Source organism: Carassius carassius, chromosome 16 (genome assembly GCF_963082965.1).
Source record: "Carassius carassius chromosome 16, fCarCar2.1, whole genome shotgun sequence".
NCBI classification, from domain to species: Eukaryota; Metazoa; Chordata; class Actinopteri; order Cypriniformes; family Cyprinidae; genus Carassius; species Carassius carassius.
Genome location: NC_081770.1, coordinates 14762455 through 14904451, shown reverse-complemented (window position 1 = coordinate 14904451; position 141997 = coordinate 14762455). Strand labels below are relative to the sequence as shown.

The 141997-nt window shown below is 37.0% G+C and overlaps 8 protein-coding genes, 1 long non-coding RNA gene and 1 pseudogene across 12 annotated transcripts in view; 6 read left to right on the top strand and 4 right to left on the bottom strand.

Moving 5' to 3' along the window:
* The first annotated feature begins 829 nt into the window (after window positions 1-829).
* On the top strand, window positions 830-5617 carry LOC132159653 (asporin-like). Its single transcript, XM_059569228.1, has 8 exons — window positions 830-1046; window positions 1772-2057; window positions 2855-2967; window positions 3445-3658; window positions 4061-4171; window positions 4290-4383; window positions 4452-4590; window positions 4675-5617. Exons 2-8 carry the CDS (start codon window positions 1802-1804, stop codon window positions 4870-4872), a joined length of 1125 nt encoding a protein of 374 aa, XP_059425211.1. The 5' UTR covers window positions 830-1046; window positions 1772-1801; the 3' UTR covers window positions 4873-5617.
* A 4023-nt stretch (window positions 5618-9640) lies between these two features.
* On the top strand, window positions 9641-13778 carry LOC132159365 (osteomodulin-like; annotated as a pseudogene).
* A 3901-nt stretch (window positions 13779-17679) lies between these two features.
* Window positions 17680-22977, top strand: LOC132159651 (mimecan-like). Its single transcript, XM_059569223.1, has 6 exons — window positions 17680-18026; window positions 20480-20546; window positions 20749-20913; window positions 21600-21802; window positions 22012-22104; window positions 22192-22977. Exons 1-6 carry the CDS (start codon window positions 17874-17876, stop codon window positions 22360-22362), a joined length of 852 nt encoding a protein of 283 aa, XP_059425206.1. The 5' UTR covers window positions 17680-17873; the 3' UTR covers window positions 22363-22977.
* A 13780-nt stretch (window positions 22978-36757) lies between these two features.
* nol8 (nucleolar protein 8) lies at window positions 36758-44652 on the top strand. The gene is made up of 17 exons (XM_059569222.1): window positions 36758-36885; window positions 37480-37627; window positions 37768-37830; window positions 37919-37997; window positions 38141-38291; window positions 38390-38458; window positions 39051-41048; window positions 41738-41920; window positions 42010-42120; window positions 42207-42297; window positions 42376-42505; window positions 42584-42667; window positions 42747-43039; window positions 43230-43365; window positions 43779-43840; window positions 44046-44128; window positions 44424-44652. Exons 2-17 carry the CDS (start codon window positions 37507-37509, stop codon window positions 44481-44483), a joined length of 3714 nt encoding a protein of 1237 aa, XP_059425205.1. The 5' UTR covers window positions 36758-36885; window positions 37480-37506; the 3' UTR covers window positions 44484-44652.
* A 12238-nt stretch (window positions 44653-56890) lies between these two features.
* On the bottom strand, window positions 56891-58217 carry LOC132159649 (uncharacterized). The gene has a single exon (XM_059569221.1). It carries the CDS (start codon window positions 57793-57795, stop codon window positions 57160-57162), a length of 636 nt encoding a protein of 211 aa, XP_059425204.1. The 5' UTR covers window positions 57796-58217; the 3' UTR covers window positions 56891-57159.
* A 4999-nt stretch (window positions 58218-63216) lies between these two features.
* Window positions 63217-83475, top strand: nisch (nischarin). Of its 3 annotated transcripts, XM_059569219.1 has the most exons (21): window positions 63233-63490; window positions 64019-64102; window positions 64210-64392; window positions 65620-65668; window positions 66905-67068; window positions 67225-67320; window positions 67397-67492; window positions 67656-67808; window positions 67899-67967; window positions 68074-68259; window positions 68343-68471; window positions 68545-68658; window positions 69598-69712; window positions 70970-71088; window positions 71175-71227; window positions 71921-73234; window positions 74579-74765; window positions 76889-77039; window positions 80845-80973; window positions 81972-82133; window positions 82252-83475. In XM_059569219.1, the coding sequence occupies exons 1-21, from the start codon at window positions 63410-63412 to the stop codon at window positions 82878-82880; spliced, it is 4263 nt and encodes a 1420-aa protein (XP_059425202.1). In that variant the 5' UTR covers window positions 63233-63409; the 3' UTR covers window positions 82881-83475. The 3 variants fall into 3 exon arrangements, 2 of the variants coding, with proteins under 2 accessions (XP_059425203.1, XP_059425202.1); XR_009437893.1 differs by lacking the exons at window positions 71921-73234; window positions 74579-74765; window positions 76889-77039; ... (1 more) ...; window positions 81972-82133; window positions 82252-83475 and having other exon boundaries at window positions 63219-63490; window positions 69598-69720; window positions 71175-71205; XM_059569220.1 differs by lacking the exons at window positions 69598-69712; window positions 70970-71088; window positions 71175-71227; ... (4 more) ...; window positions 81972-82133; window positions 82252-83475 and adding an exon at window positions 69076-69398 and having other exon boundaries at window positions 63217-63490.
* A 5562-nt stretch (window positions 83476-89037) lies between these two features.
* LOC132159645 (stabilin-1-like) lies at window positions 89038-124613 on the top strand. Its single transcript, XM_059569218.1, has 69 exons — window positions 89038-89484; window positions 90837-90967; window positions 91049-91164; window positions 92059-92135; window positions 92744-92813; window positions 92901-92996; window positions 93118-93228; window positions 93977-94164; window positions 94255-94385; window positions 95982-96109; window positions 96224-96300; window positions 96443-96586; window positions 97525-97662; window positions 97771-97842; window positions 97930-98043; window positions 98169-98222; window positions 99502-99582; window positions 99964-100122; window positions 100278-100340; window positions 100543-100641; window positions 101487-101573; window positions 101649-101760; window positions 101889-102075; window positions 103436-103529; window positions 103730-103885; window positions 104531-104626; window positions 104768-104863; window positions 105361-105408; window positions 105534-105661; window positions 105752-105860; window positions 105940-106017; window positions 106839-106940; window positions 107043-107147; window positions 107425-107559; window positions 107641-107769; window positions 107851-107904; window positions 107999-108112; window positions 109030-109225; window positions 109319-109414; window positions 109503-109548; window positions 109627-109706; window positions 109835-109960; window positions 110326-110399; window positions 110490-110561; window positions 110661-110780; window positions 110890-110937; window positions 111026-111106; window positions 111360-111515; window positions 112196-112327; window positions 112419-112478; window positions 112550-112726; window positions 112882-112968; window positions 113223-113369; window positions 113569-113625; window positions 114118-114304; window positions 114402-114551; window positions 118725-118829; window positions 118971-119078; window positions 119763-119956; window positions 120046-120190; window positions 120270-120403; window positions 121113-121278; window positions 121365-121471; window positions 121762-121881; window positions 122032-122181; window positions 122267-122380; window positions 122786-122932; window positions 123424-123531; window positions 123636-124613. The coding sequence occupies exons 1-69, from the start codon at window positions 89431-89433 to the stop codon at window positions 123672-123674; spliced, it is 7662 nt and encodes a 2553-aa protein (XP_059425201.1). The 5' UTR covers window positions 89038-89430; the 3' UTR covers window positions 123675-124613.
* Window positions 112078-112909, bottom strand: LOC132159646 (uncharacterized). The gene is made up of 2 exons (XR_009437892.1): window positions 112798-112909; window positions 112078-112637 (listed from the first exon to the last, which is right to left on the bottom strand). It is a non-coding gene; the product is annotated as an uncharacterized LOC132159646 (long non-coding RNA).
* Window positions 124614-128366: 3753 nt separating the features above from the next.
* LOC132159644 (coiled-coil domain-containing protein 71-like) overlaps window positions 128367-141997 on the bottom strand; it is a 26186-nt gene continuing 12555 nt past the window's right edge. For both annotated transcript variants that reach the window (XM_059569216.1, XM_059569217.1), the window contains exon 2: window positions 128367-130672. In XM_059569216.1, coding sequence (XP_059425199.1) covers window positions 129606-130631 — 1026 coding nt within the window. In that variant the 5' untranslated portion in view covers window positions 130632-130672 and the 3' untranslated portion in view covers window positions 128367-129605. The remainder of the gene's footprint in view (window positions 130673-141997) is intronic.
* On the bottom strand, window positions 136079-137484 carry LOC132159093 (zinc finger BED domain-containing protein 4-like). Its single transcript, XM_059568676.1, has 2 exons — window positions 136909-137484; window positions 136079-136785 (listed from the first exon to the last, which is right to left on the bottom strand). The coding sequence occupies exons 1-2, from the start codon at window positions 137332-137334 to the stop codon at window positions 136345-136347; spliced, it is 867 nt and encodes a 288-aa protein (XP_059424659.1). The 5' UTR covers window positions 137335-137484; the 3' UTR covers window positions 136079-136344.

The window sequence follows — 141997 nt, the reverse complement described above, 5'->3', positions numbered from 1 at the left end:
CTTACATTTAGCATATGTAATAGTGTCTACATCATTTTAATTTACGGCACCAACTTGACACCACAAACATTTACTGGTTTGAGGTTGGTTATCATTTCGGAAGGAATGCCGGCCAGTGAGACTCTGAACGGAGAAACCATGAGACATAAGAACTTCCATCATCTCAAAACCCCCAGCCAAAACCAAGCATATGTGGCGCCACCAGTACTGCCCCGTGAATAGAGGGGTTGCATTTTGTGCTGCTGTAAGCAAACAGCACCGTCAAGTCTGGAAAAGCTATTATCTAACATTTAGGTCGAGATTAAAGGTCCCCAACGACATGGGAATTACAAGATTTTACACCGATTCAACAATGATTTAGTCAGGATAACATGCATTTCCCTTCCAAAAAAGTGAATGTGAATTATTGCTCTTTCTGGCAGTTCTTGAATCAATCAATCATTCTAAATAATCTGATGGGATTCATCTCAAGTAAAGCAGAATTATTTTTAATGCCTAACAATTTAAGTTAATTTATATTTCTCACTAAAAACCCATTTTCATCTGGCAATTTTATATCACAATCAAGCCATTACATCACCAGATTGAGCGTTTTATCTAAAAATAGAAACTCAAGAAATAACCTCACAAATTATGCAATATTATGCACTCTAAAATATTTCAATACGTCAAAAGTCCACCCACTGGCAATGTAAAGAGTGAGAATATCCCAGTCTGGCCATCGAAAATTTAGGCGTACAAAATTGGCCCTGTTTCAAGTGCTGATGAGAAACATACGGCCGGTAACAATGAGTGTTCAGTGCTTGTTAAGCATCCAGCAGAGCTGCGTTGAGTTCCTACCCCTTATTCCCAATCTGCTCCTTGATCCAGCAGCATCTTTTCCATCCCCATTCATTCAAGGATCTCATGCTTTGACGAGTGTGATCTCCACCTTTCGGCTTTTGTGCATGCTGCATTTAAGAACCTGTGCCTCAACAAATCCTCACAGCAAAAACTGATCTCACCCCTGGAGGCTTACTTGAAGCAGGATTATACAGATTCATCAGGTAAATTCCTTTTATCTGATTCTAGATTTCAGAGGAGTGATTTCACCTCATTAAGTTTCATATTATGTTTAAATAAACCAGACTTTATCAGAATTTATCTGTAACTTGTTTTAAAACAATATTTAAGTTTTGTTATTCTTTCCTAAAGGAGTTTCTTTTCTATTTTAAATAATAAAATGGTTGTAAAATATAAAAATCATACCAAATCCAATTTCAAATGATTAGTTGCCATTAAATGTCATGTGGATCGCATCAGAAATATCTATAAACTGTGAGCCACCTTCTCATTCGTTGATGCCTAAAGGTGTCTATAAACTAGATTGCTCTATAAACAATTGTTCAAGTGCAGCTGGTTCATTGTAACTTCTCTTGCAAACAATTACAGCAGTCATTAACATTTTGTCCTCTTAATTATTAATGCTACTGAACTGAATCGGATTCAACATGTTGCAGCTAGCGAAAAAACAACAACTGAAAAACAATCAAATATTGCACAACTCTGAGGGTAGCTACAGTTATTGTAAAGTGCTATGCAAGTCATTCAGTGAGAATATAACTCTCTTTAACCTGTGATCAATTCCTATTGGCCTATTTCATTGTGATGCTAACTACTAATCCAATCAGGTGCTTTTGGATCCAACTTACTTTTTTTCATACAAAACAATGTAACATCTGCATGCTAAATTGTGAACAATTTGTCAAAGCGCTTGTGCTCATGTTCGCAGGGCTAAAGCATTTATGACTAAAGCTGCACCATGAAGGTACTTTTACTACTCACCCTGCTGACGTTATGTCACGCCAAACCATACACGCATATCAACGTCATGGATTTCATCAAGCATCATGATATCATGCAACAAGACGTGGGTGATTTTGACGATGACGACGACGACGACGACGATGATGATGATGTCGACGATGACGATTACGACAATTATGATGATAACTTTGTTTCGGACTGTCCCGAAGGGTGTCGGTGCTCAAAGAAAGTTCTGCAGTGTTCAGATCAGGGTAAGAACTTCATGATACTATTTTAAACAACAAAGACAGTACAAGTCTGACTCGTCATTTTAGGACGCCGACTTGTATCACATAGCTAAGATTTAGAATTTAGTTTTTATATTTTATTTAATGGACTAACAGCGTACTGTATTTTAGCTGTTTGTGGCTATGCACATTGAAATGGAAGTTTTAAGATGCGTTAAGAAAGTATGGAAGCTTATTTCGGCTGCGTGAATAAATAAAAAAGTGAATCTCGCAATTCTGAACTCGCAATATTGAGAAGAAAAGTCTGAATTCTGAGATATAAACTCGCAGTTGCAAGAAAAAGTCAGAAGTCTAAGATGTAAGTTAAGAATTAAGAGCGAAAAACAAGGGTCAGAATTTAAAAGTAAGATTGAAATTTGCAGTTACCTTAATTTATATATATATATATATATTATATATATTTTTACCCGTAGCAAAAACAAACTTTCATAAGAAAGCGGAACATGTATTACAAAAGTAATTTTTAAAAAAGCATCTCAAGAAATTCACGTTCCGTGTCAGGTCCCATTGTGCTCTGTCTTGCTGCTTTTGAATGCGAGAAGAAGTCTAAGAAACACATCTGATCCTGATTATGATGACTTATTTGTCAGCTAGTCTCTCAGGCAACCCACAAAAATTTGCATCTTTGCACATCACTATAATAAAGAAGAATTTATAGCGTATAAAATCTCACTCAATCAAATCATTCAAGAAGGACCGCCTGATTGAGGTAATGAACATTTTACATCAGTCCATTATTAATTTTCTTTCTGTTTTTACAGGTCTGACCAAGGTGCCAAAGGACATTCCTGCAAACACGCTGCTCGTCGATCTCCAAAACAATGACATCACCGAGATCAAGGAAGATGATTTCAAAGGCCTGGATAATCTCTATGTGAGCAGTTAACACCCTCGTCAAATGCTTTTAGGAGTTGTGTGTTTTAATACTGGGTTTACACAAGGACATCTGGAGACATGCAGTGGTAGAGGAATTATGTGGTTATCTGCATTTACTGGGGACTGTTCCATACTTGTGGTAAATATTTACTCATGATTAGTGGTAAAACAGTTAAATATTCTTGCTAAGCAAGAAAGCTAGAAAGGGAATAAAATACCAAGAATATAAAAAAACAGAGCAATAATAGCTGGTCCATCTTCATAAACTTAGCCAGGTAGAAAGACAGAAATGTCCACCTTGGACATTTATTGTAATATGCAACAACATGCAATACATCCCACAAAACCACTGTTTAAGTTCAAAGTCATGAAAAAATGTACAATTCTGATTGACTGGTTGAGGAATTCTGTTTTAAAATGGCAGCTATAAAGTTTGTGGTTATATACCTCTTTTATTCCCTTTCTGTATTTGCAGGCCCTGTTTCTGCTCAATAACCAGATATCAAAAATTCACCCAAAGGCCTTTCGCAACATGAACAAACTCAAGATTCTCCACCTGTCATACAACCTGCTGACACAAATGCCTGAGAACCTTCCCACGAGCATTCAGTCCCTGCGACTGCACGACAACAAGATCAGCCGACTTCCAAAAGGAGCATTTAGAGGAATGCAAGACCTAAATGTTTTAGGTAGATCTTCTAAGTGATGACCTTAAATAAACACGGTCTGAGTCATGCTAAGCAGTTAGCGCACATGCTTCAACACATTGAGATGTTCGTCATGACCTGGTTAAATCTGGTTTTAGAATGAGATAAATGATCCTGCGCTATATTTATGTGTGACAAGAACAAGCTCGATTCAATCATCTGATCGCAGGTGACTTTCAGTTAAAGAACACTCTGCCTTTTGGTGTCTACTACATTATGATCTGCATGTACAGATTATATCTGAATAGATTATAGTTAAAAATACGACTCTGGGTTCTGGTTCAAACCCAACATGGAGGGATCCATGACTTTATAAGTCACATTTTCCAATGTAAATGACTATTTGCTTGGAAAAACAAGTGGTTCTCTTCCTTGCATCTCTAGAACTGAGTGCAAATCCAATTGCAAACAGCGGGATTGACCCAGAGGCTTTTGACGACATGGCGACTCTCTACTTGAGAATAGCTGAAGCGAGGCTTACAGCTATCCCTAAAGGTAGGTATTTACAAAAAGAAAGAAAAAAGGACTTCTGCACCTGAAAAAAAGTGCTTACAAATTTCTTCTTCAAAATTAAGTCTCATAATAGAGATGTTTATTCATCTAAATCCCACAGATCTGCCATCCTCCCTCACTGAACTTCACTTGGACTATAACAAGATTGCCAAAATAGAGTCTGAGGATTTTTTGAGATTGAAACGTCTACAGAGGTAAGGTAAACAAACTCCACCTTGTGGTCAAAAAGAGAACTCGAATTAAAGAGCGGGGTCTTCTACAGGCTGTGGCTCGACTTCAATCAGATCAAGTTTGTGGAGAACGGAAGCCTCAATGCCATTTCCAAAGTCAGAGAAATTCATTTGGATAACAATAAACTGAAGAAAGTTCCCCCAGGCTTGAACAGCCTTAAATATCTGCAGGTAAAACACAAATATGCATGCAATTGGCTCGTGGTGTACACATGAAGTGCATGGAGATTTAATCACCTTCACTTCCTCTTTTAGGTGGTGTACTTACATGCCAACAGCATCAGTTATGTTGGAGTAAATGACTTTTGCCCTTTGAGAACCCGGGTTAAGAAATCCCTCTACACTAGGATCAGTTTATATGCAAACCCAGTGAAATACTGGGAGATCCAGCCGCCCACTTTTCGGTGTGTTTCCAGCCACAATTCGGTGCAACTGGGTAACCACAGAAAGTGAGTGAAACACTACCGATGTGCACCATGTTTCCACTAGAGGGAAGCATTATAACTAGTCATGAACTTCATCCTAATGTAATAAATGATCATTTCATGTCCTCATGGTGAAATATCCAAAATCCAAGAGTACGCACAGTGGCTACAGACTCGTTACTTGAATTTGGTGAGGATTTCGAAGACTTTGAATTCCAGTAAAGACAGAATCAACTAGGCTACACTGTGTGCAATAGTTACATAGGCTTTCATTATTAATTGTTTACACTGAAATCTTTTCGACTTCTTATAATGACTGAAGAACCATTCTAATTCAGATCAGATGCTAAATAAATTTGTTCCCATTTATTGAAAGTCAATTTTCTTTTCTTTTTTTTTTTTGCTTGGGTGTCTAGAATCTAAGAAAAATAAATAAAATGTACAAGGCCAGCGTGTTTATTGTTCTACTTCTTGTATTTTAGAGAATGGGCATTATTCATTGGTGCTTATTAACGGTTTTAGTGATAGCAAATCTAATATTGCATGCTAGAGTTTCATTATATAACTTTTTATTCATTGCCAGTGTTTTCTCTGAAATATTGGACGTAGACATTCTCATCAGATCTCAGAAATCTTACAGTTTACACAACAGCGTCCCTGACATTTGCGAAACTGTACTTACAGCAAGTGCTTTCTTAGCCAGCGGTGCTGTGTTATTTGTTTCCAATTCAGATAATGTTTCCTTTGAAAAATAAAGAAAGTATAAAACAGTACATCTGTTTGGCCTCAGAATGTGTACATCTGTCCAGCTATAAGACAGAATACCAGCAGATGGAGACTTGTGTAAGGATTGGGGGAAAAAACACTGCAGCAACTGGATAATTCAGTAAAACCAGCAAAATAATGACTCCATGGAAGGATACTGGGCTTAATATAGGCAGGCAATAGTGATGTTTTGTTGAAATCAAGTTAAATAGTTATGTTATATAACTATACAAGTATACAACCGAATGAGGCATGGCAACCTGTAAACGCTTTAGTCCCACAGAAACTGAACCAGTCCTGGATAATATAATTTTGTTCATCATGTATTCATGTTAATCGGACAACAAATTGGACTTTGCATTTTGCACTGCTCTAAAAAAAAAGAGCATGCACAGCGAATGCAACACAAGCAAAGTATATAATCACTATTATTTAATTTAGCATCGAGAACAGCTCAACTACACAAAAATCCTCTGTGGCTCCAACTATTGGGCCCTGTGTTATTTTATTCCCCAAATTTCGTCTTATTTTATTAGATTTTTTTTCTCCAACTTATTTTTTTCTCTGTTTTAATTTTTCTGGATTCCATTTTTTCAATTTAAATTTTTCTGGATTCCATTTTTTCAATTTTAATTTTTCTGACTCAGTTTTAATGGTTCAATTAAAGTTAATTAATCAAAAAGCATGTCTAATGAATTTAAATCATAAAACTCTTTTACACTTTATTTTTTTAAACCAAATTCTGTTTTCCATAAATTTTCTAGATTAAATTATAATAATTTCATAAAATTGTAATAATCTAAATAATTGATTTTATAAAAAATAATTTATTATTTGATTTATTTCTTTTTTAAATAAAATACTGTGTTGTGTATTTCTATTTTTTTTTATTAAATAATCCTTACAAAATTGTAAACAATAATTTTCATAGTAGTAGTACTATTTCTGTCAAAATTTCTTCAAGTTCAACAAAACCTTTATTTTGAAAGTTTGCTGTGAAGACCTGTAAGTTTTTGTTTCTATATGATATGATGATAGTTTTTCTCAAAAGAAATGGTAAAATACCCAAGAAGAGACTCATAGAGCAGTTCTAGAGATTATGTTCATGTGTTCCTGTACTCATATCTGAAAACTCATTGAGCATCATGCGCACTTCAGAATGTGTGTAGTTCATGAAAATCCGTGTCTGCAGCATTCATTCACACAGAGACACACAGAAAACACAGGATTTATATTTAAATATTATATTTGCAGCTTAATATTCAGACACTAATCCATATTGAGTTTTGACTTAAGTGTAATGACCTACTTTTCATGTCTCTATTCCAAATATGGCATATTCTGTGTTATACAGTAAATTCCGTTTTTATGACTGTTTTGAGTTTTCTGCACTGAGGAAATAATAAGGCCCTACAACTGTAACTGTACATGTAAACATACATAATAATTCACTCATAAAGACAGTTACTTGCTGCCACCTACTGGTAGAACAACATAAGGTACGAAAAATGCATAAACAGACAAATGGAGTAATAAATAGTGGATTAAATAGTGGTGTAATATTACATAATTTATATTATTTAATTAAAAAAAGTCTTGTTGTTTTGTATCCCTGAAATTTAATTTGGGTCTGAACTAGTTAAGAAGTAGGGGGAAAACAACATAGAGGGGTGGAGGCTAGAGAGAGAGAGAGGCTCTGCTCAGGAAACATATGGAACAAATCTTCAGGTTGGCCTGATCTTCAGCTGCCACGTCTTGCATACCGCCATCTCCAAAAAAAAACCCAAAAAAACTCACAACAGGTTTGGATCATTTAGATCTCTGAGCCCCAGAAAACACCTGAGGGATTCGGACACACAGATTTGAAACGCTTTAAAGCTACCCAGATACATCACAATTAGCGTAAAACCCTCAGATGTGAACAATTCTGCACAGTTTCCACTTCTGTGATGAATCAATCATCATTACATATGTGATATTTTCAAACATTATTATAGTTTGAGCCATTAGATTAATCAAACCTATTTTTCAATGTTAAGCTTTATCTTGAGCTAGTAATTGGTTTTGGGGTCTCGAACTGTACATGAGGATGAACTCTTGCAAACGTGAAGTCAACTTGTGTAGAGTCTGAGCTATGAAGAACTGAATCTAGGTCTAGTTTAGACCTTTCTTAAACACACCGCATGCTTTTTTCCCCCCAGTCAATTTCCCTTCGGAGTAAATACCTTTGAACTAAGACAGAAAACAACCACCCAGCTTGTTTTTATCAGCCAGACTTCAAGAGGGCCACCAGACGACTTACCTCCGCCGGAACATTTTCCATAAAATTTCTGAAACCCTGTTTTGCTCAGTCACACATTTGTGGATTCAGGTTTTTTTAAGTTTCAAATGATCCATAAAATACAACTCATGGTACTTGTATGCAGGTACAACTATAGCAAATGAAGACTACTTTTTGTGTCTGTCAAGATTTAGATACTTATTTGACTGGAAAAAATATTCACCACATTGTCCACTTAGTGATTAAATGAAGAGCTCTTTCACACTTGGTTCGCTTGCCCGATCCGAACCCGAGTTCGATTGCTCCCCCTGCCCCCGCTGGACTGTGTTCATATTACTATATTTGGGACCAAACCACAGTTCGTTTGCGTCATCAAGCCAGCAGCTGTTTACCCTACTGCTTAATAACGACGGCGCTGGAGAAGGCAGAAAAATGCACAGTTGCGCACTTCTTTTTTTTAAAATATATTTATGTTTTTGAAACATTTGTTTTGTTTCCAAATCTTGAGTACATAATAACAATTACATCTGTCTTACAAATGAACTGCAAATGCTCTAAAGAATGCTGAAGGCAAACAGAAATGAGACATAAAGCTCACATAGCAGCACATCAGTCACGTCAGCTTTTCACACACAAACACTCATTTTTATTGACTGCTCAAATATGATTGCAAACTTATATTTGCAATTACTAGTCAAGAAAGCGCATGTGTGACATTTAAAATGCAATGCATGTGTGCATTTGCATATTTCCCAGAAGGAACAGCTGTTTTAATATTTGCATATTGCTAAAGAGCGTTGCCCATGCTTTGTGTAGATTGCACGCAATTGCTCATCTTTCCCAAGCCTGGGATGCTCTTTTAAAGTCACATATTTACAACCAATAAGCCAGGCTGAAGTTTATCAAAGACCGAAAAATATAGCTTTCCAACACAATAAAGCTTTTATTTCACTCAGTTTTCAGCCCCTTCCTCACAAAAACGCCCCAAAATAACCTCTTGGGATCGCAATCCTGATGGTTCTTTTTTTATGTGTGTCAACCCACAGCAGCGTTCATGCTGCAGCGACTTCTCAGCGTCTGCCATGTGGGCAGCAGCAAAAACAAATCTTCCAGCTGACAGAATGAGTGCTGAGGGGTCTGTCTAGCCAACTCTGAAAAACCAAAAAACGCCACTCTGTAGACGGGTCCTGAGAGACCGTCTGTGGTTTAACTCCGATACAGTACAAGCACTGGAAAAAGTAGTCATGTTGCAGAAGGCCTCCATAAAGTGAGCTAGAAATGTCTAAACCAATTAAATTGAACCCACTTAATTATCGCCAATGCCTTTCAGGCCAGTTTTGCCGACTGTCGTCTTCCTTCTCACTTAATAAATCATTTTTGAGGAATACTAGCTAGTTCTGGTTTTCATTTACTATATACATACCATATATTCTATAATATTTATTATACAGAGACAGAGAGAGTAAATGTAACACTTTAAGATCAGCTGCAATAGTGCGACACCTGTAATGAGTCTGGCCTTAATTTTGCGGGTACAGTTTTCACTGTCCAATGGACTGGATACTAGGCCATTCCTTCCAGAACAATGTCTGGAAACTTTAACCTCACTTCAACGCAACAAAAGGGGGAAAAAGAAGAATCAGATGAGACCACGAGGCTTTACTGAGGCCGCCGAACACATGCAACCAAACGCTTCCAGAATCAATTCCACGGTAAAAGAGGCAGATCTCGATCTCTCCCCAAACGCCCGATGCTGCTGCGGGGGAAACCACAGAGTAATCGTTCACGCTCGTCCCAGGAGAAAATTAGTTCAAGCCGAAGGGGTCCTCTGCTGCTGGGTTTCATCTTGGGTGCTCGGTGTTCACAATCTCACTCGGCCTCCCACTGAGAGAAAAACGACCCCACAGGTATGACATCACGATTTTAAAGATCGTACACTGACGAAATAAGGGGACTACTTTAAGACCGATTTTTGTGAGATTTTATATCATTCAAATTCATGTCTGCAAAATGAACTGCTTTAAGCATAAATATAAATAAAGATATATTCATATTTTTCTTAATTTTAGCAACCTATATGCTACATTAAGTTAATTTAAAACCTATTTATAAGATTTTGTATAAGAAGGCACTGTTCCTTTCAGTTCAGTTCATTATCACATTCAAAAGGCCAATTCAAATCTAAACACTCCTCCAGATGTCGTTTTCAGCTATGAAAGGGTTTACTTTGATTGCTTAATGAAAACAAACTTCACATTATTTAATGCAGAAATGTTACAAATGTGTCCAGCACAGCAAACAAAGTTCTGCAGAAGACAAGAAAATGGCTACAGAGAGAAACTATGTCATACTGAGCAGTTACAGAATTTAAATTAGATTTTAAATTTTTTTTTAACCCGCTGTATTTTCTGGATCACTTTTCTAACTGCTTTGCCAGCTCATATTATAACTATGACCAAACTGAAAGTGTAGGAGTATATTACATCAAATAAAAATAATAACCCAAGAAGACAGAGTTCTTTCATATTGCAAGGGTGTGTCTGCCTCTCCAAAATGGTTGTTTTTGTTTAGAAGCAAAACAAAAAAACAAAAAACATAAATATCTATTAATACTAGCTAAGTCAACCACTGAGGTTTCACCTTTGGTTAAAAACCCTGCTGAGATAATTGATCCCAGACATTACAACGCTAAACAAATATCAACATTTACAGAAAAAATGTCATATTTCCCAAAGTATGTGCAATTAGAGGTGTTTAGTTTAGTTTGTTTTAGGCTACGTTCACACTGCAGGGCTTAATGCTCAATTCCGATTTTTTGAAAAAATTAGATTTTTTCACAAGGCCGTTCACATTTCCAATTAAATGCGACCTTTTGTGATCTCCTGTGTGAACGTGAAATGACCCAGAAGTGATCCGCATGCGCAGAAGAGTACTCAACGCTCAACGACGTCACTCGTTGTTTGCGGAAGTAGCTAACGTTAAACATGGATGTCAACAACAGTGTAGTCAACAGTGGAGCTCGTTTAGCAATATTAAAGTTATTTAAGCAGCATCGTCCACCATGGTTGTTGTTTATCTTCTCGTTCCTGCCTACTTCAACGCAGAATTATGACGTTTGTAGCGTATCAATGACGTACGGGTCGGATACATGTGACCTGGCCGTTCAGACGGAGGTCGCATTTCAAAAGATCGGATACGTATCGGATTTAGGACCACATACCCAAGTGGCCTGGGTCGCATTTGAAAAGATCGGATCTGTGTCGTTCAGACTGTCATGAAAAGATCAGATACAGGTCGCATAGGGGCAAAAAAAAAACGGAATTGGGTCGTTTCAGCCTGCAGTGTGAACGTAGCCGTAGTTGAGCACCAAACTGCTTAAGCAGAGCAAAAACGCGAGTCTTGAAATCTCATTTTGGATTATTTCAGCTGCAATCACTTTCTATTCACATTTCTATTTCTGTTTTTTTTGGTGAAACCCAGCCAACATTAAAGAGTATTGTAATATAATATTGAAGATAGTACTATTATATTGATTATTTCAGTCAGTTAAGACTAGTGGTCGACCAACATGTGTTTTTTGACAGCCGATGCCGATATCTTGGAAAGCAGGGGGCCAATAGCCAATATTTTTTCTATTATTATTATTAATATTTAATAAATTTGAAATCATTTGACAATGGATTAAATAATAAATGTGTAAAAGAAACATACTTATACTTTAGATGACAATATTTTTCACAAATAAATAGATATTTAATAAAATTATAATATATATAAAAAAGTAAACACTAACCAATAGGGCACTTAGTATTCTGGGAAGTTTTTCTGCATTGGAAATCATATTTTTCAAATAAACCAGGGTAACACTTATTTAACATACAGCACACAGTGAAAATGACATAAATATGACAGTGGCCGAATACATAAAGTGCAGCATAATTTGAAATCACGAGTTTAAAGCATTCCATTCACACGGACTGAGCAGCACGCAGAGAACAGGTGATCATGCTGGATAAAAATGCACACTTCACAAGATCTCACAGCTGGATTTGACTGAGTTTGCAAGGTTTGTGAAATTAAATGTTCATTAGTCATTCAAAGATTTTTTCAAACTATATAAATGTGTATTTACTTAATGCTGACAGCAAACGAGAAAGTATTATAATGTTTGCCTTTCTATTACTAATAGGCCTAATACGAAATAAATTGTTATAATACTTTCTGTATACATTAATTCCTTTGTTCATCTGATTATTAGACAGACTTCTATCCGTATTAGACTCAACTGTTAACGAAGACGAACAAGAGAAACAGTGTACGCACTGGGTGCACTCAGACGCTGCCGCTCTCAGCAACATCAAAATAAAAGTACGGCTCGAACACATCGACCAAGCAGAAAAACTTATCAGCCAATGCTGATATCTGAAAAAATGCCAAATATCAGCCGATATATCGGCCTCGGCGATATATATCGGTTGACCACTAGTTAAGACCGTTAAATCAATGTTATCTAAATGCATAACAAGGTTTAGCATTAGCATTCCTAATGACCTAATAATTTCAAAATACAATTAATTTTTGTGTCTGTCCTAAACAGGTTAAAGGGAAAACCAACTAAACCATGAAACCATCACACATCTTGACAATACCATCTCTGCTTTTGCTTTCTGGAGTTCTGGTACTTTCTCAAGACTTTGAAGTTGACTTTTCGAACAGATGGCTCTTCACCTGAAGTTCCTCAACTTTATGTACTTCAAAACCCTGATTACGATGCCCTATTAATGTATTCGTACAAATGTGCTAGCGAGTGTTTCCTCCTATCCTATTGCCATGTATTGCAACCAAAACCCCAAGGCGATTCCCAACATCCCTAGACACATCCGCCACTTGTACATCCAGCATAATGACATAGAAGAGATAACTTCAAAGCCTTTCATCAATGCCACGTCCCTGAGGGAAATCAACCTCAACTACAACAAGATCCAATCATCTAAGGTGGATAAAGATGTCTTTAGTGTACTCCTTCAGTTACACCTTGAGCATAATAATCTGGAAGACATTCCTACTCCTCTGCCAAAAACTCTTAAGAGGCTTCATCTGGGCTTTAATAAAATTTCAAAGATACTAGCTGACGCCACACGCAAGCTTATGAAACTTACAGTGCTGGATTTGTGCAGCAACAGACTAACAGATGCAAGTATTAAATGAAAGATCCTATCTGGCATGAAGAGCCTCATGCAAATCAACATGTGCAACAATAAGCTCAAGTCTATGCCAGCAGACCTTCCAGAATCGATCCAACAGATATAGCTGGAAAACAACTCAATCGCCTCCATACCGGAGGGCTATGCTAAGAAGACTCCTAATCTTTTATCTCTTCGCATGTCGCACAATAAACTCCATTTCATACAGTGCCTTTAACCTGTCCAAACTGATGGAGCTCCAAATTGGGCCATAACCAGCTCTCCAAACCATTTTTTGTTCCCAGGACCTTGGAACATCTTTATCTAAACCACAATGACTTCAAAGTTGGATTAAACTTAAAGGCACAAATGCTGTAAAATAAAACATGAAGGTCTCTTCAAGAAATGTTAACCACCACATCCTTAAATCACTCAAATAACAAGATATGTCTCTTTGCAGATCTGAATATCTCTCTGATGTGTCCATCACTGGATCTTAGGAACCCTAAGATGCTGACCTATATACGTCTCTACAACAATAAGCTGAGAGGACCAGTAGACTACAATGCTTACAAATGTTTCCCAAGGCTGATAATGCTATTTTATGGAAACCAAAGGATGGACGATAAAGAGGACTCAGAAGCTAAAAAAATATGTAAAACCCGAATGGCCAAAGGCAACAAGGCTATTGACTTGATAGATTAGATTGATTTTTGAGATGCGTCCTAGTTTAACACACCAATCTACTCATTATTCAAAAAATAAAAGAGGATTTATAATATTTAAATATTATTGAAAATACATGTATTAGTAAACATTCCGTTCATTGCTGCTTGAACTTTCTATTTGTTTTTCTGCTTGCATGATTATGCATCTCACTCAGCATAAAATCTGGGCAAAACTGAATTGCTACGTATGGAAAGCTCTGATTAAAAGATTGCTTTGTTTTGCACAGTGTCACTTTTCTCTCCATAAATACAATAAGAAGCATTTATCTACACAAATTCACTGCATTGCAATGCATGTGAATTCCAGCAAATGTATTAAATAACAAAGCTACTCTTTTTTTATGGTGAAATTACTGTAAAATGCTACTGAAGCTGGAAAAGTATAAGGATCCGACATAAAGCAAGAAGAAAAATAAACAATATAGCAATGAGTTTTAATTGAATGAAATAAACATCCTGTTAAAGACCTTGGGCACTATAATGCCGCGTTTCCACCGCAGAAACTTTACTCAGGAACTAGGGACTTTGGCCTGGTACTTGGTGTGTTTCCACCGCAGGAACCAGGAACCAGGAACTAAATAAAGTTCCGGGTAAAAAAATCCCCTCAGAAAGTCCCTGCTGGCGAGGAGGTACTTTTTCAAAGTTCCGGAACTTTCGGGGGCGGGACTTGGGCTCTAAACATCCTGATTGGTTGAGTTCACGCAGCATTTGTTGAGTTCAACCACCATTTATTCGGATCATTTTCAAAATCTTACTGTTATTGTGTCATGAAATGTAATTTTTAAAAGTATTTCAGGTGAGAATGTAGTTGTTTAAAACTCAAATCTGTGGTTTATTTATAAAGACAGCGCCTATTTAAAAATGTTTTTCGCCGATCTCGGAGACGGTGAGCTCCATGCGACCAGCGGGAGCTCAGTGATCATCTATCCGCCGAGAAGCAGCCTCACCTTGGCTAGACCTTCTGATGTGTGCCGCTGGCTCTGATGTCTCTTTAGTGGTTAAACATAAGATATAATTCATTTTGGGTAAATCTAACAGGTAATCTTTGGTCTGTATTCAATTTATCTATTTGTTAAAATGAAAATAAAAAAGGCAAATCTATATAATATTTTGTTTCATTGTAATGGCTGTATATATACACATATCCCTGAACTAAGTACATTTCTGCAGCTGTTCTTATGTTAAAATGAAAACGAAAGGAGGCAGTGGTATTTGATATCCTATTTTGTTTTATTGTAAATATACACAGAGGAAATTAGCAGTAGCCATGGTCAGCTGACTGAAGTTATCAAGTACGCTGCTGTTTGCAGATTTACCGGATTTGTGTCGTCACGGACATCACGCACCCGAGACGAATGCACACAGTCTGAACTACCAAGGATGCACGCCCAAAATCAACGTACTATAGTATTGAGAAACGCGTGCAGACCTATGTCACCAGTCTATTTGCCTAATCTTCCCGGTACTTTACACAGCGGTGGAAACGCAGAAAGCAACAGGTCTGGGGGGAAAAAGTTCCTGGGGAAAAAAGTTCCTGGTACAAATGTTCCAGGTAATTTCAGTGGAAACGCAGCATATTTGAAAGACTCGCCAAATGGTGGCATTTATTAGTAGATTTAAAGGGACAGTTCACTAAAAAGTTACAATTCTGTCATTCACCATCACGTTGTTCCAAACCTGTTACTCTCTGTCCTAACTACACATGATGCGACAAGATTCCAGTGACAAACAATTTGGCTGTCCACACCAGACATAACATGACAATGCGATGCAACAGAATCTATCAAATATCAGAGCCAATAAAAGCATGTGTGGGAGGGCACTTTCTGGAAGATGGTAACAAAATGGATATGTTTATTTATATCCCATTTCATAAATATTAAACCTTTTTAACGTCACTTAATGTACATACTGACTGATACTATCTATGTTTTGTATTAAGGTTGTGGATTCGCTTTGAGTTCGCAGTTTTAACGTACATGTTTGCTTGAATTTGTTTTCAAGATCTGAGGTAAACTATGTTGTTACTTTTATTTTGACAATAAATGTGATGTGATTATTTTCAAACTCACATTAGACACTTTTAACATTGAATAAAGAATATAATCAATACCTAGTTTGTATGTTGTTGCTCCAACCATGACATTGCAGAAATACAAACCATTTCTAAAATATTAAAGCCGAGAGCTTTCTGACCCTGCATAGACAGTGACACAACTACCTCGTTCAAGGCCCAGAAAGGTAGTAAGGACTTTGTTAAAATTAACCATGTGACATCAGTGGTTCAACCTTAATTTTATGAAGCTACGAGAATACTTTTTGTGTGCAAAGAAAATAAAAAATAACAACTTTATTCAACTATTTCTTCTCTTCCATGTCATGCTCCGCTGCAAGTTCATGTGTGTGGCAGGAGCCTGACGAAGAACCCAGATGAATTGTGGTACTGTCATGATCACACGTCGAATTCTGACATGAAAGTCAATAGATTGTTGAATAAAGTCATTATTTTTGTTTTCATCGTGCACAGAGTATTCGAGTATTCTCATACCTTCGTAAAATAACGGTTGAACCACTGATGTCACAAGGATTTTTTAAATGATGTCCACCTTTCTGGGCCTTGAATGTGTCAGTTGCACTGCTGTCTATGGAGGGTCAGAAAGCTCTCGGATTTCATCAAAAATATCTTCTGAAGATGAACGAAGGTCTTACTGGTTTAGAACAACATGAGGGTGAGTAATTAATGGAATCAGATTATTTGGACAAATAAATTATTGCTTAATTTGGTTGATCTCTACTAATTATACAGTCTTCTGTTACTGACTAGTGGTTAAACTAATTAATTATGAAAAAAAGTATTTTTGCACCTTCTTTTTTTTTTTTTTAGTGTAGAGGACTTTTGTTTACATTTTTGGAGTCCTCCAAATCAAGTCATGAGGTGAAGAAACCACCTTGACAGTGAAATTAACCACAGAGGACCAGCAGTGTAAAAACATCTGGCCGTAGCAGTATCTGGCCCCTTTCCTAGTACAGTAACTTTTTACAGGTTGGCATAATTGTTAACACACCTGTAATGTTTATTCATACTCTATTTCCATCTCTTACAAGTTTATTTCGAGAGGGGCCAAGGTGCCTTTCGTCTTGTCTTGAGGTGCAAAAAGGAGAATAAATCACTCACATGTTTCCTATTAAACGTTTTTCTTCACTTTAATCTTTAAGTGTCTGTTTTATAGAGGAGCTTTGTTGTAATGCATTGTACTTGGGTTTTAATGAAATGTATCTAGGCAAACTTGTAAATGACACAAACAAACTGAAAATAAATTAATTTAAATCACAGTTGGGATATGTAGAGATGGAGAACTCTAATTAAAGAATTTGTTAAATTCGGATCCTAATGTCCCACAATCTATCCGAATACCACTGTCCACCCATTATCTTGTTGCAGATTCCTGCAAAACTAATCCAGCTACTTTTTTTTTCTAGTGAATGCACTGTAAAATGCTAACAAAGCTGGATCCAACACGAAGCCAAAATTAAAATTAACAATATAGCAAGGCTATTGAAAGATGGACAACTATAATCAAAGAATCTGGATCTGATCTATACTAATGTCCTGTCAAATTTCTGTTACCATTGTCCTGTTATTCTGTTACCTTCTCTGAGAAGCTTAAAGATTTATTAGAAAAGCACAGAATGAAAGGAGAGCCAAACATGCCTCAATATTCCAAGAGATCAGCAAACATAAAATTCTGAGCTACAAAGCAAAACTAACAGTCCTTTTCATTGCCTTCTGCTCTGTTTTACGAAATGTTTTTTTTTTCCAGTGGACCACAAACATGGCCAAACCCTGCAGGCAACACAGTGGTCTGATCAGCTCAGATGGGAATGCGAAGGGTTAAGGTCTGTTCCATAAACTCCCACTTAAGGATCTCCTCTGGCAGCCTGTGGTGGGGCTTAAAATCCTGATTTGACAGATCACATTTTACTCACAGGCACCAAGAAAATAGCCAACCACTGCCTGCACTGCGCTTCTGCTCTTTAACGTGGCAGAACACATCCAGAGTCTTTAGATACAATGGGGACGAGGCAGCGAATGCTCTTATCAGCAGTCATATTTGCATCCTGGGTGCTCTCAGCATCTGGTGCACAATATCACACTCACAGGCATCACAGACTGCAGGATGTAGCACTTACTGAGGAAACCGATGTGAGGGCACAGAGGAATAAGGTAAATGTTGTATTTTTATTCCATGATTAATTGTTATTTTACACAGGGGCTGACAGAAATGATTATTTAGAAATGGGTTTGTTTTTGTCTACTGCTTTTCCAATTTATAAATGCTGTTTTAAAAAATTGTGTTAATTTGATTTAATTTCCATTAAGCTTAACTGAACTTGTACCCATTTCAAGATTCAACTAAACCACATATGACACATTAAATCTAATGCAATATGCAAAATGTATATTTACCAAAAATTATTATTAAATTATTTAAAAAAAATCACCTACAAGAAATAAAATATAATAAAATACTGTGCTGCATATATATATATATATATATATATATATATATATATGCACACCAAAAACTAGCCAATTAACAAACAAACATGTCACAAAATTTTTAGTACTAAGATTATTTATGGCATTGCAACTGATTATATATATATATATATATATATATATATATATATATATATATATATAATTATTATTATTATTATACTGTTCAATGTAACTAATAATTCAAAACTACATGTATATTCACATTTCCAGTAAACTGTTACATTTAAAATGTTTTTGCTTTAGCTTAACTAAATTATACCGGACATTTACAGATCTACATATGTTACATTTCCACCATAAAACCAGATTATTTCCGTACACTGACAGGTTTGAAACCATACAGTTTCGTTCAAATAAACAAAACTCAACAGCTGCCCGGCACTGTGTGGAGGCTCTGATTAGTCAGCGATCTGTTCTGGAGGAGTTCCCTCAGGCTCAAATTCTCCCACCCACAGCTTCACGCTAACTCATGGGGTCAGACACTGTCAGGGTGATTTAACAGACGCCTGAAGACACACAGGTCCAAACAGATGCTCGTCCCAACATGCCAAAAGAGATAAGTTATTCATGAACAGGATGTAAAAGGAGTAGTTTACTCAAAAAATAAGTCATCATTTTCTCACCATCATGTTATGAGTTTCTTTCGTCCATGAAACACAAAATATGTTTTCCATGCATCGATAATGAAAAGAGATTAAAGCTTCCAATCTTTAAAAAGCATGCAAAAGAATATGCCTAAAGTGTCATAAATATTTCCCTTAACACTCATGTGCTTTATTACACATCTCCTGATGAAAAGATACAAATTAAAGTCATTACTCAAAAAAAAAAAATACTATCTGTCCTTGGCACTTGAAAAAACGGCCATGTTTTATAATGTTACTCAATGATCCAGATCCATTGGTAAACAGTTCACTGGAGGGGAGTGTTGTCAGTGAATAAAATAAGTGTATTTTTTCATGTAAAGCTCTCAAAATGGCTTAAATATACTTAAAAAGCTCTCTAGCCACTCTTTTTAATCTTTTATGGTCTTATGAAACTTCATGACTTCAGTTAGGCTATCCTTTATTGTATCTGGATACACAGGAGTTTCTCCATCCATTAAATTTCTACAGAAGAAAGTCATACAGGTATGGAAGCATTTCCGCTACTGAATAAAAAAATAAATAAAAAGGTAATTGTGACTTTCTATCTCACAATTTAGACTTTTCGTGACTTTTTTTCAGAATTACGAGTTCCAAAATCAGAATTGCGTGATATAAACTCTAAATTTAGAACACAATTCAAATTTTTTCTCAAAATGTTGAGTTTTTATATCTCTCTATGCTTGTGAGATATAAACTCACAGTTGTAAGAAAATAGTTTTTTTTTCAGCTTGGTCTATTTGGACTTTATATCTCACAATTTTGAGAAATGTCATCAGACCATGCCACTGCGAGAAAAAAGTCTTTTATTTTGTGGCGGAAACAGAATTCCATTAACAGGTTTGCATACTGAATGAATTATAGAGAAAAAAAATACAAAAAAGGTAATTGCAACTTTTTATTTCACAATTCAGATTTTTTCTTGCAATTCAGATTTTTTCTCCAAATTGTGAGATATAAGATTTATGAGATACAAGATTTATGAGATATTACACGTCATAAAGTCCAATTCTGAGGGGGAAAAAGACTGATATTTTCTCAGACTTACAAGCTTATATCTTGCAATTATGACTTTATTTCTCATAATTGCGAATTTATATCACACAATTCTGACTTTTTCTCAGAACTGTAAGTTTAAATCTCGCAATTCTGAATCTTTTTCTCAGAAATGCGAGATTTAAACTTACAATTTCCAGAAAAAGTCAGAATTGGGAGATATAAACTGATATCTGATATACAAATGCGAGAAAAAAGGCAGAACTGTAAGATAAAAAGCCACAATTACCTTATTTATTTTTTATTCGGTGAAGGAAATGGACTTCCATTTCCAACATTACAGCAGAATATTTATCTTTGGGCAAACTTTTTGTCTTAAATTAATAATGCAAAGGTTAGGAAGCAGATGTTCTACCTGAATTTGGCATTCTTGTCAAAAAAACAAATGTACCAACTAATGAAGCCATTTTACAGAGAGCCCTTCTGCCTGCCGACACCCCTGATGACTCTACCCCATTGCCGCCTGGAGGAGACCCTTCAGGTAACGAACAACTGACGCCCGGTCAACTGTCGGAAAGGAATGAGTGATGGGCTCTTTTTAAAAACCACATGTTGCTCACAAGAGGCTTTATTTGTTCATTGAGTGAGTGGGAAGTGATAAAGAAAAGAAGCAACATGTGTTTGCCTATCCACCTAGTTTCATAAACTTCCCCATTATGAATAAAATCTTGTACACGTTCCAGACCTTCCAACTTGTCTACTGTGTGTGTGTCTAACTGGATCTGTCTACTGCGAGGAGGTCGACCCAGATATGACATCAGTGCCTACTCTGCCAAAGGAGACAAACTACCTCTACGCTCGGTACAACAAGATAAAAAAGATAACAGCCAAAGATTTCGGAGATATAGGTGAGTTCTTCCTGACTTGACTTGCTCTGGCATTCCTGTTGACCGCCCTTTTCTGTTGGGGGAACAAATACAATTCTTGTGGACAGGATAAGGGATTACCCCGGAGGAAAGCAGGAGTCAAACAGCTGCTTCTTTTGAGAAACAACCCAGAATCCTTTTCACCCAAAAGATTTCCAAATGTTAAGGGACATGATATACAAACCGCAATGTGGTCGCATGAGATTGCGAGTTCTTCCGTTGCATACAGACATTGATCACAATTCTGAACCACAACATCCTTCACAATATGCGTGTTGACTAAAACATGCACATGTGCTATACTAATCTGTTTGCAGCAGTGCATCATGGGTACAACAAAGATAGCTAGAGGGAGAAGTAAGCGCTTTCAAGGGTCTCATGCATCAAAGGCTTTCACAACACTACAATATTATCTTATAAACCAAAACGAACAGAAAACCACAATAACTAAGAAACAGAAGTGTAGTCCTCTACTGCGAAAATGAATTTGATAATTTGTTGAATACATATATATATATGATATGCACACTTGATGCTAATAAAACACACAAACACACAAAATTGTGTAATTTCTGAGCCAAACTGTCCAGTTGTTTAACATATACTTTTCTTAACCTTCACATTATAAATTTAACGCTCTTCTGTCCATTTCCATTCATCTACTGTAGTGACTCTGAAGAGAATCGACTTCACTGGAAACATCATTTCTGAGATTGAAGATGGTGCATTTGCTAAGCTTTCCATGCTAGAGGAGCTCTCGCTAGCCGAAAACCAGCTGGTCAAGTTACCAATGCTTCCGGCCAAATTAGTCTCCTTCAATGCTAATCACAACAAACTGAGGACCAAAGGAATCAAGTCAAATGCTTTCAAGGTAAAGAGCCACTGTTTGAAAAAACTACTAGCCAACCCACAACTTTTTGTTTTTGGGCTTAGACATTCTGAAGTGACTTTTTAAAGGCCATCATTTCTAGAAAGAACACCTTCCTGAATTGAATTAACCAAGACAAAAACAGCCTTCTTTGCCAAAACCCTGTTGCTCTTAAAATTCTGACTTAGAATTCTGATCTTCTTTGCTTCCAGAAATTAAGCAAACTGGCACATCTGTATCTTGCTCATAATGAACTGGAGGCCGTTCCTCTCATTCCAGAGACTGTCCGCACACTTCACCTGCAGGTTAGAAAGTTGAAAATCATACAAAGATTATTACACAATCCACAATGTCTTGAAAGAATCTAAACCTCTCTACTGCTGTGTTTTCAGAACAATAACATTTCAAGCGTGACCGTGGACACCTTCTGCAAAAGTAACAACACATACTACATCCGCCCCAACATGAACGAGATCCGTATGGATGGAAATCCCGTCATTCTTGGCCAGTACCCCAGCAGTTTCATATGCCTGCAGTCTCTGCCAATTGGGCGATACCAATGAAAACCAAATGGAAGATACTCCGCAGTGAGAAGTCTTTGGATGGCCAATGATGATGGCTAAAACCGAGAAGCAAAAGTCATTCAATCTCCTGGTGCCTGAGCACAGACGAGTGTACAAAAAGTTAATACCATGAGAATCTGTATTATATATCTAATTATGTAACAGCTGCCCAAACACTTAGATTTTCTTTTGATATTGACTTTGTAGATGAACCTAAACCACAAGTCTTTGAAAGAATAACTTAATATCCATTGTAAATAACCACTGGGGGCTACTGCTTAGTAAAATGTGAGATCATGAAAAGCTGCAGTCAAGCTTCTAGTGTTCCTCAGAACTCTGTGAATTTCTGACACTTTCTAGTACTGTTAAAATGTCTTACTTTAGCTGAAATTAAGATGCCTGTTAAGTGAAATAGAGGGCGAGGAACTCATTCCAAGTTCTGAGTCACTGTTCTTTCCCAGCTGACTTTTACTTTAAAATTCTGAATATTATTTATATGCTAAATTTGTAATTACTACCTATGTGTGAATTAAACATGAATAGATTGTACAGTAAAACATTGTATGAACTCAACGTGTAATGTTCACTTTAGTTGTTCAAATACACTTTTTTTTTTTCTAAAACCTTGTGACTGGTTTGCTTTTAACTTTTATAACAACTATGTCAGACAGCAGTTAAAGACCAGAACAACTGTCTGCAAAATTGCAAACCAATCAAACCCAAAGATTGTGCATGCAGAAAGTTCTGGAAAAAGTGGGGTAATTTTGTTCCATTTAACTGGCCAAATTGGCAGCCATTACAGCACAATGGTCCAAGCAAATAATGGAATGTTTTTCATACTGACTCGAAGGCTTCATTCCCAAACTTTCACTGCCATCGAGTCATGGAATTTGTTCCCAATCTTGCATTCAGCAATCTTTCTCATATTTATGAAAGTCTTATAATATGTGCATATTAGGGGAAAATATGAATAAAAATCTTACAAATTAAAAATGGAGAACTTTGTTATTCCAGGTAGAATCTTTGAAATATATATATTTTTCTCAAAGAAATTTAATTTTAAATTTCTTTGAAATTTAAATTTAAATTTAACTGATTTTTTAAAGAAATCAGTTGTCTTTGTTTTGGTTTTATAACTTATTACAGTAACTTTATACAGGCCCTCTGTATTCCAAAGATTTCACCCTTAAAACACATTCTTGTGAAAAAAAAATTCTCATACCTCAAAATAGTTTGAATGCAACTCTACACACTTGCCTCATTTACTATATACGTGGACATATGAATATGCAAATATTCAAATATTCAGTTTTACCAGCCATGGCCTAATGGTCCATGGATAATGACTGATAAAACTATGTTTTTACTGTTGGACAATACAGTGGAAACTATCAAATTTGTTAAAGTTACTAATTGACAATGTTGTGTCTTCAAAATGCCCTAAAGAATCGAATAAAGCCAAGTTTGTGATTCTATTTTGCTAATATGGGAGAGGTGGGTCTGACTCCGGGTTACTTTTACACTGTTGCAGCGGGTTATAATTCAAGTTAGTGGTTCTAAATTCCCATGAAACCATGGCTTCATGGGTTTTTTGCTCTCTTTTATTTTTGGTTTTGTGCTGGTTATATTGGTATATTTTGCACGCGATCTCTATGATAATGTTTACCTTGAGGCAGTTGGTGGGGAAATGGCTGCATTTGTACAAATACAAACACATCACTGCTACATTATCACAATAACACTGGCTAAATAATTGTGCAAATATCAAAAGAGACACACTGTACTGATAAAAAACAAGAAAAATAAACTTACAAAGAATCTATCCCTTGACATGATTGGCTATTGAATTTTGTGACATAGCATAAAAAAGCCAAAAAAGCATTACTTAAAATGTTTCAACTGAATATAAACTTTATAAACAGCAACAAAAGTCTGAATACTACGCCGCAAACAACTGAACAAATGGCGCCACAAATAGTCAAGAGAAATGTAAGTCCCTAGAGTCCCCATTTTGGTAAGTTTGTGTGTAGCAGCCACTGGAGTTTGATAAAAGTCACATTTACTTTCATGATCAATCACTTCAGATGCAGAATTGTGCCCATACATAGTTGGTTGAGGACCTTATTCCCTGCTTCTATTGCTGGTTACCTGAAACATGGTGCTGAAAAGTTTGACACCTCTCCTCACATACCTCAGAGAAAATTCTCAAAGTCCTGAAGAACAAGAGAAGATCTTTTGTGTCCTCCACTCTGCAAACAAAACAGTAGGTACATTAATAAACCCGAGAGGACACATCATGGTTTTGCTCACTTTGATAAATGATACATTCTAATTAGAGACTGTCATATTTGATTATTTGATGAAAAACATGACAGGGAAAAGCCCTCCTTAATATAAAATTCAGCATAAAATAAAGAAGGATAAACTGTGTATTTGCATTTAATCCCCTTCACAGGCTGACGTTACGAGACATTGTGAGTTTTTCCATAGATTTACTAGGGGCCCAGAAACAGTGGCACAGCACACAACTTTCCATGACTCTCGAGTCTTGTCTGTGAAAGGCCAGTGTTGTAATGAGCGATGGAAAAATGGTAAGTCTCTCAAAACTAAATGGATCTACTCCAACAGTAAAAGACAGCAGCTTAATGGCAAGAGTGGGAGAAAAGGCTCCCTGAGTATATCTAAACACCAGACAATTAATGTACGCCTTAAATTTTTTGAATTTGGGTGAGCTGAAAGTATACAAACATTAATCAACCATCTGGTTTGACTGACGTCTAACGCTGTTTAAAAGAAACCACAGACAAATCACCCTCGCCGACGGATCTTTTTGTAATGTGGGCAATTTCCATCATATGCATTTCAGATTTGTTGATTGGGGACCTTGAATCTGACAAAGTCATTTTAAACCACGCTTTCCTAGAATGCTAACCTATTAAGTTCGATAGACTAAACATACTGAATGCCAGGATCACTCTACAGACCGATTAATGCCAAATCAGTGTTTGGCTCCTTTGTATAATTTCACTAAATTTGTCCCTTCGGTTTTTCTCATTTGTCTGGTTAAGCAGGCAAAACCTGTGGCATGTACTAATATTATACGTATAGGTTCCAAAAAACACATTTATTATGTCTACCTGTGTGGTTGTGCTTCATTTCAAACTTCACACTTGACAAAAATCAACAGTACAAAAGTTGTAAACATGGCTAGAGCACGGTAATGATAGCACAAAAACTCAAAGTTTTAGCACATGCCTGAATCCACTTATGTACCTGACCACAAGATTGCTCATAAAATTCTTCTTAAGTTTACATGAACCATAATGGTTATAAAATGCGTCTTCCTGAGACGCAGAGACAACTCAGACTTATGCGAGAATCATTATCTCCAGTATTTTTCCGACTCTCTCGTGCCAGGACAGACTTTCAGACCAGACAATATGATCCAGATGTACATTCAGCGACCAGGAGGCTGGCTGCACTTTAGAAACAGACCCAAACAAATTGCCGCCAGAATAGCAGCATTACTTCAAACTGTAATTTGTCATCCCAGCCAAAAAATCCTGCAACTAAGTGGAACAACTGTAGGAGATCTTATATTATGTCTTCAGAAAACAAAACTCAAAATTCATTAGCAATTCAATCATATAAGTCTAATGCATTCACATTTGAAGTAATATTAAATAGATTGAGAGATCTAGAGTGGTAACCAGAGAGTTGTTGGTTTGAATATCTGGGGGGGAAAAAAGATGAATTAATGGGATAGTTTACCTAAAAATGAAAATTACCCCATGATTTACTCACCCGCAAGCCATTCTAGGTCTATATGACTTTCTTCTTTCAGATGAATACAATCAGAGTTATATTAAAAAATGTCCTGGCTCTTCCAAGCTTTATAATGGCAGTGAATTGCTGTTGATATTCAACGTTCTAATAGAAGTCCAATAAAGTGCATCCATCCATTGTAAAAAAAAATATAAATAAAAAGTACTCCACATGGTTCTGGGGTGTTAATAAAGGACTTCTGAAGTAAATATAAATATGTTTGTGTGAGAAAATATCCATATTTAAAACTTTATAAACCATAATCTCTAGCTTACGCTAACTGTCATATGTGCGTTCACTAGAGCGTGGCGTTCCAGCAGACGTAGCATAAGCTCTGTGGGAATATGCTCATCTTGTGTGAACCAAGTTTTGTTTACAGGAGCAAAGGAAGCTTTGTTTAGAAAAGGAAAACAAGTCTCCTCTTGGCTTATATCAAAATTCTCTGACATTTTTCTCTACAAATCTTCATTTTGTATTTCTAATTCATGACAGGTGTTTTGTTTTGCTCTCTCCTGTGCTTCCGCTTTCAGCACTTCTCATTGGAGCCTACGCTACACCAATGTCCTACGTCATCCACTGGAACGCCACTTTTTCGGACTACTGAATATCAACAGCCATTCACTGCCATTATAAAACTTGAAAGAGCCAGGACAATTTTTTTTTTTTACCATAACTCTGATTGTATTTGTCTGAAAGAAAGTTATAGACCTACGATGGCTTGAGGGTGAGTAAATCATAGGGTAATTTTCATCTTTGGATAAACTATCCATTTAACAGCTACCAAGTACAATAAAGCTACACATACTGTATGAAATGAAAGGATAAACCTAGCAGCTGGATAACAAATTGACCATAAGCATGAATCTTTCCCACTAGAAGTCACAGGTTCAGACCTCAGCTCTCTTATTTCTTCAAGTATATAGCAAGTAATAACACATAATCTAAATAACCAAACCTTCTAATTATCTCAGCTGTGTTCTCTGTGGATAGCTGGAAATGTCAACATCAAAAGGTTTTACACTGATGGGAAGTGTTGTGCTGTACTTGTTCAAGTAATAATACAAGACAGAACTGTGCTTGCCTTGCACTGTGTTATTACAGATTACACTTTAATCCCTGAGGTGTCTGGTGGAGTTGTGCAGACTCTCCTGCTTTACACAATCCAGAGTGACCTACAGGTGGTCCACATGCTCACTTTTTACAGTGCACACACTGTGGGGTACTGTTGGCTGTCGATGTCTTGCTGGTGCCATTTGTTGACAGTTTAACGAGCAGGACATGTTACAGACCGCCACCATAGCACTTTTAAACATTAAATCCACACATCATTATGTTGGGTGCAGCGTTCTTCTGGACTCAAATGACATTCTCATTACAGCACAAGCAGAGCAACCGTCTATAGCTTGCCTTGAAGCTGCTCTGTAGGAACTTTACCACAAAAATAAAACAAAATAGAATGGAACAAAAATAACAATAAACAATAAATGTCCCATTTCCGAAAGGAGGTTAAGTGAAAACTCTGAGTATGTTAAACCTGAAATGAGGGAAACTATGGGTTTTCGGTTTCAGTATGGGAGGTTTGTCAAACCTGAGAAAGCAGGGTAAGTCAAGCCCGTTTCTGAAAGAGAGGTAACTTATACTCAGAGTCGGTTACCATGGTAACTTACTCTATGAACCTTACCTGGTCGGGAGCAGGTTTTCTTTGGTAAACCCAGAGTTTTTTTTCGGTCTCCTCCCCCTTTTTAAAGCACAAGCGATGTTTAAATACTTCATTCATTCATGCACACTGCAAAAATACTTATCTTACCAAGTTTTTTTTTCTTATTTCAAGTACAAATATAAAAAACTAATCTTAAATCAAGATGGATTTTCTATATAAGAAAATAATATAAGATATTTAGGGATCTAAATTAAGTGCATTTTACTTAAGTAAAATTACAAACCCGATTCCAAAAAAGTTGGGACATTGAACAAATTGTGAGTAAAAAAAGGAAAGGAATAATTTACAAATCTCATAAACTTATATTTTATTCACAACAGAATATAGAAAACATATAAAATGTTGAAAGTGAGACATTGGCTCATTTTGGATTTCATAAGCCCTACACATTCCAAAAAAGTTGGTATAGGTAGCAATAAGAGGCCGGAAAAGTTAAATTAAATGTACATATAAGGAACAGCTGGAGGACCAATTTGCAACTTAATAGGTCAATTGGCAACATGATTGGGTATAAAAAGAGTCTCTCAGAGTGGCAGTGTCTCTCAGAAGTCAAGATGGGCAGAGGATCACCAATTCCCCCAATGCTGCTGCGAAAAATAGTGGAGCAATATCAGAAAGAAGTTTCTCAGAGAAAAATTGCAAAGAGTTTGAAGTTATCATCATCTACAGTGCATAATATCATTAAAAGATTCAGAGAATCTGGAACAATCTCTGTGTGTAAGGGTCAAGGCCGGAAAACCATAATGGATGCCTGTGATCTTCGGGCCCTCAGACGGCACTGTATCACATACATGAATGCTACTGTAATGGAGATCACAGCATGGGCTCAGGAATACTTCCAGAAAACATTGTCGGTGAACACAATCCACCGTGCCATTCGCTGTTGCCGGCTAAAACTCTAAAGGTCAAAAAAGAAGCCATATCTAAATATGATCCAGAAGTGTAGATGTTTTCTCTGGGCCAAGGCTCATTTAAAATGGACTGTGGCAAAGTGGAAAACTGTTCTGTGGTCAGACGAATCAAAATTTGAAGTTCTTTTTGGAAAACTGGGACGTCATGTCATCTGGACTAAAGAGGACAAGGACAACCTAAGTTGTTATTAGTGCTCAGTTCAGAAGTCTGCATCTCTGATGGTATGGGGTTGCATGAGTGCGTGTGCCATAGGCAGCTTACACATCTGGAAAGGCACCATCAATGCTGAAAGGTATATCCAAGTTCTACATATGCTCCCATCCAGACGTCGTCTCTTTCAGGGAACACCTTGCATTTTCCATCATGACAATGCCAGACCACATACTGCATCAATTACAACATCATGGCTGAGCAGAAGAAGGATCCGGGTACTGAAATGGCCAGCCTGCAGTCCAAATCTTTCACCCATAGAAAACATTTGGTGAATCATAAAGAAGACCTAAGACAGTTGAGCAACTAGAAACCTGTGTTAAGACAAGAATGGGACAACATTCCTATTCCTAAACTTGAGCAACTTGTCTCCTCAGTACCCAGACATTTGCAGACTTTTATAAAAAGAAGAGGGGATGCCACACAGTGGTAAACATGGCCTTGTCCCAACTTTTTTGAGATGTGTTGATGCCATGAAATGTATTTTTATGAAATCAACTTATTTTTCCCTTAAGATTTTACATTTTCTCAGTTTAAACATTTGATATGTCATCTTTGTTGTATTCTGAATAAAATATTGAATTTTGAAACTTCCACATCATTCCATTCTGTTTTTATTCACAATTTGTAGTGTCCCAACTTTTTTGGAATCGGGTTTGTAGATGCCAGTGTGGTAATAAAAATAATCTTAATGCAAATGGTAAACAAGATTAAAATCTACCATAGCTCCGCCCTACAATGTCACACAAGGTTAAATACAATTCATATATTGCTTGTAACGTGATTGATCGGGTTTGAGTCCAGCTTTTGCCGAGCTCGTTCTTCTCACTTTTCCCATCACATTGGAATTTATTTTTAATAAAAATGAAGAAAATGTTCTAAAAGTGGAAGTAAAGTGCCTAACAAGTGTTTAATAAAAGTATTTATAATTTTAATAAATATAATCATTTACTATCTGTTATTATTGCATCCTGTTAATGTATAACAATACTGAGGTGCAAATAGGCCTAGTATGTATCTGCAAGTATAAATAGCATCTAATTATTATTTACATTTCGCATATTGCAAAGAGCTGCTACTTTTACATGGTAAATAGAATATATCACGATTTTCACTAAGTGCAGCATCGTAAAGCTATTTGCACTTAGCCCACTGTAAATAGGATCTATTTTGTTTACCTTTATTTAACCAGTCAAAGTAATGAATAACAAGTTCTTATTTTCAATAACAGCCTGGCTAAGAAAGTATTTTAATTCCACTGAAAGTGAATAGCCGCTGCCGTATTCTACTTACTCAATTGGCAGATCATTTTTAAATGTCAAATTGTAAATTAGTTTTTATTTTTGCCCATGAGATACCATGAAAATTAACAGCCTATTAGTCCAATAACCTACTGTTCTGCCAGTTTTCACCTGTGATATTATAACAGTGATATAAGAATTAAACTTGTATTGAGTCTTAAGTATGCAGACATCTTTTTGGCGGGAGCTGTTGCCAGGATGAATCGTAATATCAGAATTAGGGCTGTACTACTAATGGGTAATTAATAATTAAAATCCCCTCAAAAAAGCCATTAAACTCCATGCGCACCTAAAAAGCAGTCATAATGAGACCCTCCACCATAAAGCCTTAAACTACCAGAAACTGAACCCAGAGAAAAGCCCCCTCAGCCACCTGGTCTCAGAACTGACTTTACAATCCAAAAACCCTAAATCAAATCATTAAAACATCTGATAAATATCTGCAACATTGGACAGAAGCAACAGCTCAGCAAATTAAATTAGAATGCTATCTGTCCCTAAACAGAGAATATAAATTGGCCTAAACACAGTGGCAGACCCTAAACTAAGAAAAGTCCTGACCATGTACAGACTCATCAAAAGAAGACAGATTGTGTGCACACTGCACATAATATGAAGTGGAAACAGAACTGCACAACATTTAACAACATGCCCTAATTATACACAAATTAGGGAAACATTCTTCCCCCAATTCACAAACCAGCACAAAGACTTCAGGTACAGCAAAAGGACAAACTGTCATACATTCTGGGAGAAACCTCAACAAGCTCTAACCTGGCTGCAAGGTACGTCAAGTCCTGCCATGATAAAAAGACAAGCAGTAGAACAGAACCACAAGTCACAGCCGGAAGAAAACACTGTACAACACACATAAACTGACATGACAGGATTTAGTCCTTCTCCTGTCTCTTTATTAGAATTTTTATTAGTACTATAGTTTTACTGTATACAGATATATAGACTCTATAGGATATATAATTATACTCTTATTTACATTTAGATGTTTATTTAAATGTGTCTATGCTTTGGTAATGTTAAGATACATTTTTACCATGCCAATAAAGCTACTTGAATCTTGAATATCAGAGCTCCATTGATCATGGCTTTTCTTAGTCGTGGTGCACGTGATAACCTCAGAGTTAACCTACTCAGAGTTGACTGAACTTACATAATTCAGCTCTTCTGAACCCAAAAACTCAGTTTCCCATCTCAGAGTAGGTCAACTCAGAGTTCAAGTTTTAACTAAGAGTTAGTCGGACCTACTTATTAAAACTGGCCTCAGAATGCAATGGAACAACAACAAAAAAAAACTCAACAAAACAGAGTACTACAAAATAAAACCGGACATACAAAAATTTTATAGAATACAACAGAATATAGCACATAGAGAAAAAAGAACAAACAGAATACAACAGAACAGAGAACAACAGAATAGAGCACAACATAACAGAACTTTAAACATTAAAACAGAACATGATAGAATTAAATCTTTCACAAATGATCTTTCTTCAGAGAAGAAGTTACCACAGATATGGACCACATGCCTAATGATCAGAGACATTTATTTGTTCATTTGGACTGGACCACGAATAAACAAATCTTTCAGCTACAAGTATAACAGAAACCCCTCAAACGCATAAACAAAGCCCTTGTTCATCTAACGATGGAATATTTTTGAGGTTATATTGAATTTTGCTAGTACACTGACTCATATGAAAAATTCTCAAGAGTATATTGCCGTCAGTCAATCAGCCAGCAGTGGGATCTAACCTGATCTCGCTGCAACACTTGTTAATCAGTCCTCAATGAGAAAATCAGACCTCTGCGGGAACTCTCCCACATCGCGCTGACAACAGCTGGTCCGTGTTCACTCAGCATCTTGCTAATGAGCCTCACAGGTAGATTTATTTCCCTTGTATGGAGTTTGTTTGGATTTGTATCTTTTTACAAGACTAACATAAAGCAGAATGCTCTTCTTTGTTCTATAATGTCTGGGAATTCAATTGTCTCATGTTTACTTACACTGTAGGTTTTATGATGTGTATTGCGCAACCTGGATTTTCTCCTAATGGGATTTCTGTTGGTTTAATTCTGCAAACAAGCAGGATACCTCATTTTGTGAAGAGTACAAATTATACATGGAATCTGTTTGCTTTTAAAAATAAATGTGAAAAATAATTGCATTAAAGGAACAGTTTGTCCAAATATAAAAATTTACTCACCCTCAGGCCATGCAAGATTTAAAGTTTTACCAATGGATCCTCTGTTGTGAATGAGTGCTGTCAGAATGAGAGTCCAAACAGTTGATCAAAACCTAATAATCCACAATTAGTTAACAGTACACCAGGTAATTAGTTAACGTCTTGTGACGCAGAAAAAGGCATCAGTATTTCCCATACATTGATTTATTTGTGGTGACCCACCAAAATTTCAACACTGACTCCCACAAATAAACATGTTAACATGAGCTCAGCACATTTCAAAGTAAAAAATATTACGTGGGTGTTTTTTATATGAATGTATCTTTGAAGGGAAGCAACTCTCTTCAGAAAAGTTTATTAATTTTCATTTCATTTCTCCTATTATGCTTGATAAAGTAGCTTTCGCTCTGCTTTTTGGTGTACAGCAGTTACAAGGGAAAACACTGTATTTCTGCCACCCCAAAAGCGCCACCTGCTGGCAGAGAATGAATTTGTGTTCTCAATAAGCACGTCTGCTATTTTATTAATACATATATATTTCCCTCGGGGAAAATACCATCACATGGAGTATAAGTCTGTGGCAAACACTGATGTGTGTTTGTAAGAAACCATCATTATGCCATTTTAACCTAAAACTGTTGCTTCTGACCAAAATATGATCCATTATACGGCTTCCTCCAGTGAAAAAGATCATCCCATTTTCCTCTCACATCAAAGTCCACCAACATATTTGTTTAGAAATGTTTTCACCTGTAAACAGTGCTAGATCTGTGCATATTTCTCTCCTGATTCAGACAAGACCATTTTATTACTGGAGAAAATATTATGGTAGTGGACGTTAATTGGGGGACTGGAGTATTGTGTATTACTTGTGCATTATTGTGATGTTTTGTCAGCTGTTTGGACTCTCTTTCTGATGCCACCCATTCACTTCAGTGGATCCATTGCTGAACAAGTGATGTAACGCTAAATTTCTCCAAATCTGAAGAAACAAACTCATCTTCATCTTGGATGACCTGAATTGAAATACAAACACACCATTGATATTAACCAGTTACCAACCATAACTCTGCCTGGACACAAATGCAGAGATATCTTTGAATAAAGAAAATATCATCCACGAAATTGAGCTCTGTAACTCTCCTGAGCAGTGCATCCTCCTCCTGTAATAAAACACAGAGAGTTAGACAAGATCATAGTCTTGTTAAATAATCTTGAACTGATCTGCATTTTTATTACCTGTCATGAGACTGATGGATTATGGGATTTTCGTTTCTTCAGGAAAAATATTTTTTGTTGTGAAGACTGGAGCACGAAACTGCTTTTACTTCTTGATATGCTTTATATAACAATTCTCAACTACTCTCATTGTAAAGATTTTCAGTTTTAATCTGACTCTGCTTTAGATGTTCAAACACAAACAAAACCTTTATAATCACGTCATATTGATCTTCCCCACAGGTTGGCAGTTTAAAGTAACTCACAATTTATAAGAGTGCCCTCAGTCACCAACCAACAATTCTATTCTAAATCATTTAATGCGACTGTGTAAATATTTGTGCTAAGGAGGGCCGTTAAAGAGTTGGAATCATGCTTGTCATGAAAATTTCAGAGAAACAAGGAGAACTGGAAGAACTATAAATGCAGAGTCTAATCCATTAAAGAGACGTTTTAAGACTAGTGCGCAAATCTCAGATGTTGAAAGGAAATGTCATTGTTAAAATGGAAACATGCTGCTCTCTAGTGTTGAGTATAAGAATTATCATCAAAGTCTTCATCGCTGGTTTAGATAACCTTCAACTGTTTAAATGACTCTAGGTGATATGAGAGAATTTCAGCACTTTACCACATTTTCTTAAGAAAAATTTAATGGCACTTTATAATACATACATGTCATGATGCTGATCACTTACCTTTCTCCTAAACATGGTTTTGAGGCATTGTAGTATAATGGGTTCAGGATTTAAACAAATCCCTAACCGTATGAACGATAAAAATCATAGCAAGCACTGCTAATACAAAATAAAACTAAATAACAACTGATTTACAGCATCTTAATATGAACTTTGTAAGTTTTAAAGCAATACTAAGTAAATGGTGGCGCTCTAGCGGTTAATAAACAGAACTGCACGCATCCCGCGGAAGAACATTCTAACCGGAGCTACTTCTCCAAGTTTATGATATGGCGATTCACGCAGGTATGTGTTACTCCGCAGCGGTGACGACCCGAACAGGCTACAATAGTCCAAAAATAATCACTTATTATAAATGTACCGTAGTGATCTGGGATAAAACAAAACGTCGGTTTATTGTATAAATTTATGATGTACTGGCTCATTATATTTAGCAAATTTCTAAGACAGAAAAAATGACATAGTGGTGGTTTAAGGCCATGTCCTGTTTGCTAAAACCCTGACTACATGTTTGTAAAAAACAAATCCATCATTAAGGCATTTTAACTTCAAACCATTGCTTTTGGCCAAGAACTCCATAATCCATAACACTTCCTCTTGTGAATCCTCCATATGCACATTTCTCTCCCAATTCAACAGAGAACTTTTTCACTGGAGAAAGCAATATTAAGGACAGAGAACTAGTATTTAGCAATAAAAAGCGGTCTTAATGACGGATATGTTTATTACAAACACAGCTTTTCGCTTCAAAATTAAGGGAGTGCAGTCATGTGGATTACTTGTGGATTATTGAGATGTTTTATCAGCTGTTGCTTCTGACGGCACCCATTCACTGCAATGTATCCATTGGTGATGAAAAGTGTTACATTTCTCCAAATCTGCTTCCAGTAACAAACTCATCTACATCTTTGATGGCCTGAAGGTGAGAAAATTTTAAGCAACTTTTTATTTTTGGTTGAACTATTTCTAAGAAAAACCCAAAATTTATAAAATAGATTATTACTAATGGTTTTCTTAAATTAACGGGTTTGCTGCAACCAGCTGCGATCCCATTCATTTCTGTCTGTCTGAGGTTTTTCTTTCCAGCTCTCTGACTTTTGAGATCAGCTTTGAAGGAGTGCTTTTGTGCTCCTCCTCTTTCCTTACAGAATGACTTTCTGAAAGAAAAATTTAATTAATTTGATCCAGTCTTCAAGTAAAACATGCGCATTACAAATATGCATTTTCATGTCACAGAAAGACAGATGTTTTTGCACAGTTTAGACTCCTATATGACACTAGACAAAATCCATCGAAAGAAAGGTCATCCAAACTACCAGTTCCCACTGTAGTTGATAAACCATGCTCCATGAAAATGGACCTTAAAGTCTCCTCCTGTTCAGACTCCAGCATTTTAATATCCTGCTGGAGCATCTGGATCTCTTCCTCATATTTCTGCTCCATCATCTTCCCCAGTCTACTAAGAAACAGTTTATGAAAACATTACATAGAGAGAAAGAGAGACAGAGATAAAGATAAAGAGATACATATATAAAAATAAATTCATATTCTGCATGATATACACAAACTTAGCCTTAATAATAACATTTGCATGCCTGTATTGTTTTAATATGATGCAAAGGTTCTAATGAATCAGTTCAAGTCTTAATCCTTAACTTTTAAACTTATTTAACCAATACATAACATTATATAACATTTCAACAAAATATAATTTACAATAAACATAAATTAATTTCACTACATACATTATTACACTCTGTAGGAGATTTATATCATACGCTCTTTTATAAATTGTCACTAACCGACAGATTGTCCTAACAGCTGTCCATATGTTATTTATTTACCTTTATATAGTTTCATAACGATATGTTGAGTGTAAATCAGATGACAGGAGCTCGATTTGACGAATCAAATCATCAAGAGGTCAAAAACCATCTAAAGTTATAAATATGCATTTGATTTCTTATATGGATTTATTAATCTGTGTAGAACGTATATAACTTATATCAAGATTGAAACCAACGTTTAAGGAATAAACTTACTTTAATGTTCTTCTGAGGTAAACACTGCGACTTTATGATGACTGATTCAACTAAATCCCGGGTCAACACGGAACATACCGCATGAGAACTGCAAGGGGGAACCGTATCCAAAAACACCCTAAAACATTTGAATGTTAATCTAAAGAGCATTATTATGAAGTGATAATTTCTTCGTATAATTAAGTCGCGTATGGGAGAAATTGAAAAGGTGTCTAATATTGCGTTTCTTTATTCCGTGAGTACGTTTCGTCAAAGTCCTTTCATCTTTTCTTTTCTTCGATGGAACTTTCCATAGTGTTGCGTTACATTCAAACGCGGAACCAAAAACACGTCCACGGTGTCACAGCGGAACAGTTACCGTGTAACATCAGTGTCTACATGTGAATCTTTGGCGTGATCGTAAGTCCGTTTTGAGTTTATGATAATACCTTTTTTTCTGCCTTATGGAATATTTTAAGGATCTGTTTAACGATGATATGTTGAAGTATGACTCAGAAGTATTGAGAAGAATTAGGGTCATACCGTGTGTACTTTTGTAAAAATCATATGTTCATGAAGCATGTAATTTAACAGAATTTAACACTTGTTTTATGTCATTTGCAATGCAGTTAAAATATTATATTTTAATTAAATAATTGGTGCTTATATTTGTGTACAAGGCAAATAACGATACGTACAGTATTGCATAATCTTTAAGAATTTATTTATCTACAATTATATTACTTAAAAAAAGCATGATAATTTAATAATTTTATTTATTTTAAAAATAGAAGTGGGATCATAACATCATGTGGTGCCCCCCTTGAGTAGCAATTATTGTCTGCACATTTGAGGCCCCCCCCCCCCCCCCCCACAGTAGTTATATATAATGTTGAGTCCATCTTTGTCACTGTCAAGTGTCAGTTATGTTCACAATACTATGATTATATTTTTTATGAATTCCTATATGGGGACCTCAGTGTGGTTCATTATGTGTGTTTTGATGTTACACAGAAGGAGTTGTTTGCATGAAATCTGACCATGAAGCGGTTGTACATCGGCGGTCTTGGTCACACAGTGTCCGAGAAGGACCTCAAAGACAGATTTGGAAAATTTGGGGATGTGTCAGATGTGGAAATCGTTACAAGGAAAGATGAGAATGGTAAGAATTCTATATAAACAAAAAAAAAAAATACATCTATTAAAATGCAACTGAATTCAATGTAATATTTCTATTACATTAACTGGGTACCTGTTAAATGTTATTCACATATGCACAATATCTTTCTGATCTATTTGCAGGAGCTCCTCTGAAAACATTCGGCTACATCAACATAAACATCACAGATGCTGAATACAAAAGATGTGCGTATAGTTAGGCTATTTAATAAATTCTCTCTTGTTTTCTTTGTCATGATGTAAATCAATCTGTACATTTGCTTTTTTTATACAGGTGTAGGCATCTTAAATAAATCCACATGGAAAGGTGGAACCTTGCTTATTCAGTTGGCAAAAGAAAGCTTTCTACACAGGTAAAAACTTTCTTCAACAATTCAATATTTTGTTACTAATATATATATATATATATATATATATATATATATATATATATATATATATATATATATACACACACACACACACACACAGATTCTGTATTTTTTTTTTTTTTAAGACTTGCTGAGGAACGACAGCAGCTGGTTGAAAAGGCCAACACACCAAAGATCGTCCCTCAGGAGAAATTAGTGGATTCGTTTAAAGCGGCCGGCGTTGAGAATTTCCACATGAAAGCTGCCGTTCCAGGAACTGAAATTCCCGGCCATAAGGTCTGTGTGATTTTTCTTTTGCTAATAACTTTTGTCCACTTGTTAAAATGGCCCAGATGCTGATTTAACATTGGTTTCGTGTTTATCCACTCTTCCAGGATTGGGTCGTGAGTAAATTTGGGAGGGTACTTCCTGTCGTGAATCTGAAGGGTAAAGGAAAGAACAAGATATCCTTTTCCATGTCACAATTCTAGGAAGATTTACTGAAAAGAATTGACACGATATGCTTGCAAGTGCCCTTTTTCTTGGCGGAACAAGTCATTGAGATGTTCGTAATCTAAAACTAGCAGATGCTTTTGCCAAACTAAATTAGTTTTTATTCTAACATACTTTTTTGTTTATTTTATCTGTCATCCTTTCTTTTCTGCTGACATTGGCTTTTTGTAGTGAAGTGCCAACTTTAAAAAAAAAAATATTTATATCTGGGATCATTATGAAGAGCAGAATCACAATGAATCAACAATATAAAACTCCCAAATTTTGCTTAATCGCAACATATAATCAATGCAGTTAATAGTGTTCACAGTCTGTTTGATTACGTGTCATTTGTAACTAACTGCATGATTCTTACTGTACATTTCTGTCATAGTCACCACTAATAAAATACTCCTAAATATAATGTCAAAACTTTAAATTTTCTGTAAAGCTGCTTTGCAACAATGTGTATCATGAAAAAAAGCGCTATACAAATAAACTTAAATAGTATTGAATCATCATAGTTTCAATGTAATTCAATATTTACCCTTAACTCTTAGATACGTCTTTAAGTATGATCCATCCAAGCACTGCCACAACATCAAGAGACTGGAGACTGTGGATGACGTCACGTCAGTGTCCAAGCTGACATGGGAGATTAAAGGGGGAGACGATGAAATTAGTAAGAAGAGGCGAGGGGAGTTTCCAAAGCAGAAAACGTGCCCCAAAAAATCCAAAATAGACTTGAGTTTGTTTCTTAGTAATTTGGCTCAGAGAAATGGAATGAATGCGGCTGCCACTGGAAACAAAAACAAAGTGGCGATCCAACAAAATGGACACTCTGCTGCAAAGACAGGAAAACAAAAATCAGTTCGTGTTTTCGACAACGACTCTGACTCTGAAGATGAAATCAGAATGTTGGTTGCTCAAGAACATTTGAAGAAGCCTAAACAGACGTCCACGGAGGATGACGACGACAACCTGGAGGTTGTGGGAGATGATTTTGTCGTCAAGTCTAATGTTGTCTGGGGTGGAGTGGAACAGGATGACGTGAAAACGTCCCTACTGACTTCAAAAAAAGACGATGAGGAATATGACTCTGCGGACACTGATGAAATACTCACTCGGAGAAAGACCCAAACACAAGTTGAATCTGCACCTGTTACTCAAGATTCCCCAACAGGATCCAGTAAAAACCAGTCCGCATCTGAATCTGATGATGGGAGCGATAAGGCAGATGATGATGACGATGATGATGATGATGATGATGTTAGTGTTGATTCTGATTATGAAGCCATGATGGGAAACTGCTACCGTTTAGATCTTTCCCTAGCAGACTTGGAGCAGCTAGCTAAAAAAGCAGAGGTGATTTCAGATGATGAAAGTGTAGAAGAACCCAAAGGCGAAGCCAAGACCCCAAGTGCACCACCCAAAAAAACAGGCAATAACCCAGAAGATATTCTCGCTTTTCTTCTTGGAGACGACACCCCTGAGAAAGAAAGTAAGAAGAAGAAGAATCAGGTCAACACTGTCTCTCTTCCTGCTTTCATTGGAACGAAGGATCTCTTTGGAGATCCTGAATCAAGCCTGAAAAGAGTCGCCCAAAATGTAGATGGTGAATCTCCTAAAAGACTCAAACATGACCTGAAATTGAAAGAACAAAGCATCCCAGGAGATATGCAGTCTTCAAACCGTCGATCTCAACAGAAATTATCCACTTTAAATATACAAACAGCCTCAAGAAAACTTGCAAATAAAGCATCCATCTCAAAAGAGGACTCTTCTAGTGAAGAATCAGAAAGCAGTGGTGATGAAGAGGTCTTCACTTCTAAAACATCTTCAGCGTCACAATCAGTAATACCTGAAACCGAACTAAAGACTGTTAGCTCTAACAATTCAAAGACTCAAGTCAAACCCAATCAGACGAAGACCTCCAGATCCTCCAGCAGTGACTCTTCTAGTGAAGAATCAGAAAGCAGTGAGGAAGAAGAAAATGAAGATAGTGCTTTGACTTCTAAAACACCTTCAGTTGCACAATCTGTAAAAACCATCTCTAAAACCAAACTAAAGACTGTTACCTCTAACAACTCAAAGACCCCAGTCAAACCCAAACAGACAAAGTCCTCCAGCAGTGACTCTTCTAGTGAAGAATCGCAAAGCAGCGAGGAAGAAGATAATGCTAAAGCCCTCACTTCAAAAACATCTTTAGCAACACATTCGGCAAGATCCATCCAAGGAACTGGACGAAAAACTGTAAGCAGTAATATCTCAGTCAAACCCCAGCGGTCAAAGACCTCCAGATCCTCCAGCAGTGACTCTTCTCGTGAAGAATCGGAAACTAGTGATGATGAGAAGTCTAGAACTCAGACAAAAGATTGTAAATCTTCCAGTTTAAAGAACGTTCAGGAGAATGTTGTTTCACATCAATCAGTTCTTCACCCAACTTTGATAGATGCCAAGAAACAACAGCAGGACAACCAGAAACGTCTTGCGGCACTGGAGCAACGACAGAAAGAAACCGAGCAACAGAGGAAACTCATTCAAGGTGCTCTGTCTAACATGGTGAGTAGAGGTATTCCATAAAGGTTTGAAGTATTTTAAGCGAGGATGCACAATGAATCTGTAAAATGTTGGTTTTTAGGATGTTTTTAGAGCTTTCTTTTCATTTAATAGTATTATTTGTATCGTATATTTGTTATTTTTCATGCTCGTTACTTCTGTGAATATCTAACTCTTTAAAAAGTTAATCTATTGTACTGTACATTTATAATGCTGTGATGCTTAAATTCATGTGTAGAATTTAGAATAAGTATTTTTTTAAAGTGTTTTATTTTTAATTTATTCAAACAAAATAGTATCAAATTTTAACACTGGCTACTTATTTGATGCCATTATTCATAAATAAATTCTAAAGAAAAAACCTGCACCATACCAAGGCTTGCAAAACTTGAAAAATCTCAAGTTATGAAATTAAAACTTTGCTAATAAATCGTAAATATATATTTTAGTTTTGTAAACTTTAGTTTTTGCCTGTGTTGGCCTTGATGTTTTTAGTATGTTCTGATGAAGTGAAGTTCATTGATTTATTGTTAAATAGATTAATTCTACAATGATTATTGGCTTATCTGTATTGGCCTAAATTTTAATATCATTGTGTTACAAATTCAAAGTCCTGAATCACTGAAAATTTTAATCGTCTAGTATTGTTATGGATCTTTTAGTGTTACTTAGTCTAACGTGATGTTTTTCAGGACGTGGCGAAAGTGAACAAAAGCAAACACATTGTGTTTGATTCTGATGATGATAATGAAGAAGAAGAAGAGGATAAAACCACAAGCAGACCAGAACAACCACCAACAAACTTGAAAAAAAGCCTCTTTGAGGATGATTCAGGATCTGATGAAGATCAACAAACGTCCATGTCCAAAGAAAAGGCAAATATGGGCCAAGTCTGGAAATTGGAAGTTTATTTTCTTGAACTCTTTGATTTGTTCTTCATGTTTCAATCATAATTCCACAGAAGAACAACAAGCCAGGTGGCAGCAAACTGTTTGACAGTGAAGATGAAGACGATGGTTCTGAGGACGAACGTTTCCAGATCAAGCCCCAGTTTGAAGGCCAAGCTGGACAGAAGGTTTGGATTGAGAGTCTTTATCAGGATCGAGAGAGATTCAGAGTTTGCTTGGGTTTCTCGTTCATCTGTCCTCATCTTTATTTCAGCTCATGGAGCTGCAGGCCAGATTCGGAACCGATTCAAGGTTCCAGGTCGATTCTAGATTTCTGGAAAGCGATGGTGAGCCTGAAGATCAAGGTAGTTTATTTATATTAACTATATTCTTGGGTCTCATTGTGTTTTGAAAGAATTGTTCACCTGTTTTTAATATTTCAGATGAAGCGGCTCCAGAAAAAGATGCAGAAAACGAACTTCTTGAGGAGAAAAAGAAAAGTCTAGACATCCTCCAAAGCATCTTAAACACCAACATACAACCACCAAACACCAGAAAGGGCAAGATGTTCAAGTATGACGACTTTGGATGTTCTATGAGCACGTTTTGTTCTTTTCACTTGTTTTTCAAGGTTTATGTTTGGCTTTGCAGAGATGTTTCCAGTCTGCATTACGACCCGACACAAGAAGAGCACTCTGCTTTTGAGGCCAAGACCGAGGAACCGAAGAAAGAAAGGTATTACATCAACTTATTTAGGGATTTTAGACTCGTTGTTGTGACTTGGTTAAACATTTGTGTTTTTGTTGCTGGACAGCAAAGCGGCGAGACGAAAGAAACGCATAGAGGCTGAAAAACTCCCTGAAGTTTCTAAGGACGTTTACTTTGACATCTCAGTGGATCTGAAGGAGGTCTTTGGGACGTCTAAAGAAATCCAGGACGAGAAGGAAACCGTTTCATGGGATAAAGAGGAAGAAGATACAGGAGATCTAATGAAACACATGGAGGTTTCCTTCACTTCTAATGTAGAAGCAAATGAAGATACTTCAGGTGGATTCAAGTTCTCCTTCTTTGGGGAAGATACAGCTGCAGAGACGACCACCAAACCAGGTGCACTGATCATTAATGTCATTTTTCATTGTAGTTTAAATATTGGGAGTATCTTTGCAGGATTGGTTTTTCAAACATTTTCATTTAGGATTTTCATATATTTATTTATGCATTTTTTTTTAATTTTATTTATCTTACCTTATTAAATCATGTTGGAGTATAACATAATAATTTTTTTTTTGCTAATCAGATGAGTACAAAATCGAGACTGTAAAAGGAGCCAAGTTCTCTTGGCAAGCAGACCCTCGTTTCCAGGACAGCAGTTCAGACGAGGAAGGAGTGGACGAGGTTGAGGAGGACCAATCCGCTTCCAACGAAATCACTGAGTAATTCTGTTATCATTTAATCTATAATGTATTTATGAATCATTTACAGTTTGTGCTTGGTTGCACAAGGAATGTATCACTAAAAACATTTTTAATGATGCCAAACTAGCTTAAATGCATTGAGTTTCCTTAAAAGATGCATCACAAAATCTTGGATACCAAATTTACGTTTAGGATTATTATGTTTAAAAGATGTAAGATAATGAAATACACTGCAAAAATATCAAAGTATTTCAAATTACATGTTGTATTCACTGTGTTGCTTGCCATTTCCTGGTAAATTTTTGTGAAATTTACTATCAATTTCTGTCTAACAAACAAACCAACAAATTTTTTGTCACTGTGCAAATATTGAAGATTTTCCTCTTTTTTTTTTTTCAAAAGTCACTAATCAAAGTCTTCGTTTTCTGCAGGGAACCGACAACATCAAAAAAGACCTTTTTCTTTTTCTATCAAAATGATGAGCGGTTAAAAGGTGAGATTTAAACCATTCCTCTTGACAAGTCAAAACCTTCATGATCAATTAAACATAATCACTAATAACCGCGTTTTTAAATGCTCAATCAAGTCTGTGTGTGTATGAGGTTAAATTCAAATGGGTTGTTAGGTTTATTTGTATTTTTCTATCATTTTTCTTGCTGTGTTTTCAAACACTCTGTGTACAAATCTCTTTTCTTCAGAGGGGCCAGGAATGTTTTGTAGAAGTGTAAAATTACAGGACCAGAGGGACGCCTGGGAAGAGAAGAGGACGTCGCTCAGAGAGGTACCACAGATCTCAAAACTGATTCATATGGAAAAATTATTAACAAAAATCATCATTTCACTTCAACCAAAGCTAAATGTTTCATTATCCCTCCAACTAAAATATATGAAGTAATCTGTAAATGCAATAATAGTTTGTGCATATTATTAAAACACAACATTTTATGCTTTCGCTTGTAATTTATAGCGGATTCCTAGTTTAACAGATTTCAAAATGGTTATGTGACGTTTAAAAGTACTGAAATTTGGTTTGCATTTTTTAAGACATGATTGACAGCGGTTTTTCGTCCCAACAGGAGTGTCGCAAGAAACACAGAGATGCCAAAAGGCGCCAGAGGCCTTCGCTAAAGACCTAAACTATTTTAAGTATTCAAAGACATTTTTTCACTTGGCAGATGACCAGTTTTCAGAGACATTTTTCTGTTTAATAGATGTAATTTATTATTCAAAATGACAGTATCTAATGCATATTCTCTTTGTATGATTGAAATGATTTGAGAGAATAAATGCTGGTTTGTACCACTAGAGGGTGGAGTGATAATACTTTCATGACTGTTACAGTTGGCTTTAGTGTTTGTTTTTATTCCCTGCTCACTTTCTCCAAACCACAGGAGCAGCCCACAAAGTTGTTTTCTAGAAAACCTACTCTGTGCTTTTTACATGTTTGCACGTGCCACATTAAAGCTCTTTTAGTAAATATGTTTTGCACATGAAAATGCTAACTTTTTTTGTTATTTGTTGGCGATTCTTGCATGTAGGTGCACAGAAAAGACACAGTGTCTGCACAGTGTCGACAGCTACGAAGCCATTTTACATTTGGGGAGAAAATGCATGCATTTGTATGTGCAAAAGTGATTGTAAAAACTCATCAGCCTTGTCCTAGATACCATTTTGGCTAATGATAGTCAAGTCACCTTTATTTATATAGCGCTTTAAACAAAATACATTGTGTCAAAGCAACTGAACAACATTCATTAGGAAAACAGTGTGTCAATAATTCAAAATGATAGTTAAAGGCAGTTCATCATTGAATTCAGTGATGTCATCATCTCAGTTCAGTTTAAATAGTGTCTGTGCATTTATTTGCAATCAAGTGATATTCGATATAGTGATATTTGACCGCTGGTGTTTATTCTTACCCTTATCTGCAGACTCAAGCAGTTTCCACTAACTAGGGCAGAAGGTTAACTGAAGCCTTTACTATTACTTTACTCTTATGCAAACATCCAAAAATGCTTAAAGATTTTAAGTTATACATGAATGTTTTGATAAGACATTTTTGTCATTTTGAAATGTGTGTTTAATCTATAAAATACATATATTGTAAGAATTTAGGTTCAAATTTGCATATATGGACAGGTAAAAAAATAATTATATACAGTACAGACCAAAAGTTTGGACACACCTTCTCATTCAAAGAGTTTTCTTTATTTTCATGACAATGTAAATTGTAGATTCACAGTGAAGGCATCAAAACTATGAATTAACACATGTTGAATTATACGTGGAATTATATACATAACAAAAAAGTGTGAAACAACTGAAAATGTCATATTCTAGGTTCTTCAAAGTAGCCTCCTTTTGCTTTGATTACTGCTTTGCACACTCTTGGCATTCTCTTGATGAGCTTCAAGAGGTAGTCACCTGAAATGGTCTTCCAACAGTCTTGAAGGAGTTCCCCGAGAGATGCTTAGCACTTGTTGGCCCTTTTGCCTTCTGTCTGTGGTCCAGCTCACCCCTAAACCATCTCGATTGGGTTCAGGTCCGGTGACTGTGGAGGCCAGGTCATCTGGCGCAGCACCCCATCACTCTCCTTCTTGGTCAAATAGCCCTTGATGCCTTCAGTGTGACTCTACAATTTTCATAGTCATGAAAATAAAGAAAACTCTTTGAATGAGAAGGTGTGTCCAAACTTTTGGTCTGTACTGTATAATATACATACACACACATATATTTTAGGTATTGTGACTTCACTTTTTTAGCATTTGTAAGCACTTATTGGATTTATTGTAGTTCAAGTTAATGTTTTGCATTAACTGCAGTATGTCTTAAAACACAATTTTTTAAGTAACTCAAGCTCAGGCCAGTTGGCAGTAAATGTGTTCAACATAAGCCTGTGCAAGGGTCAATAATGAAACGTGCAGTCGCCCAAGGAGCAAAAATCTTGCACTGTTATTTTCGTCTACTGATGAAACCCTTAATAAATCTACAGGAACTATTTGGCTTTCTCCAACTATGTGTGTGTTTTCAAGTATATCATTGTACCATTGACTCTGTGCTTGATTGACGGTGGTTTTGATCACTATAGGCAGAACTGCACGTATGTGGTTCTGAACCATAGTCATGAACACTGTGTTCTCTGCATAAACAGGACGCTGTGGTTTCCGATTTCACTGTGACATCACAGCTGTGTGTATAGCTCATGAAGGAATAAAGCAGCTGTTCTTCAGTGACACAAGTCCCCCAAAACTGCCATTTTGTGTTACTGAGTCCTGTTTTTGGCCATCAACAATGATAATGTTTTTTATTGCTGGAACGTTCTATATTTAAAAAAGGGGGCTTTGTCATGATGTTCATATGTTTTGAGTCATTAATAAGCATGTTGCTAAAGCTAGGATGTTAGAGTTAGCATGTTGCCAATGGGTTTTAAAAGAGCCCACAAAAAAAAAAAAGTGTGTTATTCCGGTTTCTATATTGCTTAAGTTCATCCTTCAATGTGTGTTTGTGTGAGTTTTTACTCGCTTTGCTAAAAACTTAAGTTAACTTAAATCACTAGGTAAATTAATAACACCTCTCCTCAACAAAACACATGATCTGAGGAATAATTAATGTTCCTAGCACAAATGTTCAAGATTGCTATGTGATTCTGTGGAGATAAGACATTTGATGTTGTTCCTCCCCACATTAAAAAATATTATAGTAATTTATAGTAGTGTTTTTGAACCGTATAGTAAAGTACTTGAATCACTTTGTTGTGGTTATATAGCAACCATACTAATATAAAAAAAAATACTTTACCCAATACTTCACTGTAAGTTTTCTACAGCTATAGCATATAATATACTAAACTACACTACAGTTTACTGTAGTAAAAACTAAAGTATATTACAGTATTTATTACAATTTATCAGTTCACTATAGTAAATACTACAGTATGCTGTAGCATTCATTTACAAAGTGCTGTAAATACAGTATAATACACTTGATTATGGTATGGTTCAAAACTTACTATAAATAACTACAGTATTTTTTAATGTGGGTTAGATTAGCATTTGGTGTCTTCATCTGTTAAAGCACTAGTAACAGATGTTACTAGTAAGAGCTAGCAATTAGTCCTGTCTAAGTTAAAACAAGTATGTAAAACCAATTTTGGTTCTACGAACAGCCTTTATTTCCGAAAGCCTCACATTTAGGGTTTGTGATGCTAACTGTAATGCTAATGTGTGAATGGGGGGATGGTAAGCAAAAACAGTTCTTCGTTCTCCATTTTAACATTAACTGAGCACAGTCTCCTTTCATTTTAAAGTCTCATTCTTGTTTTGTTTTTTCCCCCACTAGTTTAACGTATGTTAGAAAAGATTAGCAAGCTGTTTTGACAGATATGAACAAACACTGATTGTTTTTACGACATAGGGAGGCTATTTCTGAGCGGGAAGGAACCAGAATGTGTGCTGGTATGACATATTTACATTTTACTGCATAGTGGGAATAATTTCCACAGTTACCTGTTACTAATGCCAGCTCAGAAAGACAAGAGTCACGTGACCAGCCTGCATCTGACTAGAATAACAGCCCTTCCCCCAAATGACACACTGTGTCTACAAGTGCAAACGGAGAGGTTTTACACACATATCGAGCTGCTTTAGAATTCATATCTTATATAAATACACTAAATGTGGAAATTCTTTCACCAAAATATTAGCTTTGGCATTGCTGGGATTTAATGATTGATTTACAGCTGCAGTCTGTACCAACAGATGCTATTGTGCAAGATTTTCAATGATCGGTCATGCGTTAACTCATCAAAAAAAAAAAAAAAATCTCAAAAGTCAGTACTTTTCCATACTTAAAGGTCTTGTGTGTTTTTCACCCCAAACACTCCTCCCTCTGTTCCTCAAATCCCACCCCGTCCTGCCTCCCAACTTCTCAAAGAGGACATGTTTGGATCTCTAACTATTACTGTACTGTTCACATCCAAACGTAGGGCTCAGATAACAGCAGCGTCATCCATGATAGGACGACGCTAATATGAGAGGCTGTCATCAACGGCCATTTTAAAGGCTTCCTGCTCTCTGATTGGCTGTTGCTTTGGCTAATCAGGTTAGTGTGTGGCAGGCAGGGGTTTCTGTTTTTGCACTAAGAGAAATCAAAGTACCCCCCCTTCCAACCCCCCTTTGATTTACACAAACACAAAAATTAGCTATGGGACAAAATATAAAAAAGAAGGAATTAAGGGGGATGTGTCAACTGGCACTAAAATTAGCAGTGTTTCAATATGCTTGTTGCAGCAGGATGAGGTTTATTTACTCAAAGGCGTATAGTTAGTTAAGGGGAGTGTCGCTGTACGTGTGGATCTTGTTGCACAGTAAAAGAAAAGTCTTAATTTCAAGCTTCATGTGCAGTGTAGTTCACAATGTAAAAACTCATTCTTGAAACACAAGAGGATGATTTTTGTAAAAGAAGTTGTACTGAATGTTTGTGTTAAAGATGCAAACAGTGTGTTCCAGACGTTTGAGACTACTATTAAAAATTCTTCTATTTTGCATAGTTTTCATGATGAATCATGTTTTGTAATATTTTACTTTACCTTATTTCCAAATAATTACCTTTTTTATTTATATCTGTGATTACAGTAAATCTAGTAAAGATACTCTAACTTTTTACTACAAAAGGCCAAAAATGTAGGGATGCGAGTTGAAATGTTGCATTATGTCTAATGGTATTATTGTAATTTTAATTATGTAGGTAGTAGTAATTGGTAGTGGTATTATAATTTTTTTTATTAAATCTCAAATTCTCTACATTTCCATGCAAAAAAAATTAAAAATAAAAGAATTATGATCATCCATGTACATTTTTGGGGTTTTACAGTAAGGTTTCATAAATGCTACTTTATAATTTTACTGTAAACTTTACAACCAGTTTGTTTGTAAGCATTTAAAAGTGTTGAAATGCCTTTAAATTGATGCTGATTTACTGTGCAGAAATCATAATTTGACTGACTTTAAATAACTGTTATGATCACAATAAAGCATCTGTTTCCTGTGGAAGACATTAGATGAGTCATTTCGAAAATGCCTTAAATATCCAGGAGCCACCCAAAATAATACAGACACTGGGCTGTTAGCGAAACCATTTACAGTAAAACTAGTTAGCGAGCAGTAATGCAATAAAATATTTTGATTTACTTTACATATGATTTAATTGTATTTTGCCATTTAAAAAGTTACTTTCTCAATGCTATACTGTGTTGTGGTTTCACTATATGCAGTTGCTGTTCTGAAGGTTTTTAGCATGTTGCTACATGAACCATTTTTAGCTCTGTAGATATAGCTCAGGCCAAATCAAACTAAATCTGAGGAACAGTATGCTTAACACTTAACACTGCCTAGGAAAACACCTAAAAATACGAAGGATTTACCTAACACTACTGTTGATGCCGTCAGATTGTCTTCTTGGAATCAAAGTGGTTAATTTATAGAAGTGAGAATCACATCCATAAAATGACATCAAGCATAACTGCAGCATGGGTACAAAGTCACAGGGAGAAACCAAAATGGCAGTGTTGACACGACAGTGGTATTGTTACACAACAGTGTTATTAAAACTATAAAAAATGTTGGTGATTGAAGATAACAGATTTTTTTTTTCTTTTTGGAAATAAAATAGATCAAGAACATAAAACTAGAAATGTTACAGTGGAATTACTAAGGCTAAAACTGAAATAAAAATGCATTTTTGCAATTCATTCACCACAATTATTTTAAATATATATATTAAAATACACGAACACTTAACAAAATTAGTACATTTAAAATAAAGTTTAAAAAAAAAAAAAAAAAGCCAATTAAAAATAGGAGAAATATTTTCTATGGATTTTTTTTCTTACAGTGTATCAATAATTGTAAAATAACACATCTTAAGGAAACCAGTCCTGTTATAATGTATAAAGGCTACATACTTGGATATCTATATTTTATTTAAAGTCATAAGTTTTTTTAATCAGTGTTCATCATTAAACTCTCAATCTAATAAGAAGATATTTAATCGGGGATTCCCAAAGATCAACAATTTATTCCTCTCTGACAATGAAAAACCCCATTTTACTTTCAGAAGCTGGTGCATTTCTGACAAAAACTGGCTGATCAAACACCAGCCCTAAAAACGGCTTCAGGCTGACAGAGACAGATCATCGGCATGAAACGGGGCCATTTCTGTCGCATGATTTGCTCAATATTGAGTGTAGGAGGCACTTTATTGTTAGAGACGTCTGTGAAGGAGAGGAGAGGATATAGATGGAAAGGGAGGGGGCGTAAAACATGAAGCACAGCCTTTGGGCCTGTTAGGCGATTAAGCTACGTGCGAGAGCAAGAGAGTCGATTGGGATTGAGTGTTCTCTTATGTCATTATCTCGCTGAGTAATCCTGCTTGCAGCGTCTTTGGCAGCGGGGGAAGGGAACGGACCCACATTCACAACCTAAGGGTCGTGCCTTCACCTTATCTGCTGCATTGCTCAATAATGCTTTTGTTGCTATTTTAGAAAAATAGACCTTGTTTGCTCTGCGCTGAATGTTGTTCAGCTAAAGTCATTCACATTTACATCTATATATGTATTTGACAGACATTTTTATCCGAAGTCATTGGGTTGAGTCATTTACAGTGCATTCAAGCTACTTGTTCATTAGCAGTTAGCATTAACTGTTAACAGGAAAAAATTCTTAAAATGCAAAATTCATTGAGTTAAACAATATAGTACTGTTTGCCATGCTGAGAAAATGGTTGATTCTTCTGGTTGGCTGGTTGGTTTAATCTGGTCAGGCCAGTGTTTACTGGTTTTATCTGGTTGGTCAGCTGGTCTTCTTCTCTGACCAGCTGAGACCAGCCCGGCTAGCAAGTGGTCAAAAGCCTTCTAAGAGGCCATTTACGCAACAATGTTTTAAGCCGAAAATGGGAAACTTTATATGCATTTTGCCTGTTCGTTTAAACGACAACGGCGTTTTGGGTACTGAAAAAACGGGTTTCAAAGTGCAAGTTTTTGAAAATGCCACCGTTTTCATTTCTGTGTTAACACCCAAAGTGTGAATCTTTGAAAACGGTGACTTCATGTGCGTGCATGTATGTAGACATGTGGAGTACGTGTCAATTTTAAAGGCAAACGCGAACAAACACACACAACAATGGCGGAGTACATGGTATTGTTGTTGCTGCTCAAGAGTTTGCTGATGCTTCTTCAGCAAAGTATGGATTTACTTCAACAACATTACAACCAACAGTGGAGACGCATCATATACAACATATAATCGTCACTTCCCTACAAGTACTGTTTACTAACAAGGTGACAGCACCAACTACTGGCCTGGCATACGTAATACATAGTTTTTGTCTGTTTTCATGGATATGTGTAAATGCAAATCGTTTTGAAAACGCTGTCGTGTATACGTGAAACGTTTTAAAAATGCAAGGGAAGAACTTTTCCGTTTCTGACTGCTGTCGTATAAACGTACCCTAAAACCAGCCTTTTGTTCTTCTCTATTTTTTTGTACTGATTGCACTGTATTTTATGTATAATCATTTTTATTCTTAACTGTTTTAATTCATTTTAAATAAATGTTTAAATCATTTTAACATTTTAAACATTGTTTTTAATGATGTGATTATTATTATTATTAATGATTATTTTAAATCCTTTGTATATGTAAAGCACTTTGAATTGCCATTGTGTATGAAATAACCTATGTAAATACATTTTACCTTTGCCTGTGCCTTTTCAAGCTAAGAAGGTAATTCACCCAAAATTGAAAATTCTGTCGTTAATTACTTACCTTCATGTTTTTCTAAACCCATGTGCATTTACACTAAAAATTTAACAAAGAAAAACTGCACTTTAAATACCTGGATGATGCACTGAAGCAACCGAAAAAAAAAACTTATGGTATGTCCCAATTTGCATATTATGCAGGATGCTATGCTGTTTTGTTGAGTAAATAGTGTGAGTAGTGCTTTCACACTGAAAATTCCAAAAAAGAAAAAGTGCACTTAGAAATGCCCAGATGATGCACTTAAATACCATTTTTTTTTTTTTTTTTTTTAGAAAAAAGGAAGTGTTGAAGAAGAGGGAGAAGGGCTATCAGACTCTGATGATGAAATGAAAAATAAACTTATAAAATTCATTCACTACACAGTTGAGTACATAAGTACATAGTGTATGAGTGCATGTTAAGTGCATCATTTGGGACGCACCTTGTGAGTAGGTTTGGATAAAAGTTCTCTCATATGCATAATGTAAATGTCAATGACTTTGGTGCAACAACATCTACATAGTGCAAAACAAGCAAAGATTACTGATTTCAGCAATAAGGTACATATTTTTGGCTAAAGAACGTAATTAGAAACTCCTTCAGCTGTGATTATACTCACAACGTAGCATAGCCTCAGATGGCACTAACTGCTAAAAAAATTATCAGAAAGATCTGAGATCACTTTACATAAAAGTGTCTGTCAAATATATATATATATATATATATGTAGATGTAAAGGTCAATGACTTTAGTGAAACATCTATTTAGTGTGCAGTTACTAATTTAAGCAAAATGTACATATTTATAATGTTAACTGCTAATGAAATGCTAAAAATGTATCTTCAATGCACGGTGAGTCTCTTTGGATAAAAGTGCATGTCAGATACGTAAATGTAAATGGCTTTAGAGCAACAACATGTATTTGACAGACACTTTTATCCAAAGTGTGTTTAGGATACATTGTCATAAGTTTATTAGCAGGTAGCATACCATTTTAAGCTATGCTGCATTGTGAATATAATCACAGCTAAGGGAGTTGCAAACTACCATCTTTAGCCATAAATATGTACCTTACTGCTTAAATCAATAACATTTTCATATCCAAACAACCATATAGCCATTTACAAGAAATAAAGTTGGGTTACTTTCTAAAATGCTTTGTTTTTAAAGCACACACTTACATTGCAGGATGATTCAGTGACTTTTGATGGTGTGAAAACATTGGATCATGACGGCATGCTAGTTTATATTGATAACTTGCTCGGCCTATGTCAAACAGTTATGAGTCAGTCTGACATGCCTCTGGTGTTGCAGGCCATGACATGTCATTGAGAGAGAAAAAGAGGACGTGATTGTGCACCTATTCCACCCAAAGTTTACACCACGGGTCACATATTTGTTTCTATAGCAAAGGCCTTTGAGAGGAACCCATCCCCCACAAAACACTCAAACATCCAACCCAGCCCTCAACTGTTGCCAGGCTCTCGGCATTTAAAGGTACAGTGCACATTTTAGTTTGCATGTTAGAAAGCATGTAAAGTTTTTCCATTTCTACTGTAGTATTAGCCAGTGCATATTTTTGCATTTTCCAGTCTTGACCACTGTTGGAATGATCTGTAATTTATCTAATGTTTTATATGCAACCAAAGTAGAACTAATTAGGATTTCCTTGGCGTCAGTCTCCACTGAGGCTTGTTTTGCTTTTAATTTCTTGTTTATTCAATAATTATTAACATACAATATATTTTGCCAATGACAAATTTCTCATCAAAATCTTGACACATTTATCTGTAGGAGACACTGTTATTTAAAACAGCGTATTAATGATTTTTTTTTTACAAGATTTTACGAAATTGCACAAGGTTTACAAAGACTTTTTTTTATTATTGAGTAATGTCTGAGAACGAGGCATGCATGGAGAGCCAGGTTTAACCTTACTGACAGAATCTTGTGTTGTTTACTAAAGTTCCAGCTTGACTGTTAGCAGTCGTTATCTTGTTCTTCCCCTCCTCCCACCATCAGTGTCATATGATCAAGACATTCTGCTTCTTTGCAACCTTATCCTTCCTTATTTGAGAGTTTCAGTTTGAAATCTATATTGGAATTCTACATTTCCTCCAAAAATGTCATTTACATTTTGTGTTTGGCCCAAAATAAACTTTTATATTAACTTTATCAAGTACAAGTATTTCATGCAGTTCCTGAATCACTATGTGGTCACAAAACCAATGAGGTCATTATAATTATACATTAATTATAAATATGATGCAAAACACTGCCCAGATATGTCATGCCATCTGCCCATTTTCAGAATGGGAGCGTCCTTTCTTCCAATGATCTACATGTGGGAAGTCGTGGCCTAATGGTTAGAGTTGGACTCGCAATCAAAAGGTTGTGAGTTTGAGTCTCGGGCCGGCAGGAATTGTAGGTGGGGGGAGTGCATGTACAGTTCTCTCTCCACCTTCAATACCACGACTTAGGTGCCCTAGAGCAAGGCACCGAACCCCCAACTGCTCCCCGGGCGCCGCAGCATAAATGGCTGTCCACTGCTCCGGGTGTGTGTTCACAGTGTGTGTGTGTGTGTTCACTGCTGTGTGTGTGTGCACTTTGGATGGGTTAAATGCAGAGCATGAATTCTGAGTATGGGTCACCATACTTGGCTGAATGTCATGTCACTTTCATGTTATATCATATTTATTTTACACTATTTTGTTTGGTGTTAAACTGCTTTGTTTACTGATTAACTCCTCTGCCAACCTTGATCACAAACTACCACACACATTTGATCTAACACCTTGAGCTCTGGTCCAAAGGGCGGCTTTGCCTCATTCTACACATGCATGTCTGGTCCCAAAATCTTGTTCCTGGCATAAAGCCTGTATAATCTTGAACCAGTTGGATAATGTGCATGTGTTTGAATAGAACAATAGAGGTAAAAAGTTCAATGCACTGCACTGAGAAAGTGTTAATGTTTAAGATTTAAATTATATTAATGTTTAAGGGAAAGATGCTGTAACCAAAAGTCACCAAATGTACTTTTTTTAAACTATTTTAATTACTAATAAGAGTAAAGTTAATGAAATCTGTCATTTATGTCCATCCCACATATATCTATCTATCTATCTATCTATCTATCTATCTATCTGTAATGAATGATAATTTCAAATTATAGTATTTGTTATACTGTCCTTTTTTGTGCAGACTAATATTTACTCATATTTTAAATAATTATTTATTTTTAAATTTTAGTAGATTTTAGTAACTTGTGTTTTGTCTTTTTTTTCTTATTACTATTTTTAAATGTCTAAATGTTTTTATTTTTTGTTTAAGTTATTCATTATATTTATTTTCAGTTATCATTTATTTCAGTTAAAGAACTTTAAACGGTTTTAGTTATAGTAAACTATAATAACTATATAACTATAATAACTAATAATTCATAATAATGAGATGATAATGTCTTTCTGAAATTCATTCAGTCCATTTTAATGGAGCCTATATTTAGGATCATTAAGAGTTTTACACACACACACACACACACGTTTGTTTTTGTGAAAAGTGGGGACATCCCATAGGCGTAATGGTTTTTATTCTGTACAAACTGTATATTCTATGGCCCTACACCAACCCTAACCCTCACAGGAAACGTTGTGCATTGTTACTTTCTCAAAAAAACTCATTCTGTATGATTTATAAGCGTTTTGAAAAAATGGGGACATGATTATATCCTCATAAGTCACCCTCTCCTTGTAATACCTGTGTCATACCCATGTCATTATACAAAGTTGTGTCCTGATATGTCACAAGAAAAAGAGCACACACACACACACACACACACACACACACACACACATATATATATATATATATATATATATAGTTTTAAATAGATCATGTCACACCTGCCACGTCAACTACTCAATAACACTCCATCTGAAAAAAATCCATCTGAAAGTCTCTTTTCCAATTTCAGTAAAATCTTTGTTTTTTTTATCGGCAGTTAATTGGCTAGAAATGAAGTCAGTGAATTGAACACACAATGCTGCTGGTTTGGCCTGAAGAAGTTGCACCACAATTATCTGACATGGAGTTGGCAAGCTGCGCAGGAAAGGGGCTGAACCGCTGCTGATCAAAACACTTGGGGCTCTATTCACGAGAAAGATTTCACTGGAGCCTTTTTGCATTTTTATTGACTAGTGGGGCTCTAAATTTCCTTATTAACACTGATATCTTGTCATATACAAAAGACCAGAGATGATCATAGGTCTCATTGTGTGCTGTAAAAATGGAAACCTAATTAGTGACGCAGATTATGTGGTTATATTGACACTCTTTTGCACACACACACACACACACACACACACACACACACACACCTTGTCTCATGAGCTTTGCTATTGTTCTTGTGTCAGATCTCTGAAACCCAGCTCTGCTGTACTTGAAGGGTGTGTGTGTTGGAAAGAAGCTTCTTAAATGTTACACAGGCATCATATTTCTGTTACGCCTCTCTCTACCTTTTGACCCCAAAATATTTTGATTACCGTGTCATCCTTTCTAACCTTATAAGGCGCAGTATATTGATTTATTCAGTTTTAACATCATTACAAACATAAACCATGCAAAGGTTGAGAATAATTATCTCTGACAAGTCATTCAATACATTTTATAATTGCAGGTCATTATTCACCGAGCAAAGTATACCCAAAATGAATCACGTAATAAAAAATAAATATATAGACCAAGTGTAGCAAAATGTCAATTTATTATGAAAAACATTCACATGGGATTTAGTTTTGCAGTACAAACCACTGCTATGTTTGTCAAGAGTGATCAAATGAGCTCGATGGTGATTGGCTGGCTGGTCACACTCCTACTTTGGACCCTTTTCCACCCCCCCCCCCCCCCAATAGTAACACATCACAGAACAAACAAACAAACAAATGCCTCTCACATTGCAATCCACAGATTTAGATGTTAAAAACAGTGATGTAAACATGTTACCTGTGGCAGGTGTCTAAATACATGGTGCCACAGAGTCACAGAATTCTTTGAAGTCCCTTTGCATGAAGTCTTCGCTTTGCATCATATCGTCTTCCGATGGGAAATACTGCATGCTCTCCTCCTGGTTGAAGCTGAAGAAGGAAAACGGCTGGCATTTGTTCATCTGTCGGGCGTAAAATGTGGGTGTCGAAGGCAGATCTGGACTGTCCAAAAGTGCGCCTCTAGCGTTCTCCAGAACGCACAGGTACGAGTCCATATCCGCAAAGTCCATTTCGCAGTCGGACCCGCTGTCGGTGCCAACAGAGTCCGATCGCATGTGCATCATCTGGTATTTCTCGTGCATGAGGAACTGGTTGGTGTTCCTGGGCGCTCTCATGCCAGGTGCTCGGTTGCCTTTAACATTGGCAGGACGCAATGAAACCAGAGTGCCAGACCACCGAGACAATCTTGCTCGATGCCTGCGCATTTCTGGATAGTGTGCCCTCCTTCCTGGCCTCTTTCCCCATTTGTGCCACTTCTGTTTGGCGGCGCCATTGGTTCTCCTCGACTCGCTCTTGGGTTTCTCCGTCTCCTTGATGGAGGGTCTGTTGCTGTAGACCTCCCATTGGCATATCATGCTCCTTCCGCACATTTTCTCAGCGTCTAGCATCAGCTGTAGTGCGCTCTCACATAATCTGGAGGGCAACAAAGGCTGTTTCTTCTCCTCGGTTAAGGGTTTTGGTTACTCGTGCCTCTCTACACGAATCACCCCCTCGGTCGTCTACCTTTTTACAATCTTTTCCGATTTTTTCTTTGTCACTGGCTTTAGATGGCACATAGCCTGGCGCAGTGCCCTCTGTATAGGCAGCTTGACGGCTGATCTGAGATCAGTCACACCCCTCCTCAGCTTTTCCGAGTAACCAGTGTCTTTTTTTGCTTCAGATTGAAAGCAGAATCGTTGTCTAAATGTCTGAGGAGTTGAAAAATATGTGTGTAGTTTGTTTTACTTTGGATAAGTGCCAACAAACTACGTTTTCTCTCCTTGTCAGACTAGAGTAGATCTCGAAATGACAGTTGACATCTACAGAAATCCGCGGCTAGTGGCGTATTTATAGTGTTCGGGCGCGTCAAACTGCTTCGAAGGGATAGGGGCGTTTCATTCTTTCTTGAGGTGAAGTATTTAAAACATGACTACAGTTTTATCTATAACATCATATATATATACGGTATATATATATATATGCTAATTTGGATTCACACTTTATGTCTTTAAAACAAAGCTCTCCGTTTACGTGAAGAGCAGCGACAACGCCGTTTTTCGAATTGCAAAAACCCTCCCTCCGTATTGCACCCCTCCGATAACAGAATGGTTCGTTCCATCTCGTCTCCGCAGCTGCTGTTCCAGGATCAGTTTTTTTCAGTCATAATCCGCGTCTCTTTCATATATGGTCAAGAAAGCACAACTGCTCTTAGATCAGCTGAGAGACGACAACACGACAAAGAGCGTGCATACGTGATGTATGTGAAAGATGTGAGCACAACAAACTATGGCTGTTCTGTACGGTTATGTCGTTGTCGATATGTTAATTTCTCAGTTCAGTTTTGGACTTGTACGAAGACGCACGCTCGATTACCTTATTAAGATATGAAATGCACAATAAAACATACAAACTCAAATTTCTGATTATTTATCCATGATATGACTAAGATTTTCCGTCGATGTGGCATTTGTTTAATCAAGCCTAAAAGCGAACGATTGAGCCGCATGAGTGATTATTATTTTAGCGGATAAAAATGCTTACTTTATGACATAATAGCATATAAACACACCTGTCGTTGTGCTGGAAGAAGTGACACTTTTTTTCCATTCAACCAGCCTCGAAAAACCTTTGAATAACAGTTAAATAGGTATGTTGCTTAAACATTAGTAATGAGTTGCACCCACAGATTTATATATAATGATAATCTATATTATAGATCAGTGGTTGCTCTGCTTTTCCGTATGAAAAAGGGAAGAAAAAAAAACGAGATTAAAGACCCGTGCAAAAGATGGTTGCCTTCATAAGACAGCCTGACTTGAATAAATAAATAAATGAACGAGTGAATGCATTTAATACGCTTTCTCGAGTAGAAGGGAACTAGTGAGGAATGAACGAACTCATAGATAGATAGATAGATAGATAGATAGATAGATAGATAGATAGATTTAGTCTGTTTTAACTTAGGGTAGACCATCCCAGCAAACACAGAACGTGCCCCAAATGTTTCTGTTCCATATGGTTCACATGTATTTTGAAAAGAACCGAGTAAGAACGTTTGAAGGAAACAGAACATTTCCGAGCATTCCGAAAAAGTGTTCAGTGTGGTTTACCAACCTTCTATTGTTACTGAATTTACATATGAGAGCCAATTATTTATTTCATGTAAGTTAAATACATCTTTTGTGTAACAATTGATAGCATTCTTTCTTGCAGTCATGATGGCTTAATTATTATAATTATTAATGTTTTAGAATATTTATAATAATAATTGATCGGTAATTTATTTACTTTATATACATACATAAGCCTACATACATAGCCTACAGTCGTGGCCAAAAGTTTTGAGAATTACATAAATATTAGTTTTCAAAAAGTTTGCTGCTAAACTGCTTTTAGATCTTTGTTTCAGTTGTTTCTGTGATGTACTGAAATATAATTACAAGCACTTCATATGTTTCAAATGCTTTTTTCGACAATTACATGACATTTATGCAAAGAGTCAGTATTGCAGTGTTGGCCCTTCTTTTTCAGGACCTCTGCAATTCGACGGGGCATGCTCTCAATCAACTTCTGGGCCAAATCCTGACTGATAGCAACCCATTCTTTCATAATCACTTCTTGGAGTTTGTCAGAATTAGTGGGTTTTTGTTTGTCCACCCGCCTCTTGAGGATTGACCACAAGTTCTCAATGGGATTAAGATCTGGGGAGTTTCCAGGCCATGGACCCAAAATTTCAACATTCTGGTCCTCGAGCCACTTAGTTATCACTTTTGCCTTATGCCACGGTGCTCCATCATGCTGGAAAATGCATTGTTCTTCACCAAACTGTTGTTGGATTGTTGGAAGAAGTTGCTGTTGGAGGGTGTTTTGGTACCATTCTTTATTCATGGCTGTGTTTTTTGGCAGAATTGTGACTGAGCCCACTCCCTTGGATGAGAAGCAATGGTGTCAGGATGCTTTACTGTTGGCACGACACAGGACTGATGGTAGCGCTCACCTTTTCTTCTCTGGACAAGCCTTTTTCCAGATGCCCCAAACAATCGGAAAGGGGCTTCATCGGAGAATATGACTTTGCCCCAGTCCTCAGCAGTCCATTCACTATACTTTCTGCAGAAGATCAATCTGTCCCTGATGTTTTTTTGGAGAGAAGTGGCTTCTTTGCTGCCCTTCTTGACACCAGGCCATCTTCCAAAAGTCTTCGCCTCACTGTGCGTGCAGATGCGCTCACACCTGCCTGCTGCCATTCCTGAGCAAGCTCTGCACTGGTGGCACTCCGATCCCGCAGCTGAATCCTCTTTAGGAGACGATCCTGGCGCTTGCTGGACTTTCTTGGACTCCCTGAAGCCTTCTTTACAAGAATTGAACCTCTTTCCTTGAAGTTCTTGATGATCCTATAAATTGTTGATTTAGGTGCAATCTTAGTAGCCACAATATCCTTGCCTGTGAAGCCATTTTTATGCAACGCAATGATGGCTGCACGCGTTTCTTTGCAGGTCACCATGGTTAACAATGGAAGAACAATGAATTCAAGCATCACCCTCCTTTTAACATGTCAAGTCTGCCATTCTAACCCAATCAGCCTGACATAATGATCTCCAGCCTTGTGCTCGTCAACATTCTCACCTGAGTTAACAAGAGATTACTGAAATGATCTCAGCAGGTCCTTTAATGACAGCAATGAAATGCAGTGGAAAGTTTTTTTTGGGATTAAGTTAATTATCATGGCAAAGAAGTGCTATGCAATTCATCTGATCACTCTTCATAACAATCTTTATTTTGGTTTTATTTATTTTTTAATGTATTAAATCTTGGTTACAATTTATTACTTTTCTCTGAAGCCCCTAGAGGATCATTGTGAAATTTCAAGGGTTTCGTGTGATTGTGATAAAAAGACTGACAATACCCTATGTTCTGTAAACGTAAGCATTTTGTTTATGTATTTGTATATGTGTATTTAAAAATGTTTAATAAAATGTGTTTAATATTAAAATGTTCAAAGTATTGCTTTATATATATATATATATATATATATATATATATATATATATATATATATATATATATATATATATATATATATATATATATATATATATATGTGTGTGTGTGTGTGTGTGCATCTAAAAAATAGAATATCGTGAAAAAGTTTTTTGTAATTTATTTCAAAAAGTTAAACTTTCATATATTTTGGATCCATTACATGTAAAGTAAATCATTTCAAAAGTTTTTATTATAATTTTTTTTTTTGATGATTAGAGCTTTCATTTCATGAAAGTCAAAAATCCAGTATCTCAAAATATTACAATATTTACATTTGAGTTTCATTAAATTACCATCCCTACAGTATAAATTCAGAGTATGTTCTTCTTTGAGACCACAGTAATGGGGACTTGGCAATGGTCCAGAAGACAATCATTGACACCCTCAAGAAGGCAAGTCACAGAAGATCATTACTGAAACAGAGTGCTGTGTCAAAGCATATTGAATGCAAAGTTGACTGGAAGGAAGAAAATGGGTAGGAAAAGGTGCACAAGCAACGAGGATGACCGCGAGCTTGAGAATACTGTCAAGCAATGCCAATTGGGAGAGCTTTAATAGGAGTTGACTGAAGCTGGAGTCAGTGCATTAAGAGTCTCCATGATCAGACTTCTTCAGGAAAAGGGCTAAAAAGCCACTTCTGAAACATAAACAACGTCAGAAGCATCTTACATGGACTATGGAGAAAAAGACTCTTGCTCAGTGCTCCAATGTCCTCTTTTCAGATAAAAGTAAATTTTGCAATTAATTTGGAAATCGATGTCTGGAGTCTGGAGGAAGATTGGAGAGGCACAGAATCCAAGCTGCTTGAAGTCCAGTGTGACGTTTCTGAAGTCAATGAAGATTTGGGGTGCGTGACCTCTGCTGGTGTTGCTCCATTGTGTTTTAATAAGTCCAAAGTCAGTACAGCCATCAAGCAGGAGATTTTGGAGCACTTTATGCTTCCATCTGCTGATTAACTTTATGGAGATGCTGATTTCCTTTTCCAGCAGGACTTTAGCACCTGTCCACAGTGCCAACACCACTTCCAAGTGGTTTGCTAAACCATGATATTACTGTGGTTGATTGGCCAGCCAACATGCCTGACCTGAACCCAAATGGAATCTTTGGAATATTTTCAAGAGAAAGATGAGAAACAGTCAATCCGAGCTGAAGGCTCAATAATGCCACAGTCTGAACGCTTCCATGCCACTCCTCACTGATCTTGGAGTTTTTACTGTAAAGGAGCCCCGACCAAGTATTGAGTGCATAAATTAACATACTTTAAAGAACGTTTCCTATTTTGCAAATACTTTTTTTTTGGATTGATCTCAAGAAATATTCTAATTCTTCTGAGATAATGGATTTTTTACTTTTATGAGCTGTAAGCTCTAACCATCAAAAATAAATAAATAAATAACGTTCAGAATGTCAGAATATCTGAAAGTTTCAATTTTTGAAATGTAATATGAATGATAGACCATTATATGAAATATCAAAGTGGGTACTTTAAAGGTAAATTGGGTAATCTCACTGAATGTTGATGTGTATAACGGAAGTTCTGTATTATGTCTGTCCTCAGTGTGTTTCCCTACAGTTTACCGCAGTGAACCTCAGCCTGTGTGTGTTTACATCTTAAACACTCTGGTATGAAATGTTCACGTTCTACTTTGTTTCTATAAATTTGAATTGTTATAATGTTATCTTCTATTGTCTAGATCTTTTCATTGCTATTATTATATTTCTGCACTTATATTCCAAGCTCTGGCAATATTGTATTTTTTTTTTTTACAGTCCTGCCAATTTGAATCTAATAGATTGAGTAGTAACACCCGCACGCGGTGAGGGGCGATAAAGCTCTCTCTGAGTGTGAGCGCCGCGGTGCGTGAGTGATACGAGAAGGCGGCGCTTCGCTCCCGTTAAACCACAACAAAGATGGAGGAGCTACATGACAGCTAGGTCTGCATTTTTCAAGGAGACGCGTTCAAACTCTGAAATGAAGTGAAGATGGACGCGCCGCATCTACCGGAGCCGTGCGCGGAGAAACGCGTCCGTATCATCGGAACCGAGCCGGTGGAGAGTTACACGGTCAGTTTCATGTGATTCATTTGGCTCGCGCGTTTAGTGCATATTCACGCTAATGATGATACCAGTTTTTGAATAAATACATGAAAATAATTAATATTGTTAGTTTTGGTGGTTAAAATATATTTAGTTGATCAAAAGGTTACTTGTGTAACCTTTAAGATAAAGTAGACGTTTTAATTAAGCATCTGTGTTGCATAAGAGCGAATGTTTGTTTATAATACATAAAATATATATCATGGGAATCATGTATCAATCTTTACATTAATCCCGTGTTTAATTGTTAGTAATTAATAATAATAATAATAATAATAGTGGTTAATACAGTGTCAGACCACTTTAATTATTTGCATGCTTATTTGCATAATGCACAATGTGAGTTATATTGTTATGAATTGCATGACAAAGTGGAGAGGTGCTTGTTGGTTTGCAGAGATTGCCCATTTATGAGCAATACCAGTGAATAAAATCATATTGACTATGAAAAACAAATGTAAAGATTTTTGGTTTTTAAACTCATCTATTTTTCAGGTTTACATCATAGAGGTGACTGTTGGAGATCACCGTTGGACTGTGAAGCACCGATACAGCGACTTTCACGATTTGCATGAGAAAGTGAGTTATGTCCCCTAAAGCAACAGATCAGACCACAGATATTAACATTTTGTTGGTAGTTCGGAAGCGAGTGACTGATCAAACTGATTAAATGTTGTTGACTCCAGCTCACTGCGGAGAAGAAGATCGATAAACATCTGTTGCCGCCCAAGAAGATCATCGGCAAAAATTCGAAAAGCCTCGTGGAGAAGCGACAGAAGGAGCTGGAGGTTTACCTCCAAATGCTCCTGAGCAGATTCCCTGCATCCACCCCCAAAGTCCTGTCTACCTTCTTACTCTTTCACTTATATGTAAGTTTTTATGCGCTTTGTGTTTAATAAGAAGCTGAAGACTTTAAACTGAAGATTCCTCTGCTTTATATCTGTCACATGATGGTTAAAAGTTAACCAGAGTTTGTGTGTAGTCCATCTAAAGCAATCACATGCAACTCTTACTCTGTTGCTTTCATCACGTGAAGATGAATTGTGTTGCACTGCATGTTCTGATCTCAGCCGTATAAATGGTTCTAGGAACAGCAGGGCCTGTTATCTGGCTGGAAGCGATGACAGTCAAGTATTGATATTGATCTCTGAAAGGCTTTTGTGTTGAATAGGCACGTGACCGGAGTGAGTTGTTTTGGAGAGCTGAAGTGCTTTATGTGTATGCATTTGTCCTAAATTGGCTTTCGTGTTGAATTTGTGCACATCAATATCCATTAGAACTCATTTACTCAAAATACGTAGACCGAAAAACAGGATATCATGAGGCAATCAGAGTTATTTCTGCATTTCTGGCGAGATCTTTCAGGAAATGAGTTGAAGAAGCACCACGGGAAGTTCAACCAAAACGAAAGATTTGCGGAAAATGTCAAGATTTGGGGAAATGTAGCATTACATCAGTGGCTCACCAGTGGACCATCTGCAGTGAATGGGTGCCATCAGAATGAGTGTCCAAACAGCTGATAAAAACATCCCAATAATACACAAGTAATCCACACCTCTACAGTCAACATCTTGTGTTCATCTTGTGAAGAGAAAAGTGGGGTGAATGTAAGAAACCAACCCATCATTAACAACTATTTACAAGCCAAAACAGTTCTAAACAAAATATGTTGTGTGGATTATTGTGATGTTTTTATCAGCTGTTTGGACTCCTATTCTGACGGCACCCATTCACTGCAGAGGATCCATTTCTCTAAATCTGTTCTGATGTGAAAATAAACTTGTCTACATCTTGGATGGCGTGAGAGTTTTCATTTTGTGGGCGAAAAGCTCCTTTAGACAGGATGTCTCGAGGAAATCAGAGTCTTTCTGCATTCCCCTGATACAATCTTTCAGGAAATGAGTTGACGAAGCACATGCAGATCATTAAACTCATTCCAGTGACGTTGCTGTTTCAGCTGGAGCAGTTTTTGCAGTTTAGTTAACGAACAAGGCCACTGGTTATAATTTGTGGATGTTTAAAATGAGCAAATGTAATGGTTGAATAAGATTTGTTGCGAGAGTTTCCATCTTTGACTTGAACTTCATTATTTTCAGGAAATCAATGGAATTGCTGCTGCCCTGGCCGAAGAGCTCTTTCACAAGGGTCTGTTGTTATTCATTCCTAGAATTGTTATGTGCTTGAACCATTTCATGCATTGGCTGAAAAACAATGAAATGGGCAGTATTATAAATCTATGCTATTGTAATAATGCTCTGAATGAGACTTTAGCATGCATAAGTGAAATCAGGCATGAAATATTTTAATTTAGAAAAGGTTCATAACTGCACTCTGATGATACCTTTAAAAAAATTTAATTTTGGACTCGCAGTGATATGTTATAAAAAAAAAATGCAAATAAATTATAAAACAATCGTAGATGCATTTTCTTCTGCAGTCCCCATGTTGAAATATTGACATGTCATTTTTAATTAGCGTTTTTATTTACATAATACATAGTATGAGCAGCTTTACACTACAATACACTAAGTTTGAGGTTGGTATGATTTTTTTTTTTTTTTAAATCTAACAAAGACTGCATAGATTTGATTAAAAATTCTGTAAAACTAGTAAAAATGTCAAATATTATAAAAATGTAAAATAACTGGTTTCTATTGAAAATGTAAAAAAAAAAATAAAATGTAATTCACTCCTTTTATGCAAAGTTGAATTTTCAGCACCATTACTCCAAGTCTCCAGTGTCACATGATCTTCAGAAATCATTCTAATATGCTGATTCGCTGCTCAAGAAACATTTCTTATTTTCGTTTTTTTCGGACTATAAGTCGCACATGAGTATAAGTCACATCCATCAAAAAATACGTCATGATGAGGGGAAAAAAACATATATAAGTCGCACTGGACTATAAGTCGCATTTATTTAGAACCAAGAACCAAGAGAAAACATTACCGTGTACAGCCGCGAGAGGGCACTCCTGTAGTCTAACACTGAAAACACAGAGCGCCCTCTCGTGGCTGTACACGGTAATGTTTTCTCTTGGTTCATTTCTCTTGGTTAATGTCAAATTAATTTTAATAAAAAAGTTGCACCTGACTATAAGTCGCAGGACCAGCCAAACTATTAAAAAACTGTGACTTATAGTCCGGAAAATACGGTATTTCCAATACTGAAAATGGCTTAAAATGCATCATTGCATTTATTATTAACCGGATTCTTTAATAAACAGAAAGTGCAAAAAAAAAAAAATAGTTTCTTTACTTTCACTTTTAATCAGTTCAGTACATCCTCATTCAGTGATTTCTGCGTATATGTATGTTTCTACAAAAGTTTTGCCTGCCATCAAGATCTCTCTAATGTAGTAGTTTTGTCTCTTCCTCTAGGTGAGCAGTTGTTGGCTGCAGGCGAGGTGTTTCTCCTCAGGCCGCTCCAGTTGTACGCCGTCACGCAGCAACTAAAACTCGCAAAACCAACCTGCGCCAACGGAGATGCCAAAGCTGACCTGGGACACATCCTGGACTTCACCTGCCACCTCAAGTACCTCAAGGTTTGAGTTTGTCACTTAGCAGTGCATATATAAACTGGTTCACTGTTGCTATTTCATTTTTTAGAGTCTCTATTGAAAATATAGTAGTGGAAGTAGAAAAAAACTGTCAGAACTCTTATGTTTTATCTGCTTTTGACGTTAAATCTTCGCTTTCAGATCCCTGGAATGAAAGCAGCGGTGGGGACGAGTAACATAGAGGAGCAGAGCCTCCCGTTCGACCTGTCCATCTTTAAATCGCTGCTTCAGATCGAGGTGAAGAGACTCACGGTTTGTGTTTTGTGAGGGCCCGTGGACGGCGAAGTGTCTAACACTTGATGTTGATTCTCAGATCAGTGATTGTGATGCTGGACAGATCAATGGTCTGCCTTCCCTCAAGCCCACCCTGGCCACGCTCAGCATCCATCTCTCAGCCAGCAGTATGAAGGTACGCTAGAAAATGGTCCAAAAAATGCAGGAAAGAGTATTAAGAACTAAAAATGGTCTGTTAAAAGGTTGTGATGTTTAGTTTTTGCAAGTACAAATTCTTAAATTGATTTGATTGGTGCTGAAAGTTATTCTAATGACAATGTACGCTTCATCTTCAAAAGGAAATCTTGGTCCCCGAAGCATCTGAATTTGCGGAATGGGAACCTGAAGGGGTTGATACTGAGAGTCCTGTGACGGCGATCATTCCCTTGTGGAAGATGCTCACTACTTTAGACATGAGCCGAAACTTCATACGCTGCATTGATGAGTCGGTGGTGAGCATTATATGAAATACATACCAGTTTTCATTCAGCTTTCCTTGTTGATCGCACAAATTTGAGCTTTTCCTGTTCTTTTTGACACAGAAACTGATTCCTGAAGTCGAATTCCTTGATCTCAGCTATAATGAGTTGTCTCTAGTGGAAAACCTCCAGGTGTGTTGTCTCTAGATAATTTCCTAATATTATTTTTAAGGTGCAGAGCAGGTTTGACGTTTAGAATCCAGTGAGTTTTCAGTATTTCTTATTATTTTCACTGCAGCATTTGTACAACCTGGTTCATCTGGATCTGTCCTTCAACAAGCTCACGGTGCTGGAGGGTGTTCACACTAAACTGGGGAATATCAAGACTTTGAATCTGTCTGGGAATCAGCTGGAGACCCTTTCCGGCCTCAGTAAACTTTACTCCTTGGTTAACTTGGATTTAAGCAGCAACCGATTAGCACAGGTAGTTTACTACAGTGTTTCCTCAGACGTTGGTTTCCTGGCACCAGCATAATTTTGTCTTCTGGGTTTTTTTTTTTTTTGTAGCTGGATGAAATTAAAAACATTGGCACTCTTCCCTGTCTGGAGAAACTGTCTCTGGCTGATAACCCCATGTGCATCATCCCAGATTACAGGACTAAAGTTCTGGCTCAGTTCTGCGACCGGGCCTCCGAGGTATTGGTCTAGAGCTTTTCATCGAGGGTTCGGTCTGTTCACGGTTTACTTATAACTCATGTTTGTCATACAGGTGTGTTTGGACGGCACAACCACCACAGAAAAAGAGCTCGACACAGTGGAGGTGCTAAAAGCCATTCAGAAAGCAAAAGAGGCCAAAGACCGAATGGCAAACAATGAGAAAAAGGTATTTTGAAGATTTTATGTTTGCTTTTATTGATTTTTTTTAGATGTAAATTAAATGGATAAAGGATAATTTAGTTCTAATATTATTATAATCGTTGCAGTATCATAACAACATTATTATTCATTATTACTATGAAGATTTATTATTAGTCATTTTTGTTGGTAACATATTTTCTTCGTTTTGCTTTTGCTTAGAAGGAATTAAAGAAAACAAATTAAGGAAATAAAAATTACGTAAAGTCAAGTTGACAATGGAAACAAATTTAGGTAAAAGCTCTGCTGAATAAAAAGTTATGTAAGAGGTCCTAATTCAGTCTGGCAGGTTAATGGATTTCTGAGTAAAGTAATTACATTTGTGATACATTTATAGCGTTTTAAAGGAGTGTGCTGATTGCTTTTTTTTTATTAATTGTGACAGTTTTTTTTAGGTGTGAATCGGCCTAAACCTTGATATCCAGACATGAGAAATCACCAAAGAGATGATTCATTGTCTGGCTTTATATGCTCACATTGATGCATTGGTGTGTCAGCATCTATTACATAACACATATTTTCCAGTGGACTGAAAGACACGAGTTGTGGCGCCTTCTCCTGGCCAGAATCTGATAGTGACTGGATATCATCCACACATCACATGTCTGCAGTCATGCTGTGTTAAATAAATGTGATTACGCATTAACTTAAAATGTGCATATGCTATTTTTATATTATAGTATATCTTAAACATTGCAGTGCACTCATGACTCTGAATTATCATAATTACTTTTGGCAGAGAAATACTCACTACATCAATAGAATCTTGAGTATTATTTATTGTTGATTTAAATAATTTTGAACAATTAAAATATTTAAATTATATTCTTTAAATTACATTTTAGAATCAAGAAAGCATACCCACTGTGTTTTTGGCTAAAGAGGAGCCTGATGTTATTGTTGTCAGGTGAGTGACGTCCCGGGACAGGCGGCGGGCGGGCTACAGTCGTCTTCATCCTCTCTCGTCGTGCCATCCTCGTCTTCCTCGCCCTCTCTGTCTCGTTCCAGCTGCTCCAGTCAAGGTAATCATGTATGTATCGCGCTACTGGGACGAGGTGGGGAACACAAATGGAGAATTAAAAGTAAAGTGTGTGGTTTCAAACGCTCCCATCTGTCACTGGTTGGATAAAAAAATAGTCTAGGCTAAACTTGTTTCATCTGCATATAAAAATGGGAGAGGAGAAAGTATTATCAAAAATAAATACACACTTTACCTTTAATATGAAAAAAAGGCATGACGTATTTAGATAATTAGCATGCTCTGTTGCCATCATTTGATTTGATTTTTTTTTATGATTTTAAATGAATAATCAGACAGTATTGAATTCTTTTCTTATGACAATCTGAAGCTATTGAATTTTTATTCCTTATAAAAAGGTTTTCTTTGCACCAGCGATTGCTAAATCTCATTTCATTTACATTTCTGTTCAGTTACTCCTGCATACTGACTTATTGCAGCTCTGCCGCTTGTAATTGCGTTTCAGAGATTTGGTGCATCTGTTTCTGCACTGCAGATGAAATAAATCACGTTTCATCAGCATTCCTCAATGATTTTTCACATATCTTTGCTTTGAATGAGTATAATGGGCATCAATTTCTTTCCTTTGCAGTGTTAAACTAGCTTAAGAGTTGAATTTTGTGGTGGTTAATTTGCATGTGTTGTTCTAATAGCGACTGGGCCTGATTTATAAAGCATTTGATCCGCATTTGTCTCCTGAGTGTTAGTTACTAAGCAACGGCCTCGGGTAGTTTCATAGACTTTCTGTTTTAGCAAACAACATCTAAATATTCAGCGTTACGCACTACTCAAAATGTGATTGTGAATGAAGTTTCTCAAATATTAATGGAATATTATTATACTCTATTGTAATCGTAATAATCTATACATCCGTTCATAATCTATACATTCCTTTTCATTTGCATATAAAACACTCTATATGGGATTGTATAATGTTTAAGAATGTAATTAATATACATGTGCACATATGTGGGGGTATGTAGTGTTTGACTATTTTTAACAGCAAAAACCTTAATTCAATATGCATCCATATATGGTTTGAAATCTAATTAAAATCAGATCTATTTTTCTTCAAGGTATTCTGCTTTTTGAATTTGAATTGTTACTATATCACCCAACATTGATACAGCATATATTGCCTGAGCAAACAAATCAGATCACCACCATCCATTTTCATCATCACCGCATCAAAATGTGCTGTGTGAACTAAACTTTATTGACTAAAGAATGATTTTTTGCTTTCCATCTATCTCCCATTCAGAAATAACTACTTGTAAAGAAAAAGCTTTTATTACCAAAGAGATATTAACTCCTGTGGATTCTACATTTACCCAGAGATGCTATGATGTTTACAACTCAGCCTGTGATTTCATTCCACAGGTTGGTTTGTATTATAGCACATTTAATTAATTGATCAAATGGTTTCAGCAACCAACAAGAACACAACACTGGTCCTTTTTTTGCAGGTGAAAACTCAAATTGATTCCAGTTTGTCTTTGGAGGTCACCTTTGAAAGCAGGTTAGTTCTCAGGTTAGTATATATATATAATTTTTTTTCTTCTGCTATACAGAAGCATACTTGTATCCCATAAATGTGACCCTGGACCACAAAACCGGTCTTAAGTCACTAAGGGTATATTTTTAGCAATAGCCAAAAAACATTTTATTGGGTCAAAATTACCAATTTCTCTTTTATGCCAAAAAACATTAGGATATTAAATAAAGATCATGTTCTATGAAGATATTTTGTAAATTTCCTACCGTAAATATATAAAAACTTAATTTATGATTAGTAATATGCATTGCTAAGAATTCATTTGGACAACTTCAAAGGCGATCTTCTTACTATTTAGATTTTTTTGCACCCTCAGATTCCAGATTTTCAAATAGTTTTGTATAAATCTCAATTGAAGAACTGACACTTAAGACTGGTTTTGTGGTCCAGGTTCACAAATATCGTTGCAATAAGTTGACCAAGCAGTTTTTTTCTACGTTTATGTCCTTAAGTAGAGTACATTTTTGGCCATATAACTTATGATTGACAAAGGTAGTAATAAAATTTTTACTAAAATATTTGCCCATTGATGCAATTTCCAGTTCATGAAGAGTAAGTACAGCTTGTTACTGGTGTTGAAATGCTAAAAGGATGAGCATTTATGGTTTTATGTTCAATATTCCAAAGCTTAACCGAAAACGCTTCCTTCCTCTTTAGCCCCTGTTGCTGTGAAGAGGAATGGAAACCTTGGACAGCAAATCTTTTGAATCTCTTTGTACCTCCATCCTTACTGTCCTACACTACCACCAACCAGGAGTTTACCAATCAGCTTTCTGCTCACATCAACCAGGCTAATAGAGAAGAATCAACTCCGATACCTTGCAAGACTGTGTCTCTTGAGGACACAGACCGAGGCAGTCCTCAAACTGGAGATGGGTACTTTGAGATGACAATAGATGATACCAACGAGGTCATGGGTTGTTCCTCTTCGTCTACCATTCAGGAAAAAATACCAGATGATGAGAAGAAGGAACCTGCTATTGATAATGTAAAAATGGTGATTTGGTCTCTTTGCATCAGTGTTGGAGAAGGTTTGAGTCAGCGGCCATCTTGTTTGGTGGCAATGGACAGCTCACTGGTGGTTTTCCACATAAGGTCAGAAGAACCAGTGAGTACTTTGGAAGAATTAATGGAGAACCTTGAGACAGACTTGGTTGTGCCGTACACCAACATTGAGACCTTTCAGTTTGATATTCCAGACGTTTGTTTCTCCTTGAAGATCAAGTCAAGCAATACACGATGGTTCTTTTTCTCAAACGCCCAAAGTCTGAAGGAGATGCACTCTTGCATTGTTTCACATGTGGACCTAACTAATGAGCAAGTTTTGAACTCCTCTAACGCTCAAGTGTTTATCCGACAGTTTCTGAACTCTTGGGACTTTGAGGAAAGTGAGGACAGCATTAAAGGTGGACACTTGGTCCATTTCCTTGATCTAGAATCATCTACCTCTGACAAGAACGTAGCAAATAACGCACAGTTCCCAAAGAACTCTGTAACCTTGGATGTATTATCCCAAATCGGCCTGTTTGAAAGCAGTCAGAACCAAACCTCCAATCCCATGATTCTTTTCCTGACCTCTCGACACCTCTGCATTCTCATGGTAGACTTTGTCACTGTGGCGTCCCGGGACCCTTCGGAAGCAAGTGCGATGCGGAGTTGCTTCAAAGTAACCCGTATCCCACTCTCCTTTATGCTTCTTGAACCAAAGCAGTGCTGTTCGTGTAGGGCTGTCTCAAACTCTCGCCGTTTCTACGATGAGCATGTTATAGAACTAATGGCAGGTCACGAGCGCTTGAGGGTTGTTTTTGCCCTTCCACAAGACAAGTTCACATTCCTGAGAGACTTCACACAGCTTCGCTCCTATCTGAGGGAAATTAAGACCATCGCTCTCCAGCACACCAAGAAAGGACACTTGAAAGTGCACAGTTGTCCCGCTCCTGCAACAACCACGGAAAGAATACCTACCAGCAGGTAATGGGGTTAATTCATTACCAGTATTTTCAAAGATATTTAAAGATGCCATTTTAGCTCCAGTAGAAAAAGAGACTTTCAGAAAGAATATACTGGTCTATATTTGGCTACATTAGCTTTTTACTGGCAATAACTTCGGTGTCTGCCAGTTGAGGTTGGGAATTGGCACCATCATATTGTTTAAATTGTAGCTATAGCTGTTAGCATTAGAATTGTCAAATAAATCTTAACCAGAAGTCCATTGGACTAGACAAGAAATCCCAACTCAAAAAGTGACGTGACGTACAGCCAAGTATGGTGATCTATACTAAGAATTTGTGCTCTGCACTTAACCCATCCAGAGTGCACACACACAGCAGTGAATACACGCACACACACTGTGAACACACACCCGGAGCAGAGGGCAGCCATTTATGCTGTGGCGCATGGAGAGCAGTTGGGGGTTGGGTGCCTTGCTCAAGGACACCTCAGTCGTGGTATTGCCGGCCCGAGACTCAAACCCACAACCTTAGGGTTAGGAGTCAAACTCTCTAACCACTAAGCCACGACTTCCCTGCAAAAAGTGATTTCATTATATTTAGGGCTGCTCCGATCACGATCGGCCGATCATTATGCGCATCTCGTCAGTAAAGCCGGTTCTCTAATCAGCGGTAAATTCCCTCAGGTGCGTGATTTCACATAGAGCAGCTGTTACTACACAGAGCCGTTTTTAACTGAGAAGCTGCGCAAATCCACGTTCATTTTCAGCGTTTATTTGTGCATCTTCTCAGTTAACAATGGCTCTGTGTAGTAACAGCTGCTCTATGTGAAATCACGCACCTGAGGGAATTTACCGCTGATTAGAGAACCGGCTTTACTGACGAGATGCGCATAATGATCGGCCGATCGTGATCGGAGCAGCCCTAATTATATTAAAATTAAGATTTTGCTATATCCCTAACCAGTCTTTCAATTCACCCTTCACTGGGAGTTTGACTAGCAAGTGATCTTACCAATCATAACACAGAATATTCCATGTTGTTTGTCAAACAAACTAGACAGGAGATTAGATTAACATTGGTGGACTTGAACTTGAAAAATGGTGTGTATTGATGTCTTCCCGTGGAATATTCCAGTGAAATAAGTTCATTCGTTTTTTTTTGTGCTATAACAAGTAAAGAGCAAGGGATGATCATGTTCTGCTTAAAATAAGTCACTAGCACTCTGGCATATCACATTAAAGAGACACAAAATGGGGGCGGGTCTTTGCCAATCGTCAAAACGTATCCCTAATCCTTAGTTTACAGATCAACCATCTTTACTGGGTACTACCAAATACATATTGCACTTCTTTTTTTCCCACAGCGTCCCTCTGGAGGTGTCAAGGCCCCACCTGACCCTGTCTCTGCTGTATCCAGCCAAATCCCTCATTCAGCAGCTGATGGAGGACAACCAGTGTCCCTCACACCTCTCACTCTCCTCCTCATTACTCCTCATCTCGTCTCTCAAGGGAGACCAGCTCGTTCACTTCTTCCATGACAATATTGCAGAGGCAAGTCATTTGTGCATTTTGCAGATTCAGATCCTACGAGGAAATTTCCTGGATAGTTGTGCTGTACAATGTTCCCTACTGAGGAAATATCTTGGGTTTTTCCTGTGGTTCTGTTGTTGTAGTTGCACTGTATATTCCTTGATTTGTCCTTCCGGTCAACCCCTCTTTTCCTGTGTATGCTCTTGGCTCCTGTGCAGTTGTTTATTTACTTTGTGTTACATTTAGCCAGCTGCCTTGTTTTCAAGACTACTATCTGAACCTCTTTCCACTCATTCCTATTCAACCAGTGTCTTGTTTTTATAGGATATCCTAGACTGGATTTAAACTGTAAACAAACACGCCTAACATTAAACTTTGTAACAGGATCAGTAACCCTCACTAGAATCCTTAATGCCCTACACTTAGTGTAGCTCACCCAAAAATTAAAACTAACCCATAAATTACTCACCCTCAAGTCTTCCTAGGTGTATATGACTTTCTTCTTTCAGACGAATTCAGTCGGAGTTATATTAAAAATCGTCTTTGATCTTTCAAGCTGTTTCATGGCATTCAGTGGGTGTTGCACGCATCGGTCCAAAAGAAGTTAAATAAAAAGCACCCATCCATAAAAAAAGTGTCTCAAACTCCTTTGCGGGATGAACAAAGGCCCTCTGTAGTGAATAGATGCATTTTTGTAAGAAAAATATCCATATTCAAAATGTAATAATCACTTTAATGTAGCTTGCACTCACTGTTGTAAACGGAAGCAGTTCCGGGCAGATGACTTATGGAGGTCGGCTTTGCGCATGATCCACTCATAAGTCACGAACACGGATGCACAGGTGAGGGAACAAAACAAAACAAAACAACGGTCACTAATAAAAAGTACAAAACGAGGATTTGTAAAGAAGAATGTTGGAGGATTTCAATATAAGCCAAGAGGAGACTGGTATTCCTTTGATAAAGGTAGAAAACTTTGCTTCCTTTGCTCCTGTTAACAAACGTTGATTTTTACGAAACCCACAAGCGCATGCACAACGCTGACCTCATACATCATAAGCCCCGAGCTGCTTCCATGTACAACTGTTGGCGCAAGCTACATTAGTGTAATTATTACATTTTTAAATATGGATATTTTTCTTACAAAAATGCATAGATCTGCTATTGGAGGACTTAGTTCTCCTCCCGGAGCCGTGTGAGTAAAAAAAAAAAAAAAAATTTTAATGGATGGGTGCATTTTATTAAAAGAGGGATACAATGCTGTTTCATGCATTCAGAGTTGTTTAAACTGTTAAAGAGATGGATTCTCATGCTAAGCATGGACGGAGTATTTCTGTTCCAAAATCTTACTTCCGGGGTCTTCCTAAAAAACCCAGCGTTATGTAAACAGTGGATACAGTTTGTTTTTCCGGGGCAGCAAAAGAGTTTCACAAGTCGATTTGTTGATGTACGTTTTATAAACGAGGTCCAGTTCGACACTGGATTTGCATATCATTTGATACTGATAGATGGAGCGGTCCCAGCTATAAAAGATCCTGTTCATGATTTAGAACTACAGACAGTGAGTGAAATGGCATCAAATGTTGTTTCCAGAGAGAATCGTAAAGCTGTATCTTTTCTTTTATAAATATGATAAAACTAAATACTTTTTGGAGATATGAAGGATGCAGTGCTACTCTATAGGTACCCAAGATTAACATGAGATTGGGTGAAACTGTTTGTGTTATGCCCTCTTTAACTTCTTTTGGACTGATGCATGCAACACCCACTGAGTGCCATGAAACTGCTTGAAAGATCAAATACAATTTTTACAAATCTGAAAGAAGAAAGTCATATACACCTAGGATGACTTGAGGGTGAATAATTTATGGGCTAATTTTCATTTTTGGGTCAACTAACCTTTAATTTTAGGTTTTATAGAGTATGTGGCTGTTTTCCTGGACATGTCCTGTATTCAAAACAATAAATTGCATGGTTCAAGTTATCATATCATGTTCACAGCACAGAATGCATGGAAAAAAATTTTTGACAGTACATTTGAGCAATTGTAATCCTTAACCAAGCAAATACTGTTAAATAATCTGCAGTATTATGCAATGAAGAGAGCGAACACTTCAGGTGCTTATCTCACTGTTTGCATGCAGATGGAGAATGAAGAGCTTAAACACATCCTGTGGACGTCGGTGCTTTTCTACAGATCTCCTGATTTGGAGACGAGTGCCTGTGTCCTGCTGTCCAACAAAGCCATCTACTTCATCCTGGACGATACGGCATCCTCACTCACCAACCAATCAAGTGAGCAAAATATTTACTTTACATTTGTAGTGACCTTTTTATTGTAATCTGATCTTCATATTCAGTTTTGTTGTTCATATTTATTTATATTTATGTACAAAATCAAATCACTTATTGGCACATCATCACAGTATATGTGCCTTGGCAGGTGAAAATGTGCAGTATACATATACTCACACAGTGTACTATTAGAGATTTACAGTTAACAAGACACATTATACACAGTATGTACATACTTTCAGTTAGCAATACACATTATATACATTATGTACACATTCTACAACATGTAAAAATATATATACATATAAAATATGAGAAGGTGCAACAGATTATACATGAAATGGGTACAAAAATGTCATGTGGTAGCAGATAGATTATTGTATTTAGTGCAGTTTGTACATATAGTCCAGTATTAAACGGTGTTGGAGTTAAAGTGCAGTGTGTGGCATACTGTATTGTGGGAGTATGCTGTAGGATGTATTAGTTCTGACTGTTTATTAGTCTTTTAGCCTGGGGGAAAAAGTTATCCCTCAGTCGGCTTGTGGGAGATTGGATGCTGCAAAGACGTCTTCCTGAGGGCAGCAGAGAGAGCAGACCGTGGGATGGGTGGCTGGAGTCACTGATGATCCTCTGGGCTTTCCTTATACACCTCCCGGTGTAGATGTCCTGGAGGGAGGGAAGCTCACCACCAACAATGTGGCTGGCAGTTCGCATGACCCTTTGCAGAGCTTTGCAGTTGCCAGCGGTGCTGTTTCCAAACCAAGCAGTGATGCATCCAGTCATGATACTCTACAGTGCAGGTGTACAATGTTCTGAGGAAGAAGAGGCGTTGGTGTGTGCCTTCTTCAGCACTGCATCAGTGTGTGTGTAGACCATGTGAGATCCTCATTGATGTGAACTCAGAGGAACTTAAAGTTGTTTACCCCCTCCACAGGTGTCTTGTCGATGGTGATGGGTGTGTGTTCTCTGCTCCGTCTCCTGAAATCCACCATCAGCTCCTTGGTCTTGTCGATGTTGAGTGAGAGGTGGTTCTCCTGACACCATTTATTCAGGGTTCTCACCTCCTCTCTGTAGACCGTCTCATCGTTGTTGGTGATCAGGCCTATCACTATTGTGTTGTCAGTGAATTTGACGATGACGTTGGGGCTGTTTGTGGCTGTACAGTAATGTGTGTACAGCGAGTACAGGAGTGGGCTGAGGACAAAGCCCTGAGGAGCACCAGTGTTGAAGATCAGTGAGGATGAAGTGTTGCCCATTCAGCTGGATCCTGGACTTCCTGACAGTCAGAAGTCAGGTGGACGTCTGTCTGTCAGGAAGTCCAGGGTCCAGCTGCACAGAGATCTGTTTAGTCCCAGAGTTTTTGTAGGGTGAAAGCAATAACATCGTCTGTGGAATGGTTGCAACAATATGCAAATTGTAGTGGATCCAGTGAGGCAGACAGCACAGAGCAGATGTAGTCTCTGAGTCTCTCAAAACACTTGCTAAAGATGGGTGTCAGAGCAACAGGCTTCCAGTCATTCAAGCATGTGATTTCATTTTTCTTTGGTATGGACACAATGATGGAATTTTTGAAGCACGAGGGGGCCATGGACGGAGAAAGGGGAAAGGATAAAAATGTCTGTAAAAATGTCCGGCAAGGTGGAATGCGCATGCTCGGGGCACACAGCCTGGGATGCCATCAGGACCCACAGCCTTGCAGATATTCAACTGTTGGAAGGATCGGGTTACATCCGCGACAGAGACGCGGGAGCGCTCTCTGTGTGGGCGGTGTTATGAGCCTCGAAACGAGCATAAAAGTGATTTAAGCTCATTCGATAGAGACGGCAATGTTCACAGTAGCTGGTTTATATCCTTTAAAATCTGTTATGTTATTGATGCCCTGCCACATGCTTCTTGCATCGTTGGTGTTGAATTGTCCTTCAACTTAGTTTTTATATTGTCTTTTTGCGGCTTTGATGGATTTCCTGAGATTGTAACTGGCTTGTTTGCGATTGTCAGTGTTTCCAGATTTAAAAGCAGTTGTCCACACTGACAAGGCTGCTCAAACGCTGCTATTAATCCACAGTTTTTGGTTGAGGTAGATGCTGGTTGTTTTTGTCGGCACTACATCTTCTACACACTTCCTGATGAAACACGTTACAGTTTCTGAGTACACCTCTATGTCGTCATCAGACGCTGCCCGGAACATGTCCCAGTCCATGTGATCGAAACAGTCCTGTAGTGTAGTGTCTGATTGGTCCGACCAGCATTGAATTGTCCTGAGGGCGGGTGCTTCCCGTTTCAGTTTCTGCCTATCAGCAGGCAGGAGCAGAATGGAAGACTAATCCAATTTGCCAAAAGGTGTGCAGGGTAGGGATTTGTAGGCGTCCCAGAAAGGAGAGTAGCAGTGGTCCAGTGCACGATCACCATACCTGTTGATGGTGAAATATTTTTGAGATATTGTTCTGTAGTTGGCTTTGTTAAAGTCCTTCGTAACAAAAAAATGATCACTTTTGATCACTTTAAATTCCCTTGGTAGCCAGAATGGTCGACACAGAAGCATATGAAATTCCAGATCAGGGGAGCAGAACGATGTAATAAAGTGTAGGTTCCTCTCATCACACCACGAATTGTTAATAAAGAAACAAACCCACCTCTGATGTTCCCTGTGAGCTCTTTCATTCTGTCTGAGCAGTACACGGAGAACCCTGTAAGGTCGATGACTGAGTCTGGAACCACGGCAGACATCCATGCTTCTGTGAGGCAACTAATGCAGCAGTCCCTTGTTTCTCGTTGGTATGAGATGTGTGTCTGCAGAGTTTGTGGTCCAGTGACTGAACGTTAGCCAGCAAAATGGTTGGGAGAGGAGGTCGGAGGGGATGATATCTGAGTAGCAGAACGATGTCTGAGTATCCAGAACGCTGCTGCAAGAGTCTTGACTAGAAACAGAAAATCTGAGCATATCACTCCAGTCCTCAGGTCCTTACACAGGCTTCCAGTTACATTTAGGATTAATTTAGAAGTACTTTTACTCATTTATAAATAACTCAATGATCTACAGTAGGACAGAAATACATTGCAGATATGCTCACTGTATAAAAACCTAACAGACCACTCGGATCATTAGGATCGAGTAAGTAAGAAATACCAAGGGTTCACACAAAACAAGTGCAATCTGCTTTCAGTTATTGTGTCGCCCGCAGTTGGAATCATCTTTCAGAAGAGATCAGATGTGCTAAAACATTAGCCACCTTTTAAATCTAGACTCAAAACTCATCTGTTTAGCTGTGCATGTATTGATTGAGCACTGTGCAAGGTCCGGACTTATTGCACTGTATTTTATGAATTGTATTTTATGCAACCGGAAATGATTGTACTGTCTTAAATTCATTTTAAATCAATTTTTTAAATCATTTTCAAGTTTATAAATTCCTGATTATTTTATAATTATTTTTTTTATGTAAAGCACTTTGAATTAGCATTGTGTATGATATGCGCTATATAACTAAAGTTGCCTTGCCCTGCCTTGAGACTGACAAGGACGCTGGCTCTCTTCCCCCTTTTCCGGCAGCCTTCCCTTGAACTGTGGTCCGGTTAGCGTTGCGTTACTTAGGTGTGTGTAATGTAGACAGTTATACTAACAACATCCAACACATAGAACAACAAAATAACAAGTAAAACATACAAAAAACTGCAGAGTTTACTCGGAGCTGCCATGCTCGGCGCCATCTTGGACAGGTGTCCTATATGCTATTCTTTATGCTGTTCTAGTCAACAGTCTAGATAGACCATTAAAATCGATTCATTAAATTGATTGATCTTGCAGTGATGTGGACCTGGCACCCATCCGAGCACAAGGACACCGATTTCCTCTTCTCCTTCTGCTTCACCCTAAAATTAAATGACCTGCAGAGCGTCAATGTGGGCTTGTTCGATCAGTACTTCAGAGTCGTGGGTGAGTTTGTTTTGACCAAGATCTCTTCTTGTCACATTTTCCATCCCAAACGAGTCAAAGATATACGTGATTGGATGACATATTTATTAAGCTGACACCAATTGTAATCATCATCTTAAAAGATTAGTTCAATTTTCTAGATATTTTTATTCTGGGAGTGAACTAATCCTTTAAACAGAAGGACGGCAAATACATAATATATACAGTGGTGGCCAACATTATTGAAGAAACATGAAGAAACCGAACAAACTGAGACAGACTCAATCCAGAAGAACTGTGGCAATGTCTCAAAGATGCTTCAAGAAACCGTCCTGCAAAACTACAGTACTGTGAAAAGTTTTAGGCACTTGTGGAAAAATGCTGTAAAATGAGGATGCTGTCAAAATAATGTCATAAATAGATTTTCTTTATCAATTACCTTTTATTAACTAAATTAAATCAGCATGTGTGAGCATCCTTTGCGTTTTAAGGCAGCTTTTGCAGTTTTTTTAGGTAGATTTACAGGTAGGCTTCTTGAAGCGTCTGTATGTTCTGTTTCTTCATGTCCCTCCAGACAGACTGGATGATAATCAGATCTCTGTGTGGACCACTGGATGTTGTTAAAAAATCTAACTGGATTTTTTTAATTAATGGCAAAATGAATGTTTAGAAATGTAAACTCATACAAAAGTTGTAGTGCGCCATTTATAAACCCATTTTTACCTTAAAAATACAAGCGTTCTAATAATTTTGGCCACCACTGTGTATAAGTCAGAGTTAGAGTTTGGCTGGTTTGTTTTGTGCAAAAGCTTCATAAATTCAACTCTAAGAAACTAAATAGAATTTCATATTGCTGCTTCTCTCTGGAGAAATTGTGTGAAGATCGCATTTTTGCCAAAACAGTTTCCAGTTTTAACTTCTACTCTGAATTAATTTATGCTTCAATGAACCTGAGATCGAAAACACTTGAAGTTGAATAGTTTATATAACCTTTATAAGAATAACCTTTCTCTCCAAAGGGCCCTCGGCTGATCAGATCATTTCCTGTCTGACCCGTGACGGTTACGGCACACATCGGTTCCTGCAGCAGCTGATGATGGTTTTGTCCTCGCTGGAGAAAGTTCCCTCTCCAGAACCTTCTGAGCTGGATTTCTACTCGCAGTTTGGAAACAAAAGCACAGGTTTGACTACTTACACTGTGAATATTCAATATGTCACTCGTGCTTATCTGAACATTTTGTCTGGATGTTTAGCAAACTATTTTTGATGTTGAAATATTTGCATGTCCTCATAAATCAGGTAAAATGGAGAACTATGAACTGGTCCATTCCAGCAAAGTGAAGTTCGTATATCCAAGCGAGGAAGAGATCGGAGACCTCACCTTCATTGTAGCAGAGAGGAAGACCCCTCAGGCACGGTCTCATTCCTTCAACATCCTTTTGTACGTACTGGTATTCCAGGTCCATGTTGTTCCAGGCCAGTCGGCCCAAAGCCAGACTGTCCTACAACCCAAGACTCTTATACTTACCAGCACGGACGTTTTCCTCCTGGATGAAGACCACATCAGCTATCCTCTACCTGAGTTTGCAAAAGAGCCTCCACAAAGAGACAAGTACCGCCTCACGGATGCCCAACGAATACGCGACCTGGACCGTGTGCTAATGGGCTACCAGACTTACCCACAAGCCCTCACGCTGGTGTTCGACGATGTCCCCGGCCCAGATCTTTTGTGCCACCTTACCATGGATCATTTTGCGGACAGCGACAGGAAGGGCGACAGGACGCAGGGGCTTGGAGGAGCTGAGGGGGAAGTGCATTGGTGTATTTTCGTACCAGGAGCAGACTGCAGAGAGCGGCTAATATCGCTCTTGGCTCGCCAGTGGGAGACGCTGTGTAGCCGAGAGCTGCCAGTTGAGCTAACAGGCTGAAGTTGGGAAAGAAAATGGAGAATTTGCAATATTCACCTACACAGTATGATGAACATTTCTTTTAATGAACGTTTTTTACAGCTTTGACACAATGCATCCTGGGAAGCTGTATTGTAGAATCCACACGAGTGTAATATATATATATATTTTTTTTGTCTCAGGCTTTAAACTTAGCTTTTTTTTTTGCTGCTTTTCAGAATATTTATCCGCTGCTGTGTACAATCGGCCATGCATCATGAAATGTGAAACGTCTGTTATAAAGTTTTGTGCTGTTCAGTGTTATTTTAAGTAAATTTGTTGTTCTGTGGCAACAAAATGATTTTCAGATGGCTTTTAATGAATGGAGTATATATATATATTATTAGTCTTTCATTATCTTTTTATCTAAATGCTTCTAAATTTTAAAGTGTTATTTCAATTTTAGAAATTACTAATCTGTGCATTTATTTGTACTTATTTGTACAGATATTCAAATGAAAGACCACCGAGAACCTGTTTACAGAGTGCTTTTAACTTCATGAGATTATTCACCATGGGAATTCAGACTGATCAAGCACTTAGAATTTTTTTTTTAATAAATGTGAGTAAATGTAAATTGGTTTTATTTATCCTGTTTTTTTTTTTTCTTTATTTAATGTCCAACTATTTAGTTTCATCCACAAAATGGAACGAAATCCTAAATCAGAAACATGACCCACCTCACTCCCAAAAAAATAAGCATAATGGAAAATCCAGTATGTAAAAACACCAAAACAAAATCTGGAGAGAGCTATATATTCAGGCTGTGAATACAAAAACAGTTTTTGTTTGTAAAAGTAATTTCTATTTATGTAATATCAGTTTAAATAATATTTCATTGTCGTCCTGTCAAGAACACAAATTCTACATCCAACACGCACATACAATTAGGTTTATATATATTTGGACAGGCACAATTTTTATAATTTTAGCCACTGACCAAAACCAATTCAAGTTAAAGTTATAAAATGTTATATATAATAAATACAAAATTGAGTGTTCTCACTATGTCGGAGACACACTAGCTTTCCCAAGGCAGTTGAACTTAGACTGGTTACAGTCATCCGGGTTTATATGGCCGAGTGCTGCCAATCACAACACACACTGACCCAGCTAACCAATCACAGCGCATTTGGTATTTCAGAAGGCGGGCCTTCATTTGATACAGGAACTATTTGAGCTGTTCATGCCAGACTGGGGGGAGAGGTGTTGTAATAATGTAAAATATGTGAAAAATTATGTGTTTTTCGAGCAACCTAGTATAAGAGCCTGTTCTAGTACACCACTAAAACAAAATTAAGACTTTGTAAAAGAGCCTAATAGGACCCATGTAATGAATCACAGCTCTTTAATATGTACCTCCCCCCTTTTTAAGGAAACATAAGTAATTAGACAGTTGACTCAAAAGCCATCTCAAGGACAGATGTGGGCTATTCCTTCATTTTTTCTACATAAATAAGGTAAAAGGTCTGGAGTTGATTCTAAGTGTGGCATTTACATTTAGAAGCTGTTGCTGTGAACCCACACCATGCAGTCAAAGAAGCTATCCATGCTAGTGAAACAGACTATTGTTAGGCATCAAAAACAACAAATCTATCAGAGAGATAGCAGGAACATTAGAAGTGGCCAAATCCAAAACAGTTTAGTACATTCTGAGAAAAAACAAAGCACTGGTGATCTCAGCAACATAAAAAGGCCTGGACGTCCATAGAGGACAACAATGAAGGATGATCGGAGAATCCTCTCTGTGGTAAAGAAAAACCCTTTCACAACATCCAGCCAAGAGAAGGATACTCTCCAGGAGGTAGATGTGTCACTGTTACAACATCAAAAAAAGAAAAGAAAAAACTTTTGGGAAAGTATTCTTTGGACGGCTGAAATTAAGATCAACCTGTACCAGAATTGTGTTTACTGATGACATGACAGAGGACAGAAACAGCCGGAAGAATTCTGAAGTGTATAGAGATATATTCTCTGCACTGGTTCAGTCAAATTCAGCCAAGTCGATAGGGCAGTGCTTCATAGTACAAATGGACAATGACCCAAAACATACAGCTAAAGAAACCCAGGAGTAAGGTAAGAAAAGTGGATTATTCTGCAATGGCAAAGCCAGTCTCCTGATTTCAACTCAACTGAGCATACATTTCACTTACTGAAGATAAAACTAAAGACAGAAAGACTAACAAACACTCAGCTGCAGTAAAAGATTCTGAACAAAATATTACAAATTATTATTATTTTTTAAATAATTTATAATTATTTATCATTATATTTATTTGTCCAAATACATTTGAGCCCCTGGAAATGGGGAGAATTCCTAAGCTTTTTATGTAAGATTTTTGTTCAACCCCTTGCAAACAGGAGTGGACCACCCAAATGCCATCATTCTACACAGTATGTGGGCCGGAGCAAGGTGCTGGATCTTGACCAGATCTGGGCCAGATTTAAAATCAATGTGGCCTAGATTTGAGCCAGTTCTGCTTTATCTGGTTTATTCATGACTGACATTGGGCCTTCCTTTGGCTTGCTTAAGGCCCATATTTAGCAAACAGGAGCGGACCGCCCAAGTGGCATCATTCTTCACAGTATGTGGGCTGGAGCAAGGTGTTGGATCTGGGCCAGAATTAAATTCAGTGTTGCCCAGATTGGGCCAGTTTTGGTTTATTTTATTTCTTGTCATGGCTGACATGTGGCCTTCTTTTGCCCTGCTTGTGGCCCAAATCTGGCAAACAGGAGCAGACCGCCCAAGTGCTATCATTTCATGTGCGGCAGACAATTTTGCTGTCTGGGTATAGATAAAATGTATTTAATTTAGGAAGAAAAATCATAATCCTTGGAATTTGGTAGTAAAATCGGGCTTATTTGTTATTATTATTAGTCTTCCTGTAGCTCAAGTGGTAGAGCATTGATCATCAAGGTTGGGGGTTCGATTCCCGGGAACACTAGGTGAATGATAGGTAAAAATTGATAGCCTGAATGCACTGCAAGTCGCTTTGGATTAATTTAATTTAATTTAATTTAAATTTGCAAAAATAAGAGTTTTGCAAAGAGTACTTAACTTTTTATGTGTATTTTTGTTTGTTTATTTTTTTCTTCTTTTTGATGTGACAGTACTGATTATAAGTTCAATAAGGAATATGTTCATTCATGGCTCCAAATATAAACATGTATTCCTATATATTTGTTTTATGTATTTTTAATGTTCATTTGTTTATTCATTTGAATATATTTATTCCAATATATCAATATTATATTAATATATTATTACAGTATATTTCATTTTATTTACTGGTTTTAAAACCTCTTCTTCAATCAACAAGCCCATGTTGTTCCCTCAAAGAAAGAGAGTCAGCAATATTCCTGCTTTGAAACCCAGTGTGCACCGGGCCTGTTACTGAGACACTGAAGGTCTGATTGACCACTAGCAGATCGCTTACGAACAAGCACACAGGGTCACGCAAAAGAACAATGCTTCGGGGAAACTGACGAAGCTGGTATTTTTCAGCACTGTAATTTAGAACACGGCGTGTCGGACACAAGTAAAAAAAGGGCAGGAAACATTTGCAGTGTTGCTGAACTGTGCTGCTGAATTAATGTGTCCAGCGCTGGTATTGTCAGTCTGACCCCTTCACTTCCTGTTATTTCTTGGTAGGCAAACTCTGGCCTGGGTGAAGGTCATGCTGGATTCACTCAATGCTTTGTTTCTGGGAAATTTTCAGTTTTAAAATGCTGGCCATTTTCTTTGTAGCATTAGCTCTGAAGCACTCTACTAGCCTTATGACTTTGTAATGTTTTCTGTATGTTATGTTTGTTTGTGTCCAGCTGAATGAGTTTGACAGATTAACCCATCTCCACCACTGAAAAAAAGTGGTTTTATCTCATAATGATGACTTTTTCTTGTGTGATATAAACTCATAGTAAATCTAGATTAAAAACACATCTCTTTCGCCAAGCATTCAAATAATGCATCTCATAATTTGTGACTGCAGTTGTATCTGAGCAAATGCGCATTATTATTCTCTAGCTTGGCTTAAACAAATTAATTTTACTTCGTTGGAACAGCAGCCACGCTAATGATGTCTCTATTTGTTTCTGGAGGAAACTAGGACTTACACAAGCTCCAGTCTGGATCCAGAACACCTGAGAAGAGATGATGCTGACCCCTCAGAAGACCTCAGATGATGCTAACCCTGAATCAACAAACAGAACTAACAAATATTGCAACTTACTATGCAATCACATTATAATTGCTGTTAATAATGTTCATCGTCTGACTGACTTCGTCTTGTATTAATTTTTCTGAAAATTCCTGTCATAAGCACATAAACTGACAGTCACAACTTATGAGCTACCACTAAATATTGTAGAAACTTAATTTTCAGTAAAGTTGCTTTGCAATGATTTGTATCGTAAAAGGCGCTATACAAATAAACTTGAATTTAATTGAATTGAATTGAATCCAGGCTCGTGGACCTGTCTCACTTCCTGTCATTACACTGTCCTATTTAAATAAAGGCAAAAACATCACAAAAAAAAAAAAAATGGAGTGGTTTAAGTGCATTGCTATGCATTAATGTGGTTGCCAGGTTGTTGTTATGTAGTTGTTAATGAGTGGCTTTTAGCATGTTGCAGGGGTGCTGTTGGAAAGCACTTGCCAGAACAGTGCTTTATTGTTGCTAAGGTGTTTTGTGGTTTCAAGGGTGTCCTGGTTGTTTTTTTTTTGTATATTGTGGTTACTTGGCTAGTGTTTTTTCTGCAACGCCATTGCTGCTTCTAAGGTGTTGTGTGGTGCTGCTGTGGTATTGTTCTGCTGGAGCATTCCAAGTGTTTCTGTGAACTGCTGTGGAGTTGCTCGAGGTTTTCACATGGTTGCTAAGTTGCTGGATTTCTGTGGGTGGGGGGTTGCCAGGGCAGTGCTTTATGGTTGCCAGGGTGTTCTGCGTGTTTTTAGGTCTTTGCAATGTGTTTAACTATGATTTTGCTATGTGGCTGCTGAGGTTGTGTGTTTTTTCATGCTCTGTTAAGTAATTGATCAGTTGTTAATGTGTTGGGATGTGGTTGTGAGTGGTTGCTATGCTGATGTTCTAAGATCTGCTGGAGTGTTTGGATTGGTTTTAGTGCATCGTTATATGGTTCCAAGGGTGTTACTTGCTATGAGTGACCATGCTTTGTTAAGCTTTGTTTTGCTTTGCCATTGCTAGTGTGTTGTAGGTGATTGCCAGGGTGTTGCAAGTTTGTTCTCCATAGTTTTTAGTGCATTTCTACCAATTGCTAAGGTGTTATGACTGTTTTAGTGCATTATTATGAATTTGCTAAGGTGTTCTGGGTTGGCTGCATACCACCATAGAGCTCTAGATATAGCCGGAGTCCCTCTTTCTGCCTGTTTTATCATTTGCCATTAAAGAGCTAAACCATTTTATGTCAGGACATAATGTCAGGCATATTTTACAAACATCCCAAATTATTATGTGGCAAAAAAAAAAACAGTTAACTAAACAGTTATAACAAAAAGCAATATAAGAGCAATGACCATTTTAAACCTGATGCCCTAATAATTAATTTAAAGCAATTTTTTATATATATCTGTCAGTAGTATCACTATTCAGCAGACAGACACAATAGCAGGAACTCTCAAAGTCTCAAACTGATGACACAGCAGTGTTGCAGGGTGAACGCTGCTGTTTTTTCCTAACTATATAGAAAGTCTGCTTTCCAGTTTCTATCTACTGTAATCTAACTGAATTTAGCCATTTGAATTACATTTGTTTTTGTTTTGTTTTCTACAGCTGCATTAAAACGATAATTGTACAAAGAACACTTTTCTTCAGGGTAAAAAACGAGATATAAAAGTTTATGATTGTTCGAACTTCACTTTATCATTCCTGTAGCTCAAATGATAGAGCAATGTGCTAACGACTTCAAGGTCATGGGTTCGATTCCCACAGAAAACGCCAACTGATAAAATATTTTAGATAAATGTGCTACTAAATGTGTGAATGTCACTGTTTAAATGTCTTGTTTTTTTCCACAGGTTTCTCACTTTTGATAAGAAGTCAACTTCAACTCTTACCCTAGTGCTACTGGCACTTGCTATTTATGTGACCCTGTGAAATAAAATAAAAAAAGTGCTAATTCTCAGTTTGCCATTTTTAAATTCTGATGAAATCTGCAATCTTGTCAGCTGACAAACATGGACTTCCCAAACCATTACTGAGGAGATGCGGTAGAGGAAATCCGGAGATTTTCCTGTCAGGAAAAGATGTTTTTCTCACCCTTTCTCTTGCTTGTGCCGCTGTGTGGTCACATCAAACCTCTCTAGCTCAGTGTCAAGCTGTTCGACATGCAAATCCTTGAAAGTACAAGAGTGAGAAGATCTGAATAGGTTTTTCTGGAAATGTTAGAAATTGAGAAATCCTGTTGTGTCCAGTGACTGGTGATAGTTGCCGGTCTCAGGAGAGGCAGTTCTGTTTGTGTTGCATGTTTATCTTACTACTTTTCAAGTATTTTTTTTACTGGCTTTGGGGAAGCAGACATGTCTTATCTTCTCATTTTGGGACTCATGCTACTGTGGACTTCAAACATTCAGGCAAGTTGCATGAAAAGTGGTTGCTGACACGTTTAGGTAACTTTTTACATGATTTGTTAAAGTTTTTTTTGGACATGTACCGTGGTAATACCAATGTATTCATTGAAGGACCATGTAAATACTATACTAGGTGAATATGGACTAAAAAGTACTATGGTATTGCCATTACAAGTACTAACAAAGTGTCCAAAACATATCGATACTTGCATGGTACCATGTCAACTTTGTAGTATTTTTTTATAGTGATTGATCACTGTACCATGTTACCGACCCATTACACTTTTGTAAGTGTGTTATCATTTTTAATTAATAATATTTTTTTGGACATGCACTATGGTAATACCGTTGTATAATATGTAAATGCCTAGCAAAAAGTGGTGGTACTATGGTAAATTGCTGATATCAGATGGTAATAAAATGGTACTTTGATTTATACTATAATTATTTACTATGATAGACAGTAAGTTTGACCGCCTTTAAGTCAGTATTTCAATGATTTATTAAAAGATTTTTGTACATGCACAGTGGGAATACCATGGTGTTTATTTAAGGGCCATGTAAATACCAAACCATATAAATATGCACTTTAAAAAATACTATGATATTTTTGTATTTAGACTTTGGTAGTACAAATTCTAATATTATTTATATGGTACTCTCATGAATACAATGTTGCACTACAGTACATGCCCAAAACAAATAAAAATGGTCTTAGTCCCATGCATAATCTTTGGTATCTTTTTTTGTAACTGATTGTTATACTGATTGTATAACTTGAATTGATAGTACTGGCATAGAATGTTTTTGTAAGAGTTGTATAATTGTTAATATATAATATTTTTTGGACATGTACTGAGGTTATAGAGTGGTTTTCTTTTAAATGCTATTCAAATGCCTTACAAAAAGAGGTGTCACCATTGTACATTGCTGAAATCAGATGACACTTTGACTTATACTATGGATATACCAAGGTTTTTAGATACAAACAATAGTAATTAATGATAGTAGCCTATTGTAGGCTACTTTGGTGCAAGTATGGTACAGTAGCCTACTCTCACGGTACATGTCCAAAATACATATATGTTTATGGTAGGCTATATGATATGAATATGATATTATCTCGTTTTTGGACGTGTACCATGACAATGCCATGATATTGTGATGCTATTAAGTACTTTTTACTATGGCATAAACATTTGAACTTGTGACTAAAAATGGCAGGCTACTTTACCACAGAGTATATTCGCGTTTAATTTTTTTGCTTACGTTTTTAATACATTAGTGATTTTGGTGTACGTGAATTCTGCACAGTAGCGATACTACATGCTTGTTTTTGTTTTATGTCGTTCCAGGCCGGTTCTAATCGCTGCGATGAGCCCGTGACAGTCCTTCACAGGACTCCCTGCACGTCCTGCGCCGCTTCCGCCGCCGTCGTCTGCCCGCGAGGGTTCAGGAAGATCACCCAGAAACCCGAAATCTGCAGGTGTGTGATTATCCAGGCTTTAGATTACCCAGGCTGTTCGCTCAGAATGCTTTGCGTCTAATGTGTTCTGTGCTGTTTCAGATATGTTGTGGAGATCGGCAGTCGTCAAGTAGAGCTGTCAGGGTGCTCTCATAGCTGTCAGGGTGTTACGACGGTCCCCCACTGCTGTCCTGGCTTCTGGGGACCTCTGTGCTTGCGTGAGTTACCATGACTTAAGAAGTATTTCTGCACTTGAGATTTTAATGAGTACTGTCAAACGATTAAAAAAGTTCCAAAATCCAAAATAAATGTTTTTGTTTACATGAGTGTGTATTGTGTAGCCTATATTTATAATGTGTATATAAATACAAACAGATGCATGTATATATTCAAGAGCAATTTTAGGATTATATATTAAATATATCTATATATCATATAAGATATAATAATATGAATACATAAATGTATACATGTAAGTATTTTCCAAATTTATACGTAATGTTTGTGTATTTATATATAGGCTACATAATAAATCGTACACACATACATAGGCCTATATTATGTAAACAAAACTTTTATTTTGGATGCGATTAATCGCGATTAATAGGGCTGTCCTCCACTAAGGACTTCTCTGGCCAACTAGTAGTCGTTCATTTTAAGCATTAGTCCACTAATCACATGTTTATTAATAAACCATTTAAAGGGATACTGCAACCCAAAATTAAAATTTGTCAATAATCACTTACCCCCATGTCATTCCAAACCTTTGGAACACAATTTGAAGATATTATGGATGAAAACCGGGAGGCTTGTGACTGTCACATTCACTGCCAAGTAAAATACACTGTCAAAGTCCAGAAAAGTATGAAAGACATCATCAGAATAGTCCATCTGCCATCAGTGGTTCATTCTGAATTTTATAAAGCAACAAGAATATTTTTTGTACACAAAGAAAACAAAAATATTGACTTTATTCAACATTTTGTCTTCTCTGTGCCTCTCCCCATCACTGTTGCACCATTTTGGAGAATATGACGCTTTGATTTTTTTCACTTTGAAGAAAGTGTCTACTAAATGACAAATTTTCTAATCACTTCTGAATATTTTTCCAGCTTGCCCTAGCTGGTCCGGAAAGATGTGTAATGGTTATGGTACATGTGACTCTGGAAATGGCACTTGTGTTTGTAATGTAAGTGTTTATGAGTTACGTTCTTTTACTGAAAGTAAACTTTAAAATATTTTTTAAGTAAATTAATTTTTTTTCAGTAAAGATGCACATCTATTTATTCATTCGTTTGCCCTGTTTTTGCAAGTAATAACACAAAATAAATAAATAAATAAATAAATAATATGTTAAAAATAGATAATACTAATAATGTAAATTAGTTTTGCTAGACTTGCTTTTTAAAAAAATCTGACATATGTTAATTCAAACGTTTTTGTTGAAATAGATGCTTATTTATTAAAGTTTTATTAAAGTGATATAAAATAAATAATTTTTTTATTTAGAAATTTTGAGGTTTTTGATTTCAGTTTTTTTTAATCTATTATTTATTTAAGCCTTTTTGGGGCAAGTAATATCACAAAAAACAATTAACAAATAAATAAATAAATACATAATCTGTTCTTTTACTTTTTAGGTTAATTCAACAATTTATTTTTAAATGAAATTTATGTTTATTTATTTATTTAAATAAGCTTTACTCAATGACATTTGTATCTAATACTATCTACTACTACTACGACTATTACTACTATTACTACTACTAATAATAATCATAATAAACCATTTTTCAGGAGGGATATAAAGGTTTTGCATGCCAGAGTTGTTCGAATGAGAATGCCTATGGAGACCACTGCCGTTCAGGTCTGTTATTTGTAGTGATTTCTGATATCACAAGCTAATAATCACCATGTTTGGAGACAAAATTGTCTTATTGTAAAACTGTTGTAGAGTGCAGCTGTGTGCAAGGAAAGTGTAACTCAGGACCAGACGGTGATGGTGAATGTTACTGTCAGCCGCCATTTTCAGGACCAAAGTGTGATAAAGGTAAATTAGAGACTATTTCTGTAAGCTTATCTACCCGTGGTGCAAAAAAAAATATCCGGTTAATCCTAGTAAATATCATCATGCTGGTTTTGTTGAATCACTCTAATTGTTTCCTGTGCAGTTTCTTCATCTTGCTCAAACTGCCCGGCCTATTCGTATTGTAAGGGAGACAACACAAATGCTGTGTGCGAATGTCTTCCTGGATACAAGAAGCATGGAAATACATGCATAGGTACTTTAAATGTTTAGCGACATGTTAAATATTACATTATATGTTTGTTTTGTGTCACGTTTTGTTAATGTTGGTTAATATTCAGCTCATTTTAAGGCAGGACGTCCCAGGTGAACAGACAGCACCATATTTCCCCAGCCGATTTATGACATTCAAAATTTCAAGCATTTTTTATCTTTCAAGTTCTCTGAAATGAAATTTTATTAAATATTTGCTTACATTTTCAAGAACACTGGATAAAGCCAGTTTCAAAATAGATGTTTAATTTTATAGACATACTAGAGTTAAAACTTTTTACAGAGGGGATTTTGGATATCTCTTTTTATCACTCCATAAATCAGAAAATACTGTCGACAGCCAGAAAATATATATTTTAACCATGTTTTTAGGAATAAAGTGTTGTATAAAAGCAAACGAATGATATATGAACAAACCCCACAGTAAAATCCTTCAGAATATAGATGGGAATAAAACTGTAAGTTTTGGTGTATGTGAATGCTACTGAAGTGGAGGAAAAACTCTTTTTGGACAAAACGGCTTTTAATATATGTGCTGTAATAGACACAAATGGATCAACTGCAATAACATTTTTGGATGTTTTCTTTCTACTAGTCTGAAACAACATGTAATGAAAATCCAAATAACGCCAAAATCTCAAAACTGAAAACAAAGCTTTTTCCTGTAGTGTCTTGACTTCAAGTTTCTCAACCCTAGTTCCTATGCCTCATCTGTTTCTATCCTGTTCCAGGTGTGTGTTCACAAGGAATTTGCGATGCTAACGCGAAGTGTTCATTTAGCGGTGGGAAGTTTCAGTGTGAGTGTGAAGAGGGATTCAAGGGAGACGGCCGACACTGCCTTCCCATCAACCCCTGCGAAACTAATAATGGGGGCTGTCCTGTAGAGTCCACTCTCTGTGAATTCACAAGCCCAGGGAAGGTGAGCAGTGCACTGTGGGATAGAATCTGAAACTAATGTTTGAGTTTAATGCATAATTGAATTATGAGTTCTGTGTGTGTTTCTCTCCAGTCGAAATGTGTTTGTTTGCCTGGAATGGCATCGTCCGACCCGTCGAAGGGCTGCACACAAAAATCGGCCTGCGCACCAGGTTCATGCCACGTCAGCGCCCGCTGCGAGACCAACTCAGACGGCATGCCCAGGTCTGTCCTGCTGCTTCCTTCATGATAACATGACAAAGGCAGCTTTCACTTCCTTCAACACCACCACTGTAATGACTGAGAGAATCTTACAAAACCTGTCCAACTCCATCTAGGTCATATTTCACCCCCAACAATAAGATTATTGAAAATTATTCATATTTTCGATCATTTCAATATTAAATTTTTTTATGATATTTAAACTGTTTCCCCCCAAACTTTTCCTCCTGCATTGTCTTTAAATAATTAAATAAGCTTTATTTATTTTTTTATTTTTTTAACAGCATTAAAACTACAATGAAATGCTCTTTAGCATCAAATATTTTCTGGATCTTCTCTGTTTTTGTGTTCTCCATCTGTCAAAGGACATTTCAAATGTTTTATATTGTAAATAAATGCTGAATTGTATTAATACAAATTTATTGTATTAAAGTAATTACAGTCTAAAGATAATTATTTAAACATCTAGATGCATAACAGGAATGTTAAAAGCAAAAAATTTAGAGGTTTTTTTGTCTGTGCTGCAATGTTTTTTTAAATTTAAGAAATTATATTTAGTTTAATGAAAATAAAGCATATTTTTCAGAACATTGCAATTTTTGGAACTGGTTTAAATATAAATCAGCATAAATTAAGATTAATTTGTTTATTAATTTTGTATGCATCATATAAAAAAAATCATTAGAATTAAGCACATTTCGCACTAAACTCTAATCACCATAATGCAGATAAATCTAAAATTCAATATTGTAATTTGAAATGCATTATTTAAAAATATATATATTTAAAGTATTTAAACAGCATGATATTGTTGTGCCACTTATTATTTACACATATGGATGAATTACACTAATATAAAAGAAAAAGAATATAGAAGAAAGAACATTATCGTAATTTTGAATAATGTTGAAATGCAAAAATGTATTTAAAACAATTTGAAATTAAAGACAATTAAAGATGTCCACCCATTACTTTGTCTATAAGGGGAAAATGTAGCAGTAGTGAGCAAAAAAGCAATTCATATGGCCTTTATTACCTTTTAAGTACTAGTAGGCTACTAAATATTATTATTATTTGTTCTTAAGGGGAGGTTCTTAAACATGAAAAACTGAACACCACTTCCCTGAACATTATGGAAATGTTATGTAGATGTTGCATTAACTACTCAATGGCTCTCCTTGGAAGAAACATTCATGTATGATATCTTTTACACACATCGGTGTAGTAATATTCTGAATCGTGTTGATTAGGATATTATTGGTAAAAAATAACCAAATCCCTTATGAAAATGACCATGGTTTTATTATAGTAAAAGTGTAGTAACCATGATTTTTTGACACATTGATTACCATTTGTATAACCACAGTTTTACTACAAATACCAGCGTAGCGTAGCAAAAGCATGGTTAATTTGGTTTTACTATAGTAACCATGATTTCTTTGGTTTTATCTGTCATAAAACCATGGTTGTTTTCATAAGGGATGACCCTGTCAAGAGATCACTACTGAGAGGTTCTGTCGCGTCATGAATAGCTGGGATGTTTCTCTCAGATACTCGCAGAAGGCCAGGGCTATAAACCGAGACGTTTGATTCTTTCAGCTGCAGCTGCAATGCTCAGCAGATCGGCGATGGCAGACGTTGCTATGGTAACCTGATGGAGCGAGTTCTGGAGCTGGACAGAGAGGGCGGTCAGGCAGGAAACCTCACTGGAAGCGTTCGGTTCTTTGGTGCGTCCGCAGAGATCACCAGACCTGCTTTCCCACCCTTTTTTTCTCATCCAACATTGAGTGAACAATTGAGTTTGTTTCATTAGTTTGAAAGCAGTGTGTTGTGTTTTTCAGAGCAAGCGTGTGAGTTCACACTCAGCCAGCACGGCCCGTTCACTGCGTTCATTCCTGCGGGACAGAATCCTTTCCAAGTGGGTTGAAGCAGACTCAAAAACACCCAAACAGTGGCCTGGCAGTTTGTGTTTCACATCCTCATAATGTTTCCTGTTTTTTTTGTGTGTGACAACTTCCTGTTTGTTGCGAGCAGATGTTTACATGTGCTGTGCTCTTCAGACGCTTACAGGAAAGTCCTCGACCGGCGTCCTGAATGAAGTGTGCAAAAATCACCTCATCCTCGGACAGAAACTCTACACTGATCTGGAGGGAAAAGACATGTGGATGTACGGAGGAGAAAAAATCCGATTCAAAACAAAAAAGGTGTCCATCCATCCATCCATCCATCCATCCATCATACATTTTTCCATCCTTGCATCCATCCATCCGTTCTGTCGATCTATCGTTCTATCTATCTATTGTTCTGTCATTCTATCATTCTATTATTATCGAGATCATTCTTTAAATGTCTATTATTCTGTCTATCATACTAGTTACCATTCTACACCAGTCATTCTATCTATTCTATCTGTCATTCTCTTTGAGGTGCTGTCTATCTTAGTATCTACCATTCCACCTATCATTCTATCATTCTATTGATCGTTCTGTGATTGTCTACTATTTTAACATTCCATCTGTTATCATTTACATTGTTCTATCATTCTATCAATCGTTATATCATACTATCTATCATTCTTTCTATTGTACTGACATTGGGTCATTCTACATCAGTCGTTCTTTTGTTCTGTCTATCACACTATCATTCTTTATAACATTCTATCTGTCGTTCGATTTTATTGTCTACCATTCATTCTGTTGTTCTTTATATCATTCTATCATTTTATCGATTGCTCTGCCCATTATACTGTTTATATATATTTCTTTTCATTCTTTATATCGTTCTATTCTTCTATTGTTCCATCTGTCAATCTGTTGTTCTATCATTCTTCATATTGTTCTGTCTACAGTATTGTCTTCCATTTTTTTTGTCAATCCATCATATTATACTATTTACCATTCTGTCTATCGTTCTGTCAGTTTGTCTCTCTATCATACTCCACATTGTTCTATTTTACAATGTATTGTTCTTTCTATTGTGTTATCTAAAACGCTGTCAATCTGTCTGTGGTTCTATTTTTCTTTATATTGTTTTGACACTATCTGTGTCTGTCTATTGTTCTGTCCATCTTTCTCTCATCAGTCTATTTTTTCTGTCTGATCTATTCATGTATTCATCCATTGATTTGTGCACGTGTCTGCAGCACTTTATCCTGATGAGGGATCCAGACGTGTTGTTTACTATACTTGAGAGCGATATCCCAGCATCCAACGGAATAATTCATATAATTGACAAGCCCTTTACTCTTGCTCATATCGAGTCTTCAAACAACAACATAGAGGTACAGCCGTTCAACCTGTTTTACAAGCAGCTGATCTAATAATATCTGGTGAATGACATACAGCACCGACCTCAACACCCTCTAATGTAGATGTTCTAATGTGTCAAGTTCTCCTCAAAGACCATCGGGGAGATTTTCAGAGAGGATGACAGGTTCAATCGATTCCTGTCTCTGGTTGATGTGAGTGATCTCCTCTCGTGCTCCTTTTCTGCATTTCACAGCTGAACCCAAGCATTGAGGACATTTTATTTTCTCTTTCTGTTGCAGAATTGTGGAACCCTGTTGCCTTTCAGAGGTTCAGGTCCACTTACAGTGTTTGTTCCAACCAACACAGCCATAGACAAATCCAGAGATGGAAGTTTTACGTACATGCTGAAAGACGTGAGCTGCCATTACATAAATAACATTCAGAACAAATATTTACTCAGTGTTTTAATCAAATCTTTAGGATATTCATATATTTGCTCATATAACACACACTGATTGTTCATCTCTTTGTTTTAAAGGCCAGACCAAAGCTTCAGATGCTTCTGAAGCACCATATGTTCTCCCAGGCCGCTGTAAGTCTCCTTTGACATACAAAATCATTTCCCACAGTTAATTTGACTTTAAAATGAGGCATTTATGAACGTTGCTTCCTATGAAATGGTTTGACGAATGCAATTTCCTTGAAATTGGAAATTGGAGAAGCACATATTTGCTTTTCGTCACACCTCCAAAGCTATGATTTACTGCATGCTTTTCGTAAGAATGAAGCTAGCATTTAGAAAGCAATACTTTTGGACCATTTTCCAACCACTTTTTCAGAAGGTAGCTGTATTTGTCAGTGTCTAGCAATACATGCTAACAGGAAAAGCTAATGGACATTAATTCAAATCTTTTTAAAATCATTAATTTAGGATTTAAGTGCAATATAATGTTTAGGTCAGTGAGTTTTAAAGGGGTCATAGGATGCTACATGCACTTTTGCAAGTTGTTTGAACTGAAATGTGTGTTGGCAGTGTGTATACACAACCACCTTATAATGATATCAATCCATTTTTTTTTTATCTACAAAAATCTTTAACCCTTTCTCTAATCAAGCTGATCTCAGATTCCAGTCTGTGTGAAGTCACAAAAACAGGCCCCTCCCACGATAGTTTGATTGACAGTAGTGTTTGAGCACAGACTGGACTGTTGTCTTACCTTAAACCCGCCCTGAGTGAGCTGTCATCAGTCCACCACAAGAATGTCTCCTAAGCGATCGAGGAGTTTTATTGATAGATGAAATAATGAACATAGCAATCGTCATTTACTCCTGACATCTGAGGAGTCATAGGTTGCATTTGTTTCTGAAGTGAATGTGCCTCCGATCTACCTAAATGCGTTCATGTTTCCGCTGATCATTCGTGATCCAGCTTTACCTACAGAATAAGTATGTAAGTTTTTTTTAATGAATCTTTGCAAAAAGCTTTTCCTAATTATGTGCTAATTAGCAAGTTTCACGATGAAAGCAGTCCCTCAGAGAGCAGCTCAGAAGAGAGGGGCGGGGTCAGCAGAGCTCATTAACATTTAAAGGAAAATGCTACAGAACGACTTGCTCTGAAAAGAGCAATTTTTGACAGAGTAAAAAGGTGTTTTATACACTACCAATGGGAAATTTTAACCAAACTATGTAATAGACTTTTCATTAAGACTCTAAAGAATCATACCAACTTGTGGAAAATGGGCATCCGATGACCCCTTTAAAATAATATTAAATGTATGTTTGTCTCAAACCAGCACATTTGGTGAAATTTTTGGCCCAGTTCATAGTTGGGAAATGAATAACATACATCATGTCAAATATCTTTGCCTTAGGTCACTGTGGACCAACTTGCTAGCATGTCTGAGATTACAACAATGGCCAATGAGATCTTAAGGATCAATGCCTCTGAGGATGTAAGTGAATGTGCTTTTATTATTGCATTGGCTGTAACTCCTGATGAGAATGAGACATTTTTATGAAATTTGGTACAATTATGTTGGGCCTCATTCTGTTTTTGAATTAAAATTAAAATTAAATGTATGCATTTAGCAGACACTTTTATCCAAAGCGACTTACAGTGCATTCAGGCTATCAATTTTTACCTATCATGTGTTCCCGGGGAATCGAACCCCCAACCTTGCACTTGATAAAGCAATGCTCTACCAATTGAGCTACAGGAACACGATGAAATGAAAAATGAAAATGAAACATTTGGTGACAAAGTGACATTGTAATAATGGGAAATCTAAAAATGTCAGAACTGTTGGTTTTACGCTCTCTCACTCAATCCACAGGGAAGAGTCTTCCTGGGCGACAAAGGGATACCTCTCGAAACAAAAGATATTGTCGCATCTAATGGAATCATACACCTAATTGATGGACTTCTTGTACCTTCCTCTATAGTTCCCATAATGCCCCATCGGTGTGACCTTAATGGGAGCAGGATCTCTATCGTAGGTGCCCTTTTATGTGTGACTACACATAGTTGTTGCTAGCAAAACAAATATTCAACACCATAATTCTATTCAACATAATTCTATGGATAATAAAACATCTCCGCAACAAGTTTCATTATGAATTCTGTGAAAAATTTTGCTTCTTTTCAAAGGGTACCTGTGTCAGATGCAGCCATATCCATGAAACACAATGTCCGCCTAGAAGTGTTGCTCTGGTATAAGATTTTTCAATTATTTATAAACTATAGAAGCAATTAACATATTTATAATCGATACATACTTATTAAAATACATTTTAAATGAATGTATTTTCAAAATTACAAAAACCAATGGAGAAAATCTAAACATCAGCACTGTTTACAGCAGAGCTGCATCATTTATTGACCCAAACACTGCATCGGGGCTTTTTTCACCTAGGCAAATCATTTAAGAGGCTGCGAACCAATTCCTGATCGCCAATGGTCGTATTCTTCACTTGAGGAAGGCTGTGCCAAATACTGCAACATTACTGAGAGGGTATGAAAACAAGGTCTCAGATTCCACATGCAAACACAACATTCCATAAATGTCTGCAATTGTTGCCAAATTTTAAAAACTCCATTAGTTTTATACAAAATAGTTTTTTGACTGTAACTTATAAACCTTTCAAGACAGATCTATACAAAATAGTTTTTTGACTGTAACTTATAAACCTTTCAAGACAGATCTATACAAAATAGTTTTTTGACTGTAACTTATAAACCTTTCAAGACAGATCTACTATATGCTACAAGGTTAATCATCAATCATATATACTTCACATGAAGCCATCAACCTGCATTATTTAATTTTTTTTTTTTAAAGTAATCCCATTTAGCGGCAGAACTCATGATGAAAAACTACATTACCCATGATTCTGTACAAAACATACCACAAGAGTTTGTACATAGATGCATATTTTGCAATAAACTCAAAATATATTGTTTCTACTGATATAATCAACAACTTTAAATGAGTAGTTTTAGATTTCAGTATTGTTTAATTTGATTATGTCATTCGCAGTGGTTCATGGGATTGTAGTTCCGTTAAATACACAGTCTTGTACCTTTGTCTTTTTGCCCATTTTTTATTTTTTAGCTTCAAATCAAAGTTTGCAATGTTGTGATTCTTCTCGTGACTAGCTGGCTTGTTTCACGGTTTGTAACTTTTTTAATGAAGATTTATGACTTTTAAAAAATTATTTGGGGGAAAAATTAATAGCAAAAATGCTTCTGGAACCAATGCCACTGAAAACGTGGGTGGGCACTAATGCACTCATTTCTAACCAATTATCTGTATGAATATGGAAGTTTTTGAGACGTGTGAAATCTTGTTTATTTTAGACACCACAGTGTTGCAGTGGTTTCTATGGGCCAGACTGTAAACCATGCATTGGGGGTTTCCAGCACCCTTGTTATGATAAAGGGACTGTAAGTATACAAAATGTACTCACTATGGTCGTGACTGGATATTTTGGCGTTTATTTGTCTAATGTCTATTCGTAGTGTTTTGACGGCATCAATGGGAACGGCTCCTGTAAATGTGAACCAGCGTTTACAGGTGTAGCCTGTCACCTCTGCTCAAACCCCAACAAACATGGAGAGAACTGTGATGAAGGTGAAGTTATATACCTTATATACTTTCATAATGCCTCCTTCTGTCTCTTTGTCCAAAGCGTAGCTCTGCTAGTACAGTACCAGCATCCGTGACCTTCTCCTCTGCTCGTGCTCTGTTTGCTGCTGTAGACTGCCGCTGTGTCCATGGCGTGTGTGATAACAGACCTGGCAGTATGGGGGTGTGTAGGAGAGGATCCTGTCAGGAGGGCTTTTCAGGGGAGTTTTGTGACCAGACCCCCACACCCTGCAATTCAGACGGTGTCCTCGAGCACTGCCACATTCACGCTAAATGTGTCTACAACAATGATCAAACCATGTTAGTGTCACTTGAGCATAATGTGTAGATCATTGTAGACTGCAATCTGGTATTTTATTTTAAATTTTTGCTTTATTAATCTATTCAATTTTTTTAGCTTAGAAAAAATTATATATATACAGTACAGACCAAAAGTTTGGAAACATTACTATTTTTAATGTTTTTGAAAGCAGTTTCTTCTGCTCATCAAGCCTGCATTTATTTGATCAAAAATACAGAAAAAACTGTAATATTGTGATATATTATTACAATTTAAAATAATTGTTTTTAAATGTATTATACTTTAAATTATCATTTATTTCTGTGATGCAAAGCTGAATTTTTAGGATCAATATCACATGATCCTTTAGAAATCATTCTAATATGATGATTCATTATCAAAGTTGGAAACAGTTCCGCTGCTTAATATTTTTTCAGAACATGTGATATTTTTTTAGGATACTTTGATGAATAAAAAGTAAAAAAAAAAAAAGAAGCTATGTTTTTAAAATATAAATATTTAACACAAGGATGTGTTAAATTGATAAAAAGTGATAGTAAAGAAAATATATTATTAGAATATATATTATTAGAATTTTTTTTTATTTTGAATAAATGCAGTTCTTTTTAACCGTTTATTCATCAAATATATTAGACAGCAGAACTGTTTCCAACACTCATAATAAATCAGAATATTAGAAAGATTTCTAAATGATCATGTGATAGACCGGATGTCACATGTGACACTGAAGGCTGGAGAAATTATGCTGAAAATTCAGCTTTGCATCACAGGAATAAATTATTTCTTTTAAGTATATTCAAATAGAAAACTATCATTTTAAGTTGTAACTATATTTCACAATATTACTGTTTTTTTCTGTATTTTTGATCAAATAAATGCAGGCTTGATGAGCAGAAGAAACTTCTTTCAAAAACATAAAAAGTAGTAATGTTTCCAAACTCTTGGTCTGTACTGTGTATATATATATATATATATAGACACATACAACACAATACTTTCAACTCTGCAGTGCATATTTTATTTTATTACTTTTTTATTTTATTGGACATGCATTTGGCAAATATTTATTTATTTCTTTTTAGAAGTAAATTTTATTTATTTAGTTTAGTTTAGACAAAATGTTTAGCAAATATTTAACTTTTTTTTTACTTTTACTCTGCAATGCACATGCATGGTTTGTTTTGTTTTGTTTCATTTTCTTTTTTGTCTCGTTTTGTTTCTCATCTTATCTCATCAACCCAGTACTTTTACTACAGTGCCCACTGAGGCAAGCATGTCAGTAATGCCAGTTTATGTTCTGACTTATTAATCGCCATCAATCTTTGACATGTTATTGATATATCGTCCATTGTGCTATAGGTGTGTTTGTCTGCCTGGATACGATGGAGATGGTTACACCTGCACTAAAACCAATCCCTGCCTCCAGCCTCAAAGAGGAGGCTGCCATGTCAATGTGAGACAGATGTTTATTTCCCTTTTCCAGGCTTTAGCACTCACATGTAGAAATCGGAAGTGATGTCTGCCTATTTTTTCATTGGCTAGGCCTGTGTTTTTCAACCATAATAAGACTAAAGAAATCTGATTATTCTGATCAGATTAAATAATTCTAATTATAAAAGTAATAATTTTGATTTTAACTTTTTTGTTTTATAGGCCAGATGTATGTATGATGCAGGAAAGGTGAACTGTGTTTGTATGGAAGGATGGACAGGCGATGGACGTCTGTGTGTGGAAATCAATAACTGCTTGAGTGAGAGCCGTGGTGGATGTCATAAAAATGCAGAATGCACATTCACTGGACCAGGACAGGTAATACTGAACAAGCTGTGAGGATACAGTTAACCTGTAGGACAGAAAAATCACAAAAATATCACTGGAGCTCCTGTTTGAAAGTCTTTTGCATCTTGGAGTTTCCCACATGTCTTCTCTAGCCCTCATTATGCTCTTCGTCAATTTGACATAAACACATTTATTAGTTTTGGAAAATTCTCATTAGGTTTTTCTTGAAATTGCGTTCCTGTTTTCACATTTACGCACAATAATTTTGTTATGCCAGTTTTTCAGATACGTACCTCAGCATTTATACTATCGATAGATGATTTTATTTCAATACATTTGTCAATACATACAAACATTTATGAATATATACAAGCTGTGTTGACACATCCATTTTTATTTGTTCTTGCATGCAAATTTTGTTTGGAATCAAAACAATGATCCCATGATTTTTTACAGTTTTACAGAAAATATTTTTATTTTCATTTTTTAAAGGTTTGATTTTAAAGGTTTACTATTTTTTTTTCTCCAAAGGAATTTTAATAGAAAAATCTGAGCCTTCAATTATTATTATTCAATTATTACTTCAATAAAACATAATTGAGAACTTAAGTATGAAAGAAAAATTACTATTATAAACCCAGAACTGGGTTTTGTTTAACCTATTTCTCTGTTTAGAATGAATGTAGCTGCATGAAAGGCTACATGGGAGATGGCGTCGTCTGTAACGTCGTCAACCCCTGTTTGTCAGATAACGGAGGCTGCCATTCTCTGGTCTGTATTTCATGCTTGCAGATCTTTTAAATACATCTGTACATCTCTGAACAACCTGTCAAAATATGAATGCTGGTGAAATTATATTTATATGTAAGAGCTAGCATGTAATTTGGCGTAACAGTATGATAATGTGTTCAGGCCACGTGTAAATTAAAGAGCCCAGGAATACGTGAATGTGTGTGCCGAAGCGAATATGAAGGCGATGGACTCACATGTTACGGAAACATGCTTGTGGTAAGATGACGCTTTAATGCATTTAATTGTAAAGTTGTAAATTAGTTAGCAACAACATTGTTTTTAGGCTTTTAAAATAAAAAAAAGGTCTAGTAATAAATAATAGCAATTTTTTAAATGTTTTACATTTTATTTAAATTATTAAATGTTAGTGCGAAGAACGAAACTTATATAAAACAAGCATAATTGTTTTCCATTATTTTTTTTATCACACACCATACACAAACCATAAACATTCAAAATTGTATTTTGACTGAAAAACAGCATACAATTCTATCAGTTAGAAAGAGATTTCATTGAAAAAGGGACATTTTTTTGTTGTTATTTTTAAATGAACAACAAAAGCTCAAAACACAAATAAAATACCTTCAATATACTTCATATATTCAATTTCCAAACACAAAACACTTTGAATATAACATATGGACTCATACACAACTGTGATTTGTTCCTAAAAACTGATTTTAATCAATTTTCATTATTGTTTTTATTTTCAGCAACTAGATGGAAACGCTGAGTTTTATAATTTCAACAGCTTACTTCTAGTAAGTTCATCTTTACCCCAGTAAACTGTCAATTAATTAATTTACAATAATATTTTAGTAACAATGCGAGTATGAAAACAACTAATATAAATAATATAATACAACATTTCTGTGTTCATCTGTAGAGGCACAAAGTGATTGACAGCGACAGCAGAGTCACAGCTTTGGTTCCATCTAAAGCTGCTTTCAAAAACCTCAGCAATTCAGAGGCGTCGTTTTGGTTTGACTATTACAGGGTTCCTCACCTTCTGCAGTAAGTGTTTGGATCGATATCACAAACTGATTTCTGAGGTTTTTAAAAAACATCTAATAAATGCATTTTTCATTTGCAATTTCTGTCTAGAGTCCATTTTTTAGATGGGATATACACCTCTGAAAACTTACAGCAGCTGGTTGGTAAAACGGTACAGACTCTAGGAAAGACTAAATGGGAGGTCAATAGCAATGGCAAGGTAACTGTCCCACCACTCATACCTTAAAGTTGCCATCTTTAACTGCTCTGATGTGACCTGTTAACCGTCATGTTCCCAGGAGCTCATGATCGGCAATGCTACCATCCTCGCTCCGGACCTCAAGACAATAAATGGGTGCATTCACATCATTGACACGGTAATATAATTTAAAGCAAAGATTATGTCTGTGTTTTTTTTTTTTTAAATCAAAAGTTTTAAACTTTGTTTTAATTTACAATAAGTGAGAACATTTGTTGGAGTTGTAGTCACAACAGACAGGGTCAAACACGAGCAAACAATAACATCCGAGGCACAGGCAAAAGAATAATCCACAAGACAGGCGATGGTCAGGGCAGGCAGCAATAAATCAAAAACAAGGTAATAGTCCAAGGATCAAAACATGAGGAAGGCAAAATCTAGGAAACATGGAAGGGCTGAACATTTAATCACCAATGAAGACAGATTGTGTGTGTGCTACTTTTAAAGTTTTTCTAATGTGAGACAGCTGTGAACTGATGATAAGATATAATGAGTGACAGGTGATGCAACTGATGACTAGGTGCAAAAGACGGGAAAGGTACGCAAGACGGGACCTTTTAATCATTTTTATTTGCAAGAGTGTTCCAAAAAACATCTATTGAGTAATCTAGAGTGAGTAATGCAATGCAAATATTCACATTTGGTCTTAGGTGTGAACACACTTTAAGAACATGTACTGTATAACACCTTAGTAATTGCATAGCAAAAACAAAACTTACATTAAAAACATGTAGAATGCCTTTGCAACTGCATAGCAATGCTCTAAAACATTAGAGAAATTATTAGCAATGCCTGAAATTTTTTCTCCATAAACTCTAAACCCTGATTTCCTTCTTAAAATTATCTGGCCTAGTTTGGCCATATTAATTCACTTTGTCTCTGAAATATGGAACATTTCTTAATTGTCTTACATTTTTACTGTAACAAATTTGCTTACAGGTTCTTCGACCTGCTCTCTCTGATTTCCCTCCACCTCCTCCTAGTTTGATGGAGTTCCTGAACAAAACACCAGAATTTAGCCTTTTCAGGCAGGCGGCTCTGGTGTGTTTGATCTAGAAATATAACTTACTCTGTTTTCAAGGACTGTACAAGAGTTACAGAATAACTTTGTTACATAAACATAGTTGTCTCTGTTTTTTTTAGCTCTACAACTTGGAAAAAAATATCCCAACTAGAGAATACACCATTTTTGTCCCAAATGACAGTGCCATGCAAGAGTACCTGAAAAAAACCAACTCGACACAACTGGTTAGTGGAACATTTGAAATAATGCTAGATACTCATACTCTAGGGCATTGGTCTTAAACTCAATTCCTGGAGGGCCACAGCTCTGCACATTTTAACTCGAACCCTAATCAAACACCCCCAATCAAGCTCTTCAGAATTAATAGAAACGTCCTAGCTGGTTGGAGCTAAACTATGTAGAGCTGTGGCCCTCCAGGAATTGAGTTTGAGACTACTGCTCTAGTGAGACACACTAGTCTCACTCATAAAATGAACTGATGAAAGTGTCTCTTTTCAACAGAGCCTAGACGTCATAAAATATCACATAATTCTAGGCGAGCAACTGTTTCCTGAACACTTGGGCAATGGACTTTTCAAAAACACGTTTTTGGAAAATGGCACTCAGATCATGTTTTTTGTGGACATTGATAATCAGGTATTGCACAACCAACAATAGCTCACATTCTGTACAACACTTAGATGAAACTAGTCAAGACTAACTAGTCCTAAACTCCAGACAATGGCCAATGACGTTCCCATTAACGGAAGCTTCACTGAGACGAGGCATGGCACTGCGTTCGGGATCCCACGTGTCTTAGACCTCCACAAGAACCACTGCAGTAAAGATGTGATTTTAAAGATTTCTGTAAGTTTCTATTTGAATTTTATATGGTGAATCTCAAAGTGGCATATGGACAACGTCAAGGAACGTTTGCTTTCTTTGCAGGGTCGCTGTGGAGATTGTACCGCTGAACCTAAATGCCTCTATAATGCCAAACCTGTAAGATGATGTAGAGTCCTTTGTTTTTTTAGTTTAACGTTTATGTGAATTTTATGATGCATCTTACTTAATTTTATGATGTTCATTTCTTCAGATACAACCAAAGTACCCTCAAAATATGAAGTCAAACTGTAAATACAGGACAAGAGTTGGGAAAAAGAGAGTTAGTGTGCCAGGATGTCAAATTGACTGCTTGAGAACAACAAAGGTACCTCATTTTTTACTTTTTAACATAAGAAGCATACTAAACAAGTTCAAAAACTCAGATGCAACTAATTTTCCAATGCTTTCCAACATTCATGGTCATGTTGTACATACTTGAGGGAACTCAGACCTGAGTTCCGTTTCGGATCCTTCTATTTCAAATAGGAATGAAATCTGTTGAGAGGTTTCTGTCCCTCCACTGAAGTCCAGGTTACCAAATCTTTGAAGATCCAAAAAGGCCACAAAGGCATCATAAAAAGAAATCGTATCAAGGAGTTTAGTCCAAATCTTGTGCAGAGATTGGAACACTTTATATCAGGGGTGTCCAATCCTATTTCCAGGGCCACTGTCCTAAATATTTAGCTCCAACCAGCCTCCAAGACATTTTTTCTGGAAGTTTCTAATGTGTCTGAAAACCTTGATTATTTGTGTTTAAGTAGGTTCGGAGCTGAACTCTGCAGGAACACGTTTGGACACCCCTGCTTTATATCTTAATATATTTTGTATTCATTAAATTAACTATTTTTCTTCTTGATTTCAAACTGACCTAGATCTATCCACAGCCTCATAAAAAAATTGTACAAAATTGCTGTTAAACAGTTTATTATTCAGGTAGCTATAAACATGCTGATACTTGCTCCTCAAGATATCTTCCGAACTGTTCCTCGGTTTGGACGAAAACTAACTAAATAATATTATATATTAGTCTTTGCTACAGTGCCCGCTTGTGGTAACAGTGAAAATGCAAGTCATTATTCCTCTCTGAACACTACAGTGTGTAAAATCAAGATTACGTAGCTAGAGATTCCTGCAATTAGGTATTTCAGGCCAGAGTGTTATGTAATGATAGTAGTGTTTACACTTCTAAATTCAGATTCAAAGCTGTTTCAGATTCAAACTTCATGATAACTTTCTTCTAAGGACCATTCCTGCTGTCCGGGATACTTTGGGAATGATTGCTCCAAATGTCCTGGGAGTGTAAATAACTGGTGCTCCAACAACGGTCAATGCAAGGATGGGTTGTCTGGCAGTGGGGAGTGTCTCTGTAATGAGGGCTTCCACGGAACGGCCTGTGAGATGTGTGAACCTGGGAGATATGGAAAAGACTGCAAGTCTGGTAACATCTACAAGCAATATTTTAATTATACAGTCTTTGTGTAGGCATCTTGTTGAAGCCTTATTCAACAAACCCTTGGTTTTCATTTGACAGAATGCCATTGTGAACATGGCAAATGTTTGGATGATATGGAGGGAAATGGGCAGTGCATTTGTTTCAAAGGTTGGAAGGGAGTGAATTGCTCTGTTGGTCAGTATTAATGTCAAACTTATTTTATGTCAGATAGCATGTTGCTCACCTCTGTGCACTTGACGTCATAAACTTTTCTCAATTTCAGTGGTAGTTAATGATGCCTGTGGTGGAGTTTGTGATGTCAATGCCAAGTAAGTATAGAAAACATAAATATAAGAAACATTTTTAACACATTCATCACTGTTTGTAATGCACCATTTTTCTTCCAGCTGTATCTCAGGAGGTTCAGGAGCTCCTCCATCTTGTTCCTGCATAGCTGGTTATAAGGGTAATGGGACATTTTGCAAAGGTGTGTTTGTGGTTCTTTGTTAAGTTTGTCATTGAAGTTTTTTTTTGCCTCAGTGAAATCAAAATTCACCTTGTTAACTTTCCCAAAACACATTCCGGGTCTTATTGTGAATTATTTGTGTTCCACAGAATTTGACCCATGTACCACAAACCACGGAGGATGTTCCATAAATGCAAACTGCAAAAAAACATCACCTGGTGAAAGAAGCTGTACATGTAATGCTGGCTACATTGGTGATGGGGTTATGTGTCTTGGTAAATGTGTGATTTATGTCCTTTAATGTCTAAATGGGTAGCGTGGTCTAGTGGATGCATGGAATTTGTGTTTTAGATTTGATTTATAAATCATCTCTCAAAGCATTTGTGCAACATTTGTCAATTTAGCATTTAAAATCTTCATTGATCCTTTTTGTGGTGTTTTTATTCAGTTGGTCTTAGCCTGCTTTTTATTCTTTCTTTGATTTTAATTTAGTATCATAATCAGCCTTGATTAAGATTTTTTTGTACTATGTGATATGTGCTTAGAATGTCCTCCAGGGCTCTGTATTGGCCTCAATTATCAGTTTTGCATTTGTATGCATTTACTTGTTTAAAGCAGTGTAATTGTGTTTTCACTACAGAATTTGATGCCTGCTTAGTGGACAATGGAGGATGTGACAAAAATGCTTTATGTATGAAAACTGGACCAAACAGGGTTTGTGTCAATGATTTTAGCACATGCTTAATAACAAATGTTAACATTACGAAGTAAACATTAAGATGTTGAACATTATATTTGTTTCAGGTTGCATGTGCATGTAAGCCTGGGTTTATTTCTCAAGGTCATAGATGTCTGGCAGTTAATCCTTGCCGGAAGGTAAGAGAATTCATAAACAATATTACAGCAAATAATTGTATTAAATCATCATCTGATATTAGGTATTTTTGTATGCAAAACATTTATATTTTATCACAGAATAATGGTGGTTGCAATATTAATGCTGTTTGCAAATACCTCGGGGATGGGGAACGTAATTGCACATGCTACATTGGCTACAAAGGGGATGGTTTTAATTGTGCAGGGACTGTCAGTAGAGTAAGTATCCTTTGAGATTAATTTTAGGATAATTAATAATGACAAATGACAAAACATGAGAAACAATAACTTCTGCTTTTCAAATGAATCTTATAATTGTTTATTGCAGGAGCTTCTTCGTATGCCTGAGGCAGCTTGGTTGAGAAGAAATATTGGTGTAAGTTCACATTTCAATTTTTGAGAGAATATTGTAATTTCTTGATATATTTGAGATATATTAACAAAAATAATAATGTGTGTTATAGGTTATGAGAGTCAGAGATCTGTACAGTAAAGGCCCTTTCACTGTATTTGTTCCTCATGCTGATTATGTGGCAAATGTTTCGGTATGCTGCAATCACACCAAAGTATTCTTACATTATAAGTATTATATTGGTACTTATTGGATTGTAAAAAGTAGGCAACACATAACAAGCATTGTTTTTCAAAAGTTGTTTAAATGTAATGCTTGCAAGATTGCAAAGGCAGTTTTCTCTTAGAAATAGCATAAACCATTGAATCAAACATTTGCATAAATTGAACATTTTGTGATGACTTCATTACTCTTTTCTGTTGTCATATAATTTCTTGTCATGACAGACTCTGGAGATTGAAAAGTGGACAAATTCAAGTCACAGTTCAGAACTGCTGCGGTACCATATTGTCAGTTGTGAAGAACTGCGCGAATCAGACCTCAAATCTGTTAAAGAAGTGGTTACCAGTAGCGGATATAAATTACGCTTCAGTGTTAGAGATGTGAGTCACATTTTATATTTTCAATATTGGATATTTAAAGGGATTAAAGGGAAATTAAATTAAATTAAAGGGAAAGTTGACCCAAAAAAGAAAAGTCTGTTATCATCTCACCCTGAAGTTCAGGGGAACCTCAGTTTGTTTTGTTGAGAACGAATATTTTGAAGAATATTGGTAATCAAAAAGTTGACTGTAGCTATTGACTTGCACATTATAGAAAAAAAACTATGGTAGTCAATTGGCTACTGTCAACTGTTCGGTTATCAACATTCTTCAAAATATCTTCTTTTTTTGTTTAGCAGAATGAAAAACTCAGTTTTGGAACAACTGCATGGCGAGAAAATGACAGAATTTTCATTTTTGGGTGAACCATCCCTTTATCAATGGAAAAAATAATTAACAAAAAAAAAGAAAGATACTGGGATGAAACACACAATTATTCTATCTTAGAAAATAATAAAACACTGCCAGACACAGCTTCTGTGCCACATTGCAAGGAAAAGATGGCTTCTGGTATCATTCTGACTGATTATAAAGGTTAATTGAAGAAGTATAAAAATTTGATACAACATGAACAGATCCATTTAATAAGTTGATTACAAAAGCTTCCCTTGTAAATCAGTTTCCCAAGTGGAAAAGTTATTTTCTGACTCTGATCTGAAGTGTCTACTTTTGTCTCTCAGGGTGTTGTGTACATCAACGATAAGACAAAGATCCTCACCAGTGATGTTGAGTGCTCCAATGGAGTCATACATTTCACAGACAATGTCCTCTTTCCATACGATCTAACGGGCAAGGCGAATATCATCACCAATGTATGTAACTCAACCGATGTCCACCATTTTGTAAGTTCCGAAAAGTCATAAAAATGTCATTCCACAAACTAAAATTCAATTTATGTTGCAGTTGACCATAACCCCAGCTGCTGAACAATATGGCTTCAAAATCTTCAGCAAGCTCCTTCAGGTAATATTTATTCTGCACTTACATTTTTTTTTTTGGACCTGCCATTTTCTTACAAAAAATCTTTCACACAGGATGCAGAATTGATGCATGTGGTGCAGCATCAACCCTTTTACCCATTTACCATGTTCTGGCCAACGGATGATGTTTTTAACAGTCTTCCTGAGGACAGAAAGAAATGGCTGTACAGCGAAGACCATCGTGATAAGTTACAAGCCTACCTCAAAGCTCATATTGTCCGCGACCAGAGGGTATGAGACTCCAACATCATTTGTAATTCATTTAACTGAAATCAATTAGGTTTAAAGTAACATGGTATTACCATCTGATAGCATCACCGTACCATGGTACCGCCATAGTACTTTCCTTTAAGGGTCACAAAACGATTTTGGATGTATGTTTCCAGGTAGTTGCTGTTGCTCTCCCTGCTGAGAAAAGCATGGAAACACTGTTTGGATCCAAGCTCACCTTCAGTTGCAGCAAAAATGTAATTGTAAGTATTGGCAAGTTGGCAAAAATTTGAAATGTTAATGATTTATTTATTGTTTTGGGTATCAATGTTTTACCAGTTATAAAGGTATTCATAATGTGTGTTATTTCTAAGTTAAAATGCATTATAAAGACTCAAATCTAAGATGGGAAACTACATCATGCATCGTTGCATATTAATTTGACGTGTTTCATTGTCATTTTAGTGATATACAGTTGGATAGTAAATCTGCTCGCGTCTTATTGGCTGATTTTCAGGGCGACATATTAATCAATGGAAACAATGCCAGAATCGTGGCACGGAACATGTTGTTTGATTCAGGAATCGCTCATGGAATTGATCAGCTTCTGGAGCCGCCAAGCATTGGTGCTCGCTGCGACAACTTCACAAGCATAGAGATAAAGGTACAAAACTTTAAGACTAAATCAGATTATTTATATCTTCAAAAACTGAACAAAATAAACAGTAAAGCAAAAGGACCAGCTAGTTATTTATCAGTTCAGTTTAGTTCTACTACTGCTGCAACTGGTGTTTTAAAGTGATTTTAATATAAAAACAAATGAGCAGTCCTAATGTTGTTGTTGTAATGTTGTCTGTCTTTAGGGACTCTGTGGTTCTTGCGATATGCCGCCCAGGTGTCCCCTCGGATCAGAGGACACAGTGAGTGGATCTGCGTCTTGTTGATTTATGGTTCTGTTTATTAATCAAACTTTAGCAGCAGCACTTTATTGAACTTCTTTTTGTTATTTTTTGGTTCTGTTTCATCAACAAAACTTTAGCAGCTAGTGCTTTACTGACTGACTTTTTATCATTTTTTTGGTTCAGCTTCGTTAACAATTTTAAAAATCAGTGCTTAATTGACTTGCTTTTTGCTATTTTTGCTTCTGTTTTGTTAACATTTTTAGCAGTCAGTGCTCTATTGACATACTTTTTGTTCTGTTTTGGCTCTGTTGTGTCACACAAAAACTTTAGCAGTTAATGCTTTATAGACTTTTTATGTTTTGGTCCGGTTGCATTAACAAAACTTTAGCAGTCACCACTTTATTGACTTTATTTTTTTTTTTAACCAAGTGAAAATGTGTTTTCTGTGGTAATCAGTCACGTTTATACACACATATCATGCCTTGATTCAGACTGATCTCTTTTTTACAGAGTAGAACTGGCATATGTAGACGAAATTATACGCCTTACATGTACAGACGGCCCAGTTATCAAAGGTTGCACTCGTTTGGTTATGGATACGGCTCATACAGTGATTGGATTCGCTGTAATCGGGTATGCATGAAAATGACGTGGGCTGCTAAATGCTGTAAAAACCACTTTGGAAGAGACTGTCAAGGTGAGAATTTAACACACAAAAAGCAATAAGTTCCTTGAACGGTACATGAAATGATGCAGCCAATAGGTCTTAAACTGTTTGTTGGTTTGTGGTTTAGTGTGCCCTGGCGGACTCGAGGCCCCATGTGGAGAGCATGGAGACTGTGATGATGGGCGCACTGGCACAGGGACATGTAAATGTCACAAAGGTTTTAAAGGCACAGGCTGTGAGCTGTGTGAAAGCAATCACTTTGGGCCGACCTGCACAGGTAACCTGTTCAAAACATGAATTTTTCCTAAACGGTTCCCAATTCCTTATCCACAAGTGTCGGTGAAGACTAAGTGAACAGGCAAATCAAAATAACTCAACTGTAAGAACAATTATGCAGGATCCAGGTTGTAAAGAAATTGGCTTTGGGAAGGAGACAAAATGGAGTTTCTGGCCAGTTGGGTAGTACTATTTTGACTGCGATATAAAACTATCCCTTTAAATTAAATTAATATTGAATTGTGTACTTTTTTTTACTCAATCAAGACTCCAAAAATTCACCCTGTCTGTCAAGGTAAACATGTCTGTTTGATTTTTATCATTTTAAAAGGAGCTAGACCAAACATGAATAAATAAAGAAAAAAATTCTAATATTTCTAGGTAATAAATTGTTAATATTTTCTTCTCTTTTTCTTTCCAACTTATTTTTTTTTTTTAAATATATAAGTTTTTATTAAGACATAAGTTAGTCCTTGAATGTTGTGTTAATGTTAGAATTTACAAAGGTTTCGGTTATGTTGGTTTCGTAGTGTTACCGTTGTGGTGAAGAGTAGAGCTTATTATTAGGTTGAGGATGGACAACTAAATTTGAGTGTATTTCCCACATTATATGAGTTGAAAAATAGAGAAAATTTTGAGTGAATTACTCTCTAGTTATAAGTTACTCTCTAATTATAACAGTCCAGTCTGTTATAAACTGCCATTACTTATAAGAGATATATAAATTTTATAGTTGTCATTTTTTTTTTCCTGGTAATATTGTAATTAACAAAATTTTGTGATATTTGTTTTAACCATCTGGTTTTGTTCAGTCATTTTTTTACTAAAAAAATGTTTTTCTTTTACTTCTACACAATGGTACGAAACTTGGTAAAGATTTAGGCACTTACTATGTGAACACATGGAAAACACCATAAATTAAGAAAGTGTAACAATTAGTCGACTGAAGCCGGGTTGAAGTGAGAACCCAAGTGCAGTTGATATAACAAAGACAAAACATAATCCAAAAAGACTTGACTTGACTTGAACAGGCTTGTCTTGGCATGAACAGACTTGGCAAAAACATAATAGACTCACCGACAGCGGGTTACAACATTAAAGCTAAACAAAGAACAAAGGCAACAAGAGGGCTATTTATATGAGGGTCACATGACAATAACCAACCAGTGAGAACATGACACATGAACCAAGGAACCAATCAGAACATAACACACAGACAAAGGAATCACATGGAAGGATCACATGTCAGGGTAGCAAAACATGTTCTAAAAAGACTTGACTTGACTTGAACAGGCTTGACTTGGCATGAACAGAATAGACTCACCGACAGTGGGTTACAACATTAAACCTAGACAAAGAACAAAGGCAACATCAGGGCTATTTATATCAAACAATGAGGGTCACATAACAAGAGCCAACCAATGAAAAAACAATTACACATGAATCAAGGAACCAATCAGATCATAACACGCAGACAAGGGCATCACATGACTGTATAGGAAAACAGATGATAGGTACATGAAATAAGGCAAAATATAAAAATGAAAGACATGAAAACCTAAACCATAATCAAGAACCAAAAACATACCATACAGAAAGTTAAATGGTTAAAATTGTTTTTAAATGGTTAAAAATGGCCACATTGGAATTTAATGGGAAGCAAATTTTATCTAGTGGAATCATTTGATACTGCATCCAAACAAAATTTTACTTAAAACTATTTTTTTGAGTTGTCAACCGCCACTTCTTTTCACTCAGCCCTGACCTACCTTGAATACCAAGGGAGCTATGTGAGGATGCTCTTCATATACTTTAGCTCTGCCTTTAACACTGTCATCCCAGGCAGACTGATCTCTAAACTAGCTGACTTAGGCCTTTCCCAGCCCATATGTCACTGTATCGAGGACTTTCTTACTAAATTCCCCCCAGACAGTTATGGGCTTTCCACTACACAGTACCAGCTTGACTCGCCTCGCCTCACCTTTATTTGGTTTTCCACTGTGTAAAAGTTGTACCTGTACCTGCTTCCAGGTACTTTTTTTCGTATAACCTCCGGCAAGGTTCTCAGCGAGCTGAGGCGATACTAAAATGTGACATGAAAACACGGTAGACTGCTGATTGGTCAGAGAGAATCGTCACTATTCACTGTGTCACATTGCACATGCCAGACGGAGTAAACTCTCCTATTTTTTTCAGCAGTGTTTCATTTTGCTGCCCTCAGCCTCCTGAAACAACATTTGTCTTCTTACTGTGAGAAACAGCCACATCCCGAGGATCAAAAACAGCATACACTCAATTTCCTCCATTGTCCTGTGTGTGTGGGTATTGGGTGTGTGTCGGGTAGAAGATTACGTCACGGCAGTTTCCTGCGGCGTCGCTATGACAACCATGTGTCTTCTCCACCTTAACACCCAGCACTGGCGTCCCACAGGGCTGTGTGCTGAGCCCACTTCTCTACACCCTCTACACAGACGACTGTGCACCCACTCACCCCACCAACACCATCATGAAGTTTGCAGATGACACAACCATGGTTGGACTTATCTCAGGGGATGATGGGACAGCCTACAAAGATGAAGTCCAAAGACTGTGTGGTGTTTAGTGAACATTCTCATCCTGAACTCCTTAAAAACAAAAGAACTCATAATAAACTTCCGTAAGAGTAGTGCTGTGCACTATACACCAATGGGGACTGTGTGGAAAGGGGTTCCTGTTTTCAAGTTCTTGGGCACACACATCTCTTCAGATCTCTCATGGACTACTAACTGTGTGTTCACACCACCACTGTTGAGAGCGTCAAAGTGGCAAGAAGTCATTCATTTCAATGTGAGCCGGCATCGAGCAGCGGCAAGCAGCGGCGCGGTGCAACTTGGCCATTGAGAGCGTCAAGGAGAGTTAAAATCAGGGCAACTTTATGGTAATGAGCTATGACGTGGTTTGGCAGCAACCAATCTGAATGTAGAAGTCCATCGCTTGAGACGATTCCAGAGAACGCAGCTCCGACCACATCAAGCAAAATAGAGGACAGGTTGTTTATTGCTGTGGCGGGTTTGCAATAATCTATCACGTGTCCCTGTTTGCGTACAGGGAAATAAAATATAAAATAAAAATTATACGTGGACCAAGGTTTTTGAGATTGTTCATGTTCCTGGTGAGTTTCTGATGTGCATAATGATATAGGAATAATAATCTAATGATATAATAAATAATATTACAGTAGTCCCAGTTTACTTTTAAGCAGATTTCCCTGATTATACTTACATTAAGTAATCCTTATACTTGATTATCTTTATGGTGAAGTCGTGGCCTAGTGGTTAGAGAGTTTGACTCCTAACCCTAGGGTTGTGGGTTTGAGTCTCGGGCTGGCAATACCATGACTCAGGTGCCCTTGAGCAAGGCACCGAACCCCCAACTGCTCTCCGTGTGCCGCAGCATAAATGGCTGCCCACTTCTCCGGGTGTGTGTGCACTTTGGATGGGTTAAATGCAGAGCACGAATTCTGAGTATGGGTCACCATACTTGGCTGTATGTCACGTCAATTGATATTTACTTAAGTAATATTTTTTATGCAGGACTTTTACTTGCATCAGAGTATTTTTACAGTGCTTTATACATTATTAGGTAAAGGATCTTAATACTTCGTCCACAACAATATTTAATGAGGTTAACTTATAACGTTACTCTCATTGTGGTTAGTCTGCACAAGATCAACAAGCTTGTTTGCTTTGGGACCACTTTAAATACAAGATAAACATTCGATCTACATCAGAGCATCCACAAATCTTTCTGCAGTGTTGTTAGCAGGGTGGTTAGAGTGTGAATGCACATCAATAACATCACTGCAGTGGTTAAGAAGGCACAGTAGAGACTCCACTTCCCCAGAATCCTCAAGCAGAACCACCTGCAAGAAAAAGTGCTGGTGTCCTTCTGTCACTGCTCCATAGAGATCGTACTGCATCTCTGTGTGGTATACCTGATAATAAACAAATAATAAACAAAAAAATAAATATACACAGAAATTTTTACTCAAATGACATTACATGTCCACATGTACATTTAATGTAAGATCAGTATAAATGTTTTTTTTATTATTATAATTTTTTTTTATTGTATTAGTACTACTCAACATTGTGCTAACAGCTATAATGAACAGTTTATTCATCTTTCCTCACAGCATGTAACTGCACCAGCAATGGCAAGTGTAATAGCGGCCTGGACGGCGATGGCAGCTGTTTCTGTCTAGAGGGGTGGACGGGTAAATACTGCGAATCAAAAATCGGTAAGAGCAGGCCTTACATGGAAAACTCTATCAAATGTACTACAACTATAAAATAGATGCATAGTAATTGTAGAAAACCATAGAAAATATTTGATACTTGTTCAGTAGTGAAAACACTCTCTTTTGCCTGTTATTTAACAGAAGTCAAGCTGATTTGCTCGCCAGCATGTGATCTCAATGCAGTGTGCCTCCCTGAAAATAATTGCGAGTGTGTGCCGCCCTATGGAGGAAATGGCATTAACTGCACGGGTATGAATTGTCTGTTGTATTAGACTGATTGTGAGATGCCTGTCCTGGATTCAGATGGCCTGTATATTTATATATAAATATAAAAGAAGAGGGAGCTTCCAATATATAGGCTATTTAACAGCTTATGACATGTAACCTAAATGCACTTCAGAGGGAGATACATTTACTTAAAAAGCACAATGACTTGAGATTTTGAGACTTGTCTTCTGAAAAATCTATTAAAATTAAGTGAGTTTATGGTTGAACAAATAAGTATGTCGATGGGGTAAAAAAATTGTCTCGTTTTTCCTTTGAATTGAGTATATTTTTCTCACCCCACTGACTGACGGATAGATTTTCATGTTTTAGCCCTTTTTCAATTAAATGAATGTACTGTATTTCTTAGATTAACATTTTGGATTTTACGATACGGCAATTTTATGGTATGAAAATTTAAATTGGAAATTTAATTTAAATTGTTCGTAAATCTGGCCTTTTTTGACAAATATATCAATACTAAATTGTCCATTCTTTTTAGGTAAATGTATCTTGATTTATGAATTCTTAGATTTTTGCCAAAAAAAAATTAAATGATTGTATTTTTGCACCCCCCCCCCCCACCACCACCACCCACAAAAATACAAGTTATGAGAATGCTTTCAATGGATAAAATCCATTTTGATTGTGAAATGTATGTGTTTCTAGCCCCAGATTTTTGCAGTGAATATAACGGAGGCTGCCATGAAGCAGCTGACTGTTTGCAGAGCGGTATCAATGTTACCTGTTCCTGTCAGGCCGGATACTCTGGAGATGGACACGTCTGCTCGCCCATCAACCGATGTGTAGAGGAGGCGAACGGTGGCTGCAGCGATTTCGCAGAATGCATTTTCACTGGACCTGTATGTGGAACTTCTACTTTTTGTTAATGTAATATAATCTGACAAGAGTTTTTGGATAAACAAAATATGTAAAATTTACCTTGTGGCAGAACGAGAGGCGCTGCGAATGTCTTGAGGGGTATGTTGGAAATGGAATCCAGTGTTTGGAGAAAGTGGTGCCCCCTGTTGACCGCTGCCTGGAGGACAACGGTGGCTGCGACCCCAAAGCCACATGCAAAGACCTTCATTTCCATAGTATGACTGCACAGTAATTTAATTGACAGCCCAATATTTTGAGTATTTAAAAACAAAGGCTTTTATTCTTACGTTTCAGCGAAAACAGGGGGTGTTTTCCACCTGCGCTCACCTGAAGGGAAGTATAAACTGAACTTCAGCCAAGCACAGGAAGCTTGCGAGGCTGAGGGAGCTACTCTTGCTACATTCAAGCAGCTCTCTGAAGCCCAACAGGTGACTTTTTAACCCAAACTTAGCTGTACATACCTTGCATTTATGCTATTGTGGTGAATAAGAGCAACAGCCTTGGAGCTTATACTGTACTTATAGCTGTACTGTACAGTCACATTAGAGAATTAGAAAGTCCACTGTTCATAGTCAATAGATTAGCAATGTATAAAGCAAAGCTCACACTAAAGTCACTTTTAAGCCAAGCAGAATGGTTTTGTTGGTCAATGTGGTGAATTTTCATGACCAATTTGAACATGAGCGAAATCTGCATGATGAACTTTGTATCACACGAAACTCCCAGATGCACTGACTCCTATTGAAAATTGACTGGATTTCACCAACAAATTTGAACAAGCAACGGTAAATTTTAACGCACCTTTAATCAGTGTTTCTTCAAACAATTTCTCTGTTTGTTATTTTTATTTTCCTGTAAATATTTATTAAATCAGAAATCTTAAAATATTTTTTTCTTCACCACGTCTATTTTTCTATTATACATTGCATAAAAGTTGGTTGAATTCAACTGGTAGTTTATTAAATTACATTATAAAATAAATATTTTTGTATCTTTTCAAATTTATATTCATTAAATAATCTTTAAAAAAATTATTAAGCAGCACAACTGTTTTCAACACTGATAATATTAACACTTGAGACTGAAGTAATGGCTGGTTAATTTACATAATAAAACAAAGCTTTTTTATTGTTCCAGTTGGGAATGCATCTATGTGTGGCAGGATGGATGGACGGGAAGAAAGCTGGCTATCCGATCCGGTTTCCCTCTGCTAAATGCGGTGATAATCATGTTGGTATCGTGCTGTACAAAGAGCCAGTCAATGCCAGTTTGCCGTATGACGCATACTGCTACAGGATGAAAGGTATGACCCTCAGGAAATGTAATTAGAAATTTTACTGTACCTGAACAGTCTTGATGTAAAAACGAGAGCCATTTTTTCTTATACAGAGGTGTCTTGTGAATGTAAACCTGGATACATTGGAAATGGAGAGTTCTGTAATGGAGACTTGGCCTCGGTTGTTGCCACCACTTCCAATTTTTCTGTGTTTTACACAGTAAGTAGCCTGTTTCCTCTAAAAATAATGCCACTTCCTGCAGAATGATGTCATCAAGGAACTGGCTTTGTAGTGGATGGAAAGATAGCACGCAGGCAAAAACTGATATAAAGTTATTTAATAATTACAGTATATTCCCCCAAAACATGTTTTATTGTAAATATTTTGATAAAAGAATAGGGGAAAAAAAACAAAGCTGAAGTGAGTTTTTCACATAATTGTTGTCAATACAAATGTAGTTCTGTTCAAAGAGGAATATCCACACCTTTCCTGCCGGTTTCCTTCTACAGACTTTACTGAAATATGCAGAGGATGGAGAGGAAGGCAAGAACCTGCTGAAGTCCTTGTCAGATAAATCATTAAACATCACAGTTTTTGTACCTCAAAATGACGGTTTCTCTGCAAACAAGGTGATTATCGATATAAGCCTAAATGAATTCTCATATTCTAATTCTAATTGCATCTTAGTCAGAGGAAGAAAACCTACAAAGAAAGTGGTAACCTGTTGGACACGCTCTTTCTCCGCTGGCCTTGAGTCTGCAGTTTCTTTCCTTTTTTAGACCTTGTCATGGAGGGATTTGCTGTATCATATATCCAGCATCAATAGTCTGCACTTCTATGAAGACTTGAAGCACAACACCGTAATCCCGTCCCGTCTGGGTTCTGATCTAGTCATAACAATTCCTTCCAATTCCACTGGTCAGGCTGAGGTAAACTAACCACAGCAGCTTCACACCACTCAGGCCACATTTACTGTACATAGTCAAGAAAACTATATTTTTATTGGTTTCACAGAACTCACAACCTCAAAAATGGGTGAATAAGAAGGTCATATTGGCCTGGAACATCCCAGCCATCAATGGTCTGATCCATGTCATTGATGGGCCTTTCAGAGCTCCAGCTGTTCAAGTAAGTGTCCGCTTTTGTAGAAGTACAATAGAGCATATTTGAGAACTGCTTTGCTTTATGGATGTACGGGAAGAATATATATGTAAAAAAATTAATGGGTTACTGCATTAACACCAATGGATTAAATTGCAGCATTTTTTTAGATAAAAAGCACACTCCCAAGCCTCCTGTTAAGCAGTGACTTCATTGAAAAGAATTTTTGCTCATCATCAGTCATCAGACAAAGATAACAACTATGACTCATCAGACTAGCTAAAGCATGTCTACATCCTGTTTGACTAACATGGACGTCCGTCTGGTCTTTTCAAAGCAGTAGTAATAGACAGTCAAGCATAGCTTTGCCAAAAGCTGGACCTCGCTTACAATTCCCAGTGAATTTTTAAAAGTCATTAATGGTGTTTTTAGGTGCCGGCAATTCTTCCAATCTCACAGTCCAGCGGGGTCGCAGTCACCACCGTGCTGATTGTCTTTGCCATTGTTGGTATTGTTGCTGGGCTCGCATACTACGTCCTCAAGCACAAGAACGACGCCTTCCGTTTCCAGTATTTTAAGGTTTGTTCATGTAATGGAGCTTCGGATATTTAGGTTGATGAACAAAGACACTATACCATCAAACAAAATGTCTGACTAACTCGCCTGGAGTTTTCTACATCCATTCATCTATCCATTCTATTTTCTACATCCATTCATCTATCCATTCTATCTATCTATCTATCTATCTATCTATCTATCTATCTATCTATCTATCTATCTATCTGTCTGTCTGTCTGTCTGTCTGTCTGTCTGTCTGTCTGTCTGTCTGTCTATCTATCTATCTATCTATCTATCTATCTATCGTGATCGATCGGTGGGTCATTCTGTACATCTGTCTCAAAATGTAATCTCAAAATTGTTTTTTTTCTTGTCAGTTCCAAAGTTCTGGACTGTCTTTATAATTAAATTTTATATTGTGATCCCAGAAAACTAAATGAGGTACAATTAATTTGTGATGTATCATAATCTACTTTCAGAGATGAATGAATGTCTTATTTATCATTCAACAGAATGATGATGAAGATGGTGCTTCCACAAAAGGTGGTGGAAACCCTGCTTTAGTATCCATCCCAAACCCTTTATACAGTGGCTACAGGGCATTTGCAGAGCCATTTGGGGTAAATATAGAAAAACATCCTTCTGTGTGCTTGTAACTACATGCATTTCTTTGATTGTTACCACTGGTCAAACACAGTTGTCCTAATCAATTTGTTTCTTTCAGGATCCAGCTGCTACAGACACACCCAACCTGATTGACTAGCACAGACATCAGCGCCGACCTCCTCTCCCTTTCATTAACTGAAATCAGCTGGAGAGCCTGGCTGGAGGAGGTGGTACAACACCTTTGTATATGGTGAAACCTAAAAATAAAAGACTCAAATGCCCAAATTATGTTCTAGACAACACCAGCCAACTGTGGTGCCTTCAGTTCAACAAAAATATCTGATAAAAACACTTGGTGCATTTGTTAGTTTACCTGTTGTTGGCCAATCGCAAAGGAAATCAGCTGTCCAGGGACTAAACCTGTGGTCTAATTAATGTCTCCAACTGCAATGCATAATCCCAAAGGTCTCGTCAACATCATAGAAGGGTATTTTTGTCTTGTTCGATCATACTAAAGATGACTGAAGCATAACGCAAGAGGGAGATGGGTGGAAATTTCCCTGAGGAAAAAGACCACCTGTTCATACTACTTGACAGGAAAACAACAGTGTTGATTTTGACCTGCTATGGACTGGGAACGGAGAATAAGTTAAGTTTAGTGTGGAATTTGATGTCATTTTTTATGAAAAATTAGTGAAGTTTGCATTGTTTTTCTGCTCAAATAACCCCCCCCCCCACCCCCGCCAAACAAGTTTTATCTGAAGTAGATGCACATTCAGAGCTCTAGTTCTGCATAAATTACAATTACATTCACACTTTGACATGTTAGAAAGCCAAGACCAATCACAACCAAATATGCATATTAATCCAAGAAAGCAGACCAATCACGAACATTGGTTTGCTTTTGAATTACAAACATTTCCCTCAAAAAGAGATTTTGAACTAGCTAGTGTTACAGTTACAAAAACCACAAACAGATGAGGTATCTACAATAGAAATACCAAATACAGCTTAAAAGGACTGTGTGCTGTATGTTAAGCAGCTAAAGCTAATTCATCATAAAAACTGTAGAGAAAATAAAATAAATTATGGGGATGATATGCATTGCAAATACTGTAGTAATAATGTAGTCCATCAATCAATGACACTGAGTGTGTTATGCCTCATACAGGAAGCTTTTTGGATACAAAAACAGACCTTACAGCTTTCTAGTTCTTAAAATGGATTGTAGACTGATTTTTAAGTAATTTTATGAGCTAATTTTTGTAATTTGGGAAATAGCCTGGGGACTTTAGGACCCAGGGCTAATGAGGACTGCAGTGAATTCACAGCTGGGCTTTCCTCCATTTTTCCAGTTCCACTCATCTCCCATCCCCCATTTTCATAGCGCTCTTTCGCAACAAAGCATGACACCCATCCCCACTCTAGAATGAGCATCTTCTGGGTCACAGAAATGTGTCGTGTCGCACCTTTCATTGTGTTTGCTTTGAAATTTGTGAAAGGAGGAGACTACAATGTAGTCAAGATAGCATGTGGTGCTTGTCTGTAAGATAAAAAAAAAACTTTGAAGTAAATGATAAGAGGGGATCAGGTGTTGAAGAAGAATTTGCTCACTTTGGGTGAGCTAAATCCAAATGCACCTGTTGTTCAGTGAGAAAATGTAGACTTTTGAAAGAAAAACTAAATATTTGGCCCAAGACGAGTTACGTAAAAGTCTACAAACACTACACTAAGCAAAGAGGTAGAAAAAAATAGCCCGCGCCTACGAAACCTTGCAGATAATGACCAGTATTGGTTCCAAAACGTCTTGCCAATTACATGATAAATAGTTCAAATTAAATTTGTTGTTCCAGTGTCTGTTTCTATTACATTCGCCATCGGTTTCTATGAATGTGGCCAGAACTGGCTGTCCACCAAAACCACATGCCCAGAACAGACATCCCAGAGGCCTTCGGGAGCTACCGAGAGGCATATGTCTGCTCCAAAAAGAAGTTGCTGTGAGTAATCTGAAGTTTTCCAATGCCAACCAGAATTCTTCAAATGCCAAAGAATGAATGCGGTGATGAGACCAGACATTTAGGCCTTGTGTTGGTTTGGTGGAGTTGGTTCAATCTCTACATATTTATTGTGTCCCAGTGCTATTTTATTTTTATTTGTGTGAAAACCCAGGACCCAATATTTTTTTATGATCTTTCTAGACAAAAACACATCTTTGAGCCTAAACAATAGGCCCTATAGACAGAAAATTTGGTAGAATCGAAGTACTCCCAAACCAGTGCAATGTTTCGGCCCAACTTGGAATGCAAGGGCTTAATGTCAATGGATTCATTGAGTCATTTTTTTTTGCAAATGCTACTTTTGTAAAATAATAAAAAAAAGTTAATCACAAACCCCACCCACAAACGATTCTAAAGATTTCATTGGTTAACTCAATCACAATGTTGATTGTAGACACAATGCTGAAACAAATACTAAACCTTAACCCTGACGTTAAGCTTAGCATTACTGCTCGGATTCATACATGATTTTTCCAAATTTTTCTTGATGGTTGACCAGTTGAAAGTTGACCAACTGCAGAGAAAGGGTTTGTGCTTACCTGTTTTTTTTTTTTTGGGGGGGGGGGGGGGGTATTTAAGTATCCGGTATAAGCTTTGGTACAACCAAGGAATGGTCCACTTTGAGAACACCTGAAAGATTTGATGGGGCTTAGCCACTTGTTGGCAGTAATATGGTGCTAAAACATTTGTCCAATCAGTTTGAAATTTTGTATCCAATTTTGTTTTGAAATATAGCCACTTTTAACAAATTCAGTTGATTCTCAATGGTTGATTATTAAGAACTATTGGTGTTCCTTATAAAAATACAATTTTCTTTTTAAATATGGACTTACAGTAAAAAATAAGGCCCTACAGTAAACATCAATTATTAATTCTTGCAGCTTTATTTTAATCTGGCCAGACAGGAATTTCTTAAATTCATAAGCTCATTCCAGAGGCAGGGAAATCGAGGCAGATGACAGATGTTTGAAATTATACACAACACAACAATGTCCCACCCATTTCAATAACGTAGCAGAAACCTTTGGTTAAAACTCTACTTCATGTCTGGAATTTGCCCAGTGGCATGTGAGATTTTTAAATTGATTTACTGAAACTGAAACAATAAATATATATATATTTTACTAAGGAATAGAGAGAAGTCTTAAACTAAGAGCAAGGCTGGGCTTGACCTCGTTGCTATGGATGATGTCAGTTTGCTTACTAACAATGCACACAGTGATGGGCTGATATGGGAGGGGTAAGATTTATTCATAGAAATATTGTAAGCATGATATTATGTTCACATTCAAAGAAAGGTTTAAAAATTAAAATGTTAATTGCCACATTCAAATAAATATTTTAAAATGTGTCACTAATTAAAGTATATGTTCAGCTAATTGTCAGCCTCTTACATTTATGCTTCTCGTAAACAATTAGCGGATATGCATATAAACAGCTTTTTAATTAATGAAGTAGAATAATCATGGCTGATAGTAATACATGCACACATTAAAGAAAACCAAACTTGTCTCAAGAACAGTGGTTACTTCTTGCCCAACTGGTTAATTAAATCAAAAATATAATTAAAGGAAAATTTAGAGTTGGGATAACCTCCAAAACCAAAGGCGATACCTTTTTAAAAGCTCATTATCATCAAATGTTTCTAAAATGTTTTTGTTTCGAGGCAGTGAATACAGGCCCAGACTTTTAAAAATGTCCATGCATCGAAGGTAAGCTCTACATTGCCTGGTTTGGTTTTGTGAAAAGAATGGTGGTGGCAGCTTATGTCCTAGGGATATTTTCACTGATTGGCTTCATCACTCTGTCTCCTCTCCACCAGTAAGCTGGTGTGTGGTGGACGTTCTGGTGCAATATGGCTGCCGTCGCATCACCCAGGTGGATGCTGCACACTGGTGGTGGATGAGGAGATACCCCCGACTATGTAAAGCGCTTTGAGTGCCTAGAAAAGCACTATATAAATGTAAGGTATTATTATTATATTTCTTTTTTGCAAAGAAGAAAGACTGAAAAATGGTTGGGTCAAAACATTCCTGGTGCTGCATTGCATAAAAAACACCAGAAAAGAAACAGAAAATGGAAAAAAAACATTCATCTTCTAACGCAATTAAATTCCAACTTTTTTGAGCATGACTGTGAAAAAAAGACCAATTCAAAAGGATTGAATAAATGTAATCGTTTCTGACTTTTAATGGATTCATGGGCAAATATTACATAATATGGTTGAATTAAGAAACAGAAATATTTATAGGGACTATAAAAAATATCTAAAATTTTCAAAGATACAGCAGCAAAAAAATAATAGTCTTACACTAATTATTCTCAGAGTTTGCACAGCAATACGGCAGGAAAAACCAAGCATTACTAAGAGATTTTAATGCTTAAGAAATGCTGTTCGGCACATGAAACAGTGCCCAAAACCCCTCTCAACTGTGGCAACAACATCAGTATGGCAACACACCATTGTTCAAAAAACAATTAAATATACTAGTAACTGTAATCACAATAAGCAATTCATCTGCTAAATAACATCTGCCAAGTTCATTAGCCAAACAGCAAGTCATTTACGGTTGCCAAGCAACTTGGCATATTAATATAATATTGAATTTGTGCCGTTTGTTGGTGTGCACATTAGATGTTTCAAAAGTGCTTTTAACATGGCTTATCCAGTCAGATTTTATAGCAGGAACTACTCATTTCTAAGATGGAATTTAACGGCATTGGCCAAACAAAATTTTCCACCAATAATGTTGCCCTTAAAAAACACTGAGACTCCAGTAATCCACACCAAACATTTTTCAAACAGATTTTAATTCACAACTCGATAACAGTAACTAAAGATACAACACTGACATTTACAGCTTTTGAGTGTCACAGATTCAACTGGATGAAAATAAAAACTGGTTGACCGGAAACCAAATTCTCCTTGTATTTTGCATGTGAATGAAAGGGTTTTGTTTTAATGAAACCCATATATTGGTTAATTCAAAACTTAAATTTATAAAAATTTTTAAATGTTTGCCTTGTGGCACCAATAAACTGCTGCACTGCCATCTTCTACTTTAGTTTGAATGAGACCTTATGAACCAAAGGCCTTAGGCATTGCGGAACGCAAACCAAACTCCCATCTCTCTTCATCCTTGACCAACCAACTTATGGATGTATGGAATGATCAACATGAACTGCAAAATTAATGACGACAATATTTTCATATTCAAGTGTTTGAGGTACGTTCAATCAATGGACAAGCTTGTCCACTTCTTGATGGGATGCTGAGAAGTCAGAAAATGAAGCATTTTGTTTTTTTGCAATTCTTTGTGGTCATGGCACCAACAAAACTGTAAAGAAATTAAAAACCAGGGTTGGCACATTAAAAGAAACACTTGAGGAATTTATGAGAAGTGGAGTGCAGAAAGAAACAAGTACATTAAGAAGGAAAAAGTACAAAGATTGTTAAATTTCACTCTTCTCAGTCTAAGGCCATTTATTTTGCCCTGAAATTAAATAAATATACAAAAGTGCCCCCAATTTGAACATTTTAGAGTCTAAAGAAAAATATCATATGCAGTCTATGCCGGCAGACTAAACATGTTATACAAAAAAAAAAAAAAAAACTGGGTGACACTGACATTGGCAGGATCCAAGGACTCTACAAATTCAGACTGTTCCAATGATCCAGTGAGACGTCAGTCCATGCCCACAGAATTCCAACACAAGAAACATTCTAGGAACTGCATAGTCATAAATAAGGGTTTGTACATCAGTCCAATCCTTCAGAAGTTAGATCAAAATACACAAAAGAAAGGTAGGTTGGGATGTGTTGGGAAAACAAAATACTGTGAGAGTAGAAAAAAAACATCCCATCTTTGGATTATGATGTCAGTAACTACTTAATTTTGGAGGTAACTGCAATGCTCCCATCCAGAGATAACCTAGGGTTTGTGTCCACAAAACGCAATTTGCAAAACAAGAAAAGTTAACAAAAGAGGAAACAAAAAAAAACAACAACAAAAAGATTTCCCAGCAAGAGTCTATACAGAGTCGACAAGGGGATGGATCTGTATCACAGGCGACAAGTTAACTTGCAAGATTTTTTGTGCCTTCCTTCTCACCTCCTCGTCTGTGACCGAATCGTCTACTTTTATAACCTTCCATTCGAGACCATTGCCATTCAGTCTAGAAACGTCTTGGCCATTGGTGAGTGTAGACTGGGACCAGTTATAGCTTTGGAAATGGAGTCTCCTCACCGAACCACTGGTCATCACATCAGCTTTACCTGATACAGTTTCAATCTTTTTATAAATGCTACCATCTTTAAGACCGAAACCATTTTGGCAGACGACTGGGGCAGAGTCTCCAATAAGGGCATCGTCTACTTTAAACGGACATGACAAAACACGTTTGTTGTCCAAGGCAACTACATTTGATATCTGAATGCCATTTTCCGTTGGAGAGTGTGGGATTCCGGAGAGATCCGGTGGCCGTCCCAGAGCAAAACTGGGGGTGCTTTTAGAATCCGAACCAAAGTGAATTTGCAACCTAGCGGTGTGGCCTCCGGTCAACCCCTTTATGTTTGTTAGCTTGAGGCACTGCTGCCCTTGAACAGAATGTTTATCTAGCATTGCCGATCGAACATTCTGCTTAAGACTGTCCACCGAGAGATTGGTAAGCAGAATCTTGGGTTGGTTATGAAGAATGCTCTTTTCTGCTCTACTGAGCATCGCGTAATTCACATCCTTGGACTTGCTCAAACCTTTCCGCCCCCGCTTCTTGCAAGGTTTCTGCACTCTCTGAACCTTGCTGCCAATTCTGGAAGAGATTGGCTCTGTGGTGCAAGACGTGTATCCATACACATCTTTGCTCCTCAAAATCACAGGCTTGGCTCCCTCTTTCCTCAGCTCTTGAAGAAAGGACCCCATTTGTCTCTCGGTGTCTGACAGATCCTTGGACATGGGGTTAAAGACCCTCAGGGCCTCTTCAAGGGCAGATTGTCCAGCTGGGGCAAATCTGGCCCAGGAATGGACTACCCTCCCCATGCCCTGCTCTTCACAATTCATGGTGCACCTTCACAGCTGGTATGCATAAGGACTTCAGGTGTCTGTGAATATGAAAAGGATATTAAGGTGATGAATTAAAAAAAAAAACACACATGAATTGCAGTTAATTTTATCTAACACAAAGAGCAGTGTAAATTCTGCAACACTAGCACCAAATGGATTATCAAAAATACTACGGTTTGATCAAAAAACAGGTGGTCTTATTCCAAGCACACAACAATGATTGAGCTAGTAGTCCAACTGGGTTATCCATAACTTGCTTGTCTGAAAAATTTGCTGATAGTTTTGATTGTATTTTCCTAGATGTAGACCTAGATTTAAACAACTTTAAATTATCCCAGCCAATCTTGGCTGATGCAGTTTGGCAAAACAATGTTTTTTAGTGTTTGCTTTGGGTCAAAACAGTACTATGACTAAACTAATCACAACATTATGGTTATGCAGTTTGAACTGTCAGTTTTTCAACAGTTCTTCAAAAGTGCACTTCAACTAGAATACTCCACTAAATAATCAGTAGCTGGTAGGGCTTTTATTCCACACAATTATAGTTGCATGAATAACCATCTCGAGAATATTTTGCGGTTGAGATATTGACTTCAACTGTGAAATGAGCATTTACAGGTGTTGAGGTAGTTCAGGTATTAGCCTCAGGCTTTATTTCTTACAACAACGTTACCTACAGGAAGACTGGCCAATTTTATTGCAAACTGTTCTAATTCCCTTAGATTTAAGAATCTCTCTAGCTATCAGAATGGGAAATGGATCTGAACTCACTGCTTTCCACTTCAAAACAGTTCTACAATTTCAACCAATTGATTATTAACTACTTTGTCATATTGTTAAGAGCAATGACTTTGATAGACAGCTTCCTGTTGTAGTTTCAACATTGCATCAACAAATGCTTAGTAAATTTTATAATTTAGGATGTTGAACAAACATACACAGGAAATGTCAGCAATAAAAACAAAAGCACATTTGATCAAACAGAACTTTTTTGATAACATCTGAAATAATTCCACATATGAAATGGCATTTGCAATGCTTGTTGAATGCTTTACTGCAAAAAATTGGCACCAATTTGCAGAGATGCATCAAGTGAATTGTAAGGTGAATTTCATATTTATTAATTAGGCATAAGGGGATTCATGATTTTCTTCAAGGCAGATTCTGAATTTCAAATCACCTTACCAGGAAAACTACAACCGGACACAACACAAATGTACTCAAGAAGCACAACACCAAAGTGCAAGTAATACTGAACACTGAACAATCAGTTTTAAGAAAAGTTAATCTTCAAAAGGTTCTTGACATGAGAAATTAGAGAAATTCTGCAAGATTTAGATCTCAAAACGTCTTCATTGCTTTCATTGACACCAAGCATGTAAAATGACTAATGTTCTACTTCCACATTTTTAATATTAATAATAATAATAATAAGAATAATAATACAATCAGCACAAGACTTCCTGCATAGGTACTGATCAACACCTACTTTTATATCATTGCTCTTTTAGAGTGAAAGAATTTCTTTTGCAGTGCACTTTAAAAATTATAAAAATTAATGCTACATGACAGTAAAAATGCTATGATACAAAACTCTCTGGTTGAGTTCTCTTACTATATACAATAAAATAAAATAAAATAAAACTAATCTAACAGCATTTTACTCTAAAATCGATCCCCCTTAATGGGACGTCTCATTTGATGGGTTTGCATTAAAAGTTTTTTTTTTATTTTTTTATGATTTCTTATGGTATCGACTTAAGAGTTAGCTGCATTATTTTATGTTTGTTACCAAGATTGTGCTGTGGTCTGTTTTTTTCTAGCATTTACTTCAGCTTTTGGAAAAGCTACTTGTGGTGAGCTGCAATTCCTCATGTTGCTTTCTCATTACCACTTCTGAGGTACAAAATAAGATTTTAGTACATCAGGAGTTTGGTATATTAAAAGTGTTTGTTCACCCAAAAATTAACATTTGCCCATGCTTTACTCGGGCTCAATGCAACATGGATGTATATGACTTTCTTTTTTCTGACAAATCCAATTCAGAGTTGTATTAAAAATTGTTCTTGCTCTTCCAAGCTTAATTAATAATGGCAGTGGGCAGGTTTTTTTCCCCCAACAGTACAAAAGTCAAATAAAGCACATCCATCCATAATAAAACATGCCTCACATGGCCCCCAGGGTGAATAGAGGCCTCCTGTAGCAAATCAATGCATTTTTGTAATAAAACTATTCATATTTATAATGTTCTAAACACTTTTCTCTAACTTCTAACTGGGAATGCAGAAGCCTTTCCGGGCAGATGACGTAGTACGTAGGTGTAGCGCATTCGGCGGTGATTAGTGACAAACACAGAAGCACAGAGGATAGAAAAAAAAAAAAAAAAAACTGTTCACAAATTAACATCACTACACAAGGATATGTAAATAAAAGTGTGGGAGGATTTTGATATAAGCCAAGAGGATACTGGTTTTCCTTTGGTAAAGTAAGGAAACTTTGCTTCCTTTGCTCCTGTAAACAATCTTGCGATTACCATTTCTCACGAGTGTGTGCTACGCATACATACTACGTTATCCACCTGGAACGAGTAGCAGTTAGCAGAAGTTAGAGAAAAGTGTTTATAACATTTTAAATATGGATGTTTTTCTAAAAAAAAAAAAAAAAAGTGTTTGCTACCGGAGGCTTTTACTCACTAACACCTCATACATGTATATTTATTTAATCACAGTAACAGGCACGGTAAGTATCAACCATATTGTGAAGTTCTGGTAACCACTGCTGCCACAGCTCTGAGCTCTACTTCAAAAGCCTCAATCGATGAGCTATGCATTACCAGGGTAATGCTGAAGCTGTTGTTTCACCCATAGAGATCAGTGACATTGATTCAATACTAGAGCTGGGTATCGAGTTTGATACTTTTTAGGCACCGACCGAATTGCCTCACTACTATCAAGCATCAAAAAATGGCCTCTTGTTTAGAACCAAATTTCAGTACCTAAGGGGTTAATCTCATCACTGTCAGTGTGACAATAAACATGCAGCATGTTTGATGTACCTAAATAAAGTAGCCTACCGGTATTTGGCTCTGGTGAGACATAATGGAAAAAACACTAGTTTCTGTCAGTCATACCCTGAGACGTGGCTCACACATGACCACTTGATTGGCCGTTGCTCTTTGGCTGCCGTCACATCATCCAAGTGGATGTTTCACACTGGTGGTGGTTGAGGAGAGACCCCCCTCCTGCCCCCCCACATGATTGTAAAGCGCTTTGGGTGTACAACAATACAAAGAGCGCTATATAAATGCATCATTCATTCATGACGCTGTAGTGTGTGTATCGGCACATGGATGCACTGCGCCTTATTTACAAGCAAGAGGAATGCACACGCATGCATCATGGTACTTTCTTAAACGCACGTTGAAGACTGACAAGGAAGAAAAAAATGATTTGAATAAAGTTATTTTTGATTTCTTAATGCACATAAATAATTCTCATAGCTTTATAAAATTCGGGTTGAAAGACTGATGTCACGTGGACTATTTTAACAATATCCATACTACATTTGGGCTTTGAATGTGGTAGTTCCCTTGCTGTCTATGCAGGAACAGTAAGCTCTCAAATATACACTTACCTAAAGGATTACTAGGAACACCTGTTCAATTTCTCATTAATGCAATTATCTAATCTACCAATCACACATGGCAGTTGCTTCAATGCATTTAGGGGTTTGGTCCTGGTCAAGACAATCTCCTGAACTCCAAACTGAATGTCAGAATGGGAAAGAAAGGTGATTTAAGCAATTTTGAGCGTGGCATGGTTGTTGGTGCCAGACGGGCCGGTCTGAGTATTTCACAATCTGCTCTGTTACTGGGATTTTCATGCACAACCATTTCTAGGGTTTACAAAGAATGGTGTGAAAAGGGAAAAACATCCAGTATGTGGCAGTCCTGTGGGTGAAAATGCCTTGATGCTAGAGGTCAGAGGAGAATGGGCCGACTGATTCAAGCTGATAGAAGAGCAACTTTGACTGAAATAACCACTCGTTACAACTGAGGTATGCAGCAAAGCATTTGTGAAGCCACAACACGCACAACCTTGAGGCGGATGGGCTACAACAGCAGAGTACCACTCATCTCCACTACAAATAGGAAAAAGAGACAACAATTTGCACAAGCTCACCAAAATTGGACAGTTGAAGACTGGAAAAATGTTGCCTGGTCTGATGAGTCTCGATTTCTGTTGAGACATTCAGATGGTAGAGTCAGAATTTGGCGTAAACAGAATGAGAACATGGATCCATCATGCCTTGTTACCACTGTGCAGGCTGGTGGTGGTGGTGTAATGGTGTGGGGGATGTTTTCTTGGCACACTTTAGGCCCCTAAGCGCCAGCCAATTGGCCACCGTTTAAATGCCACGGCCTACCTGAGCATTGTTTCTGACCATGTCCATCCCTCTATGACCACCATGTACCCATCCTCTGATGGCTACTTCCAGCAGGATAATTCACCATGTCACAAAGCTCGAATCATTTCAAATTGGTTTCTTGAACATGACACTGAGTTCACTGTACTGAAATGGCCCCCAGTCACCAGACCTCAACCCAATAGACCCGGAGTCACCAACCCGTCGATTGCGATCAACAAGTCGATCCTGGAAGCATTTCAAGTAGATCGCGAAGATTTTTCAAAATCTGAGAAAAAAAAATATATATATTTTTATTCATTATTTATTAATTTAAAATGCACCATGTGTGAGCCTATTGTGTGTAGGGCTGTTTCGAATGCCATTTTTTGAGCTTCGAAGCTTAGGTGGCAATCAATATCGAATATTCGAAGCTTCGGTGGGTGGGGCTAAATATATAATAATAGTGTCGGTTTGCATTTGTATCATCTTTCACGACTTCACGTTTCACTCTTCGGCATCGTAAATGTGTTGCGGCAGACCCAGTGGAGTGCAGTGTTGCATTTGGTGCAATATGATCAGGTGGCACACATTCTTTAAATATTAATAAACATTTAATAATCTTTTAAATAGAACAGTTTCCGGTACGCATTACACGGGCAGGTTTATGCTCCGAAAACGGACAGTGCACAAGTGATACAAAACACAAAGTCTGTTGAGAGCAAGAACTTTAATAAGGTATTAATAACGAACATTTCTTTAAAACAAATGAATCCCAAAACAGAAATTAAATTAGTAACACACAGTGATTTCAACGAACTGTAATAAATAAAGAACACGGTAGCATGCTTATAAACAGTTGAATAAGAATAAATGAATTGTTTTTAAAATGACACAAAATGTAATATCTATTACAATTAGTTTTATTCTATATAAGGGATTTATTTTGTCTTATTCTGACTTTTTGTTAATTTAAATCTTTAAAATGCGCGATGCTTTTATTGAAAGCATGTTGCGGTGTTTTTTTTAATTTATTATTATTAGCCTGCAGTTCGTTGAACTACATTCATTTATTATTCGTAAATGTAATAATTACTGACACCGTAACGGGTTGGCTATTTAAATTTAAAGTAATTGTAATAAATTTTATTCACTCCCTTATATAGAATAAACTGTAATAGGTTAAATAGAACAAGGTAATGTTAGCCTAGCTAGACAGCTCACATTTCAATGACAAAAATATTTAGGCTCTTTCAAACACTTATATAAATCGCAACCCAGTGGTTGGAAACTATTGTGAAACTACCTATACTCGTTTCATGTTGTGTGCGAGGAAGATGAGTTTGTCCACATTTTCTGGTAAAAGGGAACTTCGGGTCTTGTTGACGATGTAGCCAGCTTTTGAGAAAATGCGCTCTGATGGAGTTGAAGTGGCCGGAACGCAAAGAAGGTGTTTGGCTGCAAATGCCAGTTTAGGGTAGCGGTCACTGTTTTGCTTCCACCATGCCAGTGGGCCCGACTGTAATTTAGTAGCATCTCTCAAATACTGCTCCATCTCTGTCTTTGCGCTGTCTCCGCGTTCTTCTTCCTCTTCGTCATCAGCCTGCATCAGCATTGAAATCTCCTGCTGTTTTTTTTTGGCGGGTGGTGGTGGCGCATCCGTCTCCTCTTCTCCGTGGCTTGCTGACAGCTCTTCTCCCTTGCGAACGATCTGTTGCTGATGCAGATGTTCAGCTAGTCTGACAACCTAAACAAATAGCATTTTCTTAGTCTAATCTATGCGTAGCGCACACAATAATCTTAGTGGCATAATCACAATACATTTTAATTATTTACTATTATATAGTAGTAATAAAAATATAAGTCTAACCTCAATGTATACCAGGTCCTTCTTCTCATCCTCAAGGAATTTAAGGTGCTTAAATCTCACGTCTAGTGCTGAAGAAAGGAGATAGATGCTGGTGGGTTCCAAATTTAACAGTTCCCATCTGCTGTCGATCTCCTTGACAAGGGTATTCTTCATTTCTCTGATGGCAGGGCTGTCATCCTCTTCTGGTGACAGGTGGCGTTTCTTCAGGTTAAAGAGCATTGGCACTGTTGCCGACAACGACAAGTTTGCCTCCTGTGATAGTAGTTCTGTGAGTGTGAGCAGGGGCCCAAGTAATTCTGATGTCTCTTGTGCCAGTTTCCACTGGTCTCCTGTCAAGTCAAGGGTGCGATTTCCTTTCTTAGTGATGCTGGGATCTGACAAAACAGCTGTCACTGGCCATCGCTGCTCCACCAGTCGGTTAAGCATTTCATACGTAGAGTTCCAACGAGTAGCAACATCTTGAATGAGTTTGTGTTGTACAACGTTCTGCTGCGTTTGTTTCTCTTTCAAAGCAGCTGTAGCCTTGGCACTTTTTTTGAAGTGCCCTACGAGATTCCTGGCAGCTGAAACTGTGCGACGGATTCGGTCCAGTTTCAGAGCTTCATTTATGCATAGTTGCAGCGTGTGTCCTGAGCAGCAGACCCCTTGAACGGTTCCCCATTTCTCCGGTTCTTTATTCAGCGTCTCGGTGCACAGCTTCATATTGCTGGCATTGTCGTGAACAACGGCTATTCGCTTGTAATTTGGAATTGCGAATGCATCTGCCGCGTCTCCAAGCTGTTGTGCAATGTTGACTCCTGTATGGCTTGACTCAAATGCTTTGGTTTCCAAAACGAAGGCAGAGAGTTCCCACTCCTGAGTTATAAAGTGACAGGTGACAGCCATATACGCCTCCATACTCACGGAAGTCCAGATGTCCGTTGTGAAACTTAAGGCCGTAGCTTTTTCAACGAGAGCATAAATTTGGCCTCGCAGATCGCTGTATTTAAGAGACAGGGTGTTTGAAATACTGGAACGGTTTGGGACAGTGTAGTCTGGCTCCATTATCTTCATTAATTTTCTGAAGCCTTCGCCTTCAACTACATTAACGGGCCTCATATCCATAGCGACAAACTCCACTATGGCATCTGTTATCTCTCTCTTTCTTTTCTCTGTTAACGGTTTTCGGAATTGCAGGATCTGCTGTGAAGTTTTGGGTTTTGTTGAGCATGTTGATGGCTGCGATACCTGTGGATGTACCTATAAACAAATTATTATTAGCCTGTGCTGCTGTATGTTTTTAAATAGTGTCGTATTTGCAATTAGCCTATTTATCATAGCAAATTAAGCGCATAAAAGCAGTTTTTTTTTTTGTTTGTTTTTTTTTTGCCGCGTGCTACTTACAGAACTCAGGTGATTTTTCAAACTTGTGGTGCTGTTGTGGTAGGCCAGTTTCAAATCGCATATTTGACACACTGCCTTTGTCTTGTCATCCTCACTTAATTTAAAGTGCTCCCAAACAGCTGAGGTCTTGGGCATTTTGTACCTATTCAGTATGAGATGAAATAAATCACTACGTTCGCCAACGGGCGGTTCAAGCATGAGTGAGAATGAGTCCGCGACGGAAGTCACGTGTTGAAAAAAAAAAAAAAGAATATTCGAATCTCAAAACTGAAAATCGAATGCCACCCCACCGAACGAATATTCGAATATTCGATTATTCTAGTACAGCCCTAATTGTGTGTAGTAAATGGTGTCTAGAGGAGGGAGAGGGGTATATCTGTTCAATCAAATAGCCTATAGTTTACATATAATGTCTGTAAAACAACCGCTTTCTTTATACTTTCGCCTGGCACCGCAGCGCGAGTCTCCGCTGACTGCACACGCACCTCCCAAAACAGACGAGACATTTATACTTGATGCAACTGTTTTAGACTAAAAACCAGACCATACAACTGATTTAGACACAGGTGCCGGTGTGATGAGATTATATGGTATTATATGTGATGGTACTATATCCGTCTGCTCGGGCATGATTGTTTTAGGCCTGTAATTGATTGATTATTGAGGTAATAGGGGTGGCACGGTTCGCTGAAAAACAAAACAAAACAAAAAAACACACGGTTCGGCACGCGCTTCAACTTAAATCTGACAAAGCATCTGTAATATCATCTCACTAGCGTTCATATGAGCAGTAATTTATCCCGTCATCAGCTGGGTGCTGATATCTGTGTTTAAATTAAACTCATTTAAGCGTTTTCAGTTTAAACATTTAAGAGCCAGAGGACATGAATATTTGTGCGTGCGCTCATCCGAAGCACGCAAACCCGCGCCTCTGCACGCGCGCAAATATAAGCTCTCTCTGAAGTATTGTGTTTAAATGGAAAAATTCACACAAAAATCATGTCAAAATGCCTGTTTCGGTAAGTATCCCACAGCAGACATAGCCGGCTGAACGTAGGCCACTGTATCAGTGCATTCTCTTAAAGTGACAGTCTTTATATTAATCGAACAGCAACAACAAATAAATCACTCACTGCTCCTGATTAAAAAGCTTTTGTAACTTAATAAAGAAAATTCTTTAATTTATACAGTCAAATATGCGATTTTACATTTGTTTTACATTTGATTACTTTATTCAATTTCTGTAGCTCAAAATGAATGTAGGTCTGTAATTTGTGTGAAAATATTTTTGAAGAATTGAAGGATGACTGTTGTCATAATATTTTGTATGCTCGCTGCACTAACCTGAGTATTTCCATTTTGAAGTGTTTGAAATATGTTTTAAAAGGGAAAGTGAAACAGTTTATTATTGGCTTAGGCCTGTAATTGACTGATTATTGTGTTTAGATACGAGTAATAAGCCTGTGGAAATAATTAATGTTATATTACTGTTGAAAATGTTGTATTATTGGCAGTTTGTATAGTTATATACTATTTGTATAGTTAAATAAATAATTTGCTAGAAACTAACAGGCAACAAGAACGTCAGAGTAGAACTTACATTGTGGCCTTTTTTAAATAAATTTTTGCAAGTGGTAGATCTTGGTTTACATTTGGACTTTGGATGTGATCTTAGGCTCGAAAAGGTTGGTGACCACTGCAATAGAGCATCTTTGGGATGTGGTGGAACGGGAGCTTCGTGCCCTGGATGTGCATCCCACAAATCTCCATCAACTGGCAAGATGCTATCCTGTCAATATGGGCCAACATTTCTAAAGAATGCTTTCAGCACCTTGTTGAATCAATGCCACGTAGAATTAAGGCAGTTCTGAAGGCGAAAGGGGGTCAAACACAGTATTAGTATAGTGTTCCTAATAATCCTTATATATATATATATATATATATATATATATTTTAGGGGTGTAACGGTTCACAAAATTCACGGTTCGGTTCGGTACGTTTTAGATACAGCAAAAAGAAAAAATTGGCAGATAAAATTCCTTGATTTTTAAAAAAATGTTTTATTTATTAAAACTAACAAAGTATGTTTTTTTTTTTTTTACATTGAACAATGATGGAGCTATTCTTTACCCATCTTCTATGGTGTTTTCTTAGCAGCATACTGTATAAAACAAAAACAGCTCCTTATAAAAAAAAAATTAAAATGTTATATTAGTTATGAACAAATACAAAGATGTAACTTTTTATATGGAACTCTATAACTTTATATTTAGTGTGTTTTTACTCAATTGGTTCTCTATAGGGCTTATGTTTTTTGGAACAAAGCAGGAATTACGGTCTGTCTGAAATGGGCTCGTGAAGGAATACTGTAACGGGGCTCAATTACATTAAGCATGTTCTTAAAACCTACGTTTTCCCCTACAGAGTCAGGCGCTCGCTCACTCAGTACCCTCTGAAGGCTCGTTGCAAAATGGCTAATGCGTTTAACAGACCAGAAATAGAAGATCCTCCAATAACCAACAGGTCTGGTGTTTGGGTGCACTTTGGATTCCCTGTAAGCTATAATGGTGATGATAGAATGAATGGTAAATACTAAGGTCTCATATCCGCGGCTATAACGTAAATGTAGACTACCAATCGCCGTGGTGATGTCTTTTGCCCTGTTTGAATCCGTTGGAAATGTCTGTCTAAATGCTGCGGGGATAGTTTTCATGCGTGTATGTTTCTCCTTTTTTCCGTCTTTTCCCAGATACTGACACACTAAGGTGATGTCGGCGTAAATGAGTTGACATGTTTCAAGTATTCCCGCTGGTGTTTCTTTTTTTTTTTTTTTGTATTCCCGCTGGTGTAGGCTACCCTAGATGTGACATATCGTTGTTTTTTTATCCACCACTCTCTTGCCATCACCATTATAGCTTACAGGGAATCCAAAGTGCACCCAAACACCAGACCTGTTGGTCATTGGAGGATCTTCTATTTCTGGTCTGTTAAACGCATTGGCCATTTTGCAACGAGCCTTCAGTGTGTATTACTGAGTGAGCGCGCGCCTGACTGAGTAGCCTAACATAAACATATAAGTTGGTGTTTTTTTCTTCTTCGGGGGTGTCAGGGGCGTTGCCTGTTACGTCGTTTGGGTTATTGGGCTACCTTGTTGAACGCATATTATATTTCACATTTTTTTTTATTTTCCAAATATAATTAATTAGTCCAACGAACCGTTCGGTCCATAATGCATACCGCGTACCGAACCGAAAGCCTCGTACCGAACGGTTCAATAAGAATTTATATATATATATATATATATATATATATATATATATATATACTTACAGTCATGGCTGCTTAAGTTTTTATAATAGCAATTTGCATATACTCCAGAATGTTATGAAGAGTGATCAGATGAATTGCATAGTCCTTCTTTGCCATGAAAATTAACTTAATCCCAAAAAAACTTTTCCACTGCATTTCATTGCTGTCATTAAAGGACCTGCTGAGATCATTTCAGTAATCGTCTTGTTAACTCAGGTGAGAATGTTGACGAGGGTGATGCTTGAAATCATTGTTCTTCCATTGTTAACCATGGTGACCTGCAAAGAAACGCGTGCAGCCATCATTGCGTTGCATAAAAATGGCTTCACAGGCAAGGATATTGTGGCTACTAAGATTGCATCTAAATCAACAATTTATAGGACCATCAAGGAAAGAG

Coding starts and splice junctions, on each gene's coding strand:
- LOC132159645 (XM_059569218.1), top strand. CDS start 89,431: ATGTCTTATCTTCTCATTTTGGGACTCATGCTACTGTGGACTTCAAAC. Junction 99,583..99,963: donor GGATCAATGCCTCTGAGGAT/GTAAGTGAATGT, acceptor CTCAATCCACAG/GGAAGAGTCTTCCTGGGCGA. Junction 110,400..110,489: donor TGAAAACTGGACCAAACAGG/GTTTGTGTCAAT, acceptor TATTTGTTTCAG/GTTGCATGTGCATGTAAGCC.
- nisch (XM_059569219.1), top strand. CDS start 63,410: ATGGACGCGCCGCATCTACCGGAGCCGTGCGCGGAGAAACGCGTCCGT. Junction 68,472..68,544: donor TCTGCGACCGGGCCTCCGAG/GTATTGGTCTAG, acceptor TTTGTCATACAG/GTGTGTTTGGACGGCACAAC. Junction 82,134..82,251: donor GTTTGGAAACAAAAGCACAG/GTTTGACTACTT, acceptor CTCATAAATCAG/GTAAAATGGAGAACTATGAA.
- nol8 (XM_059569222.1), top strand. CDS start 37,507: ATGAAGCGGTTGTACATCGGCGGTCTTGGTCACACAGTGTCCGAGAAG. Junction 37,628..37,767: donor TACAAGGAAAGATGAGAATG/GTAAGAATTCTA, acceptor ATCTATTTGCAG/GAGCTCCTCTGAAAACATTC. Junction 42,298..42,375: donor TGGTGAGCCTGAAGATCAAG/GTAGTTTATTTA, acceptor TTAATATTTCAG/ATGAAGCGGCTCCAGAAAAA.
- LOC132159653 (XM_059569228.1), top strand. CDS start 1,802: ATGAAGGTACTTTTACTACTCACCCTGCTGACGTTATGTCACGCCAAA. Junction 2,968..3,444: donor AAGGCCTGGATAATCTCTAT/GTGAGCAGTTAA, acceptor CTGTATTTGCAG/GCCCTGTTTCTGCTCAATAA. Junction 3,659..4,060: donor GCAAGACCTAAATGTTTTAG/GTAGATCTTCTA, acceptor TTGCATCTCTAG/AACTGAGTGCAAATCCAATT.
- LOC132159651 (XM_059569223.1), top strand. CDS start 17,874: ATGGGGACGAGGCAGCGAATGCTCTTATCAGCAGTCATATTTGCATCC. Junction 20,547..20,748: donor GCCTGGAGGAGACCCTTCAG/GTAACGAACAAC, acceptor TACACGTTCCAG/ACCTTCCAACTTGTCTACTG. Junction 22,105..22,191: donor TCCGCACACTTCACCTGCAG/GTTAGAAAGTTG, acceptor CTGTGTTTTCAG/AACAATAACATTTCAAGCGT.
- LOC132159093 (XM_059568676.1), bottom strand. CDS start 137,334: ATGCTTAACCGACTGGTGGAGCAGCGATGGCCAGTGACAGCTGTTTTG. Junction 136,786..136,908: donor AGGACCTGGTATACATTGAG/GTTAGACTTATA, acceptor CTATTTGTTTAG/GTTGTCAGACTAGCTGAACA.
- LOC132159649 (XM_059569221.1), bottom strand. CDS start 57,795: ATGCTAGACGCTGAGAAAATGTGCGGAAGGAGCATGATATGCCAATGG.